This window comes from Carassius auratus, unplaced genomic scaffold, assembly GCF_003368295.1.
Source record: "Carassius auratus strain Wakin unplaced genomic scaffold, ASM336829v1 scaf_tig00011242, whole genome shotgun sequence".
Taxonomy (NCBI): domain Eukaryota; kingdom Metazoa; phylum Chordata; class Actinopteri; order Cypriniformes; family Cyprinidae; genus Carassius; species Carassius auratus.
The window spans coordinates 415,802-559,980 of record NW_020524184.1 but is presented as its reverse complement, the minus strand read 5'-3'; the positions used below and the strand labels follow the sequence as shown (position 1 = coordinate 559,980).

The window sequence follows — 144,179 nt, the reverse complement described above, 5'->3', positions numbered from 1 at the left end:
CAGAGGAACCAACTTCCGAGGTGGAGCTGCAGAGCTGCAAGCCAGTTTTGCTGCTTTAGAAGTTCCTCTTCAAGAACAGCTGGCCAGACAGCAAATCAAGTTCCGTTTCAACCCTCCTGGCTCTCCACACTTTGGGGGAACGTGGGAACGAGAGATCAAGTCGATTAAGTCAGCTCTCCAAGTCATCCTTCAGGACCACACCGTCGCTGAACCTGTGCTGCAAACTGTGCTGATTGAAGTGGAAGGAATACTCAATGCTAAACCGCTTGGGTACCTCTCCTCTGATGCTGCGGATCCGGATCCCGTCACACCAAATCTACTGTTGATGGGACGCCGCGATGCATCACTCCCACAAGCTGTCTATGCATCTAGTGACCTTCTCAGCAGAAGAAGATGGCGCCACAGCCAGATCCTGGCGGACCATTTCTGGTCCAACTTTATCCGTCGCCATCTCCCGGACCTACAGAAGCGGTCGAAGTGGCACAAGGACACTGACAATCTGGTTGCTGGCCAGGTGGTGATGGTGGTTGATTCGCAGCTACCCAGAGCTCAGTGGCCCATTGGGAGAGTGGTGAAGACCTGTTCCGGTTCGGATGGACGAGTCAGGGCAGCTGAAGTTAAGATCAAGGGACAGACCTACCTACGGCCAGTCGTGCGCCTTGTGCGGCTGTCAGCCTGGGAGGATGAAGATGACGCCAACTAAGTAGACTTTCTTTGGGATTCAAATTTATTGCTAAATTTGGGGGCGGCTATGTCGGAAAGTCTTTTATTTCCTGTCATTTTATTTTGAAACTATAATGATGTCATATCCTTTCCGAGCGCATCACATCCTCATTCCCGACTCCGCATTCTGTGGGATGGTGGCTCGCGTGTGCGTAACCTAATCGAAAGTAAGTTTCATCTTGCACTAAGATGCAAATATTGCCATCTGACTTGTTTAGATGTTGTATACTTTCACCTGTTTTCATGTTAAGTATATTATATGTATGGTTTGATACTTTCGTGTGTATTTCTTTAGTTAATGGGTATCACGTGAACATGTCATAAGCCTTGTTAGACTGGAGATTGTTTCCTTTACATTATCTCAGCCTTAAGCTGTATTCTCGAGTGCTATATTTCAGTTCTTATGCCCTGTAGTCCCACTGCTAAATCGTGTTTAGCCTCTGTGTCGCTGTCAGACGCACCTAGAGTGAAATTCAGCGCTCCCTGGCCATGCGCCCCTCAGGTGCTGAGCGCATGGGGTGCAGTTGCGCCCCCTTCCACTAGAGGGAAGCGAAGACCACCAAATCCATTTAGTATTCCTACGTTGCCTCATTAACCTTTCGTATGCCTTTATATTAGTTGTTTATGACTCTTTTCAGGTTATTTGACCAAATTATTATATTTCAGAATTCTGATTCCATGTTTATTATTGCATTGGATATTACTGTATACCTTTGTACATGTTTTTTATACTTTCGTACATTGTGATTATTATTTTATTCTTTGTTTCCTTTATAGACCACACACACAGACACCCATACATATACCTATTTGTACACCAATGATTGTACCCAAACTACAATATTAAAGTTTGCTGGAACAATTTCTCCGTGCCCTTCTCTCTGACCGGAGCCCTGTCAAAGGAAACTGCCAGACCAGTATTATCCCATTCAGAGTGTCCCACTCTATCACAACAACACTGGACTAATTAAGCTATTCTAAACTGTTTTATAGGATCCACATATTTTACATGTTAAACTAAAGCTACCTTTTTGAACAAGTAGCTTTCTAACAAAGTATGGATATATGATATTTTTAAATCAATATGCTCAAGATTAATTAGCCTTGACATAAGTAGATTTTGTTTATTCATCAATGCAAATTTACTGCAACTGCTGCTATGCAAATTGAATGGGATGTGGATAATAAACAAAAACGTATTATGAAATTATATTAGTTATATTAATTAATGAATTGTGTATTTTTTTTCTATGAATTATTAATGTTATTCTGCATTTATATAAATATGGCTATTATATATATATATTATATAAGGCTATTATAAATAAATAATATTATTATTATTTGTGAGTTGTACACTATTCATACATTGGATTATTTTATTTATTACAGTTTTTCTTTCACTTTTGTAAAGTGAAAAGTTAATACAAATTGTATTTGATTTTTTTTTATTTAGAGCAGTGCATAACTGCTATTAAAATATAATAGGGTATCACTGTTTATTACTGATTTTAAAGGTTACTGAACTCTTGAAATGATTTGGATATACAGTTCATACAACACAAGATTGGCCCCTCTGTATTAATCGTGGCCCCTCTTGTGCCCCCCAGTTGAAAAAATCCTAGAATCGCCCCTGTTGTAGGTAAGTATCCTCTTCATCGAGTGCTCTTTTTTTCTTATTTTATTTAGATGTTAATATCTCGTTACAGTTTTGCTAAGTGAACTCCATTGATTCAGTTCTATTATTCATTTAACAATTAAGTGGTCATCAAGTTTACCATCTCAGTCCTTTACTGTCACCAAAGGAATAGATCGGTATTGCAGTATAAACACATACAAGTGCAGCAGCAAACTTTTGCTGTATGATGAACTTTTTATATATTTTGTCTTTTTAATACCCTACTAATATACTATATGCATTAATATATGTAAACTAATGTGTTCTTGACAAGCATTGCTAAAATATTCTTTTGAATAATAATACTTTTGAGTCTTTAAAATGTAGCCTACATTTGATATAATAGGCTAACTAACATGAACTCAAAGCATGAAGTAATTTGCTATCTGCACTAGTATTTCTATATCTGCAATTGCTGAGCTTTGTTTTTGTAAATTAACTGGAAAGTTTCCTCTCCCAATCAGTTTCCTTTATGAACATTTTGATGAGTGTACTCATAAACATAGTTTTAAATGAGTTAGAAGAGTCCTAAATGACTGTGAAGAGTTGTGAGTAGAGATGCTCAAACATCACCTGAAAGTCGCTGCATGAAATAAATTATCCATCCGCCAACCCACACCTATTTTCCTCTGATTTTGATATCCGTCCCAAACCTGAGAGAGGCACTGTGTGGAGGACAGAAACCTCATCTGAGCCTTAAGGGGGTAACAGTAACAATAACATAAGAGGTGCTGCTAGATATAAAGCTCTAACAGGGCACATGTCCCTCATTGCTCATAGGCCTATCACTTTTCTTTCTTGCATGCAATAAGTTTACAACATTGAATTATACAAACTTGTGTAACCCACTGATTTAAATTAAATTTGTAGCCAAAATGTGTGAATTAAATAAATGAAAATTTTTTCTCTTGTGGCGACACAAGGACAAGACTCTTGTCGGCTGCTCTTTATAATAAGAGCTTTGCTGCCATCGGCTGGACACATATACAAATGTATTTGATATGAAGTTAAATTAATATCTTTGGTATTTACCCATACTCTGTCTTCCTGCTCCCTCAGGACCCTTAAAGCATGAATTAAAATAAATAAAACAACAACAATAAAATAAAAAAATAAACAAGTTGTATTTACATATCAATGTTCATTAAAACACTTTTAAGATAATGATGATGATAATAATAATAATAATAATAATAAATACTTAATACATATAAAAGTTGAATATGTATATATGTATGTATGTATGTATGTGTGTGTGTGTGTGTGTGTGTATATATATATATATATATATATATATATATATATATAACTAAATATGTTTTGCTTGTGCAGTAATCTCATAATTTATTCAACAGCTGAAAGTGTCTGATTATAGTGGAGATACTGAGATAAACTTAGTAGCATTGGGCTGGTCATGTGATCTCAACATGGCAGCCAGCACGCACATTTAGTGGGCCTTTCAAAGTAAATAAACTACATATGGTTCACACAATCAGCAAAGTCACATTTTTGATTGCACTTTGGAGATTATGTCGGTTACTGTAGCTGTCTCAGTTATATAATTTTTCTTTGTGGGTTGCAGCCGTGGCTGAAGTGTTACAAACATCACAGCGTAACAAAATATGTCAATCTTTAACAACATGTTGCAGTTGTGTGTTTTTGAGTTCTTACCTGGCCAGATATATCACATTAGCTCCATTATAAGCACTGCACTCATAAAAAATTTAAGTTTGCTTCCTGTCAAATATAGCAAATACTATTAATCTGTGCTTAATGTGTTGAACGAGGTGATGTTAGATAAAGACAGAGCATATTAGATATTATTAATAATTTACTATAATATATCTGTGTGATGGACATCATAAGAGACGTCCACACCTCTGCTCCGCCTCCTTTGTCTGCACTTCTCTCTCATTCTCCTTGTCTGATTTTTTGCCAAGGATCATGACAGGTATAGGGTCGCCTACGGCCTCTTGTATGCTCGTCAGCCAGGGGCGGACTGATCTGAAACTGTCCTCCATTGTGATGTCATAGATGACCACCACACCATCTGCCTTACAGAAAAACTGCTTGGTAATGCTGCGATACAGGTCACAGTGACATTGCTTTTTATTAATGCTGGATTTTTATCATCAGTGACAAGTGAGATTATGTTTTGATTACTCTAGACAACAAGCTTTTCAGAGATGCTTAAAAGGATAAGAGTACAGACTGTGGAACAAAAATAAAGAAATCAGACTCAAGCTAAATGTAAGCAATGGAAAGGGAGCTGCAGAGTACAGGAATGCAATAAGTTATATTATTGTTTGAGATTCAGCAGATCAACAGCCTTGAGCAAACCGTCAGTTTCTTAGTTGTAACACTGCCTTCTTTATAATGGGTGGGGATTATTAATGGATCAAACAATGAGGCTAAGTTTGATTCTTGCATGTTTTGCCCATTTGATTAAAACTGTCCTGATGCAGTTTGTTGAGGCTCCAGTTGATATTGATGTTGTCTTGATGAGAGAGAACCAGCTGAAATCTGAGGATCGTAGATGAATGGAAAGACAAGGCCACAGCCTGGCACAAACTTAGGGGTCCTTAGAAGACTTCTCAGCTTCCTTATCTTCTCAGTATCTAAAATAACTGGCCTGATCTGGTGATCGTGATCTTTATAGTGTGAGGAGATGAGGAATGGTACCTTTGGAGGAAAATTTTATGATCCTTTGTCTCTAGCATTGTATTTTGCATTTGAAACTGGATTGGGTGATCAAGAGAAGATTCTGATAATGTGACAGAGTTAGCCAAGTGTAATGTGAATTATCAAATAGGAAACCTAATTTGGAGCTCATAGATAAGCATGGCATTTGTGCGATCATGGTTAAGTTATAATTAAACATTCATTCAATTGTAAATATATAGGCAAGGATGCATGATTTCATATTTCTCAAGTGAATAGTAGATAGAAATATATGTTAATTCAGAGAAAGGTTTGTCTATGAATTTATGTGGTGGAAAGGTCCATTCTACAGGCCTGCGTCTGTCTTTCACAGGGTCTGTTTCATTGCACATAGCATCTTTCCACATACTTTTGAGCAATAAAACAGTCTGTGCAGGCTTCAAAATGCCCCAGTGTTTACAGACTGTATCATAATCTGGCAGGCTGGGACTGCTTCACATGTAACTACTTGGGAAGTCGTGGCCTAATGGTTAGAGAGTCGGACTGGCAGGAATTGTAGGTGGGGTGAGTGCATGTACAGTGCTCTCTCCACCCTCAATACCACGACTGAGGTGCCCTTGAGCAAGGCATTGAACCCCCAACTGCTCCCCGGGCACCGCAGCATAAATGGCTGCCCACTGCTCCGGGTGTGTGTTCACAGTGTGTGTGTGTTTTCACTGTTCTGTGTGTGGGCACTTCGGATGGGTTAAATGCAGAGCACATGTAACCCTGGGTTAATTTCTACATGATTATTTTTTATTATCATTTGCATTTTATTTATTTGTTTATTTTATGCAGAAATGCGCTGCTTGGTGATGAGAGTTTATTATTAAATCAAAGTGTACCTGTTCAGAAATGGTAATATCTGTAAGTTGTATTTGGTTTAAGGTTATTGGCTAAAAACAGCTTGATCCCGCCTCATATCAGTTATGGCAGCTGTGATTGGCCAGGGCTAGTGTGAGTGAGGAGGTGAAAAAAGAAGGAGAAAAAAAAACATGTTGTCGGCATGATAACAGAGCGCGCTGGTTTTATTTGTGTAAAAATATAGTCTTTACTGCATTATTTAAGTGTTAAGCTGAATAGTATTCTGTTGTGAAGTCAACACGATCACACAACAAAGTCAACACGACGATTCGGAAGAACTGTTAGTTTATTGCTTGATCGCTATCGCAGTAAATTGGACTATTTATGTTACTGGTGAGAAACTTTACTCAAGTTTAACGTTATCCCTTACATCGGTGTGTATGTGAGAGCATCAAAGGTGATCTAAGTGATTACTAAGAACTGTTAGTGCATCGATTGAGAGTGACGGAGCCACTGAGGAGGAATCCAGATAGCGCTCCTAATCGCCGAGTGGTTAGGAGTTCCTCTGGCGTCGCGGGAACATCACAGAGCTTCCTAAATGATGAGGGTTTCACGTGGATCGATCTGACGGGTGACGGGAATCGTTAACCCTTGCCATTTACATTCAGGTACCCTTTGTTTATTTTATTTGTGCTCTTATTGAGTGAAGCGGCCATTTTACGTTTCATTCGGCCTCAACGCACACAAGCAACGTTTCAGGCCTGCAACGGGGGGGTGTGTGTGTGTGTGTGTGGTGGGCCCACAATAAGTTGTTTATTTTGAATTAGTGGAGGATATAACGGTTTAATACTCTGTGATTCATTGGGTATATTAATCGAGTGTTGCAGTTTAAATACTTGACTGAAACTGAAGTTCATTTACATAATCTTACTTTATTTATGTACTGAGTTTACATAGCTATACCAGAATTACATTGGTGTGTTGATTTACATTTAGTGAAAACAAATTTGTACTTTGAGTATAATTTGAGTTAATTTAAAGGAGAATCATTAGCCTTATTTCTATGAAAGTTTAAAAGATTAACCCTTTGAGTGCCTATTGTTGTGCATAGAAGAGTAAATCAAACACTGCATTTGAAAATTCTAATTTATTCAGAAGTTGATTGAATTCATATTTAATTTGATTTGATTTTGTTAATTCTGTTTATTTTTCCCTTTTAAATAAATCCATTGTATATTTCAGTTATAATGTGGTCACTTTAATGGAGTAGATAGGTAACTGTGGTTGATTGATATTAGTTTGCAGAGATCTAAGTTGCACTTTACAAGAGGTGGTGTGGAACCAAGGGTCACAGATTGATTGTAATATCACGTCGAGAGGCAAATAAACGAATCTGGGTTCAAGCGTCCAGCATTCCGAAGGATAGATACATCTAGGACAGCAGGGGGCGCTACATAAAGTGGGGGCTCGTCCGGGATGATCCTTGTTCAGTATACTGCTTGAAAATCAGTAAAGTGCTAAGAGAGTATTATCTGCAGAAAAGTTTAGTTTATGTGGATCAGGCAATTATGGATGTTGATTACTCTGTCTTACAAGCTGAACTTGACAATTGGTGTCAGAAAGCAATAATTGATCAGAAACATGCTGTGCTACTGTTGGGAGTGCCTGCAGATGTGGAGGGGCCACTCATTGAGGAAACTATGCAAACAGTCAAAGCGTTAGGAAGAGTGAGAGTTAGGGATTGTAAAGAAGGGCTTACTCCAGGGTTTTTACTTGTGCAATGTGAGTGCAAAGAAGTGGTTGATCCTTCTCGCGTACCTGAAGAAGTGATACCTGAAAGGGGTGGGGCACCTTGGAAGATGATTGTAGCGAAAAGTGCTGAGGGCCCGCCTGCTGGGTTTGCTGAGAAATTATCAAAGCTGTTAACACAAGAAGGAAAGTCTTTCACTGATCTTCAAGCTATGTTTTCGACGCCCAGCTCTAATGCAGGTTCTCCAGAAGCAATAATCCGTGCAGTGGGTGAATTGCTCGAAAAAACCTCAAAACCTGTCAGTGATGGAGGTGCATACCGACGTTTGAGGATCTTTTCAGGTACTGTTCCTACTCCAACAGGGGAAGAGGCCTTGGAGAGTTGGATGGATCAAGCTAGAATGATGATCGTGGAGTGTGAATGCTCAGAGAAAGAGAAGCGCCGACGTATCATTGAGAGCTTGAAGGGTTCAGCCCTGGATGTTGTGAAGGCTATCAGATTTTCAAGCCCAGATGCAACTTCTCTTCAGTATCTCGAGGCTTTGGAGGGAGCTTTTGGAACTCCTGAATCAGGAGAAGATTTATATTTTGCTTTCAGATTACTGAGGCAGAATCCTGGTGAAGCTCTTTCTGATTTCTTGAAGAGAATAGAGAAATCCCTGACCAAAGTAGCACAAAAAGGTGGGTTACCCTGGAAGAATTTGGACCAAACAAGAGTTGAGCAGCTAATTCGGGGAGCTGTTGAATCTGACTTGTTGTTGCTTCAGCTGAGGTTGAGGGAGAGACGAGAAAAGCCACCTACCTTTCTAACTCTTCTGAATGAGATAAGGGAGGCTGAAGAAAGCGAAGCTGCCCGACATAGTCTGGGTTTCACTGTAAAGCCAGTTCCCCGGCCACGAGAGAGACAGAGTAGTTCAGCTGTAGTGAGAGAATTGAAAGCTGAGATTGAAGAGCTGCGGACAAGAGTGGCAGAAGGACCTTCTAAAGTAATTGTGCCAGAGGCGATGTTGGAGTCACAGCCCATACCAAGTAGGAGAGGAGGTGACACATCAGTGGATCCAGAAGTACACTCACTAAAGAAACAGGTGCAAAGACTAGAAGAGCGGTTAGCTTCACTGAGTGTTAGGCATTTGCCACAGACGACAATAGATCCACGATCACTGGAGCAAGCTGATACTTCTGTGAAACCTAGATTTGAAAGGGCTAAAGAAGATTACTTCTGTTACAAATGTGGGGAAGATGGCCACATTGCTCCGAAATGCAAAGCTCCTGAGAATTACTGTCTGGTGATACAGAAGCTTGTGCGATCATTACGGAAGGCTAGAAACGAAAGAACGGATCAGAGTAGTAGTAAACACACCAGTGATAAAGCCAGCTTTTCCCGCAAAAGCCAGACAGTTGTGGCTGAGAAAAGTAGTCTTCCTGTAGAGTTGGTGGGTCCAGCTCTGACGATTACTATGAAGATCAATGGTCAGCCCTGTGAAACCTTACTAGATAGTGGATCGCAGGTCACTATCATCTTTGAGCCATGGTACTCTGAAAACCTGTCATCAGTACCCATTCAGCCTCTATCTGGTTTGTCTATTTGGGGCCTTAGCACAGCTAGCTATCCCTACAAGGGATATGTCTTGGTGGATGTTTCTTTCCCTGCTTCTGTCATGGGCGTAGAAGAGACTGTTTCCATCCTGGCATTGGTTTGTCCAGAGCCTGAAGGGCCTAAACAAGTGCCTGTGATTATTGGGACAAATGCAAGTTTTTTCCAACGTTTGATTGGACTTGGCACAACTGGTCATGAGACAGAGGAGGCACACACATTAAGGATTCGGTTTCACAACTCAGAACTAGAATCACCTACAAGAATTGACATACCTGCTGGAGAAGTAAAGTGGGCAGGTCCAGGTGCTTGCGTCATACCATCAAAAGGAGAAATGTGTGCTGTTTGTGCAGTTGAATCACAAAAACCGCTGGAGAAGGAAATTTTTATGGTAGAAACCCCTTCAGATGATATACTGCCTGCAGGACTGTTCATTCTTCCAGTTGTACTGCCTTCTTCTGCTGTGGAAGAGAACAAATTCAAAGTGTTGATTAAGAACGAGACGTGCAAAGAGGTAACAATACCATCTGGAACAGTCTTAGCGCATGTGTATCCTACAGATACAGTGACTGTGGCATCAGTTACCCCGACAAAAGCCAAGACAATTGATCCAAAAGTGTTTGATTTTACCAAGTCCACCATTCCAAAAGAGTGGGAAGATCGATTTCGTCAGAAACTGTCTGAGAGGGGTAATGTCTTTTCTCAGGAGGAATGGGATGTGGGACTGGCAAAGGACGTTAAGCATTGCATCCGTCTGAGTGACACTAGGCCATTTAGAGAGAGATCTCGGCGAATTGCTCCAGCTGACATTGATGATGTCCGTCGACACCTAAAAGACCTGTTAGCTGCGGGGATTATCAAAGAATCCCGAAGTCCTTATGCTTCCCCAATTGTAATTGTCCGTAAAAAGAGTGGAGCAATACGCATGTGTATCGATTATCGGACTTTGAATAGCAGAACTCTTCCTGATCAGTACACGACCCCACGCATAGATGATGCATTGGACTGTCTTGCAGGAAGCAAGTGGTTTTCAGTCTTAGACCTGAGGAGCGGCTACTATCAAATAGCCATGGCTGACGAGGACAGGGAGAAGACTGCTTTTATATGTCCTTTAGGGTTCTATGAGTTTGAAAGGATGCCACAAGGAGTAAGTGGAGCGCCTGCAACATTCCAAAGACTCATGGAACGTGCAGTTGGGGACATGCATCTGCTAGAAGTGATAGTGTACCTTGATGATATTATTGTCTTTGGGTCCACTTTAGAAGAACACGAACAGAGGCTTTTGAAAGTCTTAGACCGTTTGGAGGAGTATGGTCTAAAAATCTCACTGGATAAGTGCCAGCTCTGTATGTCTCAGGTCAAATATGTGGGCCATATTGTCTCTGCTGATGGTGTTGCTCCTGACCCGGAGAAAATCGAAGCAGTCGCAAAGTGGAAGGTGCCCACAGATGTAAAAACCTTAAGGTCATTCCTAGGATTTTGTGGGTTTTACCGACGGTTTGTTAAAAACTACTCTGGGATTGTGCGACCCTTGACAGAACTCACCAAAGGGTATCCTCCAGCCAGAGGGGGTGGAAAGGTCACCACAGAGAGAAAGTACTTCAAAGAGTCAGAACCATTTGGTGAGCGGTGGGGCAAAGATTGCACTGAGGCCTTTAAAACCATTATCCACTGTCTTACCCATGCCCCTGTCTTGGCATTCGCTGACCCTTCCAAAACCTATGTCTTACATGTAGATGCAAGTGGGAATGGCCTAGGTGCAGTACTGAACCAAGAGTATCCGGAAGGACTTAGACCAGTTGCATACGCTAGTAGGAAACTGAGTACAACTGAGCAAAGGTATCCTACTCACCAACTGGAATTCTTGGCACTGAAGTGGGCCGTAGTAGATAAATTTCACGATTACCTTTATGGGGTAAAATTTGTAGTTAGAACTGACAATAATCCGCTCACTTATGTCCTGACTACAGCTAAGTTGAACGCCACAGGTCATCGCTGGCTAGCGGCATTGGCTACATACGATTTTAGCCTTCAATATAAGCCAGGACGTTATAACATCGATGCAGATACGTTGTCTCGCTATCCTTTGGAAGGTGGGTCACATGATGGTTGGACTGAAATATCCCAGTCAGGAGTAAAAGCAATCTGTCAGAAGGTGACAAGTGACAAAGATGAGGGATCTTTCTTCAGATTGGTAGATCAGTTGGGAGCCGAGTCAAGCATTGTTCCGCCTGTTTATGCATGTTTTACACAGCTGGAGCTGGGAACTCTGAAACAGTTGACACACGCTGACCTTGAGTTGGCTCAAGACAAAGATCCAGTCATTGGACCAGTAAAGATAGATGTGGAAGAAGGAAAGGTACTTACAACTGGTGCAAGTGCTAACCCACAGATGACTCTATTACGGAGACAAGGTCCTAAGCTGGTCATCCAGAATAAGCTGCTGTACAGAGTGTTCATCAGTCCCTGTGGGAAAGAGAAAAAACAGCTTGTTTTACCTGAACAGTTCCATAAACAAGTTATGCATTCGTTACATGATGATGCAGGACATCTGGGAATTGAGCGGACTACAGAGCTTCTGAAGGACAGATTCTACTGGCCACAAATGACTTCTGAAATCGAGAAGTATGTCAAAACATGTGGGAGATGCATAGCCAGAAAGACATTGCCTCAGAAACGCGCTCCTCTGAGTAACATCATTAGTGATGGGCCAATGGAACTTATATGTATTGATTTCCTGTCAATAGAGCCAGATTCCAAAGGTATTGCTAATGTCCTGGTCGTCACTGACCATTTTACACGCTATGCCCAGGCCTACCCAGCTAAGGACCAGAAAGCAGTGACAGTCGCAAAGATTCTCTGGGAGAAGTTCTTTATGTATTACGGACTTCCAGCCCGCATACATTCAGATCAAGGGAGAGATTTTGAGGGTCGGCTTATTAAAGAGCTTCTGGGAATGCTGGGGATCAAGAAATCAAGGACGACACCTTATCACCCTCAGGGAGATCCACAACCTGAACGATTTAATAGGACACTACTCTCCATGCTGGGAACTTTGAATGCTGCAGAAAAGCAAAAATGGAGCCAGCATATCAGCAAATTGGTACATGCATACAATTGTACTAAAAATGATGCTACAGGGTACTCACCTTACTTTCTTTTGTTTGGACGAGAAGCCCGCTTGCCAATTGATGTGTGCTTTGGTACTTCTTCAGAAGGAGGAGAAGGACAGACATATCAGAAGTATGTCGAAGAACTGAAGACAGATCTTCAGAAAGCCTACCAACTAGCTTCTGAAACTGCACTAAAGAATCATCAGAGAAACAAACGTCTCTATGATCAAAAAGTGAAATATCAAAGCATAAGGCCTGGAGACCGTGTGCTTATTCGGAATCTCAGTTTCACAGGAAAGCACAAATTGAAAGATAAGTGGAATTCTGCCCCGTACATTGTTGTTGAAAAGCTTGACAATTTGCCTGTATACAAACTCAAATCAGAGGAAGGAACTGGAGGAGTCAGGACAATGCATAGAGATCATCTCTTACCTATTGGAGAATCGGTGAGAATGCCCAAACCGGATAGGAGACAAGAAGTTCCTCAAAGGCCAGTCACTAGGTCTAGAGCTACAAAAGAGCACAAAGAAACATTGAGAGAGGAAAGGCTATTGGAAACTTCTGTAACTACTGATAATTCCTCAGGAAGTGAAGATGAAAACTATGGGTACTATTCTCCAGACCGGTCTAGACAATGGACCCGGTTAATTCCTGATCTCCAGCACAAGCTTGAAGTTAAAGAGGATGAAGTAACAGCCCACACAGACAGTGAATCTCAATGTTCTGGGGAGGAGGAAATGGTCGAGGACACCTGTGAAAACGAGGATTCCAGAGAAAATATGCATCCGCTTGTAGACTCAGTGGAGGAAGAATTTTCAGAAGAAGGAGTAAATAGCTCTGAAAATGCATCAGACTTGGGGGCCGAACCCATGGGGCATCGTCCTAAAAGGAAGCTGAAACCTGTGTCTAAGTTAAGCTACGATGAACTAGGCCAACCTAGTGAGAGACCCGTAACCGTTGTGCACAGAGGAATAGTTATTCATCTGACAGATTCCTCAAGGATTGAACTTTGCCCTTCAAAAAAGTATCAAACCCCATCTAAATGTGCCAGGAGTACTAGAATATGTGCTAGCTCTGAGAATAGACTTATTATTTATATTTAAGGTCTGTATACTCATGGGGACATGAGAATTTCAGAAGGAGGAGGATGTAACCCTGGGTTAATTTCTACATGATTATTTTTTATTATCATTTGCATTTTATTTATTTGTTTATTTTATGCAGAAATGCGCTGCTTGGTGATGAGAGTTTATTATTAAATCAAAGTGTACCTGTTCAGAAATGGTAATATCTGTAAGTTGTATTTGGTTTAAGGTTATTGGCTAAAAACAGCTTGATCCCGCCTCATATCAGTTATGGCAGCTGTGATTGGCCAGGGCTAGTGTGAGTGAGGAGGTGAAAAAAGAAGGAGAAAAAAAAACATGTTGTCGGCATGATAACAGAGCGCGCTGGTTTTATTTGTGTAAAAATATAGTCTTTACTGCATTATTTAAGTGTTAAGCTGAATAGTATTCTGTTGTGAAGTCAACACGATCACACAACAAAGTCAACACGACGATTCGGAAGAACTGTTAGTTTATTGCTTGATCGCTATCGCAGTAAATTGGACTATTTATGTTACTGGTGAGAAACTTTACTCAAGTTTAACGTTATCCCTTACATCGGTGTGTATGTGAGAGCATCAAAGGTGATCTAAGTGATTACTAAGAACTGTTAGTGCATCGATTGAGAGTGACGGAGCCACTGAGGAGGAATCCAGATAGCGCTCCTAATCGCCGAGTGGTTAGGAGTTCCTCTGGCGTCGCGGGAACATCACAGAGCTTCCTAAATGATGAGGGTTTCACGTGGATCGATCTGACGGGTGACGGGAATCGTTAACCCTTGCCATTTACATTCAGGTACCCTTTGTTTATTTTATTTGTGCTCTTATTGAGTGAAGCGGCCATTTTACGTTTCATTCGGCCTCAACGCACACAAGCAACGTTTCAGGCCTGCAACGGGGGGGTGTGTGTGTGTGTGTGTGTGGTGGGCCCACAATAAGTTGTTTATTTTGAATTAGTGGAGGATATAACGGTTTAATACTCTGTGATTCATTGGGTATATTAATCGAGTGTTGCAGTTTAAATACTTGACTGAAACTGAAGTTCATTTACATAATCTTACTTTATTTATGTACTGAGTTTACATAGCTATACCAGAATTACATTGGTGTGTTGATTTACATTTAGTGAAAACAAATTTGTACTTTGAGTATAATTTGAGTTAATTTAAAGGAGAATCATTAGCCTTATTTCTATGAAAGTTTAAAAGATTAACCCTTTGAGTGCCTATTGTTGTGCATAGAAGAGTAAATCAAACACTGCATTTGAAAATTCTAATTTATTCAGAAGTTGATTGAATTCATATTTAATTTGATTTGATTTTGTTAATTCTGTTTATTTTTCCCTTTTAAATAAATCCATTGTATATTTCAGTTATAATGTGGTCACTTTAATGGAGTAGATAGGTAACTGTGGTTGATTGATATTAGTTTGCAGAGATCTAAGTTGCACTTTACAAGAGGTGGTGTGGAACCAAGGGTCACAGATTGATTGTAATATCACGTCGAGAGGCAAATAAACGAATCTGGGTTCAAGCGTCCAGCATTCCGAAGGATAGATACATCTAGGACAGCAGGGGGCGCTACACACACATTCTGAGTATGGGTCACCATACTTGGCTGAATGTCACTTCACTTCACTTCAACTATGATTAAAAGTATACGTTCCTGCACAGGATCCACACCCGAGCTCAACATCTTGGTGACTCGCAAATGCCTGTGCTGGAGGGGCACAGCCTTTTACAACAACAGCAGCCTTGTGCATTGCTCATGCAGCATTCAGTGGCTGGATAGACACAGAGAATAACTGATGACCTGCCTGAATCTGCCTGGTGATCGGAGCAGTTCACCTGTCTCTTAAGTGTTTCTACACATCACAAGCATGTTCTCGTTTGCATGGACAACATGGCAGCTGTGGAGTGGTTGTCTTTCTTTAAGATTTCGGGCATCTGAACAGTAAAACTGTTTGTTTATAGACCTTTTTAAGGTATAATGCATATTTTAATATTTATGTATTTTAATTGATGTATGCAGTTAATTTCTTATTGTTTTTGTTGTAGATGATTTACCAGAAAACTGTGATGATGTTGTCATTGTATGACAGTCGTCCAGTGATAAACCAGGTGTGGGATTAATTTTTTTTTTTCCCCTTATTTTTCTTCACATTTTCATGCCATATAAAGTATGTAGTTCAGTGATGACCAAACCTGCTCCTGCGGGCCTGTGTCCAGCAGTGTTTAGCTCCATTTTGTCCCAAAACACCTATCTGGAAGTTTCTAACGCTGAAGACCTTGATCAAATGATTCAGGTGTGTTTGATTGTGGTTAGGACTGTGGCCCTCCAGGAGCAAGATTAAACACCCCTGATATAGTCTACTTTCTATAGCGACATGTTTGGTATGTTATTAACGCCTTTGTTTAGCCTTTATAATCACTTTACATTATAAATTTCTGTTATCATGAAATCTCATTTAAATTTACTGCTAATATTAATATTTATGTAATGCATTTTAATGAATGTATTGGTACATAAATTTGCGCGTATTCCAATAATAGACTATGATGATGTGGAGGAGGAACCAGGAAAACAAGAAGAAACTGAATAACTCAAACCACACACACTGCCTCAAATCCTCAAAGCTTTTCAGGTTTTAGTGGTCTTATAAGTTTCAGTTGTTTTGTTACACCAACAGTGTTTCGTTACTTTTTGTGTTGAAATATACAATTTAAATTTTTTTTTGACACTTCATAAAAAGTGAAGCCACAACTGCCATATTGCTTTGCTAGAATTCCCACATATTATATACTGAGTAATTAGGAAATCATATAAATTTAATTAGAAAATGTCACCTAACGAGTCAGCATTTTTATATCTAAAGTCTCACTGTACATTCTTACAATGCAAACATCTTAAACCTGTAAATGTTTGTATAATGTTGCGAATTTCCCCTGCTTATAAAAAAAGGGCATTACTACTTATGCTTATGTAGTTGTTGTAATATTGTTTTCATTATTACAGTAGGTTAACTGCTAATTTTTTAATAATGATTTTGTTAACAGTATGCATTTTGAAGCAGTTAATGATTTAAATGTTGGTTAATAATTACTTACACTAACACGTTAGTGGACTCGATGGAAACTGTAGCTCAGTCTTGAAGAATCTTACACAGATGTTGCTCAGTTAGAAAATACAATACATAAATTATAACCTATTCAGACAAATAAATAATTCAGACTTTAAAAACATGAAATTTTATTTTCAAGATGAGGAGAGCCTAATTTACCTATAAATATTTTGACTTAAAACACTATTTGTACTTGTACAGGAAAAGTGAAGTTGCTAAGTAGCAGTAGTTCCTCTGCTTAGTGGAGGTTCACTGTGACTGTGCTGTTCTGTTATTATATCATCTTTTTCTATAAAATATATTAGATTACAAACACAGAAACACAGGTTCAGCTGTGTTTGGTTAGGGTTGGAGTTGAACTCTACGGGACATCAGCACTCCAGGGTCGAGTGTCTATCCCTGCTAAAACTACAATAAACACAAGTACATTTTTAAAGAAACTCACTTTGACCATATTCATATTGTTAATTTAAAATAATTAAATGAATAAAAATAGAAAAATCACATACATTTTGATTAATTAAACCATTAATATTGCTCCGAAAGGACTGAGTAAAGGACAATCCCTAAACAAATGACTTCAAGTTTCTGTCAAATATTCACAAAAACAGCAGGATGTGTCAATGGTATTTTAACGTTTTTGTAAGCAATGCTTAATGGTTAAATCTGTGAATTATTTTGTAAGATATTTCTTTAACTTTATTCATTAGGAAAAAACTTTGAGGGAGTGACCACACATGTGGCCAATTAATATCAGTATGAATATTATTCTAATAGCAAATTGAAAAAGGAATAGATATAACAATGTCCAAAAATAGAATCTTGTTAATTACACTTTTGCAACAAATATAACCAACCATAGTGTATTCAGAGCTGAGGAACAAACTGAAATCACTGAGACAGTGAGCTATTATTGTTTCCAAAGAGATGGACTTAAAAAACTATATAAAGTTCATCCCTGAATACTATAAACTGGTAATCCAAAACAAAATCTGAGTGACTGAACAAATTGTTGTTATCAGATAACTGCTTCATATAAGGTGCTTTTCAATATTGATGCTTCCTCGTTTCCTCACTCCTGTTCTCTCGTGATCTCAAAACTGATCAAATAAATAAATGCATAAATCTACAAAGAAATATATAAAAAAATACTTAAGAAAAAAAATCTAGAGCAAAATTTAAAACAGCAAAATATTACATTTTCTATATTTCCTTGTATGAATAACTACATTTTCCACATTCTTTTTCATTTATTTATACATTAATTTCCACTTTATTTATGTACGTATTTATGTCAACATTTATACATTTTCATTTTTTTTATATTTTACATAAATAAATAAATGAATAATAAATAAATGTGGGGAAAATACAATTATACATTAATAAGGAAATATGTAGAATTTTTTCTGTCTTTCTTTTTCTTTGTATATATATATATTTTTTATTATTATTTTAAATTTAATTAAAAAAATGGCATTACATATAAGACAGGCTGCTTGTACAGTACTTTAATTAGTGAGAAGTTGACAGTGACAAGAATCTTGTCTGCGCCTCTTTACAATAAAAAACGTTTTGCTGCCATCTTCTGGAATAAATACTTCATTACAGCATTAAACGCACATGATTACTGCTTTTATTTTATTATTCTCAAAGTTATAGCCTACTGTGGTGTGTGTGTGTGTGTGTGGTGGGCCCACAATAAGTTGTTTATTTTGAATTAGTGGAGGATATAACGGTTTAATACTCTGTGATTCATTGGGTATATTAATCGAGTGTTGCAGTTTAAATACTTGACTGAAACTGAAGTTCATTTACATAATCTTACTTTATTTATGTACTGAGTTTACATAGCTATACCAGAATTACATTGGTGTGTTGATTTACATTTAGTGAAAACAAATTTGTACTTTGAGTATAATTTGAGTTAATTTAAAGGAGAATCATTAGCCTTATTTCTATGAAAGTTTAAAAGATTAACCCTTTGAGTGCCTATTGTTGTGCATAGAAGAGTAAATCAAACACTGCATTTGAAAATTCTAATTTATTCAGAAGTTGATTGAATTCATATTTAATTTGATTTGATTTTGTTAATTCTGTTTATTTTTCCCTTTTAAATAAATCCATTGTATATTTCAGTTATAATGTGGTCACTTTAATGGAGTAGATAGGTAACTGTGGTTGATTGATATTAGTTTGCAGAGATCTAAGTTGCACTTTACAAGAGGTGGTGTGGAACCAAGGGTCACAGATTGATTGTAATATCACGTCGAGAGGCAAATAAACGAATCTGGGTTCAAGCGTCCAGCATTCCGAAGGATAGATACATCTAGGACAGCAGGGGGCGCTACACACACATTCTGAGTATGGGTCACCATACTTGGCTGAATGTCACTTCACTTCACTTCAACTATGATTAAAAGTATACGTTCCTGCACAGGATCCACACCCGAGCTCAACATCTTGGTGACTCGCAAATGCCTGTGCTGGAGGGGCACAGCCTTTTACAACAACAGCAGCCTTGTGCATTGCTCATGCAGCATTCAGTGGCTGGATAGACACAGAGAATAACTGATGACCTGCCTGAATCTGCCTGGTGATCGGAGCAGTTCACCTGTCTCTTAAGTGTTTCTACACATCACAAGCATGTTCTCGTTTGCATGGACAACATGGCAGCTGTGGAGTGGTTGTCTTTCTTTAAGATTTCGGGCATCTGAACAGTAAAACTGTTTGTTTATAGACCTTTTTAAGGTATAATGCATATTTTAATATTTATGTATTTTAATTGATGTATGCAGTTAATTTCTTATTGTTTTTGTTGTAGATGATTTACCAGAAAACTGTGATGATGTTGTCATTGTATGACAGTCGTCCAGTGATAAACCAGGTGTGGGATTAATTTTTTTTTTTCCCCTTATTTTTCTTCACATTTTCATGCCATATAAAGTATGTAGTTCAGTGATGACCAAACCTGCTCCTGCGGGCCTGTGTCCAGCAGTGTTTAGCTCCATTTTGTCCCAAAACACCTATCTGGAAGTTTCTAACGCTGAAGACCTTGATCAAATGATTCAGGTGTGTTTGATTGTGGTTAGGACTGTGGCCCTCCAGGAGCAAGATTAAACACCCCTGATATAGTCTACTTTCTATAGCGACATGTTTGGTATGTTATTAACGCCTTTGTTTAGCCTTTATAATCACTTTACATTATAAATTTCTGTTATCGTGAAATCTCATTTAAATTTACTGCTAATATTAATATTTATGTAATGCATTTTAATGAATGTATTGGTACATAAATTTGCGCGTATTCCAATAATAGACTATGATGATGTGGAGGAGGAACCAGGAAAACAAGAAGAAACTGAATAACTCAAACCACACACACTGCCTCAAATCCTCAAAGCTTTTCAGGTTTTAGTGGTCTTATAAGTTTCAGTTGTTTTGTTACACCAACAGTGTTTCGTTACTTTTTGTGTTGAAATATACAATTTAAATTTTTTTTTGACACTTCATAAAAAGTGAAGCCACAACTGCCATATTGCTTTGCTAGAATTCCCACATATTATATACTGAGTAATTAGGAAATCATATAAATTTAATTAGAAAATGTCACCTAACGAGTCAGCATTTTTATATCTAAAGTCTCACTGTACATTCTTACAATGCAAACATCTTAAACCTGTAAATGTTTGTATAATGTTGCGAATTTCCCCTGCTTATAAAAAAAGGGCATTACTACTTATGCTTATGTAGTTGTTGTAATATTGTTTTCATTATTACAGTAGGTTAACTGCTAATTTTTTAATAATGATTTTGTTAACAGTATGCATTTTGAAGCAGTTAATGATTTAAATGTTGGTTAATAATTACTTACACTAACACGTTAGTGGACTCGATGGAAACTGTAGCTCAGTCTTGAAGAATCTTACACAGATGTTGCTCAGTTAGAAAATACAATACATAAATTATAACCTATTCAGACAAATAAATAATTCAGACTTTAAAAACATGAAATTTTATTTTCAAGATGAGGAGAGCCTAATTTACCTATAAATATTTTGACTTAAAACACTATTTGTACTTGTACAGGAAAAGTGAAGTTGCTAAGTAGCAGTAGTTCCTCTGCTTAGTGGAGGTTCACTGTGACTGTGCTGTTCTGTTATTATATCATCTTTTTCTATAAAATATATTAGATTACAAACACAGAAACACAGGTTCAGCTGTGTTTGGTTAGGGTTGGAGTTGAACTCTACGGGACATCAGCACTCCAGGGTCGAGTGTCTATCCCTGCTAAAACTACAATAAACACAAGTACATTTTTAAAGAAACTCACTTTGACCATATTCATATTGTTAATTTAAAATAATTAAATGAATAAAAATAGAAAAATCACATACATTTTGATTAATTAAACCATTAATATTGCTCCGAAAGGACTGAGTAAAGGACAATCCCTAAACAAATGACTTCAAGTTTCTGTCAAATATTCACAAAAACAGCAGGATGTGTCAATGGTATTTTAACGTTTTTGTAAGCAATGCTTAATGGTTAAATCTGTGAATTATTTTGTAAGATATTTCTTTAACTTTATTCATTAGGAAAAAACTTTGAGGGAGTGACCACACATGTGGCCAATTAATATCAGTATGAATATTATTCTAATAGCAAATTGAAAAAGGAATAGATATAACAATGTCCAAAAATAGAATCTTGTTAATTACACTTTTGCAACAAATATAACCAACCATAGTGTATTCAGAGCTGAGGAACAAACTGAAATCACTGAGACAGTGAGCTATTATTGTTTCCAAAGAGATGGACTTAAAAAACTATATAAAGTTCATCCCTGAATACTATAAACTGGTAATCCAAAACAAAATCTGAGTGACTGAACAAATTGTTGTTATCAGATAACTGCTTCATATAAGGTGCTTTTCAATATTGATGCTTCCTCGTTTCCTCACTCCTGTTCTCTCGTGATCTCAAAACTGATCAAATAAATAAATGCATAAATCTACAAAGAAATATATAAAAAAATACTTAAGAAAAAAAATCTAGAGCAAAATATTACATTTTCTATATTTCCTTGTATGAATAACTACATTTTCCACATTCTTTTTCATTTATTTATACATTAATTTCCACTTTATTTATGTACGTATTTATGTCAACATTTATACATTTTCATTTTTTTATATTTTACATAAATAAATAAATGAATAATAAATAAATGTGGGGAAAATACAATTATACATTAATAAGGAAATATGTAGAATTTTTTCTGTCTTTCTTTTTCTTTGTATATATATATATTTTTTATTATTATTTTAAATTTAATTAAAAAAATGGCATTACATATAAGACAGGCTGCTTGTACAGTACTTTAATTAGTGAGAAGTTGACAGTGACAAGAATCTTGTCTGCGCCTCTTTACAATAAAAAACGTTTTGCTGCCATCTTCTGGAATAAATACTTCATTACAGCATTAAACGCACATGATTACTGCTTTTATTTTATTATTCTCAAAGTTATAGCCTACTTAATGAAAGTAGATATTTCATTTATTTAAAACACCTCAGAATATCTTTAGCAAAATATAGTTTACACTATGGTGTAATCATATTTTATAATAAAAGAACAAAATTTGTAAAAACCACTTACAATAATATTACGCATTATTTATCCAGAAACTTTTAAAATTTTATTAAAAATTGTATGATTCAAATGGTACATTCATTAAAATTAGCCATTAAAAATTGGTTCTAGTAAGTTTGTGTAAGTGTTTGAAGTATTCAGACTTACAGAAGTCAGTCATCAGTGCTTGTGTCTGCTGTGTTCAGGTTCAGGTTTTGATGCTGTATATAAGCTGCAGTGTTTCTGTATCAATCTGCTTTAAGTTTAGTGTGACTTTATCTCCACACTGACTTCTGACTGACACGAGTCTGTCCTCAGTGAAGTGTCTCTTCACGCTGGAGGAGGAGTCCCGCTCATCAGCGCTCACACTTTATCGATATATATGGAGAAAATAAAAATGCAGCTTTCTGATTTGTCACTGATTGTGTTTGATGATTTCCTCTGTTGTGTCTAATAAGGTAACAGTGAGTGTCATTGGCAGCTGTGAGTCTCTCTCTCTCTTTAGGGGGCTGACAGGAGCCAGTTTCTTCAGTGTGTTTGAGGGAGCAGAGGAGAAACTTTGGTGCTGATTTAATTAGTTTTCTTGGGCAAACAAAGGGATGGAAAACTGTCTGACACTTATTTTATTGTCTTCACTGGTTACACTCATCACTGCTTGTAAGTACACTCACCGACAGATGAAATTAAAATTATATTTGTAAACATTCTGTATTGTATTGATTTACATGTGATTATGGAATTACATGTTATTGTTATAACTTCTATATGGTTAATATTTTATTGTTGTATGCTTATTTTATGATGTATCCCTCATGGACAGACAGTGTGAATGTGAGGCTGGTGAATGGTGACAGTCGCTGTGCTGGTCGAGTGGAGGTTCTTCATGATGGTCAGTGGGGAACAGTGTGTCATCTTTACTGGGATCTGACTGATGCTGCAGTGGTGTGTAGAGAGATGAGCTGTGGAGAGGCTTTACAAGCACCAAGATATTCTTACTTTGGACGAGGATCAGGAAAAATCTGGATGGATGAAGTGCAGTGTAATGGATCAGAGTCTACACTGAAGGATTGTAGATCAATTGAATGGGGTAAACATCGTAGCAACTGTAACGGTCATAAGTATGACGCTGGAGTCAGATGTTCAGGTAAGTGATTTCATGCAGCTCATTGTTTAATCACTTGTCAACCTTTCTTCTCTTAACACAACATATGCAATATACAATAATTTTATACAGTTTGTTTCTGAGCTAGTTGTAAACAATGAATTTAGGGTTAGGGTTAATTTTGAAGCTGTGAAGCTGAAATGACCCAGGTTTTTATTTACAATATTCAATCGAAGGATAGACTTAATCACTCACAGTTGTTGTTTGTTTGTAACATTCACAGTAAGACAGCTTCACTCACCATGACTCTAATTTAATTGGTTTTATGTATTATGCAAATATGTAGAAACCATAAACTATGGACGATTTACAAGACTTGCTGATGGACCTCACCTGTGCTCCGGGAGGTTAGAGGTGCTTTATGGGAACACATGGTACGCAGTGTGTGACGCTGCCTTTGACCAGAAGGATGCAGAGGTTGTGTGTAGAGAGCTGGACTGTGGGGCTCCTGTACAGGTGCTGGGAGCAGCTGCTTTTGACAAAAGAGACACTCAGATGTGGAAACAAGAGATTCAGTGCAGAGGAAATGAATCACTCATTCGATTGTGTCCAACTTCAAATGACACAGAGTGCTCTCAAGACAACAACGTGGGACTGATATGTTCTGGTAAAATGTCACTGTTTATCCTGTCAGTTAATAAATACAACATTTTAATTGCTAAACATTCTAAAATCCAATTGTTCAACATTTCTAATGAGCATGTTATGCATTATGAATGGTAATACAACAACAGCAATAAAAATAAAAAGTTAGTTCTGCACTCTAAACTATCCTGTTATGTCTTGTTTAAATATGTTTTAATTTCCTGCAGGTTACAATGATCTCAGACTGGTCAATGGTCCTGACATCTGTTCTGGTCGAGTCGAACGTCAGTACTCCAGTAAATGGGGCACAGTGTGTGATGCATGCTGGGATATGAGAGCTGCCAGTGTCCTCTGTAGACAGTTGAATTGTGGGATTGCTGTGTCTGTTGTGGGATCAGACTGGTTTGGAGAGGGAAGTGGTGAAATCTGGGCTGATATGTTTGACTGTGACGGGAATGAAACAAAACTCTCAGAATGTTCCATCTCTTCATGGAGTCGAGCTGAATGTTCTCATAGACGAGATGTTGGAGTCATCTGCTCTAGTGAGTCTATTAACTGTGAGATTTACTAATATTATGTTTCTGATCGACTTAACCTTATACAATATACAGTACTTGTTCCCTATACATGTGCTTTTTTAGACTTTAGATTAATGCTTGTGTGATTTAGGTTTTTAAATTAATTATGTAAAATGTAATAAATATATAAATCATATTTATTAAATAAATTATCCTCTGTAGTCTTTAACATTTGCAGTATTTTAGTGAAATGTCATATCTTTCACTCAGATTCCTCTCTGGCTCTTCATGATGGTCTGGTGCGGTTGTCTGGAGAGAGACAGTGTGAGGGGGAGGTGGAAGTTTTCATCCATCAGGTCTGGAGGAGAGTTCTGCTGGATTCCTGGAGTCTCTCTGAATCCTCTGTGGTCTGCAGACAGCTGGGCTGTGGCTCTGTGCTGAACTTCTCCGGCTCCTCTTCATCCAGTCCTGAACACAGTCATGAGTGTGTGACGGGCTTCCAGTGCTCTGGGAGTGAAGCTCATCTGGGGAACTGCAGATCTCCACAAACTCTCAACTGCAGCTCCACACAACAGCTGTCAATCACCTGCCTTGGTGAGAAGAACAACATCTGGGCAGATTCTTCAGTTGTTTGTGATCAATAATGTGTTTTTCTTTCTCTGAATATCAGGTCAGGGGTCCATCAGGCTGGTGGGTTCTGGGGGAGACTGTGCAGGGAGGCTGGAGGTTTTTCACAGCGGCTCATGGGGGACAGTGTGTGATGACTCCTGGGATATAAAAGATGCTCATGTGGTGTGCAGACAGCTGCAGTGTGGAGTGGCCCTCAGTAACCAGCAGGTACCAGCCTGGTTTGGTCCTGGTTCTGGACACATATGGCTGGATGAGGTGGAGTGTGAGGGGAATGAGACGTCCCTGTGGAGCTGCTCTTCTCCAGGCTGGGTAAAACATGACTGTCAACACAAGAAAGATGTAGGAGTCGTGTGCTCAGGTAAACAGTACACTAGAGGAAATGCTCTCCAGAAATGTTATTTTTCCCCCAACAAAAGGCTAATGCATGTTGCAAATGCTGATAACATACGGTGCCAGGGTTAAATGTCAGTAACAGTATTACGATAACTAAGAGGAATGTTCTCCGTTAATGTATTTTTAAGGCTAATGCATGTTGCAAATGCTGATAGCATATCATGTCATTAACATTAGGATACCATAATATTTTAGATGAATCAGCATAAATCAGCCTTTAATTAACCAGTTATTTTGGTTATTTATTTCAAAATAAGCACTACCTGAATTGCAGTTATTTTAATGCACATACCTTTCCATCTAGAGTTTAAAGAGATCAGGTTAACTGAGGGCTGTGAAGGGAATCTGGAGATTTTCTACAATGGATCCTGGGGTAATGTGTGTTACAACCAGATGGACAGAGACACAGCGAGTCTGATCTGTCAAGAGCTGAACTGTGGAAGATCTGGCAGTGAACCCAGTTATTCAGAGGGACTGAAGCCTCGTAACTGGCTTGATAATCTTAAATGTCGACGACATGACTCCACTTTATGGCAGTGTCCCTCTTCACCCTGGGGAAAGTATGACTGTGATAATGAAGTGGCCAAAATCACCTGCTCAAGTAAGATGATATTTAACTGCTTTAAGTTGGTTTGGAATTGTCATGTTTTGTTTGTTTAAATATGATTATTTTTTGTCTTTTAATTATTTTGTTCTATTTAGTGGTTTATTAAAATTTAACGTTTTAATCTCAGAGGATCAGATTCTTGAGTCACCTAAGAGTTTTCTGACATGTTCTACCTCACCATCTCCAAACAAGAGACAGTGTTCAAGTAAGTTTATTATAATTGTATTATTATTTTAACCACTTTTAACAACTTTGTTGTAAATGTTGTGCTGAAGCTGGTCAGTGCTGATGTGTGTTTTAGATCATGTTCCTCTCAGACTGAGTGGAGGAGACGGCCGGTGCTCTGGGAGGCTGGAGGTGTATCATAACGCTGTGTGGGGCTCAGTCTGTGATGATCAGTGGGACATCAGCGATGCTCAGGTGGTCTGCAGGCAGCTGGGTTGTGGAGCAGCACTGAGGGCTGATGGGAATTCAGTCTTTGGTGCTGGTGAAGGTGTTGTGTGGCTGAATAGAGTCGAGTGCAGAGGGAATGAGGTTCACCTGTGGGACTGTCCTCTCTCCCTGAAAAACCACACTGACTGCTTCCGCAAAGAGCGCGCTGGACTCACCTGTGCAGGTCACAACAAACACTGAGGAATAATGTTCAATTTTAGATAATTTTATGTATTCATAATTTGAATGTATTTGTGTCCGTTTTGCCAGATGTGTCAGTCTCCACTACTCCTGCCACAACATCATCAGTTTCTCCTTCAGTGCGCTCAACATCAGTCTCTCCTCCACAAACTCCTCCACCAGTGTCTCTCCCAGTGCTTGTGATTGTTCTGGGAGTTGTGCTCTTACTGCTCTTAGTGCCACTGCTTATACTGATTCAGCAGAACAGAGTGATGAGGAGAGGTAGGAGAGATCCAGAGACTGTCATATTGTGTCTTATTCAGTGTGTGATCAGTCATGTGTTGTGAACTGACAGCAGGTTTGTCTGTCTACACTCACAGCTCTCTCTAAGAGGAGACACAGGACGATGTCTGAGACCGTTTATGAGGAGATTCAGCACAGACACAATCACTTCACTCAGAGGGGTGAGACATGAGCCATCAATCTCATTTAATACCATTAATAAGAGTCTGTCAGACAGTAGATGTTCATCTATTATTAGTCCTGTTAAACCTCCTGCTTCAAACCACAGAATTCCTGACAGAAAACCACAGAGCTGCAGGTGCATGTTTATGTGTGTGTGTGCGTGTGTGTGTGTGTGTGTGAGATAGAAAGAGAGAGAGAGAGAGAGGGTGTGTGTATGTGTGAGTGTGTGTGCCAGTCAGCGTCTCTTCCTGTGTGTATTTTTAGAGGGTCATAAGCAGGGACTTATATGTTTGTACATGTACAGTAGATGCAGGTGTGTGTGTGTGTGTGTGTGTTTGTCTTTTCCTGTGTATATTTCTGGAAGGCAGTAAGAAATTGGTTCATATGTTTGCTAATAGGCCTAAACACAATGGGATTTATTTATTGAATGCTTTAAATAATAAATTAATTGTGTTAAGTAATAAAGCAATTTGTTGTGTTGTCACTAACACAGTGTTTTATAATCGAAAGGAAATGAGGATTCAGTCTGTTTGTAATGATGAACATGTTTCTGACTGTTCTGATCTCCATTAACAGGGAGTCTCATCTCTGAAGAACTGCATTCTGGGTATGAAGATGCTGATGAGCTTCTCTCAGGTTAGAGAGCTGAAGCACATAATCATTCCACATTCAAATCCTGCTGTTTACTTGTATATTAACAGTCTGCTCTCCTTTTTTCGCAAAAGAGTTTAATACTGCATATTATGATGATGTCACCGATGGTAGTGGCCTAAAAGGTCAGTGACCTTTTAAATTGATCACATGATTCATTATCAGATGACGTATAATACATTTTCAGTCATATGATCTGCTGTAACAGCATATTTTGTATCCAAACATATTGTGTGTTGATGCAGAAGAGATGATGAAGGAAATCACACCGGGATACTATGATGATGTCATCACTGACGGACTGAAACCAGATCGTGAGACAGGTGTCACTCCCTTATTCTACAGCAGCATATAATATACTTTTAAATCAAAATATTACAGTATATTTAAGATAGATATTTCAAATTTGTTTTGAATGTACTGAATGTGTGAATTTGTAGAAGACACACCTGAGAGCTATGATGATGTCATGACGAGCGAACACAACTCTGATATTAAAAAAGGTGTTTAACTTCATCAATTTTTTTTATTAATATCGCTACAATCAAGATCATTACAGATAATATTTTGAATTACTGCCTTAATTGTTTTTTGGATCACACTTAAATTGACTCATATTTGCATTTGTAGTGAACACACCAGAGAATTATGATGATGTCATCATTAATAGAACGAGCCCTCGAGGTTTAACAGGTGAGATGCACAGAAATACATTTTTTTAATCAGAAAACACACAGGAAACATGTAACAAGTATCAGGCCCTGTCCACAGGAACACAAGTATTTTCAAAACTGCAGCTGTTTTTGTGTGGTTTAGCTGCTTTTACACACACACACACACACACACACACGCAGTATCAGGTCAGTGAAAGTGGACCTTTTTAAAAACTCCTGTCAGGGTGAAGATTTTCAGAAACTCTGATTGCAGTGTTGTTGTGTAGTAACAGAAATTTTAGCTTGTGACTTATTGTCAGGGTTATATCGCCATCTGATGGTCTGGTAACTTTTTCTAATCTCTTGACAGCACTTCATTGAGTAATTTTGAAGTTTCATGTGGACAAGTTTTTTTTTTTTTTTTTTTTTTTACGGAGGAAAAATGTTTATATAAAAAAAATACCAGTGTATGTACAGACTAGGCCTCAGACATGTGTCCTGTGTAATAAAGTCACTCAAGGGAAAAAAATATCCTTCAGATGAGATGAAGTGATATATAAACTGATATGTATTAATGTATATCTTGATCAGAGAGAGTTCAGGAGGAGTATGATGATGTGATCAGTGAAGATGTGAGAAACCTGTTGGGTAAGTTATTATAACCCTTTTGTTCTCATTATATTAACATCTTTATTTTAATTGAGTTTATATTTTCCAGTTTAGACTTTTAAAATATTCATCCAGTAACAACAATTGACCAGATTTAATATTTAATAACAGATTATGATGATGTGGAGGAGGAATCAAACAAAGACGTGGGGCATTCGGCTCAGTGATCATCCACTGCCTCGGTTCAACAAATCTGAACAATGTTTGAGTGATAATGATATGTCAAAACTCAGGTTTTTACATATAAATATGCATATTGTTTGTCTGCTGGGCATTTTACTCTTACATGGATCATTTATCAGGCTGTATAAGTGTTGAGTTATGTGTAATTCAACAACCTGGAAGATGTTTAAAATACTGTACATACTGTACATCTACACTATAAGACATTTGAACCACTTTATAATAATTTTCACAACATATTATGACTTAATAATGCTTAATAATAAACAGAACATTAAAAAAAAGTTTTCTCCATCAATATAAAACAAGCACAGTTGACAATAGTATGACGTCACAGTAATTTCATCTACACAAATGCTGCAGTCATTCATGAAATATGATTATGTTCTGCTACTTTTGATTCTTTTAATATTTGTTTGGTCGGAGATTGTCCTTCCCTGCAGTACCGAGTCATAAAGCTGCACACAACATTACATCTTCTCACTGCTGACAGAGATAGTGTGGAGCTGCAGGTTCGTTTCGGTTGATTGTATGTATCCACTTCATCGAGCATGTTCTTATTTTATTTTGATGTTAATATCTCGTTACAGATTTGCTGAGTGAACTACATTGATTCAGTTCTATTATTCGTTTAACAATTCAGTAGTCCTCAAATTAACGGTCACCAAAGCAATAGATCGCTAATGCAGTATAAACACATACAAGTGCAGCTGCAAACTTTTGCTGTATGATAAACTGTTTATATATTTTATCTGTTTAAATGCCCTACTAATATACTACATGCATTCATATTTGTAAACTAATGTGTTCTTGGAAAGCATTGCTAAAATATACTTTTGAATCTTTAAAAATGATGTGTTTTGAGTCTGGATATGAATGTGGCTAAACTGTTGAGCACATCTGATCTCTTCTGGAGCCATAACTGCTAAAAGCAAACTCCCCTTGTTGTAAGTGAACCCTGTATTTCTAACTGACGTGTATAAACGTGATCTGTTTATATCTGATTCGGATCTAAGCTTATTGGTTAAGTCCGCCCCTGCTTTTTAGATTATAATTTAAAAAACGAATGAAAATATGAGAAATATCAGTTGCACTTTATTTTACAGTACGTGTACTAACATGTACTTATAGTGTACTTGCAGTGTATTTATCTAAGAAAGTTCTGGTAATACAAGGTAACTACATGGGGTAGAGTTAGGTTTAGGGGTAGGTTCAGGGTTAGTACCTAGTTATTACATAGTTATTGTAATTACTACAATAAGTACATAGTATGTACACGAGGAACAGGACTGTAAAATAAAGTGTTACCGAAATATCACTATTACTGCTACAGTGTAATTACTTCATTCTGAGTTTAAGAATATATTAAAGCTGCAGGAAAAAAGTCAAATGAATGTGCTGTGAAATAAGCTCTACATTTAATAAATTAGATTTGTAGCCAAAATGTGAAACTGTGAATAGATAAATGACCTTTTTTTCTGGAATAAAGTGAGAAGCTCCTTCATGTGGTGACACAAGGACAAGACTCTCGTCTGCTTTTCTTTATAATAAGAGCTTTGCTGCCATCTGCTGGACACATATACAAATGTATTCGATATGATGACAAATTAAAGGGTTAGTTCATCCAAAAATGAAAATTACCATAATTCTTCAAATAAAAACCGGTAGTCAAATAAACGCCGGGCCTCTTATAGTGGCCGTGGGCGTGGTCAACACGGACAAATAAAGGCCGGTCTTAAATAAAGGCTGTGGGGAAATTTGTGCAGCAGAGCCAGATAACGAACGTACATGCCCACCGCCGGAGTGTTTCTCGTTCTCGAGTCAAGAACCGGTTGCATCGGTTTTCGGATCACCAGTACACTGAACCGAGAACTGTTTCTGTCGGACGCGTCTGATTCGAGAACCGAGGAGCTGATGATACTGTGTATGTGTGAGTCAGTGTGAAGCAAACTGACACAGAGCGTCTGAACCGAACTGATTCTTTTGGTGATTGATGATGTAATAAAACATCATCAAAGTAGTCTGTGTGACATCAGAGCGTCAGTTAGAATTTGCTGAAGCCTCGAAAATACATGTTGGTCCAAAAAAAAAAAAAAAAAAAAAAGACTTTATTCAGCGCTGTCTTCTCTTCCGGGTCTGTTGTGAGAGAGTTCATGGTGCTGCATAATTTTTTCATTGTTCAAGTCGTTATTTTTTTTTGTTTTTGGACCAAAATTTATTTTCGATGTTTTTTTTTTTTACCTTTCTGGACATGGACAGTATACTGTACACACAGTTTCAATGGAAGGACTGAAAGCTCTCTGACTAAATCTAAAATATCTTAAACTGCGTTCTGAGGGTCTTACGGGTTAGGAGCGACATAAGGGTGAGTCATAAATTACATAATTTTCCTTTTTGGATGAAACAACCCTTTAATATCTTTAGCATTTACCCATACTCTGTCTTCCTGTTCCCTCAGGACACTTAAAGCATTAATTAAAATAAATAAAACAACAACAATAATATAAAAAATAATAAACAAGTTGTATTTACATATCAGTGTTCATTAAAATACTTATAAGATGATAATAATAATAATAATGATAAACTAAAATAAGTAATACATATTAAAGTTGCATATATATATATATATATATATATATATACAGTCTTGTTCAAAATAATAGCAGTACAATGTGACTAACCAGAATAATCAAGGTTTTTCGTATATTTTTTTATTGCTATGTGGCAAACAAGTTACCAGTAGGTTCAGTAGATTCTCAGAAAACAAATGAGACCCAGCATTCATGATATGCACGCTCTTAAGGCTGTGCAATTGGGCAATTAGTTGAATTAGTTGAAAGGGGTGTGTTCAAAAAAATAGCAGTGTGGCATTCAATCACTGAGGTCATCAATTTTGTGAAGAAACAGGTGTGAATCAGGTGGCCCCTATTTAAGGATGAAGCCAACACTTGTTGAACATGCATTTGAAAGCTGAGGAAAATGGGTCGTTCAAGACATTGTTCAGAAGAACAGTGTACTTTGATTAAAAAGTTGATTAGAGAGGGGAAAACCTATAAAGAGGTGCAAAAAATGATAGGCTGTTCAGCTAAAATGATCTCCAATGCCTTAAAATGGAGAGCAAAACCAGAGAGACGTGGAAGAAAACGGAAGACAACCATCAAAATGGATAGAAGAATAACCAGAATGGCAAAGGCTCAGCCAATGATCACCTCCAGGATGATCAAAGACAGTCTGGAGTTACCTGTAAGTACTGTGACAGTTAGAAGACGTCTGTGTGAAGCTAATCTATTTTCAAGAATCCCCCGCAAAGTCCCTCTGTTAAAAAAAAGGCATGTGCAGAAGAGGTTACAATTTGCCAAAGAACACATCAACTGGCCTAAAGAGAAATGGAGGAACATTTTGTGGACTGATGAGAGTAAAATTGTTCTTTTTGGGTCCAAGGGCCACAGGCAGTTTGTGAGACGACCCCCAAACTCTGAATTCAAGCCACAGTACACAGTGAAGACAGTGAAGCATGGAGGTGCAAGCATCATGATATGGGCATGTTTCTCCTACTATGGTGTTGGGCCTATTTATCGCATACCAGGGATCATGGATCAGTTTGCAGATGTTAAAATACTTGAAGAGGTCATGTTGCCCTATGCTGAAGAGGACATGCCCTTGAAATGGTTGTTTCAACAAGACAATGACCCAAAACACACTAGTAAATGGGCAAAGTCTTGGTTCCAAACCAACAAAATTAATGTTATGGAGTGGCCAGCCCAATCTCCAGACCTTAATCCAATTGAGAACTTGTGGGGTGATATCAAAAATGCTGTTTCTGAAGCAAAACCAAGAAATGTGAATGAATTGTGGAATGTTGTTAAAGAATCATGGAGTGGAATAACAGCTAAGACGTGCCACAAGTTGGTTGATTCCATGCCACACAGATGTCAAGCAGTTTTAAAAAACTGTGGTCATACAACTAAATATTAGTTTAGTGATTCACAGGATTGCTAAATCCCAGAAAAAAAAATGTTTGTACAAAATAGTTTTGAGTTTGTACAGTCAAAGGTAGACACTGCTATTTTTTTGAACACACCCCTTTCAACTAATTGCCCAATTGCACAGCCTTAAGAGCGTGCATATCATGAATGCTGGGTCTTGTTTGTTTTCTGACAATCTACTGAACCTACTGGTAACTTGTTTGCCACGTAGCAATAAAAAATATACTAAAAACCTTGATTATTCTGGTTAGTCACATTGTACTGCTATTATTTTGAACAAGACTGTGTATATATATATATATATATATATATATATATATATATATATATATATATATATACACACACACACACACACACACACACACACACACGCATTATATATATATATATGCGTGTGTGTGTGTATATATACATAAAACTAAATATGTTTTGCTTGTACAATACTCTCCCATAGCTATTTTATTCAACAGCTGAAAGTGTCTGATTATAGTGGAGATACTGAGATAAACTTAGTAGCATTGGGCTGGTCATGTGATCTCAACATTGCTGTCAGCAGGCACATTTAGTGGGCCTTTCAAACTAAATAAACTACATAAGGTTCACATAATCGGCAAAGTTGCAGCCGTGTCTGAGGTGTTACAAACATCACAATTTAACAAAATATATCAGTGTTTATCAACAAGTGGCATTCATGTGTTTTTGAGTTCTTACCTGGACAGATGTACCACATTAGCTCCATTATAAGCACTGCACTCGTAGAACATCAAGTTTGGTTCCTAACAAATACAGCAAATACTATTAATCAGTGCATACTGGGTTGAATAAGGTGATGTTGGATAAAAACAAAGCATGTAACAGCCCGGTTGAAGAATAAAGGATTTAACTCATTCACTGATGTTGTACGGTCTTTCCTTTTGTGTTTATTGTCCTTATAGACTTCACAACACCGTAAGAGCTAAAACAGATGAATAAACAATATTGGAAATTATGAGATCTTATACATAAAAATAGAACAAAACAATCAATCTTACAGCAATAAATTACGCAATTAACACTAACATTCATCCTAAACAACATAAAATTATGTCAACAGAGACACATGCAATATATGTGTGTTATGTTATATAAGAGCATAAATGAACTTAACTACCTTGTTCTCCTTTCCAACCAGGTGTCAAGCAACAAACTCAAAGCAAACAAAATACTGAAAATAAAACAACAATCTGATGCATAAATTCACTTAAAAGTGTCCTTAATTCCTAACGCCGTGTGCAGTCTCCGTCTTTGCGCGCTCTCTTTCTCCGTATTCCGCGCTCTCTGTGCATGAGCGGGCTCTGAGCACTTCCGTCAAGCCGCCTTTCAAAATAAAAGTCTCTATCGGTTAAATAACTTATTGAGTGTAAAATAACATTACAAAATATAACAAACAGTTGACTAATATTAAGAAAGGATATAATTAAATAATATAAGAATAATATATAAATCCTGGAAACTAATTAAATAACTGATGGTTATTTACACTCCCACCAATCATGTGTGACTATAAATTTTAAACTTTAGTCACAAATGATTTCTAAAGTAAAATACCAATGTTTAAGGCTAGATGTAAAGCAAACTGAAACTTGTTCTACTATAAACTGCTTAAATCAAAGGATATGTCAGGATGTTCAGTGTGCCTCCAGCAGCAGGACCAGCTTCTGCACTGGGCGTTCAACTAATGATGGTTTGTTCAGACGTTTACCATCCTTTCCCAGATTTCTGTCTCCAAAACGTATCTTTACTCTTTTCACCAAACCATCTTTGTCAACGACAGTCTCAATAACTTCTGCCAAGCGCCACTCATTCCTGGGCAGATCGTCTGCTTTCTCCAAGACTATATCTCCAGCTTGCATGTTCCTTCTTGGTGAAAGCCAGCATTGTCTTGTTGCAATGTTAGACACATACTCCTTGCGCCAACGTCCCCAAAACTGTTCCGCTAAGTATTGGACATGGCGCCATCTCTTACGACCATATAGGTCTTCTCTGACAAACTTCCCAGGGGGTGGTAAGGCTTGAGTAGTTTTCAGGGTGAGGAGGTGATTAGGGGTTAGAGGCTCAGGACTGCAGGGATCACTTAAGTTATCTACAGTGAGTGGACGGCTATTTACAATGGCCATGGCTTCATAGAAAAATGTTCGCAGAGAAGAATCATCTAACCTTCCAGATGACTGGGACAGAGTGGAACGAAGAACACTTCTCACAGTTCTAATCTGTCTCTCCCAAACTCCGCCAGTGTGACTCGCATGGGGTGCGTTAAAGACAAAGTCACACTGTTTTTCTGCTAAGAATGTTACCAGACGGTTGGTGTCAATCTCTTCCATGGCCTTGGTGAGCTCATTCTTGGCTCCAATGAAATTAGTGCCTTGGTCACACCTTATTTGATTTACTGCTCCTCTTATAGCGATGAAACAACGTAGACCATTGATAAAGGCGTCCGTGGACATGTCATCCAGCATCTCAATATGGATGGCTCTGCAACAGAAACAAGTAAAAAGAAGTCCATACCTCTTGTACGATTTACGGCCTTGTCTAGTGATGAACGGACCAAAAACATCCATTCCGCTGTATGTGAATGGAGGGGATGGATCTATGCGCTCTGAGGGCAGGTTAGCCATTTTTTGCTCTTCAGTGGGTCTGCGAAGCTTGCGACATCTCACACACTGTCGTATAAAGGATGCTACAGTCCTGTTTACTCCTGTTATCCAAAATCCTCTTGATCTGATCTCATTGATAGTCAAGCCCTTCCCTTGATGTGCCGTTTTTTCATGACAATCAGCGATCAGAAGTTTTGTAAGGTGATGTTCCTTTGGAATTAACACTGGATGTTTAACAGAGTTAGGGACAGAAGCATCACAAAGCCTTCCTCCCACCTTGAGCAATCCGTTGTGATCAACAAAGGCATTTAGATTGTATAGCCTGCTGCTGCGTGGGAGCTGTTTGCCCTTACGGAGTAAGGCTATTTCTTCTGCATATATCTGACTCTGTAAGTCCTTAATTATGATGCACTTAGCATCCTCACGTTCTGCCACTGTACTGTGGTCAGTGGACTTGTCCTTCCTGACACGACGAAGCAGGCGTGCAACTGCTTGGATGACTTTGGACCATGAAGACATATTTGTGAAACGGTTGGACAAGCAGGAATACTGTAATGTTTGTGTGTTAAGTGATTGAGCCTTTTTGACCTCTGGGTCACCGATTGGAAGTTGTGGGTTAACATCCACAGGGGAAGGTATTTGCTGTTCCCACAAAATGTCCGGTCCTCTGAACCAGCTGGAAGTGACCAGATCATTAACACTCAGACCTCGTGATGCATAATCGGCTGGATTTTCATCCGATGGAATGTATCGCCACTGCTGAGGAGTTGTGGTGCGATGAATTCTCTGAACACGATTCGCGACAAACGTGTGGAAGCGGCGAGCTTCATTGTTTATATAACCTAACACTACTTGAGAGTCAGTCCAGAAATATGCTTCTGCATCTCCAAGGTTCATTTCTTCCTTCAACATATCATTCACTGCAACTGACACAACTGCAGCAGTCAACTCTAATCGAGGGATTGTGGTGACCTTAAGCGGGGCTACTCTAGATTTAGCCATGAGCAAAGAACAATGGATGTCACCTTGCTCATTCTTGACCCTAAGGTATGAGCACTGGCCATATCCTCTCATGCTGGCATCTGAGAAGTGATGAATCTCTCTCATCATGATTGTCCCAAACGCAGCAGGCACAATACAACGAGGCACCTGAATCTTCTCCAAGTTAAGAAGATCGGTCTTCCAGTGCTCCCAACCCAACTGCAAATCATCAGGTAAGGGTTCGTCCCAGCCCATGCCATTTCGGCACATTTCTTGAAGAACAGCCTTTCCTTTGAGCAAGAATGGTGCGAGAAACCCTAAGGGGTCAAATAACGAGGCCACAGTAGACAGTATACCTCTACGGGTTGCTGGCTGGTCTTTAATAATGACACAAAATTTGAAATGATCATGTTCAAGATGCCAGTAAATGCCCAGGGCTCTTTCCAAGGACTGGTCAGTGAGGGAGAGATTGACAGATGTAACATCTACAGCACACTCAGAGGGCGGTATTGTCTCCAAAACTGCCTTGTCATTGGATGCAAATTTATGCAACCTTAAGCCTCCTAATGCACAAAGTTGGCGAGCTTCTTGAGCCAACTTTATGGCCTTCTCTGCACTTTCCACACTGGAGACTCCATCATCCATGTAGAAATCCTGCATAATAAATTGTGAACCTAGGGGATACAGATGTTCACCTTCTCTTGCAAGATGCTTTAGTCCATAATTAGCACATCCGGGGGACGATGAGGCACCAAACAGATGTACTCTCATGCGGAACGTTTGAGGCTGTGAGTTGAAATCTCCATTTCTCCACCATAGAAAACGCAAGTAATCACGATCAGCTTTGTCAACATGGAACTGGTGAAACATCCTCTCAATATCACACATCAGGGCTACAGGGTACTGTCTGAACCGCAAAAGAATGCCTGTCAGGCTGGTTATAAGGTCAGGGCCTACAAGAAGATGATCGTTTAAGCATGTTCCCTTGAATCTTGCGGAGCAGTCAAAAACCACGCGCAATTTCCCTGGCTTCTTCGAGTGATACACTCCGTGATGAGGTATGTACCATTTTTCTCCTTCCTTCCCTTCATCAATGACTCTTTCTGCATCACCATTCTCTATTACATCTTCCATGAACTTAACATAATGCTCTCTGTACTCCTGGTTCTTCATTAATCTCCGCTTTAGATGCTGAAGTCTCGTGACCGCAAGAGGCTCATTATTTGGAAGACAGGGTCTTCTCTTGAATGGAAGAGGCATTTCCAAGTGGCTGTCTTTGTTCATCCTGATACTTTCTCCAAGTTTGTTCAAGAACATAATGTCATCTTGGGACACTACTCTTGTCTTTTCTTCAGTATCTTTGAAATCTGACTCCAACACTTTAATCACGTCAGTTGGCGTTACAGCAGGAATCTCCTTGATAGATACTCTGTGACACATAGTAAGACTGCTTTGTGACTCATGATGTGTCAAGGAAGGGCCCACAATGCTCCATCCAAGATCCGTACGAACAGCATATGGCTCATTTTCTGCTCCAAGAATGACTTCTCTGGGGGCCAAAGCTCTGGAACAATTATATCCTATTAATAGACCAACCTCACAGTCTTGAAGTGGGGGAATTTTGTCTATCAGAGGAGCAAGATGTTTCCAACACCTGGCTGTCTCTCTGGTAGGGATGTGGGCACGATCCGCAGGAATACATTCTTTAGTATATGCAGCGGGAAGGTCTAGTACTAATGGTGAATTAAAGCCTCTAACTCTAAGACCAGAAACTCTTTCACTTAATATCAATGAATCCTTCCCAACCATAGTGGTGAGCTTAAGTGTCACTGGGCATGAGTCGACCTTTAGACTTTGACTTACTGCATATTCAATGAAGACAGTGTCACTTTGTGTGTCTAACAGAGCGTAGACAAGTTTCTCAGAGACTGGGTTGTTTTGTGAGGACAACCACACTGGCACAATCATTGAGGTGTTAGCAGATGTGCATCCAGATTCTACACTTAAAGACGTTGTGACTTTCTCGTGTGCATTCTCTGGGCCTTGAAGAGAGGAAGACTTTAACTTTCTAATGAAGCCGTCATCATGTAAGCAGGTTGGATGTCTTCTCTTACAGGTGTTACAGCTATGTCTGGAATGACAGTCTCTGGCATTGTGACCAAGTCTCAAACATCCATAGCACAGCTTTGTGTCCTTTATGAATTGTCTTCGCTCTTCAAGAGATCTTGCAGTAAATTTAGAGCAATCATGAATTTGATGTTCACTACCTTGACAGAACAAACATGGTTTAGTGATTTTACTAGTGAGCTTTGGATTCTCATGCTGCGTGACTAACTTCGTATGGAAGACACTGGCCTTGTTCTTACTAACCTTGAGATTATGTTTCTCCTTATTAGCTTCAGAAACATGAAGGGTATGAAAGGAAGTGACTGGGTTGCAGGCCACCTCAGCCTCAATGGACATGAAATGTGCAAAATCTTGGAAAGATGGGAAATCTTGTGTCTCACTCAGTGTTTGTGTGGCTTGGCGGTTCCAGCGGGCAGCCGCCCAATCAGGAATTTTGCTCACAAGTTTCCTATTCTCCTCACAGTCATTCAGTATTTCCAGTCCCTTCACATGAGGCATAGCGTCCTTACATGTGGTCAGGAAATCTGAGAAATTTCGGAGACCTTCAGAGTCCTTTGGCTGGATTCTGGGCCAGTTTGCGAGTTTCTCTCGAAATGCTCTTTGAATAGTGAATGGCTGTCCATATCGATCTTGAAGTCTTTTCCATGCATCCTTGTAAGCTTCCTCATCGTTTCTGTAAAAGATGCCTTCTAAGGTTTTCAGAGCAGACCCAGCAATATACTTCTTCAAATAGTATAACTTATCTGCTGAGGAAATATGTCTTTTGTCGATGAGTGATTGGAATGAAGCTTTCCACTCTATGAAGTGAATTGGGTCACCAGTAAAAACAGTGGGCTCTGGCATAGGAAGTCTGTTTAACGTTATACTGTCTTGGACAGCTTGTGCAAGGTAAGACACATCCACATTGGGTGTTGGCGATGAAACCCTTTCATTGAGTGTTGGCTTAACTGAGGATGAATACACATGTTTGTGTGTGTAAATGCTTACAGGCTGTAGCAGCTCGTCATTTTGGTTAGTAGAGTGAGTGGTTTCTTCCTTGTCATACACTTCTAGTCTTGCTTTAGCAGCTCTTACCTCTTTCACTGCTTGTAATCTTTCAAACTCACTCCTTTGAGCATCCAATTCTTTCCTTTGCTTCTCTTCTAGAAGTTGTATTTTTTCCCTTTGTTCCTTTTCCTCCATTATTGTTGCATATTCTGCTTCCTTTGCTGCAAGCTCTGCTGCTGCCTCTATTCGCTTAGCCATCAGGATGGAGTTCACTGAAGGTTGACTTATGGGCGTACTCGACTTTGAGCTGATATGTGAGACCGTAGAACCATAGATGGAGCGAGCATAATCTCGATCAAGCAGTTCACGAAGACGCCCCTTTACTTGCTCACTGTCAAAGTCTCCATCCACACCTGAGATCCTCTCATAAGCAATCTTTACAATATCCTTTGTCACGGCATCGCAAGCATCAATTCTTCTCCTTGTATCAGTGGGTGGCGTTGCATAACTTCGAACCTTTATGTACGCATTCATTACAGTTTCTCTTTCATTTTCCAATATGTCTATAATTGACGCTAATTGGCTTTCAGTGATGTCTGTTTTCAGCAGCCCTCTTGCCTTTCGAGCCTCATCCTTCCATTTTTCATATGCATGCATAAGCCTTTTTTCTGCCTTTTCTGACTCTTCTCTTTGATATGCAAGCATCTTTTCTGTTGAAACTCGTTCACGGACAGAGCGACGTACTTCATTTCTCTTTTCAACTTCAGATCGATCTTCTATCTCATCATCTGTTTCCTTGTTTTGTGCAGCCTTTAATACTTTAATTTCCTTCACAGGAGTGCACAAATTTGATCCCTCGTCTGTCATCATTTACATCAGCAAATGGAATCAGTAGGGCAAGCTCTTACTGTAACAGCCCGGTTGAAGAATAAAGGATTTAACTCATTCACTGATGTTGTACGGTCTTTCCTTTTGTGTTTATTGTCCTTATAGACTTCACAACACCGTAAGAGCTAAAAACAGATGAATAAACAATATTGGAAATTATGAGATCTTATACATAAAAATAGAACAAAACAATCAATCTTACAGCAATAAATTACGCAATTAACACTAACATTCATCCTAAACAACATAAAATTATGTCAACAGAGACACATGCAATATATGTGTGTTATGTTATATAAGAGCATAAATGAACTTAACTACCTTGTTCTCCTTTCCAACCAGGTGTCAAGCAACAAACTCAAAGCAAACAAAATACTGAAAATAAAACAACAATCTGATGCATAAATTCACTTAAAAGTGTCCTTAATTCCTAACGCCGTGTGCAGTCTCCGTCTTTGCGCGCTCTCTTTCTCCGTATTCCGCGCTCTCTGTGCATGAGCGGGCTCTGAGCACTTCCGTCAAGCCGCCTTTCAAAATAAAAGTCTCTATCGGTTAAATAACTTATTGAGTGTAAAATAACATTACAAAATATAACAAACAGTTGACTAATATTAAGAAAGGATATAATTAAATAATATAAGAATAATATATAAATCCTGGAAACTAATTAAATAACTGATGGTTATTTACAAAGCAATTTAGGTATTATTAATATTTTACTATGAGATACTGTGTGATTGACATCATAAGATACATCCACACCTCTGCTCAGCCTCCTTTGTCTGCACTTCTTCTTGTCTGCACACTATAGTCAATGCTTTCACAACACAACAAAACTGAAATGTAAAAAAAAAATAAAGGCATAAAATACTGTTGATAAAACGTTTCTTTATGAAATCAAAACAGGCAAAGAAAAAAATGCAGTAAGGTATAATGGCCACTAGGAGGTACCGTTGTGTAATATTTCTGTGTGGAACATACAAGTGAATTGATTAACAGTAACTAAATGGCTAAAAAGCTTCAGTTTTGTTTTTTGACGATGCCTTTTGGTTTGTTTGTACATACAATGAAATTCATACTTTTTAAGTGTCCAGATTATTTATGAAATTGTACAGTTCAGGGGTGAAACTATAAATTCTGCAGAAAGTGAATTGATGGTGTTTGACAATCTGCTGTACAGTAAGTGTTCCAGGGTTTAAATGCAGGCAGTGTGACTTCTCAAGCCCTTTCATGTGATGCCTCCTGCTTTAACAAATCCATCTGATATAGCATAGTGGGCTTTAACTAACACACAAACACACATTTAAACATGATTTACTTAAAAGCCTTTAAGAAGTAATAAACGCTATGCACAATAATGATGCACAAACTTTAGATTTCAAATGTTGCAAACTTTGGTGAATCAGTAGCCATATATATCATAACAGCAAAAGAGAGAGGAGTAATCCTTCCATCTGATTCAATATAGCGTAACGAGTATAGTGAATACAGTTTGAATGTAAGACATTGGGTTTTTTTTCCCACTAAAATTCACTAAAAAAATTTATTGTATTAGGGGTTTATTTGTTATTGTATTATTGATTTATTTCTATTTTCTTTGGGCAATATTTGTCGATGCTGTTGTTCACTGTTTAGAGGCTTAAATTTTTTTGAAAATTTCTGTCGGCGCTCTACTGACGCCATTTTCACGTGAGTGCACGCTTCTCTTCAGTTCGCATTGTATATGCTGGTGAGAAGTTTATCAGTGCTCTTCATTTTATTGCTTAATTTTGCAAAGTGTAAAAAATATTATATTATAAGTACTCCTGAGACTGTTTTATGCGCAAGTGGATTAAGAATATGAAGTTATGTCACGTGGGCCGTATGATATGGTGTTGGCATGGTTTTGAGTCATTAATTAGCTAACAAATATTATATCATACAGGAATGTCTTTGGAATGCCCATGAGAGAGAGAGAGAGAGAGAGAGAGAGATGTAAACTTGGTTCATGTGAATCCACAGGTACTTCACTCTTGCTGTTTGTTTTCTTCTATGTTCTTGTACATAGTTCTTGTACATTCTTCTATGTTAATACAATGTTTCAGTGTTAATGTTGTCTTTCTCAATTGTCATTGTATATGGTGTTGGGAGGAATGTCTTTTGAATGGAATCGAGAGAGAGACGTAAACTTTGTTCATGTTAATCCACAGACTTAATGCTGAGCGTGGATGTCAATAAATCTCCTTTGGTGAACAGAAGTGAAAGTGTCCTGAGCCTTCTTACACACAGCGCAGATGATGATAGCAGCGGTCAGCAAAGGACTGGTTACAAAAGCAAACCTAATAAAAGGGCAACAAACTTGAATTACCAAAACTCTATTTCCTGCAAATCCCTTATTGCAAAGTCAAGATTTAAATCCTGTCTATACACTAACCTGAACCATATTAAATTGTGAATTGCACATGGAGTAGGAGAGCAACTCACCCATTGAGTGGCAGCTGTGGCGTAATGGTTAGAGAGTTGAACTTGTAACCCGAAGGTCACTGGTTCGAGTCTTGGTGCTTTCCGGAGTTGTAGGTGGTGAGGGAGTGAATGAACAGCGCTCTCTTCCACCCTCAATACCCATGGCTGAAGTGCCCTTGAGCAAGGCACTGAACCCCCAGTTGCTCCCTGGGTGCTGGATCTATAGCTGCCCACTGCTCCTAGTGTGTGTTCACTTCTCACTGCTGTGTGTGTTCACTTCTCACTGCTGTGTGTGTGCACTTGGATGGGTTTAATGCTGAGCACCAATTCTGAGTACTTGGCAAATGTCACAAATTGAATGAAACTGTCCACCAGAGAAGCGTTGAAGCTGAGAGGTTTTGCCAACACTAGATTTTCCCACCAGAATGACCTCAAAGGTGCTGAGGAGATGCAGCAGATCCCTCTTCAGGGCCCTGCCCTTGGATGGGAACGGAGAGCTTGTCTCTAGATTGGTCCTCACCTTCTTCTTTGCCCCATACTACTTCTTCCTCACTTGAAGATGCAGAAGAAGGTGAGGGTCTCCTTGCAGCAGGTGAGGGAGGTGGTCCTCCTCGATGGATATGACTCTGCATAGAGGCTGTCCATCCAGTGGCACATCCACCACATCCACTGCAACATCTACACCTTCTGAGTCCCCAGCTATTTTTCAGAATGCCAATCCACCTCCGGCTTCCCATCATTCCCTGTGGTGAAGGGTGAACAGAGACCGTCTGGACTCTGGTAAGAGGAGGGTCTTTCTGTTAGAACACTGAGTCACTTCCTCTTTATCAACTTCTCTAAAATGAAAGAGAGAGAGGTGAGAGAATAAATGTTTAATTTTGTGTTTTTTGTTTTGTCATTTATATTTTCCAAAGTTAATGTCTCGCTCATCTCATAGATTTTTATTAATTTCTCTGAAAAATAACATTTGATTTAAGATTTTAGTTGTTTGTCTTTATCTACAGGATCTGTGAGCATGTAAGCTCACCTGACTGATCCAGCTGTTTCATCAAGCTTTCTGTACATCTCCCTGTGAGGGGGAAAAGTATTTGTGTTTATGAGAGTCTCAAAGACGCTGGTTGGATCTCTGTCTATGTGTAATAATTGTCTAGACTGACTGCTGTAGGTCTTGACTGCATGACTGCAGAAGAAAGCGTTTACATAAGATTAAGGCTGAACTAAAATTAACTTAGCAATGCACCATTATCTCCAAGCCGAGAACAAGGGATTACAAATGCACAAACTGAAACAGAAACTATAGTTTGAAACAAAGTAGACTAGGATATATATCAGCTGTATGAACTGCACATATACTAGTGGTCAAAAGTTTGGGGTTGGTTGGTGTTTTTTTAAATGTTTTTGAAAGACTCAATGTCTCTTATGCTCACTAATGCTGCACTATATGATAACAATATTATTTTTATTATTATTTTTCAGGAGTGTTCAATGTTAAAACGTACATTTATCTTAAAGCCATCAAAAGGCAAAGATTTTGCACAATCAAGCTTTCACATAAATTTACAACTCAATTTCGGTATTTACATAAGACTTGAACATAAATAGGTGATCCCCCCCAAAGTATGTAAAAACCTGGTAACTCTTAAGCTTATAGTCACTGGACTATATTCTACAGAGAATTGCATTAAGCCTCTAAACAGAGATTATTCACAAATAACATTGTGTCAATTAAGAATACAAAGTAGATCACTGCCTCTTAAACATGGGTGATGTTAGATGGTATACTGCTCTCAATTCATTCTCATTTCATGTTGCATAACATGTCATCTCCGGAGGATGCTCTCCATCTCCTTACTCTCTTGTCGTGCCTCTTTGATTTGATTCGTGACACGGGCCAGAAACTCTTCAAAGCTGGACAAGAGGTGAGGCTCATCTTTCCTGAGCTGAGCCCACAGGCTGTGAACCTCACTCGGGCTGAAATGAAGAGAAAACTGTTATTACTTGTAGCGATATAAAGTGTAAATGAACAGCATTTTTTACAAAGCAATGTTCAGAGCAAAGTGTAAAACATCAGTAAAGACTCTTCAAACACATCGCTAACACCCAAGCTCCCCATCAACATGCTGAAATGTCTCTCTTCATCATCCTCTTTCTCTGACAGCGGTTCATCTCCTGAACTCTGATCAAGAGCTTCTGGAGCTTTTGGAGAGGGTGCGGTCATTAGTTCCTCCGTCATGGAGATTCTCCATCTATGAAGAAAGTTACCTGCAAACTGGAGAAGAAAAACAATATCATTAGAAATGTATTTTATTAATAATAATAATATAAAAATGGCTTTACATGCAATTTAAATGTTTCTTTACAAATTACTGTAATATACTAATGTACAAATTGACAGTGTTTATTGTATAGTTACAACATTAGTTGAGCGAGCTTTGTAACTCAGCTTTAGCTTTATGTCTGAGTAAATCAATGACTAATGTTGTGTTTTTGGGATCTTGTTGTTCTGCATGTTTGAGAATGAAGTATATATATATATATATAAAAAAGAAAAACATAATTACATCCCGAGGAGCCCAAGTATCTCCCTCAATGAAGACATGGAGACATTCATTAAAGAATATGGTATGGAAAGTGTATGTCAACCTGCTGTTTTTACATTATAAATGTCTTATGGATATATTTACATTGATAGTTATGTTAATTCTCTTATTAGCATCACAGTCTCACTTTTCCTATGAATGTGTAGTATGCGGCAAATTAGCTCTTTTTTGATATGATAAAAAACACACTATCTCTTAGTATGAAAACTTGAGTATGGGTAACTGTTTTAAAAGTCAACTTAAAGATTTAAGAACATTGAATTAAAAACTATTTTCTTAACAAGCTTGTTCTCTACAGTTCATCTGAGAAATAATAGCACATTCACAGCTGTTACAAATGACAATAGAGAGTTTAAGTACAAATAATTACAAAGAAAGATTGATTCATAAATTTAAAAAAAAAAAAAGACATTTTGAAGTAAAATACTGAAATGGTGTTTTCTTGTAAGATGTACTCAGTGTTTAATGCCATTGTTTCTCTTCTTCTTTTAATGCAGTGCAAGTGATATCATGCCACTTGAAGCCACCGTCCTGGAACAACACGAGTGCTCATGTTTTTAAGACTGACTGTGTCCAGTTCTGTCACAATTCTCTTCTTCAGGTATTATAGTTCAGAATAACTGGCTATACATTTAATTCTTATTTTACACTGACAGGCCAAAACAGATCGCTATTACATGCTATTTAAGGACTGACGCATTACTTAAAGTGATTAATATGTTTCTGGCATGTTTTGTGTTTGACAACAGTTCTTTAAGCCCTAACTGATGCAGTGTGTAGCCTTGTATTTCAACAACCAAGTTGGAAGTCATATCAATGTCTATATTCCAGGATAACAATGTCAAGATTCATTAGGCTCGAACTGTGAAAGATTGTGCACCACAGAGTCCTGACCTAATCCCTATTGAAAGTCTTTACGATATGCTGGAGTCGACATTGTTTAAACAACATTATGCAACATCACAACATCTATTCCCATTAAGAGTTTCTTTTTTTTTCTTTGGCCTCTATCTTGTATTGACCATGAGAAAGTCCAGCAACTCAAGACATCCAGTAGAGTTAAGCTCAGGACTGGTGATCAATAGTCTCTATGCCCATCACAGTTCCGGGTTCGAGTGTACTAGGCTATCAACCTCCTGTTCAACTTCCTGTTTATACACAGACAGATATGGCTCTCTAAAATTTACGCTTACTTCAGCTTTGAGTGAGAAATGTAAAATTTGAACATTTAATGTTTAATTGAACACTTGAGTACTGCAAAGCAAGTACTTTTGAGTACTTGAGTACTGATTGAGTATTGACTGACAGTGTGCATCTACAAAGCCACAGTTGATAACATAAGTCAGCAGATGATGATTTAACATTTAGCCTGATTAATAAAACTAGTTATTGTAGTTATACAACAAACTTATTTAAAATACAACAAATTGAGGCAGATACAAGTGCAATCTGAAGATAATAAATAAATAAAGTAATTTGTAATAACATGGTGTAGCCACTGGAAGCCTCTTTGACCATTTATTTATATATCCCCTGTTTGCCGAGAACAGTGTTTTCAGATATATATATTTTTTTATTTTATATTTATATATTTAGTTGGATATACTGTGGCTGATTCGAAGATCTTGTATGCACTTTTGTTATTTTATTTTTATTTATTTATTTTTATCACAAATCTCTGGGTTCTTCCAGATGCCGGCTTTTACAAGTGAGTTCCTCCAGGAACCCCCAGAGTACTTTAAAGTCTTAGTGTAATGAAACTGGTGCTTCAAGGATCCCATGAGCTCCTGCACGAACTGCAAAAGCTATAATGGTTCCTCCAGGAAACCTATTATGAGAAAAATAGATTTGAGGCACTTAAAATAGATTTTTTTAAGTTCTTAGAGTACTCAAAAGGATATCTGAGGCACCTTCAGTTTTTACACTGCAGTGTATTCAGAGCTGGGGGAACAAACTGAAATCATTGAGCCAGTAAGCTATTATTGTTTCTAATGAGATGGACTTAAAAAATCTATATTAAATTAAATATATATATTCCAAAATATACCCCCCCCCCCCCCATTTATTTATACACTTATTTCCGTTTATTTCAACATTTATACATTTTCACATTTATTTAAATGTGACACAAATACATATAAAATAATAAATACATTAGGAAATAAATGTATAAATAAATAAATAAAAAATAAATAAATGAATGTGGAAAAGTACAGTTATGCATAAATAAGGAAATACTAGTTGAATTGTTTTTTTCTTTCTTTTTCTTTGTATACTTATTGATTTATAATTTTGGCAAATTTTGCATTCCATATAAGAGAGTCTGTCTTGTAATACAGTATTTGTATTGTATACACTCCTCATCTTTACAATAAAAAATGTTTTGCTGCCATCTTCTGGAAAAATGCATCATTACAATATTAACGCACATGATTATTGCTGTCATTTTCTTATTGTTATACTTAATTAAAGTAGATAATATTTAATGCATTAAAAGCACATCATAATATCTTTAGCAAAAATATAGTTTATACTATGGTGTAATCATATTTTTTTATTTCTTTGATTAGAATGAAATAACAAAATTAGTAAAATCCACTAACAGTAATATTATGCATAATTTATCCAGAAACAGTGAGATTAAAATGTTCTTTTCATTAAAATTATTCATGAGAAAGTGGTTCTAGTAAGTTTGTGTAAGTGTTCGAAGTGTTACAGAATTCAGTCATCAGTGCTTGTGTCTGCTGTGTTCAGGTTCAGGTTTTGATGCTGAATATAAGCTGCAGTGTTTCTGTATCAATCTGCTTTAAGTTTAGTGTGACTTTATCTCCACACTGACTTCTGACTGACACGAGTCTGTCCTCAGTGAAGTGTCTCTTCACGCTGGAGGAGGAGTCCCGCTCATCAGCGATCACACTTTATTGATATATATGGAGAAAATAAAAATGCAGCTTTCTGATTTGTCCCTGATTGTGTTTGATGATTTCCTCTGTTGTGTCTAATAAGGTAACAGTGAGTGTCATTGGCAGCTGTGAGTCTCTCTCTCTCTCTTTAGGGGGCTGACAGGAGCCAGTTTCTTCAGTGTGTTTGAGGGAGCACAGGAGAAACTTGTGCTGTGTTCTGAACTGTCTGAGAGTATAGTGAAATGGAGAGCTATCTGGCATATATTTTTGTATCTTCATTTGTGTCACTCATTACAGCCGGTAAGTATACACTCAGAATTAAGAGATAGCTAAAGGAAAAAAGAAAAGATAAGATACAACTTCTCTTTTCTATATTCTTTTAATTATTTTTTAAGCATATTTGTGGTCTGTGTGTGTGTGTGTGTGTGTGGTTACACTTATCACTGCTAGTAAATATACTCAGGGACAGATTAATTTCAATATATATTTTTAAACATTCTATATTGTATTGATTTACATGTGATTATGCAATTACATGTTATTCTTATAACTTCTATATGGTTAATATTTTGTTGTTGTATGCTTATTTTATGACGTATCCCTCATAGACAGTGTGAATGTGAGGCTGGTGAATGGTGACAGTCGCTGTGCTGGACGAGTGGAGGTTCTTCATGATGGTCAGTGGGGAACAGTGTGTCAGGTTTCCTGGGATCTGACTGATGCTGCAGTGGTGTGTAGAGAGATGAGCTGTGGAGAGGCTTCAGAAGCAACAGGATATTCTTCCTTTGGACGAGGATCAGGAAAAATCTGGATGGATGAAGTGCAGTGTGAAGGATCAGAGTCTACACTGAAGGACTGTGGATCAAAAGGATGGGGTAAACATAATGGCTGTGACAGTCATAATTATGATGCTGGAGTCAGATGCTCAGGTAAGTGATTTCATGCAGCTCATTGTTTAATCACTTATCAAACTTTCTTCTCTTAACACAACATATGCAATATATAATACTTTTATACAGTTTGTTTCTGAGCTAGTTATAAACAATGAATTTAGGGTTAGGGTTAATTGTGAAGCTGTGATGCTGAAATGACCCAGGCTTTTATTTACAATATTCAATCGAAGGATAGACTTAATCACTCACAGTTGTTGTTTGTTTGTAACATTCACTGTAAAACAGCTTCACTCACCATGACTCTAATTAAATTGGTTTTATGTATTATGCAAATATGTAGAAACCATAAACTATGGACGATTTACAAGACTTGCTGATGGACCTCACCTGTGCTCCGGGAGGTTAGAGGTGCTTTATGGGGACACATGGTACGCTGTGTGTGTCGCTGCCTTTGACCAGAACGATTCAGAGGTTGTGTGTAGAGAGCTGGACTGTGGGGCTCCTGTACAGGTGCTGGGAGCAGCTGCTTTTGGAAAAGGAGAAGCTCAGATGTGGACACAAGAGATTCAGTGCAGAGGAAATGAATCACACATTCGATTGTGTCCAACTTCAAATGACATAAAGTGCTCTCAAGACCACAACGTGGGACTGATATGTTCTGGTAAAATGTCACTGTTTATCCTGTCAGTTAATAAATCTAATACAACATTTTAATCACTAAACATACTAAAATCCAATTGTTCAACATTTCTAATGAGCATGTTATGCATTATGAATGGTAATACAACAACAGCAATAAAAAATACAGTTAGTTCTTCCCTCTAAACTATCCTGTTATGTCTTGTTTAAATATGTTTTAATTTCCTGCAGGTTACACTGATCTCAGACTGGTCAATGGTCCTGACATCTGTTCTGGTCGAGTTGAACGTCAGTTCCTCAGTAAATGGGGCACAGTGTGTGATGCATGCTGGGATATGAGAGCTGCCAGTGTCCTCTGTAGACAGCTGAATTGTGGGATTGCTGTGTCTGTTGTGGGATCAGACTGGTTTGGAGAGGGAAGTATTGAAATCTGGGCTGATGTGTTTGATTGTGACGGGAATGAAACAAAACTCTCAGAATGTTCCATCTCTTCATGGAGTCGAGCTGAATGTTCTCATAGACGAGATGTTGGAGTCATCTGCTCTAGTGAGTCCATATTACTGTAAGATTGACTGACATTATGCTACTGGAAGACTTAATCTTATACAAAATGCTGTATATATTCTCTATACATTTCAGATTGAAGATTAATGCTTGTGTCATTTAAGTTTTGAATTTACTTATATAAATGTAATACTGATATAAAACAAATTTATTATGTAAGTGTTCCTCTGTAGTCTTTAACACATTTGCAGTATTTTAGTGAAATGTCAGATCTTTCACTCAGATTCCTCTCTGGCTCTTCATGACGGTCTGGTGCGGTTGTCTGGAGAGAGACAGTGTGAGGGGGAGGTGGAAGTTTTCATCCATCAGGTCTGGAGGAGAGTTCTGCTGGACTCCTGGAGTCTCTCTGAATCCTCTGTGGTCTGCAGACAGCTGGGCTGTGGCTCTGTGCTGAACTTCTACAGCTCCTCTTCATCCAGTCCTGAACACAGTCATGAGTGTGTGACGGGCTTCCAGTGCTCTGGGAGTGAAGCTCATCTTTGGAACTGCAGATCTCCACGAACTCTCAACTGCAGCTCCACACAACAGCTGTCAATCACCTGCCTTGGTGAGAAGAACAACATCTGGACAGATTCTTCAGTTGTTCGTGATCAATAATGTGTTTTTCTGTCTCTGAATATCAGATCAGGGGTCCATCAGGCTGGTGGGTTCTGGGGGAGACTGTGCAGGGAGGCTGGAGGTTTTTCACAACGGCTCATGGGGGACAGTGTGTGATGACTCCTGGGATATTAAAGATGCTCATGTGGTGTGCAGACAGCTGCAGTGTGGAGTGGCCCTCAGTAATCAGCAGGTACCAGCCTGGTTTGGTCCTGGTTCTGGACACATATGGCTGGATGAGGTGGAGTGTGAGGGGAATGAGACGTCCCTGTGGAGCTGCTCTTCTTCAGGCTGGGGAAAACATGACTGCATACACAAGAAGGATGTAGGAGTCGTGTGCTCAGGTAAACTGTCAACACAAACTTCTTGTGTTTGTGGGGCAGCTGTGACCTAATGGTTAGAGAGCCGGACTAGTTACCAGAAGGTCACTGGTTTGAGTCCCGGTGCTGGCAGGAGTTGTAGGTGGGAGGGAGTGAATGAACAGCGCTCTCTACCCCCTTTAATACTCATGGCTGAAGTGCCCTTGAGCACGGCACTTTACCCCTAGTTGCTCCCCGGGCGCTGGATCTATAGCTGCCCACTGCTCCGAGTGTGTGTTCACAGTGTGTTCACTTCTCACTGCTGTGTGTGTGCACTTGGATGGGTTAAATGCAGAGTACCAATTCTGAGTATGGGTTACCATACTTGGTAAATGTCACAACTTTCACTTTAAACACACTGCTCTGTTTTTTTTTTCACTGCTGTCATATTTAAAATTAATATTAAGGTTTTAGGAAAAAAACTTTTATCGGGGAAGTCGTGGCCACAGACTGCAGAGGGTGGTGAAAACTGCTCAACGCATCACAGAGACATCACTTCCTGCTCTTGAGGACATCCAGAGGAAACACTGTTTACGTCGAGCTCACAGCATTCGCAAGGACTCCTCTCACCCTGACCACGGACTGTTTAACCTCCTGCCCTCCAGGAGGAGCTTCAGGAGCCTCTGGACAAGGACCAGCAGATTCGGAAACAGCTTTTTCGGTTACACTTTATTTTACAGTACGTGTATTAACATATACTTATAGTGCACTTACAGTGTATTTATCTAAGAAAGTTCTGGTAATACAAGGTAACTACATGGGGTAGGGTTAGGTTTAGGGGTAGGTTCAGGGTTAGTACCTAGTTATTACATAGTTATTGTAATTACTATAATAAGTACATAGTACGTACATGAGGAACAGGACTGTAAAATAAAGTGCTACCGCTTTTTCCCTACAGCTGTCTCCTTGCTGAACTCTGCCCTCTGAAACCCCTCAACACCCCCCCAAACCACACACAGACTCCTCACCCCTCCTCATCACTACATCTGAATGATTTACTTATGTATTTACAACAAGCAAAAACAGTAAACTTGTTATTAACTTGCACTACTGTCTGTTCATCCAGAAACACTGAGTAATGCATTTGCACACTGAAATATTTTCTATGCACTTTACTGTCCATTGCACTAGTGTAAATGATGTTCATATGTTCATAGTTTCTGCCTATAGTATACATAAAATTTTACATAATCCATCTGTATAGTATGTTAATAGTACACCTATCTGTATATCATGCTGATTGTAGACCTTGTATATTCTGAACTTACTGCTTATTGCACTTCTGGGTAGATGCTAACTGCATTTATTTGCCTTGTACCTTAACATGTGCAATGACAATAAAGTTGAATCTAATCTAAAAGTTAGAGAGTCAGACCCAAAGGTTGTGGGTTCGAGTCTCGTAATGACAGGGATTGTCGGTGGGTGGAGTGAATGTACAGCGCTCTCTCCCAACTTCAATGCCAGGACTAAGGTGTCCTTGAGCAATGCACAGAACCCCTAACTGCTGCAGCAAAAAAAAGGCTGCCCACTGCTCTGGGTGTGTGTTCACTGCTGTGTGTGACCTTTGGGTGGGATAAATGCAGAGCACTAATTCTGAGTATGTGTCACCGTACTTGGCCACGTGTTACTTCGCTTTCACATATCCGTAATGCCCAGGTTTTTCAATTTTGGAATTTTAAAATTATATTTTCTTTTAATTTTCATCTAGAGTTTAAAGAGATCAGGTTAACTGAGGGCTGTGAAGGGAATCTGGAGGTTTTCTACAATGGATCCTGGGGTAATGTGTGCTGGAACCAGATGGACAGAGAAACAGCGAGTCTGATCTGTCAAGAGCTGAACTGTGGAAGATCTGGTGTTTTGTCTGATTCTACAGCAAGAGTGAAATCAGCTCCTAACTGGCTGGATAAAGTTACATGTCGACCACATGATTCATATCTGTGGCAGTGTCCATCTTCACCCTGGGGACAGAATGACTGTGATAATGATGAAGTGGCCAAAATCACCTGCTCAAGTGAGATTAATATTTAATATTAATATTTAATGATGTAAGATATTTAAATGATGTAAATGGTCTCAGTAGTCATGTTTCTTTAAACACGATGTTTATATGTCTTGAGTAAACGGTTTAAGAAAAGTTAAACTTAGCTGATGAAAAGAGCATACATTAATTTGTGAAGCTTAAATTATGTTTTCACACTGATATGTTTCACTGAATTATGTTCTTTCCCTTGTGTGCTAATGTTCAGTTCTCTTCATGTTTTAAACTCAGAGGATAAGAATCAGGAGTCTCATCGTAGTCTTCTGACATGTTCAATCTCACCATCTCCTCACCAGAAACAGTGTTCAGGTCAGTTACATCATACATTTAAAGCCATCTTGGTTCAGTGTGTGTTTTGTTGTAAATGTTGTGCTGAAGCTGGTCTGTTCTGGTTGACGTGTGTGTTTTAGATCATGTTCCTCTCAGACTGAGTGGAGGGGACGGCCGGTGCTCTGGGAGGCTGGAGGTGTATCATAACGCTGTGTGGGAATCAGTCTGTGATGATCAGTGGGACATCAGCGATGCTCAGGTGGTCTGCAGGCAGCTGGGTTGTGGAGCAGCACTGAGGGCTGATGGGAATTTAACCTTTGGTGCTGGTGAAGGTGTTGTGTGGATGAACAAAGTTGAGTGCAGAGGGAATGAGATTCATCTGTGGGACTGTCCTCTCTCCCTGAATAACCACACTGACTGCTCACACAAGCTTGTAACACTCATCTGTGAAGGTCACAGCAAGATTGTTTGATATTTTTAGTGCTAATAATAGTTGAGTAATTAATCAGTCATTTGCATGAATATTATTATGTTTTGACAGACTTATCAGATGTGTCAGTATCCACTACTCCTGCCATAGCATCAGCTTCTCCTCCAGTTTCTCCTCCAGTGCGCTCAACATCAGTCTCTCCTCCACAAACTCCTCCACCAGTGTCTCTCCCAGTGCTTGTGATTGTTCTGGGAGTTGTGCTCTTACTGCTCTTAGTGCCACTGCTTATACTGATTCAGCAGAACAGAGTGATGAGGAGAGGTAGGAGAGATCCAGAGACTGTCATATTGTGTCTTATTCAGTGTGTGATCAGTCATGTGTTGTGAACTGATGCAGGTTTGTCTGTCTACACTCACAGCTCTCTCTAAGAGGAGACACAGGACGATGTCTGAGACCGTTTATGAGGAGATTCAACACAGACACAATCACTTCACTCAGAGGGGTGAGACATGAGCCATCAATCTCATTTAATATCATTAATAAGAGTCTGTCAGACAGTTTATGTTCATCTATTATTAGTCCTGTTAAACCTCCTGCTTCAAACCACAGAATTCCTGACAGAAAACCACAGAGCTGCAGGTGCATGTTTTTGTGTGTGTGTGTGTGTGTGTGTGTGTGTGTGAGAGAGAGAGAGAGAGAGAGAGAGAGAGACAGAGAGAGGGAGTGTGTATGTGTGTGTGTGTGCCAGTCAGCATCTCTTACTGTGTGTATTTTTAGAGGGTCATAAGCAGGGACTTATATGTTTGTACATGTACAGTAGATGCAGGTGTGTGTGTGTGTGTGTTTGTCTTTTCCTGTGTATATTTCTGGAAGGCAGTAAGAAATGGGTTTATATGTTTGCTAATAGGCCTAAACACCATGGGATTTATTTATTGAATGCTTTAAATAATAAAGTAATTGTGTTAAGTAATAAGTAATTTGTCATGTTGTCACTAACACAGTGTTTTATAATCGAAAGGAAATGAGGATTCAGTCTGTTTCTAATAATGAACATGTTTCTGACTGTTCTGCTCTTCTTTAACAGGGAGTCTCATCTCTGAAGAACTGCATTCTGGGTATGAAGATGCTGATGAGCTTCTCTCAGGTTAGAGAGCTGAAGCACATAATCATTCTGCATTAAAAAAAAAAACTTTTATAATGATTAACTGTAACAAGTAATTCTATATTATATTTGATAAAGGACTCAATACTAGGCCTATTCAAATACTGCTGTTTACTTGCATATTAACAGTCTGCTCTCCTTTTTTAGCAAAAGAGTTTAATACTGCATATTATGATGATGTCACCAATGACAGAGGCCTAAAAGGTCAGTGATCTTTTAAATTGATCACATGATTCATTACCAGATGACGTATAATACATTTTTAGTCTTATGATCTGCAGCAATAACATATTTTGGCTTTTATATCCAAACATATTGTGTGTTGATGCAGAAGAGATGGTGAAGGAAATCACACCGGGATACTATGATGATGTCATCACTGATGGACTGAAACCAGATCGTGAGACAGGTGTCACTCTCTTATTCTACAGCAGTATATAATATACTTTTAAATCAAAATATTACAGTATATTTAAGATTGATATTTCAAATTTGTTCTGAATATAATGAATGTGTTAATTTGTAGAAGACACACCTGAGAGCTATGATGATGTCATGACGAACGGACACAACTCTGATATCAAAAAAGGTGTTTTACATGATCAATTAAAAAACAAATATCACTCTTCAATCAAGATCATTACAGATAATATTTTAAATTACTTAATTTACATAACTACTTAATGGGTTTTGGGTTTACACTTAAATTGACTCATATTTGCATGTGTAGTGAACACCCCAGAGAATTATGATGATGTCATCATTAATAGACCGAACTCTCAAGGTTTAACAGGTGAGATGCACAGAACTACATTTTTAATCACCCTTCACATATTTACACGAGTATTGTGATGTGCTGGAGAAAGCTGGCTGAGATCAGATCTAACTGCAGGAGTTAAATAGAAGTAAAACACGGAAAAGAAACACAGGCAAATCAAGCAGCAATACATTCAACAGCTGACAAAACACAAGAGAAACACAAGGGCCATTTATCCATTTTTATCTTATATTTCAACACAGAAGCCATTTTCTGTGAATGTGAGACTTCTGGTTCATTAGCTGCTGTAGGGAAATAACGAGAAAAAATAACAATGTGCAGTAAACCGTAACATTTTATGCACTACAAATCAGTGTGTTAATAATTAAGATTATACATTCAAATAATAAGGTAAGACACATCAGTTTGCAATATCAAGCAGCAAAAAGAGCTGTTTTGTACAGCTAAAAATAGCTATAAGCAGATGAGATCGGAAGCCAGACACATAAAATTTACAAAAGAACACAGGAAAAATAAGGTGGATACACTGGAGTTGGTAGATGGGTGTGGTCAAATGAGTGGCTATGGCAACTAATGAGGTTAACAATAAAGACAAACAAGGCACACAACAGACAAGGACAGAAAACACACAGGAAACATGTAACAAGTTTCAGGCCCTGTCCACAGGAACATGGGTATTTTCAAAACTGCAGCTGTTTCTGTGTGGTTTGGCCATACACAAACACAGTATCAGGTCACTGAAAGTGAACCTTTTTAAAAACTCCTGTCAGAGTGAAGATTTCCAGAAACTCTGATTGCAGTGTTGTCGTGTAACAACTTTTAGCCTGTGATGTAGCTGTGCACACTTTTTTCAGGCTTCAGATTAGACAGCAAGGCTTTTTTATATCGCCACTTGATGGTTTGGCCACATGCTCTTGACAGCACTTCATTCATAGTGTGTATTTGCATTTTCATGTGGACAAGTTTTTTTGTTTTTTTTAAATAGAGGAAAACTCCTGTTTATAAAAATACCAGTGTATTGTGGACAAGGCCACAGATGTGAGTTCTGTGTAATAAAGTCACTCAAGGGAAAAATTATCCTTCAAATGAGATGACGTGTTTTATAAACTGATGTGACATGTTTTTCTGTCATTCTTGATCAGAGAGAGTTCAGGAGAAATATGATGATGTGATGAGTGTCAGTGAAGATGTGAGAAACCTGATGGGTAAGTTATTATAAAAGTTATTATAACCCTTTTGTTCTCATTATATTAACATCTTTATTTTAATTTAGTCAATGTTTTCATGTTAACACTTTTAAAATATTCATCCAATAACAACATTTGGCCTGATTTAATATTTTGTATTTAATAACAGATTATGATGTTCACGAGTTCACCCTTACATCTAATCTGAAGGCAAATAGTAGGCATATTTTGGCGTGCTGTCCTGGGGGAGGGGTCCGGGCCCGGAGCATAGCCCGAACCCAAATAACTCCCCCTATCCCAATTTGGGATAAATAGATTAGAAGTGAGGAGTTGGGGTGGAGGAGGGTTGCCGAAAAACTGTCGTGGGACAGGAGGTAGGAAGACTGGATATATATACGCGTGCGTGCTATAAGATGATTAGCTAAACGAGATGCACCTGTACCAAATTGGATGATCATCTGATCGTGCTTCTCCCGAACTTTGTTAATAAAACCACATATGTGGAGGAGGAGTCAAACAAAGACGGGGGCCATTCGGCTCAGTGATCATCCACTGCCTCGGTTCAACAAATCTGAACAAAGTCTGAGTGATATTGTTATTGATATGTTAAAACTCAGTTTTTTATACCCCCTCCCCACCACACACACACACACACTTTTGTATTAAAACTTTTTGGCCTTGATGATACCAATAAAAAGAAAACTTTTCAGATTTTTTTTGTGTATTTCAATAAGACATTACACAAACTATGAAATCAAACTTGAGACCTTACCTTATAAAGCACAACCACAGTGATAGTTGAAGACATCTTAAACATATGACCAAATGAGCGTGAGGGATTTAACAGTCTTCAGCATCGCTGCAGCAAGCACTAGAGATTTATAAGTGGATAAATGCTGAACAAAAAAAATAGTCTAACTTATAAAATAATTCTTAAATTAATAGTAATTATTTAAATTGTTATTATGTTATAAAGTGTGTTTTTAATCAGTAAATAAATATGCATATTGCTTGTCTGCTGGGCATTTTACTTTTATATGCATCATTTATCAGGCTGTATAAGTGTTGAGTTCTGTGTAGTTCAACAACCTGTAAGACGTTTAAAATAGGTTCACTATAATCCATATTAATCACTTTATAATAACATGTAAAACATATTATGACTTAATGCTTAAAGGTGCTGTAGGGAACTTTTGTAAAAAAATATTTTTTACATATTTATTAAACCTGTCATTATGTCCTGACAGTAGAATATGAGAGATAATCTGTGAAAAAATCAAGTTCCTCTGGCTCCTCCCAGTGGTCATATTGCCATTTGCAGAAACTCCATCGCTCCCGGTAAAAAAATAACCAATCAGAGCTGCGGTCCGTAACTTTGTTTGTGTTCAAAATTTAGAAAAATGTATATAATAAGCGAGTACACCATGAATCCATTTTCCAAACCGTGTTTTTTGGCTTGTCCTGATTCACTAGGGTGCACCTATAATAAGTGTTTATATTCGGACTATTTTAGATTGCTTAGGGGATACCGTGGCGGAGTAACCCAGTACCTTTGTGATTCTTCATAGACATAAACAGAGAGAAGTAGTTCCGGCTACGATGTTCTTCCGCAAGACGCAAGCAGTTCTGTTATTAACCGCTAGAGCTTCAAAAGTTCCCTACCGCAGCTTTAACAGAACATTAGAACCCAGTGTATCGCAAGCCGTTTTAGCATTTAAAACTTTTTTTTGACTATCCATAAATATAATTTCAGATAGGAGCAATTGTAATTCAAGATATTTATATTGCATTTATGACTCGTCGTAATTGGAATGAAGATATCTACAATGTGATTATGACTAGTCGTAATATGCATTGAAGATATCTACAATTTAATTTTGACTAGTCATAATACACATTCCAGATATCTACAATGCTATTACGACTAGTCATAATCTTCCATTGACTTCCATTGAAAAATATTTGCAGATATCTTCAAATGAGTTTTGACTAGTCGTAATTCCAATTCAAGATATCTTTAAATATGATTTGTCTAGTCAAAACTCTAATTAAAGATATCTCAAATTACAATTTGACTAGTGATAATTCAGTTAGAGATATCTTCAAATGAGTTTTGACTAGTCGTAATCCCAATTCAAGATATCTTTAAATATGATTTGCCTAGTCAAAATACTATTTAAGATATCTTTAATTATTATTTTTTAAAGATATCCACAATACATTTGTAGATATCTGCAATTCATTTATGATAGAATTCTGATGTTAGACCGTCTGTACCAGGGGACTTATTCGTTTTTAAAGATTTAATTGCTTCCTCGATTTCTTTTAAGTTAATGGGAGAATCACAAATGGTTTGATCAGTGTTACTTAATTGATTAATGGAAAATAATGACTCAAAAAAATCATGAGCATGTTGTTTGTTAAATTTAGAGGTGTACAAATCGTGATAGAATTTAGCACAAAAATTTGCAATAGCCTTTTGGTCTTCACAGAGAGATCCATTGATTAGTAGCTTTCCAATCAAATTTGTTTTCATTTGTTGTTTTTCTAGTCTAAAAAAATATGAAGAGTTTTGCTCACCTTCCTCGATCCATCTTTTTCGTGATCTTACAAATGCTCCCTGAGCCTTTTCTTTATAAAACTCATCTAGAACATTTTGATGCTGAACAAGCTCAACTTTTTCAGCATTAGACAGAACCGTTTTAGATAGAAGATTTGAGATTTTATATATTATAATGTTCTCTTCATTTTTTTTCTTTTTAGCCAATTTGCTACTAAAAGTACGCAAGTATTTACCAATTTCATGTTTCATCAATTCCCAATTACTACAAAAATTGTTTTCCTCATTAGCTTTTTCAAAATATTTAGTGATTATGAAATTAATTTTATCCTTTACTTCATTATACTTAAGCAATGAAATATTCAACTTCCAATATGAGGTGGTTCTATGTAAATTAGCAGAATTTGATAGAGGAATGCGTATAGAGATGCATTTGTGATCAGAAAGTGGTGATGGAATAATATCAGAAGATACATTGTTTAAATCTCTAGAGATAAGCCACATATCGATACGTGATTGGTTTGAGAAGGAATTATTGTTCCACGTAAATAGTTTTTGAGAAGGATGAGTTTCTCTCCAACTGTCAAGTAAAGAAAATCGCTGCATAAACCTCTTTAAGTACAAACTAGAATTATCAGGAGACTTTGGAGGCCATCTGTCTAAGACGTTATCCAAAGCTACATTAAAATCCCCTCCAAAAACTAAATAAGAATTTGGATATTTGGTTAGCAAATTTAACACATGTTCTTCCACTTGATCAATAAGTTTTTCATTATGTTTTTGTTGATTAAACCCATAAATATTAACAATAATAATGGTTACATTCGAAATTTCCAATACAAGACAAATATAATGTCCACCAGGATCACAATTAGAACATACAATCTTCCCATCAAAACGGTTTTTAAGAATACAGACACCAGCTGAGTTACTTGTTCCATGAGCCATCCATAAATCAGATCCCCACTGAGATCTCCAGAAATTACAATCCTCTTTGGTTGAGTGGCATTCTTGCAAAAAACAAAAGTCAGACTTAAATTGTTTAAGAAACAAAAAAATTGCTTTCCTTTTTGTAATGTTTCTTAACCCTCTAGTGTTGAAAGAAATTATAGATAGAGACATAAAGGAAAAAAGAAAGATCTACAATAGAAGTAGAGTATATTGGTCTCTGAAAATGTGTTAACACACGTAAAATGATGAGAACAGCAAACTCTATATTAATACAAATAAAGTAGTGCAATTCAGAATTTAGACATCAACATCTATAGAACTTGAGTAGTCTTTTGTCTTATAATTTCAGATTTCTTATTTATGTAGTGTAAATACAGCCAATATAATAATAAAACCATCAATGTTGTTGGCTTAGTTGTTTTTTTTTTTCTCCTCCACAAGGAGAAATACAAAAACATATTCCTGAGATTAGATTGCCTTCTAAGTTATAAAAGAAAAAAACACAAAAACAAAACAGATCTCCAGAGTATCTTTTTCTCAAAATTATATAAGTAATTATAACTTAGAATGGTAGTAATTATAATAAATACCTTCAAAATACCAACTAAAAATAAATATATATATTTGGACTTTGCCTTCTTTTAAGGGAAAAAATAAATTAAACCTAAGGGCAAAAATCTCTAAATTAAATCTCGCCTCTCGTTAACCCACGGTTTCGGCACAAAGTGAAACAAGTTTCATGTATATCAGGTCAGCTAAATGAAGTTTCAGGCTGGAGGGAATATTTCAATTCCTTCTACAAACGCCCTACCTCCAATAAAGTAAGCACGCTTATTATTTTGTCTTGCTTTTTCCACTGCCGGCCATAATTTGTTTCTCCTCTCTTTATCTGCAGGAGATAAGTCCTCAGATATTTTCAGGCCGTTTTCCCTGAGAAAAGTAGACTCCTTTGCTGCACGCCACACAGCGTCGCGATAAAATCGGGAGGCAAATTGAACAATAACTCCTCTAGTTTTGTTCGGCTGCTTGCGACCAAGTCGGTGTGCAATATCAATGGTGTTCGGAAGTTTGTCTCTGTCCTCTGGCAGGAGTCGCTGACACAACTGGATCACCTGTAGTCGAACATCTTCTCTCTCCTTCTCGGGGACTCCGTAAATTCTTAAATTCCAACGTCGCGAATAACTTTCCAGATGTGCTAGTCTTCTCTCCTGCTCAGAGGTAGTCTGCTCCATTTTGCCCATCTTGGACTCCACTGCACCGCACTTGGTTTTCAGACAGTTAACCTCTTCGCTCATAAATTCGATTGCTTCTTTGACACTTGTGATTTGCTTGGTGTTTTCATTTATTACCTCCTTCATGTTGGTAATCGCGCGTGTGTTTTCTCCTATGATTTTCTCCAGGGAATCAGATCGAGTGTTTATTAACTGAGAAAGTGCTCCAAGTTGAGAGAGCACGTCAGCAATCTCAGACTGATTAGTCTTCCGTTGTTTGGCGGCAGGAGATTTGCATGGCGTGTCTAAAAGTGAAGGAAATTCCTCCTCGCACAACATGAACTCGTCAGAAATTGCATCTACCTGTAAATCTGTCTTGACGTAATCATGCAGGTTTTCTGTCGCAAGATTATTAGAGGCTTGCAGCGCTTCATGATTAGTTTTGATTGCAGGACTAGTGGTAGCCTGTGAAGCGTTCTTTGTTTTCCTTTTTTCGGACTTGCCCATTGTGTCACTCTTTACTAGAAGAACATTTATTTATAAATTGCTATTTGAAGTTAAAAGAAAGTAATTTAGACTTATTCTGACAGCACTAAAAGTAAATTTCACCATTTGAGTTTACAGAGCACATCAACTCACATGTTTCTAGAGCGCCATCTTGAACCACCCCCCCCCCCCGGCTACTCTCGAATCGCTCTCGTGGTACTTTGACGGCACACGTCACAGTCACGTGGCGTCAGCGCTGTATCAAGTCGGACAAAATTTCTAACCGGCATGCACTCCTTCAAGTCAGCCGACGATCGGTTTGCGCAAAACTGCATGAAGTCGAACAAGCCTAATCTGTTGAGCAGTGTGTTCCAGGGTTTAAATGCAGGCAGCGTGACTTCTCAAGCCCTTTCATGTGATGCCTCCTGCTTTAACAAATCCATTTGATATAGCATAGTGGGCTTTAACTAACACACGAACACACATTTAAACACGATTAACTGAAAAGCCTTTAAGAAGTAAGAAACACTATGCACAATAATGATTCACAGACTTTAGATATCAAAGGTTTCAAACTTTTGTGAATCAGTGACCATATAAATCATAACAGTTAGCAAAAGAGAGAGGAGTAATCCTTATATCTGATACAATATAGTGTAACGAGATATAGTGAACACAGTTTGAATGTAACAATTTTTTTATTATTGATTTGTTTCCTTTGAGCAATATTTGTCGATGCTGCTGTTCACTGTTTAGAGACTTTTACTTTGAAAATGTATGTCGGCGCTCTACTGACGCCATTTTCACGTGAGTGCGCAATTCTCTTCAGACCGCTTCAGACACTGACTGACGGAGACGGAAGGGTAGACTGCTTCTTCTCCTTCTCAGCCTTCGATCTTTCACATAATACACACCATATAAAAAAAAAACGACGATCAGGTTCAAATAAACCGTATCATCAATTCGATGTCTCAGGTGCCAACCGCCAGTTAAAACTCTAAAAGAAGAAGACGTCTCAGGGTTTCGATACATTTCAAAGTGCGCGCACGCACAGTGAGTGACGTAGGTGCGTTAGTGCGGTGATTTCAAGCCTGTGTGATTTATAAAGTCTTTTTACATACGCAAATAAATGTTTTTGGCCAGCCATATTTCAAAATGTAGTTTTTTTTCTTGTCAGAGCAAAAGCACAATGGATACATTTGTGGGAGGAAACTCGTCGAGTGTAGTCTTATCGAGACGTTTAACGGTAAGTTCATATTCCTTTGTTTATTATACATTTTACAGATTTTACATAACTACATAATTGATTGTGATAATCAACTAACCCTCGCGTAACTTAAACGCACATATACTTTTGTTTCGTACTATAGTTAAAGCTGTATTTTGAAACTTTGTGTTCAGAATGTACAGAAACTATTGAGAGTGAGGAGTCACGTGCCGATTTGGGTTGATTTTGGAGGGGTCTGAGCAAGGGGCAAGGAACTCGACCGGAAGTTGAAGTCGGGTGGGGGCTGCCATCTTTTAGCAGAACTTCACTTGCGTTAGCATTCCCATTGACTCCCATTCATTTTGGCGTCACTTTGACAGCGAATAACTTTACATCTGAGGCGTTTAAAGACTCCGTTTGTCCATTATTTATTTCTAAAGAAACACGACAATGTATAAAGGGCTCCATTGCCTTCTATGTTACATTATGGCCCCGTATAAACAGTTTTTGTAAAAAATAGGCTAACGATTGCGTCATAACCACTCGGCTCTCTGTCGCATTACCGTACAGACAGGAGGAGAAGCTCGCAGGCAATTAACTTAATATGGCGTACTGGCGTTACATTTTAAAATACTATACAAAATAATTAATCAGAATACTTACTCCTGCTCACTCACGACAAAGAACTCCCCGCTCAAGCTCGCCGTCTCTGCAAGATTAACGATGGCAGTTTGCACGCACAGCTACTAGAAGATTTACATCTGTCAGACAGGTTGCTGACGTCGTCAAGCTTCGTTTGAGTCTGCGCGTCAGAAACGGAAGTGCTAAAAAACGCTAAAACTGGGCTTCATTTGTCTCAATTGAGTTCCAATGGGGTCGCTGTGTCCATTTCTTTTACTGTCTATGGGTCTGAGCCGATCGGCCATGATGGCAGGATACGCTAGCGGTTGCCAGGGGCAATGCCTTCAGAACTTTACAGAGGTGCGACTAAACATTTCAGAGCTTTTTAATTTTTGCGCATTTATTTTGTCGGCGGAACAGATCAAGAAGGATCTACGAATACGAGAAAGAAAAGGGAGAAAGTAAAGCAATGCAAAAACATAAGGCGAAAGAAAGGGGACTTTACAGGAACAAGCTCACACCAAGCGCAAAACAGTGGTGTTTGGTTAAGCTCTCAGGCAGCTCCCTGCAGCGGCACAGAGACCTGAACAATTTACCTCTGTGTACACATATGGATATTGGGGATTATTTTGTTTACGATGTATGTCACCTTGCATTCACGCTGTTAATGGCTTTAATCTAACCCGGACATTTACATCTCGCAAGCACACATTTAACTACCCTAGCTAACCCAGAACTGGTTTGTCCACTTTGCAGCCCCCAACACAAAAACCTGGTACAGTATGTGTCATTGGGTTAAAATCAAATCATAACTAAACATACACAGCTTTAGCCTACATCAAAACATGCTGGAAACGTTCGTATACATTGAACATCTCGTTACAATCTATTGTTTACGAAACAGTCGCAGTTAATTACTCATTTGTCAGTAATTACACAATTGTCATTTTGGTCAAGAAGAGCATTCTAAATGCAATGTAATTACAATACACTAAGACGCATGTGAATAAACTTACTTTGGCCAGTACAACGCTGTTTTCAACGCCTGTTCCTATGTTTTTCATGTGTATCGTGAGAGGTACTGGAGTAGTTTTTAACACAGCAGTAACTTCCAGGCATGGTAAAACAATGCAGAATTGCGAGAACCTCCTCTACTACTGAGTTAAAAACACATGTAAACAATCCTGTTTTCGCCTGTTTCGCCGCCGGTATCCTGCCAACATGGCGGAGACTGTGATATCGAGGGAGGGGCTTTGTGCTATGACGACAACTTCTCATTTTCAATAATGAGCCAATACATCAGTGTCCTTAATCACTTTGGTTCACCTGTAAGCGTTCATATATGGACTGTTTTAAAGCTGCAGAGTAGCCCAGTACCTGCGTGACATGTCATAGAAATGTCTGTGTGTGCATATGCAGTGTGATCTCCCACATATGTGCCAGTGACAGCAAACTGATTATACTGACTGGAACATCCCATTGATTTCTCAGTTTGAATGCACACCTTTCAGCCAATCACACTATATCATATTCTGCTTCAGTAGACCTAGTCATAAGTGAATTTAACTCATAATTATGATTAACTCAATTTCATGATGAACTTCACACAGTTATTTGAACTGAATCACTGTTATTAAAACAATCTGTATTTTGTTTACACCAATTGTTATTGCAATTTAAAAATACCAACAGATCTCTCAAACATTGATCATAATCAATGGACAGATAAGGATATTCTGGACAATTTTCAAAAGGAATTGCAAATTGTATATTTAATTGCATTTTTCCACATGTGGATGCATAAATTGTGACATAGTCCAAACACAATTGAAAAGCATTTGAATTTCAGATGCCTTACATCGAAACCTGTCAGTTCGTGTCGGGGTGGGACTATACTTTGGGGTGTATTTGTATTGGGAAATATTTTGTGATTTTTACCCCAAATCTCTCACTGTTTGCACAAAACAACATTGCAGTTTTACTCTTGCATCTTACCGTATATTTTATTCCTCAGGAGAAAAGCATTTGGTTAATGGTGAATATTGACCAATAGAACCATGTGGCTCCAACTGTTAGCAGGGGATAGTACCTGCATTTGGGGTAAAAATAACAGACTTATTTATTGTGTAAGGTGCCAAGAATATAGGGAGACCCAGGTTTCACTGTCAGTCCTTTAACACACATCTCTCGGAGTGGCAGCTGCCTTTAGTAATGCCTTTACCTCTATTGCTCAAAGCGTTTGGCACAATTGTCTTTGAGTGACGTCACCTCCCAATACAAACACGCCCCATAGTATGGTCCCACCCCTGACACGGATTGACAGGTTTCCATGTGAGACATTGGAAATTCAGATGCTAAAGTAATTGTGATTCCATTTGAATTCTGGCAGGTTACATGTGTGACACAGTGAAAAAATAGACATGGTAATTAATAACACCCCATGTACTTATTCTTATGATGCATCTATGCTAATATTCGTCTGTTTCTCTCTTATTCCCAGGTCACTGTAGCAGCCCTGATCCAGTCTGTGTCCAGATCAGAGGGTCACTGCAGTCACTCGGATCCAGTACGTATCCAGACCAGACGGTGGATCAGCACCTAGAAAGGACCTCTACAGCCCTGAGAGGCAGCGGAGACCAGGACAACTAGAGCCCCAGATACAGATCCCCTGTAAAGACCTCATCTCAGACGACCACAGGAAACAGATGATTTTTCTGCACAATCTGACTTTGCTGCAGTCTGGAATTGAACTGCTGGTTTCGTCTGGTCAGAGGAGAACTGGCCCCCCGAATGACACTGGTTTCTCACAAGGTTTTTTCTTCATTCTGTCACCGATGGAGTTTTGGTTCCTTGCCGCTGTCGCCTCTGACTTGCTTAGTTGGGGAACCCTTAATATCAAGCTATATCATCAACTTGATTGCACAGCTGGATGATACATCGCTGAATCAATGATGAATTGACTTTAACTGAAAGCTGAGCATTTACTGTTGTCCCTTTTCATTATTACATACTATTTTCCTATTTATTTAGCTGCTTTGATGCTGTATTTTTTAAACATGACAGGCTTATTACTCATAAAACAAGGAAAATACAGCTGCCAATGGAGTTAGATTTTCCATTTGAAATTTGGCAGTCACTGTGCATTTGTGAAAACGGAAACATAATGCAAGATTTGCAATTGTGTTTGGATTATGTAAATATAATTTGCAATTCCTTTTGAAAATTGTCCTTCCATGGGCAGGCTCTATATCAGACCACACTGCTCTCAGTTGTAGGTCTTTGCTTTAAAGCTTTCTAAGTGTTTGACAATAGTTCACCCAAAAATGAAAATTATTCACCCTGGTCTGAAAGCTCAAGGATTTCATCGAAAATATCTTAACTTGTGTTGCGAAGATGAACGAAGGTCTTACGTGTTTGTAACGACATAAGAGGGGAGTAATAAATGAAAGAATTTAAATTTTGGGGTGAACTACACCTTAACTACACTAAGCAGTGCACATCTACCTAGGAGTCTTTATATGCTTTATATACATTTTAGGACATCTTTAAATTATTTTACATTGTTTATGTATTTATTTTTTTAGTCAATGTCATTTCACTGTGTATTGAAATAGCTAAACATGTCAAAATGTAATAGTTAAACAGCTAGACACCAGTCATTCAGAACTAATTTTCTTATTTGATTTTTGCATTTGCTGGAAACTGCTGTTGAAAATGTTGTTTGTCATTGGTACAAATTTTGACACATTTGTGATGGCATTAATATATATATATATATATTTACAGACTAAATAACTTGTATTCTTCATTATTTATTAATCCATGATTGTCCTGTTGAGCATAGGCGAGATTATGAGAATAACCCAGCAAGAATAACCCAGAACCACAAAAATACAAATGCACAAATGGTAAAAATGACTTTATCTTGGGTTTTCACAACAGCCCAACCTGCTGGGATAAAATGTGTAAACCAGCATGCTGGGTTACTTTAACCCAGCACGTGTCTGTGCCAATATTTACCCAGCATGTGTTCTTGCCAATTGGTTTATTTTTAACCCAGCCGTGTACCTGAACAATAACACAAGTATTTTACTCTTCCAGGTGTATGCCTACAATAATGTTAGTATTGACTTGTTTTAAAAAAATCCAGTAATTAAGTGAAGTTTGAGGAGAGAGACTGTTACTCAGGTCTCAATGCTCAGATCTCTGTGCGCGCGAGAAGAGATAGAGAAACCTGTTCAGCTCGCGGTCAGAACAGTAGATACGTTTATAGAGTGACAAAGAAGCATGGGATAAAATTATTGTCAAATTTACTAAACAAATGCATGCACAATTATCCATGAACTTGTTAAATGTATCTTACTATCTACAACCAAATGTCTGTCAACTTGTGTCTGTGGAATGTGCAGCGGGTTGTACAAATAGAAACATGTTTGTGAATACAGTTTTTTTTTTTTTTTGCATTAGTGTAGCAGTGTAGCAAGGAAGATGTGCGTTTGTGGATCAAGTGGCACGCGTGCATTCGTTGGCGTCTTTTCTGAGTCAATCCTTTTTTATTCATTTGGATTTAGAGACTTTCTTTTTGCAGTTTTTAGCATTTCACATTTTGTAAAATCAGGATTACACTGGTTTCATTTAAAATTCAATGAGTATTATGACATAACGCTATATATCCAGGCAGCGCTGCACAGTTCCTGGTTCTGTTTTTATTATTCTCCTCAAACGAGAGATGACTGAGACGCTGCTACAGTAAATTAATTACGCTGCCTTCTGCAGTGAAAAACGTTTTTAATGTATGGAAATGTCACAGTTATTTAGACTCTTGCTTTAACAAAGACTACTCAACTAACTTGAACATTTGCAGTTACGAGTCCGACTAGCATGGAGTTAGCTAAATTCAGTGTTTGATTTAAAGCTTCATGGTGTGTATGACTGCAGTTGTAAGTTTTTGTAACGGAAATGAACCTGAAAATATAGAAATTAACATGAGAGTCCCCACCCGAATCAGTCAATGAAATAAAATAAAGTTAAAGAAATGAAAAATGTATAATAATAAAAATAAAAACTGTAATTCTAAACTGACATTAGATTAATGCATAGCATTATATATATATATATATATATATATATATATATATATATATATATGTTTATATATATATATATATATATATATATATATATATATATATATATATGTGTATATATATATATATATACGGGCTTTAATAGCTAGATAGTGAAACAAGACACGATTTTTAATAGTTTAAAATACTTTTTACTATAGATTTTATTATCTTTAATTTTTAAGTCATAGTAAAATTGTCATAGTTTAAGTCATAATAAAATTGCTTTTTTGATTTACATATCTTAAAGTAATCCAAAAGTAAGGGGTGTGTAGAACAGTTGAACATATATATATATATATATATATATATATATTTGTTATTTTCAATATTTTGCATTTTAAAATAAACTTCTAAGTGTCTGTTCAGTGGTCCCTATAACAGACAACACAACTGAATAATTGTGATGCTTCTTATTAAGCAATAAAAACAGTTGTAAATGATGTACATAATACACATACTCATCTTTGTTTCAATAAAATGTAAAAAACAAAAAAAACTTTTTTTGTTTTACTATAAGATTATATGCAATATCAAATTATTTTAACTTAGTCAAATGTTTTCCTCCATTTCACGATTTCGGAGCACAAGATCCTGAACATGATGCATGATGGGATACACTAAGCCTTGAATACTGCTTAGGAGCAGAATCGTGTTTAGGTTTAGTGTGCATCAAAGGAACTGAACTGATACATTTTTAGGGACGCTCGCAGCTCTTTCTGTTGGTCAAAATATTTACAAAGTTACATGACTGCTCTGATGACCAACAGCAGCGGTACACAAACCATGCCAGTATTTGGGGCCCCCTGTGGGACCCCCCCTTCCCTGAAATGGGATTTTATTTTGGCACATTATAAAAATCCTGTTGCCAATTCTCCTTAAGCTTGCATGTTATTTAGACATCAGACAAGAATTAACATCCAACAGTGTTCTCTGCCTAATATAATAAGTTCTTATATAACATCTGTTTTATAACAGTTATAATCTGTTTTTATATACAACAGTTCAATAAGAGCTTTATTACAACAAGATATTGTGCATTTGCCTCATTTTTATTAATATCGGAATAAACTAAAAAGACCATATTGTTTGGAAAAAGGTTTGTTTATACCTAATTAGTATTAAATTACAAACTAGGTTTAGGAAGTATCATTCGAAATTATACACAGGATTTACTCAGCCTAATATTATTTGGTAAAATTTAAATCTGATATTGATTTTAGTTGCTCCTTTTGTGTCAGTTGCCCTGAGACTGTAATACATTTGTTTTGGCATTGCCCTTTTGTAAAACTATTTTGGCAAAATGTATGTGATTTTATTGTGCAAAATATTGATAATCATTTTGTTTTGTTATGGAAATATGCATTATTGGTATACTGGAGAACAGCAAAAATAAACGTCATGTTAACTTGATAAATGTTTTTTTTTTTTTTTAAATGCACAATTCAGTATTCACAAATGTAAGTTCTCATGCAAAAAAAAAAAAAAAAAAACCTTTATTGATACTATATGATTTTCTGTTAAAAAAAGCTTGAAAGTTTGAAAACGCTTTAATATTTTTATATAAATTTACAGCCCCTCTAATGTGAAGAAGTTTATTTAATGTATAATGTTTGTATCATGTATACTGTTTGTCATAAACATGTAATTTAATCTTGTTAAAAAAAAAAATAAAAAAATAAGTCTGTCTGGAAAAAAGTGAGAAGCTCCCAAGGACAAGACTCTTATCTGCTGCACTTTACTATTAGAAGTGTTTTTCTGCCATCTGCTGGAAGAATTACACATTACAGGGATAAGCACTTAAAGGGATGGTTCACTTTGAAATTAAATTTTGATAAGTTTAAGCTTACCTCAAGGGCATCCAAGATGTAGGTTTCTTTGTTTCCGCAGTATTTCCCATTTTTATATTTTTATGTCAAACCGTTATTGTCTGTGACTCATATAATGCAGGTCTATGGTCACCACCTCAAAGAGCATGCACAGAGGAGTCCAAATTAAGCAATTCCCCATCGTAAGTACACATTGATAACCTAAGACACGAAACGAGCATTTTGTGTAAGAAAACAAACAGTATTTATATCATTTTTACCTCTTGTACACAACCACATCCAACTGATCTGAGTGCGAGAGTGCTTCCTGATGTGACGTTCGTGCGTGCTCTGGCTTAGTCTGTGCAAGCGCGGAAAGCCTCGGAATTGATCTCTCGCACCTGTACATCACTCTATACACTTACTGTCTATGGTTTACACAGAGATTTCGGAAGTGTTACCTTTCACTGTGAAGATCTAAACATATTTAGACGTACAGGAAATTGCAATGGAAGACGATTTCAATATATCCATAGACAACGTTTTGAACCAGAATACACAGATCAAGTACTCAGGAGCGATCCTGAATACAAGAGGTAAAAACGATATAAATACTGTTCGTTTTCTTACATAAACTGCTAGTTTCCTGTCTTAGGTCATCAATGTGTACTTATGAAGGGGAATTGTTTAATTTGGACTTCTCTGTGCATGCTCTTTGAGGTGACCTCCATTATATGAGTCATAGGCAAGAACGGTTTGGCCTAAAAATATCAAAATGGGAAATACTGCGGGAAGAAAGAAATCTACATCTTGGATGTCCTTGAGGAAAGCTAAAACATACCAAATTTTAATTTGAAAGTGAACTATCTCTTAAAAATGAATTGAGTTTAATATGATGCCAAACTAACATCTTTAGAAGAGAAAACAATGTTTATTTACAGATCTTGTCTAAATAGTCTTCTGCTGTTGAACACAATCAGTCCAGTTCATTTGATAATATATTAACATACTGTTTATTTTCTTCTTGATTAGAAAATCATAATGGTGAAGTAAAATATATTATGCACTTTTGTTTCTAAAAATAACTTTAAAATGTTAAGTTTATTCTAATTTATAAATTTATAGCAAAAATCATTTTAAAATAAAGTTTCAGTAAGTGAGCAGTCAGTCATCAGTGCTTATGTCTGCTGTGTTCAGGTTCAGGTTTTGATGCTGAATATAAGCTGCAGTGTTTCTGTATCAATCTGCTTTAAGTTTAGTGTGACTTTATCTCCACACTGACTTCTGACTGACACGAGTCTGTCCTCAGTGAAGTGTCTCTTCACGCTGGAGGAGGAGTCCCGCTCATCAGCGCTCACACTTTATTGATATATATGGAGAAAATAAAAATGCTGCTTTCTGATTTGTCACTGATTGTGTTTGATGATTTCCTCTGTTGTGTCTAATAAGGTAACAGTGAGTGTCATTGGCAGCAGTGAGTCTCTCTCTCTCTTTAGGGGGCTGACAGGAGCCAGTTTCTTCAGTGTGTTTGAGGGAGCAGAGGAGAAACTTGTGCTGACAGTCAAACAGACGTGTGACGAGCAGAAGATGATGGAGCGATGTCTGACACTCGTTTTACTCTTCACAATAATCACTCTAACCACATCTGGTAAGTACACAAATGGATAGTAAATAGTTTATTTTAAATGTGTTTAAATGAGCCGTTTATCTATGATGGACTCGAATCACTAGAAAGTGAATAAAGGCCTGTGTAATATCTAGAAAATAAGATCTAACACTACTGGTAATCATTAATTAAGAATTACGTTTAATGAATGATTTGAGCTTTTACATGGAGCCAATTTAAGGATAAGATTATTTGTATTTTTTCTTTTACGACATCAGTTTGTACAGTTTGAATTTACAAAAATTTTGTATCTTGATTTTTGTTGTATGCTGCTTATGATTCTGTTCTACTGCTACAGTGGTTAAATCTCTTTCTCTCTCTTTCATGTATAGATTTTGAGACTGTTAGGTTTGTTGGTGGTAACAGTCCCTGCAGTGGTCGAGTGGAGGTTCATCATAGTGGTCAGTGGGGAACAGTGTGTGGTGATTACTGGGATATGACTGATGCTGAAGTGGTGTGTAGAGAGCTGGGATGTGGAGAGGCTGTAGATGCTGTGGGTGCTGCTCATTTTGGACAAGGATCAGGACCAATCTGGATGGATGATGTTGGCTGTAGTGGATCAGAGTCTACACTGAAGGACTGTAGATCAAGAGGATGGGGTGATAGTAACTGTGAACATGGTGAAGATGCTGGAGTCAAATGTTTAGGTAAGCTACTCAGCCTGTTAATGCACCACTGATCAGACATTTGTCCATAAACATCTTACATGCAATTTACAATAATTTTAATATTTGTTTTTAGATTTTTTAAATAATGAACTGATAATAGCATATTTTATGGTCTAAACTACTCAATTTCATCCTTTTAAAAAATGAAAGAATTGCTTCTTGTTTTATGTACGTATCATAATCATAGTGACTGATGGACTTCTGTTGTGTAAATAAAATCAGAAGATTCAAGGCTTGTTGCTGGGTCTCATCTGTGCTCTGGGAGACTGGAGATGTATTTTGGAGGACGATGGGGTTCAGTGTGTGCTGCTGTCTTTGACCAGCAGGATGCAGAGGTTGTGTGTAGAGAGCTGGACTGTGGGGCTCCTGTACAGGTGCTGGGAGCAGCTGCTTTTGGCAAAGGAGACGCTCAGATGTGGACACAAGAGATTCAGTGCAGAGGAAATGAATCACAAATTCGACGCTGTCCATCATTACACTTAAATAATACAAACTGCACCCATGAAAATGATGTCGGACTGATATGTTCTGGTAAAATGTTTAATCTGTTTATTTAACAAATCCAACTGTTACATTTACTCAGATGTAATTGTTTGATCAGTACCATCATTATAAACTCAGAGTGACTGTATTAAACAGAATTAAGAACATGATAATTACTCAGATTATCTCTGTTCTCTTACTTAGAATCTCAGTAAACTCTGTGTTGTTTCTCCAGGTTACACTGATCTCAGACTGGTAAACGGTCCTGGCATCTGTTCTGGAAGAGTGGAGCTTCAGTTCCTCGGTAAATGGGGCACAGTGTGTGATGCATGCTGGGATATGAGAGCTGCCAGTGTCCTCTGTAGACAGCTGAATTGTGGGATTGCTGTGTCTGTTGTGGGATCAGACTGGTTTGGAGAAGGAAGTGGTGAAATCTGGGCTGATGTGTTTGATTGTGACGGGAATGAAACAAAACTCTCAGAATGTTCCATCTCTTCATGGAGTCGAGCTGAATGTTCTCATAGACGAGATGTTGGAGTCATCTGCTCTAGTGAGTCCATATCACTGTAACATTTACGTTACTGGAAGACTTCATCTTATACAAAATGCTGTATATATAAATTTCAGATTGAAGATTAATGCTTTTGTCATTTAAGTTTAGAATTTACTTATATAAATGAAATTTATACATTAATGTTCCCCTGGGGTCTTTAACACATTTACAGTATTTTAGTAAAATGTCAGATCTTTCACTCAGATTCCTCTCTGGCTCTTCATGACGGTCTGGTGCGGTTGTCTGGAGAGAGACAGTGTGAGGGGGAGGTGGAAGTTTTCATCCATCAGGTCTGGAGGAGAGTTCTGCTGGACTCCTGGAGTCTCTCTGAATCCTCTGTGGTCTGCAGACAGCTGGGCTGTGGCTCTGTGCTGAACTTCTACAGCTCCTCTTCATCCAGTCCTGAACACAGTCATGAGTGTGTGACGGGCTTCCAGTGCTCTGGGAGTGAAGCTCATCTGGGGAACTGCAGCTCTCCACAAACTCTCAACTGCAGCTCCACACAACAGCTGTCAATCACCTGCATCGGTGAGAAGAAAAACATCTGGACAGATTCTTCAGTTGTTTGTGATCAATAATGTGTTTTTCTTTCTCTGAATATCAGGTCGTGGGTCCATCAGGCTGGTGGGTTCTGGGGGAGACTGTGCAGGGAGGCTGGAGATTTTTCACAGCGGCTCATGGGGGACAGTGTGTGATGACTCCTGGGATATTAAAGATGCTCATGTGGTGTGCAGACAGCTGTAGTGTGCAGTGGCCCTCAGTAACCAGCCGGTACCAGCCTGGTTTGGTCCTGGTTCTGGACACATATGGCTGGATGAGGTGGAGTGTGAGGGGAATGAGACGTCCCTGTGGAGCTGCTCTTCTCCAGGCTGGGGAAAACATGACTGTCAACACAAGAAGGATGTAGGAGTCGTGTGCTCAGGTAAACACACTGCTGTGTTTTTTTAAATAATACTTTAAAATAATATAAAGGTTTTAGAAATAACATTTTACCAAATTCACATGTTCATAATGCCCAGGTTTTTCCAAATTTTATATTTTAAAATTATATTTTCTTTTAATTTCCATCTAGAGTTTAAAGAGATCAGGTTAACTGAGGGCTGTGAAGGGAATCTGGAGGTTTTCTACAATGGATCCTGGGGTAATGTGTGCTGGAACCAGATGGACAGAGACACAGTGAGTCTGATCTGTCAAGAGCTGAACTGTGGAAGATCTGGCAGTGAACCCAGTAATTCAGAGGGAATTAAATCTCATAATTGGCTTGATTTTTTTAAATGTCGACGACATGACTCCACTTTATGGCAGTGTCCATCTTCACCCTGGGACATAATGACTGTGATAATGAAGTGGCTAACATCACCTGCTCAGGTAAGATAATTTTATCTGAATAATTGGTTTAAAGTTGTCACATTTATTTCAATATTATTATTTTTTGTTATTTAATTCATATTTTTGTTGTGTTGTCACTAGCACAATTCTTTGTGATCCAAAGGAAATGAGGATTCAGTCTGTTTGTAATGATGAACATGTTTCTGACTGTCCTACTTTTTTTTTAACAGGGAGTCTCATCTCTGAAGAACTGCATTCTGGGAATGAAGGTGATCTATACATTTTCTGCCACATATCTTGAAAAATTTGATAATTCTAAGTTTCCAGTGAAAGAAAGCACTATAAATGCGTATTCAAACTAGTCTAAATGTAATGTATGCGCGCACTCTGTGTTTTGTTTGGACGGGGGGAGGGCAGCTACTCTGATGGAGTATCTACAATCTGCAGTCTTTTTTGGTGGCTGCACAGTGCTGCATTATTATTATTATTAATTTCTCTTCTTAATCTATTGTGAATTTACATTCTGCATTTAAATTCATAGTACCCACTGCAAATCACCCTAGGGGTGGCCAGAGTTTATAAAGTGATTGCGTGGCCACACCTGGCCACAGTTGTGATGTTGGTTATTGGTTTTATCAGCATATACCTGTTTTATCCAGCTTAAAACAGTCTGAACCATGGTTTGTGAATTAAATCATTTCTACTCCACATTCAAAATTAATAACAGTTGTAAGCTCCAGTTTTAGATCATGTCTTGTTGTTGTGCTGAACCTGGTCAGTGCTGATGTGTGTGTTTTAGATCATGTTCCTCTCAGACTGAGTGGAGGGGACGGCCGGTGCTCTGGGAGGCTGGAGGTGTATCATAACGCTGTGTGGGGCTCAGTCTGTGATGATCAGTGGGACATCAGCGATGCTCAGGTGGTCTGCAGGCAGCTGGGTTGTGGAGCAGCACTGAGGGCTGATGGGAATTCAACCTTTGGTGCTGGTGAAGGTGTTGTGTGGATGAACAAAGTCGAGTGTAGAGGGAATGAGATTCACCTGTGGGACTGTCCTCTCTCACTGAAAAAAAAACACTGACTGCTCGCGCAGGAAGCTTGTTACACTCAACTGTGAAAGTCACAGAAAGATTATTTGAAAATTTTAGTGCTAATAATAGTTGAGTGTTTAATCAGTCATTTGCATGAATATTATTATGTTTTGACAGACTTGTCAGTCTCCACTACTCCTGCCACAACATCGTCAGCTTCTCCTCCAGTTTCTCCTTCAGTGCGCTCCACATCAGTCTCTCCTCCACAAACTCCTCCACCAGTGTCTCTCCCAGTGCTTGTGATTGTTCTGGGAGTTGTGCTCTTACTGCTCTTAGTGCCACTGCTTATACTGATTCAGCAGAACAGAGTGATGAGGAGAGGTAGGAGAGATCCAGAGACTGTCATATTGTGTCTTATTCAGTGTGTGATCAGTCATGTGTTGTGAACTGATGCAGGTTTGTCTGTCTACACTCACAGCTCTCTCTAAGAGGAGACACAGGACGATGTCTGAGACCGTTTATGAGGAGATTCAGCACAGACACAATCACTTCACTCAGAGGGGTGAGACATGAGCCATCAATCTCATTTAATATCATTAATAAGAGTCTGTCAGACAGTTGATGTTCATCTATTATTAGTCCTGTTAAACCTTCTGCTTCAAACCACAGAATTCCTGACAGAAAGCCACAGAGCTGCAGGTGCATGTTCATGTGTGTGTGTGTGTGTGTGTGTGTGTGAGAGAGAGAGAGAGTGTGTGTGTGTGTGTGTGTGTGTGTGTGAGCGTGTTCTCTTGTTTTTGTGACATATCAGGACTCAACTCTGTATAATGTCATGGGTATGACACAGGTATTACAAGAGAGGGTGACTTATAAGGACATAACCCATGTCCCCATTTTTCAAAACACTTATAAATCATACTTTTTTTTTTTTTTTTTTTGAGGAAGTCAAAATGGACAAAGTTTCCTGTGAGGGTTAGGGTTAGGTGTAGGGACATAGACTATATATAGTTTGTACAGTATAAAAACCATTATGCTTATGGGATTCCCCACTTTTCACAAAAACAAACATGTGTGTGTGTAAGTGAGTGAGAGAGAGCGGAGTGGGAGTGTGTGTGTGTGCCACTCAGCATCTCTTCCTGTGTGTATTTTTAGAGGGTCACAAGCAGGGACTTATATGTTTGTACATGTACAGTAGATGCAGGTGTGTGTGTGTGTTTGTCTCTTCCTGTGTATATTTCTGGAAGGCAGTAAGAAATGGGTTCATATGTTTACTAATAGGCCTAAACACCATTGGATTTATTGCTTGAATGCTTAAAATAATAAAGTAATCGTGTTAAGTAATTTGTTGTGTTGTCAGTGAAACATTATTTTACAATATAAAAAGAAAATTATGGTTCAGTCTGTTTGTAATGATGAACATGTTTCTGACTGTTCTGCTCTTCTTTAACAGGGAGTCTCATCTCTGAAGAACTGCATTCTGGGTATGAAGATGCTGACGAGCTTCTCTCAGGTTAGAGAGCTGAAGAACATAATCATTCCACATTTTACAAAAAAAAAAGCTTTATAATGAATATTTGTAACTAGTTATTCCATATTATATTTTATTAATGACTCAATACTATTCAAATCCTGCTGTTTACTTGTATATTAACAGTCTGCTCTACTTTTTTTAGCAAAAGAGTTCAATACTGCATATTATGATGATGTCACCAATGGCAGTGGCCTAAAAGGTCAGTGACCTTTTAAATTGATCACATGATTCATTACCAGATGACGTATAATACATTTCCAATCTTATGATATGCAGAAACAACATATTTTGACTTTTGTATCCAAACATATTGTGTGTTGATGCAGAAGAGATGATGAAGGAAATCATACCGGGGTACTATGATGATGTCATCACTGATGGACTGAAACCAGATCGTGAGACAGGTGTCACTCTCTTATTCTACAACAGCAGATAATATACTTTTAAATCAAAATATTACAGTATATTTAAAATAGATATTTAAAATTAGTTTGAATGTAATGAATTTGTGAATTTGTAGAGGACACACCTGAGAGTTATGATGATGTCATGATGAACAGACACAACTCTGATATCAAAAAAGGTGTTTTACGCTATACATTTTTTAAAATTAATATCACTCTCCAATCAAGATCATTACAGATAATATTTAAAATTTCTGCCTTAATGAGTTTTTGGTTCACACTTAAATTGACTCATATTTGCATTTGTAGTGAACACACCAGAGAATTATGATGATGTCATCATCAATAGACTGAGCGCTCGAGGTTTAACAGGTGAGATGCACAGAACTACATTTTTTTAATCAGAAAACACACAGAAAAAATGTTACAATTATCAGGCCTTGTCCACAGAAACACAAGTATTTTCAAAACGGCAGTTGTTTCTGTGTGGTTTAGCTGTTCGTACACACACACACGCAGCATCAGGTCACTGAAAGTGGACCTTCTTAAAAACTCCAGTCAGGGTGAAGATTTTTAGAAACTCTGATTGCAGTGTTGTTGTGTAGTAACAGAGATTTTAGCTTGTGATGTCGCAGCGCACACTTTTCTCAGGCTTCTGATTGGCCAACAAGGCTTTATTGTCAGGGTTATATCGCCACCTGATGGTTTGGCAGCTTTTTCTAATCTCTTGACAGCACGTCATTGAGTAATTTTGCAATTTCATGTGGACAAGTATGAAGTGAAGTGATATATAAACGGATATGTATTGATGTATATCTTGATCAGAGAGAGTTCAGCAGGAGTATGATGATGTGATCAGTGAAGATGTGAGAAACCTGTTGGGTAAGTTATTATAACCCTTTTGTTCTCATTATATTAACATCTTTATTTTAATTTAGTTAATATTTTCCAGTTTAGACTTTTAAAATATTCATCCAGTAACAACAATTGACCAGATTTAATATTTAATAACAGATTATGATGATGTGGAGGAGGAGTCAAACAAAGACGTGGAGCATTCGGCTCAGTGATCATCCACTGCCTCGGTTCAACAAATCTGAACAAAGTTTGAGTGATATTCTTATTGATGTCAAAACTCAGGTTTTTAACCAGTAAATAAATATGCATATTGTTTGTCTGCTGTCTGTTGAGGCACTACTAGATATAAAGCTCTAATAGGGCACCTTTCCCCTATTGTTAATATTACTTTTCTTTCTTACGTGCAATAAGTTTACAACATTGAATTATACAAACTTGTGTAACCCACTGATTACACTGCAAGCACTAGGTAAAGTAAATGTATACTTTAACGCTTTATACTTCACATGAACATTCTCAACAACAATTACCAAACAGCAGCCAGTTACTGCCAGGTGTTTATGTTGTGTCAAAAAAGAGCTAGCAAATTAAGGATTAGGCTAGGATAAAGCACATTTAATAGGCTAAATAATGGCATTTGAACGTTTTATAAACCGGAAAAAAATTGAATCAAAATAATGACAATAAAAATTATTTAAAAATATTTTTTATTGATACTGTTTAGAATAAAAAAAGAGGATAGATGCAGTGGAATCAGTCGTATATAGCACTGCGCACATTCAGCAAATGCACACATGCACAGATGTGTTGTGAGTCTGGATTTGAATGTGTACTGTTGAACACATCTGATCTCTTCTGGAAGCTGGATCCAACTATGTGTGCCATAACTGCTAACAGCAAAATCCCCTTGTTTTGAGTTAACTCTTTATTTCTAAATGATGTGTTCCTAATGATCTGTTTATATCTGAATCGGGCCCTAAGCTTATTGGTTAAGTCCACCCCTGCTTTTTAGATTATAATTTAAAAAACAAATGAAAATATGAGAAATATCAATATTACTGCTACAGTGTTATTACTTCATTCTGAGTGTTAGAATATATTGCAGCAGCAGACAAAAAGTCAAATGAATGTGCTGTGAAATAAGCTCTACATTTAATAAATTAAATTTGTAGCCGAAATGTAACTGTGAAAAAATAAATTAGCTTTTTTTTTCTGGAATAAAGTGAGGAGCTCCTTCATGTGGCTACACAGGGACAAGACTCTCGTCTGCTTTTCTTTATAATAAGAGCTTTGCTGCCATCTGCTGGACACATATACAAATGTATTTGATATGATGACAAATTAGTGGGTTAGTTCATCCAAAAATGAAAATTACCATAATTCCTCAAATAAAAACCAGTAAACGCTGTGCCTCTTATAGTGGCCGGGTGCGTGGTCAACACGGACAAATAAAGGCCGGTCTTAAATAAAGAGCCAGATAATGAACGTACATGCCCACTGCCGGAGCGTTTCTCGTTCTCGAGTCAAGAACCTGTTGCATCGGGTTTCGGATCACCAGTACACTTAACGGAGAACTGTTTCTGTCTGACGGGTCCAATTCGAGAACCGAGGAGCCAGTGGCGTAGCCAGGGGAGGGGCCATGGGGGCACTGGTCCCACCTGAAAACTGATTGGCCCCCCAGTGTGCCCCCACCCTACTACTTGTCTGTCACTCACAAATTCAAATTATAATCTTTCAGTTTAGTAAATAACTCATGATTGCGTTGCGATGCTTCTCAACGAGGACCAGGAATAGCGAGCTGCTGTTTTCCAACGAAAAAAGCATCTATTTTAAATAGCTTATGTTTTTCGATTAGCGAGTTGTTGCAGTGCAAGAAGTGTTTGGTACTAACGTTAACGTCTTTCGGTGTTAGACAGACCAGGTTCGATGACCATGTTATCTATAGAGCAGACCAAGATGCTAATCATTATATTTACTATGCTCCTCTGATGCTGAATGTAAAAGGGGTTTACTGCGTTACGATTTACTTTTTTTTTCGGCCGAACGCGCCGATATAGGCAACAACGCAATTAAAAGCAATGGTTTTAAAAAAAACTATAATAGCAATTCTAATAAAGTCATTATTGAATCATGCAGTCGATTAGCGACTTTTTCACTCAAGTGAGGTGACGAAACAAATCGTGTAATGTTTATCTAACGCTCCACACTTGAGACTTTTTTTTTAAATGTCTATGGGTGAGACACATGCAAAAACATCGTTTTTTTTTTAAAAGTGAAAAGTGAAGTGACATTCAGCCAAGTATGGTGACCCATACTCAGAATTTGTGCTCTGCATTTAACCCATCCGAAATGCACACACACAGAGCAGTGAACACACACACACACTGTGAGCACACACCCGGAGCAGTGGGCAGACATTTATGCTGCAGCGCCCAGGGAGCAGTTGGGGGTTCGATGGCTTGCTCAAGGGCATCTAAGTCGTGGTATTGAAGGTGGAGAGAAAACTGTACATGCACTCCCCCCACCCACAATTCCGTCCGAACAACCCTTCGATTGGGAGTTCAACCCTCTAACCATTAGGCCACGACTTCCCCTTAATTACTGGTCAATTTTGAGATTTTGGGCTGTTTGTCTTCAGTAACATGTCTTCTTTCAGACTTGTGGTGAAAAAAAAGTCCAAAATACACATATAGGTCTTTATTTTTCTACACCTTTAGTCTATTTTCGTCTGTAGATTCCTAATAAATTCAGTTGGCGTTCTAAATCACCATGGTGCTCCGCGATTGCTGTCTGCACCCTGGAAAGCTCTCTCTCTAGCTCTCTCTCCCTCCCTTCACAGAAGTTATTGACAAAACGTCATTTGATGATACCCAGAAACATTCTCAAAAAAATCATACATAATTCTTTAATGCATGATTAAATAGCAAAATAAGTAACTAATACTAAAATAACACTGGACTAATTAAGCTATTATAAACTGTTTCATAGGATCCACATATTTTACATGTTAAATTAAAGCTACCTTTTTGAACAAGTAGCTTTCTAACAAAGTATGGATATATGATATTTTTAAATCAATATGCTCAAGATTAATTAGCCTTGACATAAGTAGATTTTGTTTATTCATCAATGAAAATTTACTGCAACTGCTGCTATGCAAATTGAATTGGATGTGGATAATAAACAAAAACATATTATGAAATTATATTAAATTTATATTAGTTATATTAATTAATTGTGTATTTATTTCTATGAATTATTAATGTTATTCTGCATTTATATAAATAAGGCTATTATATATATTATATAAGGCTATTATAAATAAATTATATTATTATTATTTGTGAGTTGTACACTATTCATATATTGAATTATTTTATTTATTACAGTTTTTCTTTCACTTTTGTAAAGTGAAAAGTTAATACAAATTGTATTTGATTTTTTTTTATTTAGAGCAGTGAATAACTGCTATTAAAATATAATAGGGTATCACTGTTTATTACTGATTTTAAAGGTTACTGAACTCTTTAAATGATTTGGATATACAGTTCAAACAACACAAGATTGGCTCCTCTGTATTAATCGTGGCCCCTCTTGTGCCCCCCAGAAATTAGGTTATGTCATTAATGACTCACCCTCATGTCGTTTCAAACTCGTAAGACCTTCATTCATCTTCGGAACACAGTTTAAGATTGAAAGTGTGTGTACGGTATACTGTCCATGTCCAGAAAGGTAATAAAACATCATCAAAGTAGTCCATGTGACACCAGAGCGTCAGTTAGAGGAGGGTCTTTCTGTTAGAATGCTGAGTCACTTCCTCTTTATCAACTTCTCTAAAATGACAGAGAGAGAGGTGAGAGAATAAATGTTTAATTTTGTGTTTTTTGCTTTGTCATTTATATTTTCCAAAGTTAATGTCTCGCTCATCTCGTAGATTTTTATTCATTTCTCTGAAAAATAACATTTGATTTAAGATTTTAGTTGTTTGTCTTTATATACAGCATCTGTGAGCATGTACCAAGCTCACCCGACTGGATCCAGCTGTTTCATCAAGCCTTCTGTGATTCTATACATCTCCCTGCGAGGGGGAAAAGTATTTGTGTTTATGAGAGGCTCAAAGACGCTGGTTGGATCTCTGTCTATGTGTAATAATTGTCTAGTCTGACTGATGTAGGTCTTGACTACGTGACTGCAGAAGAAAGCATTTACATAAGATTAAGGCTGAACTAAAATTAACTTAACAATGCACCATTATCTCAAAGCCGAGAACAAGTGATTACAAATCCACAAACTGAAACAGAAACTATAGTTTGAAACGAAGTAGACTAGGATATATATCAGCTGTATGAACTGCACATATACTAGTGGTCAAAAGTTTGGGGTTCGTTGGTGGTTTTTTTTTAATGTTTTTGAAAGACTCAATGTCTCTTATGCTCACTAATGCTGCACTATATGATAAAAATATTATTTTTATTATTATTTTTCAGGAGTGTTCAATGTTAAAACGTACATTTATCTTAAAGCCATCAAAAGGCAAAGATATGGCACAATCAAGCTTAATCCACATAAAGCCACATAATATTACACCTCAATTTCGGTATTTACATAAGACTTGAACATAAATAGGTGATCCCCCCCAAAGTATGTAAAAACCTGGTAACTCTTAAGCTTATAGCCACTGGACTATATTCTACAGAGAATTACATTAAGCCTCTAAACATAGATTATTCACAAATATCATTGTGTAAATTAAGAATACAAAGTAGATCACTGCCTCTTAAACATGGGTGATGTTAGATGGTATACTGCTCTCAATTCATTCTCATTTCATGTTGCATAACATGTCATCTCCGTAGGACGCTCTCCATCTCCTTACTCTCTTGTCGTGCCTCTTTGATTTGATTCATGACAAGAGGTGAGGCTCATCTTTCCTGAGCTGAGCCCACAGGCTGCAAGCCTCACTCGGGCTGAAATGAAGAGAAAACTGTTAGTACTTGTAGCGATATAAAGTGTAAATGTACAGCATTTTTTACAAAGCAATGTTCAGAGCAAAGTGTAAAACATCAGTAAAGACTCTTTAAAGACATCGCTAACACCCAAGCTCCCCATCAACATGCTGAAATGTCTCTCTTCGTCATCCTCTTTCTCTGACAGCGGTTCATCTCCTGAACTCTGATCAGGAGCTTCTGGAGCTTTTGGAGAGGGTGCGGTCATTAGTTCCTCCATCATGGGGATTCTCCATCTATGAAGAAAGTTACCTGCAAACTGGAGAAGAAAAATAATATAATTAGAAATGTATTTTAAAAATAATAATAATATAAAAATGGCTTTACATGCAATTTAAATGTTTCTTTACAAATTACTGTAATATACTAATGTACAAATTGACAGTGTTTATTGTATAGTTACAGCATTAGCTGAGCGAGCTTTGTAACTCAGCTTTATAATAATAATAATTATAATAATTCCTTACATTTATATAGCGCTTTTCTAGACACTCAAAGCGCTTACATAGTCAGCTTTAGCTTTATGTCTGAGTAAATCAATGACTAATGTTGTGTTTTTGGGATCTTGTTGTTCTGCATGTTTGAGAATGAAGTATATATATATATATAAAAAAGAAAAACATAATTACATCCCGAGGAGCCCAAGTATCTCCCTCAATGAAGACATGGATACATTCATTAAAGAATATGGTATGGAAAGTGTATGTCAACCTGCTGTTTTTACATTATAAATGTCTTATGGATATATTTACATTGATAGTTATGTTAGTTCATGCTCACTTTGCCCATGAATGTGTAGTATGCGGCAAATTAGCTCATTTTTTATCTGATAAAACACACTATCTCTTAGTAAACGTAAGTTAGTATAAAAACTTGAGTATTGGTTACTGTTTTAAAAGTTCAGTCAGCTTAAAGATTTAAGAACATTGAATTCAAAACAATTTTCTTAACAAGCTTGTTCTCTACAGTTCATCTGAGAAATAATAGCATATTCACAGCTGTTACAAATGACAATACAGAGTTTAAGTACAAATAATTACAAAGTAAAAAAAAAAATATGACATTTTGAATTAGAATACTGAAATGGTGTTTTCTTGTGAGATGTACTCAGTGTTTAATGCCCTTTTTCCTCTTCTTTTTTTAATGCAGTGCAAGTGATATCATGCCACTTGAAGCCACCGTCCTGGAACAACACGAGTGCTCATGTTTTTAAGACTGGCTGTGTCCAGTTCTGTCACAACTCTCTTCTTCAGGTATTATAGTTCAGAATAACTGGCTAAACATTTAATTCTTATTTTACACTGACAGGCCAAAAAAGATCGCTATTACATGCTGGATTGACTCATTACTTAAAGTTATTAATATGTTTCTGGCATGTTTTGTGTCTGACGACAGTTATTTAAGCCCTAACTGATGCAGTGTGTAGCCTTGTATTTCAACAACCAAGTCGGAGGTCATATCAATGTCTATATTCCAGGATAACAATGTCAAGATTCATTAGGGTCGAACTGTGGAAGATTGTGCACCACAGAGTCCTGACCTAATCCCTATTGAAAGTCTTTACGATATGCTGGAGTCGACATTGTTTAAACAACATTATGCAACATCACAACATTTATTCCCATTAAGAGTTTCTTTTTTTTCTTTGGCCTGGATCTTGTATTGACCATGAGAAAGTCCAGCAACTCTGTAAAATCGACTCCAGCACATCCTCAAGACATCCAGTAGAGTTAAGCTCAGGACTGGTGATCAATAGGCTCTATGCCCATCACAGTTCCGGGTTCGAGTGTACTAGGCTATCAACCTCCTGTTCAACTTCCTGTTTATACACAGACAGATATGGCTCTCTAAAATTCACGCTTACTTCAGCTTTGAGTGAGAAATGTAAAATTTGAACATTTAATGTTCACTTGAACACTTGAGTACTTCAAAGCAAGTACTTTTGAGTACTGATTGAGTATTGACTGACAGTGTGCATCTACAAAGCCACAGTTGATAACATAAGTCAGCAGATGATGATTTAACATTTAGCCTGTTTAATAAAACTAGTTATTGTAGTTATACAACAAACGTATTTAAAATCCAACAAATTGAGGCAGATAAAAGTGCAATCTGAAGATAATAAATAAATTAAATAATTTGTAATAACATGGTGTAGCCACTGGATGCCTCTATGACCATTTATTTATATATCCCCTCTTTGCCAAGAACAGTGTTTTCAGATATATATTTTTTATATATTTTATATTTATATATTTATTTGGATATACTGTGGCTGATTCACAGATCTTGTATGTCTTTTTGTTATTTTATTTGTATTTATTTATTTTTATCACAAATCTCTGGGTTCTTCCAGATGCCGGCTTTTACAAGTGAGTTCCTCCAGGAACCCCCAGAGAACTTTAAAGTCTTAGTGTAATGAAACTGGTGCATCAAGGATCCCATGAGCTCCAGCAGGAACTGCAAAAACTATAATGGTTCCTCCAGGAAACCTATTATGAGAAAAATAGATTTGAGGCACTTAAAATAGATTTTTTAAGTTCTTAGAGTACTCAAAAGGATATCTGAGGCACCTTTGGATTTTACACTGCAGTGTATTCAGAGCTGGGGGAACAAACTGAAATCATTGAAACAGTAAGCTATTATTGTTTCTAAAGAGATGGACATAAAAAAAACTATATTAAATTAAATATACATATTCCAAAATATATACCCTCCCCCCCATTTATTTATACACTTATTTCCGTTTATTTCAACATTTATACATTTTCACATTTATTTAAATGTGACATAAATACATATAAAATAATACATTCATTAGGAAATAAATGTATAAATAAATAAATAAAAAATAAATAAATGAATGTGAAAAAGTACAGTTATGCATAAATAAGGAAATACTAGTTGAATTGTTTTTTTCTTTCTTTTTCTTTGTATACTTATTGATTTATTATTTTGGCAAATTTGGCATTCCATATAAGAGAGTCTGTCTTGTAATACAGTATTTGTATTGTATACACTCCTCGTCTTTACAATAAAAAATGTTTTGCTGCCATCTTCTGGAAAAATGCATCATTACAATATTAACGCACATGATTATTGCTGTCATTTTCTTATTGTTATACTTAATGAAAGTAGATAATATGTAATGTATTAAAATCGTATCATAATATCTTTAGCAAAAATATAGTTTATACTATGGTGTAATCATATTTTTTTATTTCTTTGATTAGAATGAAATAACAAAATTAGTCAAATCCACTAACAGAAATATTATGCATAATTTATCCAGAAACAGTGAGATTAAAATGTTATTTTCATTAAAATTATTAATGAGAAAGTGGTTCTAGTAAGTTAGTGTAAGTGTTTGAAGTGTTACAAAATTCAGTCAGCAGTGCTTGTGTCTGCTGTGTTCAGGTTCAGGTTTTGATGCTGAATATAAGCTGCAGTGTTTCTGTATCAATCTGCTTTAAGTTTAGTGTGACTTTATCTCCACACTGACTTCTGACTGACACGAGTCTGTCCTCAGTGAAGTGTCTCTTCACGCTGGAGGAGGAGTCCCGCTCATCAGCGCTCACACTTTATTGATATATATGGAGAAAACAAAAATGCTGCTTTCTGATTTGTCACTGATTGTGTTTGATGATTTCCTCTGTGGTGTCTAATAAGGTAACAGTGAGTGTCATTGGCAGCTGTTTCACTATTCAACACACAAATTAGATATGGTTTCATTCATTCATTTATTCATTTTTATATTTTTATTAAAGCAAAATCTGCAGAAGGGCTCACATCTAAATACCATAATGTTTCCATCACTATGGAGAAAATTAAAACATTTACAGGTCAAAAATAAAAATGACAGGTCAATGACTTTAACTGATGCGTTTCCTTTCTTTAAGATTTCGGGCATCTGAACCGTAAACCTGTTTGTTTATAGACCTTTTTAAGGTAGAATGCATGTCTTAATATTTATGTATTTTAATTGATGGTTTCAGTTAATTTCAAACTTCGTTACATTTTGTGTTGAAATGAAGCCTACAATTGAAATTTTTGACAGAATTTTGTTTTGACACTTCATAAAAAGTGAAGCCACAACTGCCACATTGCTTTGCTAGAATTCCCACATATTATATACTGAGTAATTAGGAAATCATATAAATTTAATTTGAAAATGTCACCTAACGAGTCAGCATTTTTATATTTGAAGTCTCACTGTACATTCTTACAATGCAAACATCTTAAGCCTGTAAATGTTTGTATAATGTTGCAAATTTCCCCTGCTTATAAAAAATGGCATTACTACTTATGCTTATGTAGTTGTTGTAATATTGTTTTCATTATTACAGTAGGTTAACTGCAAATTTTTCAATAATGATTTTGTTTAACAGTATGCATTTTGAAGCAGTTAATGATTTAAATGTTGGTTAATAATTACTTACACTAACACGTTAGTGGACTCGATGGAAACTGTAGCTCAGTCTTGAAGAATCTTACACAGATGTTGCTCAGTTAGAAAATACAATACACACATTATAACCTATTCAGACATGTAACAGTGACTGTGTTCAGACTTTAAAAATGTGAAATATTATTTTCAAGAGGAGGAGAGCGTAATTTACCTATAAATATTTTGACTTAAAACACTATTTGTTCTTGTACAGGAAAAGTGAAGTTGCTAAGTAGCAGTAGTTTCTCTGTTTAGTGGAGGTTCATTGTGATGCTCACAGTGTGAGATGATGACTGTGCTGTTCTGTTATTATATCATCTTTTTCTATAAAATATATTAGATTAGAAACACAGAAACAGGTTCAGCTGTGTTTGATTAGGGTTGGAGTTGAACTCTACGGGACCTCAGCACTCCAGGGTCGAGTGTCTATCCCTGCTAAAACTACAATAAACACAAGTACATTTTTAAAGAAACTCACTTTGACCATATTCATATTGTTAATTACAAAAATAATTAAATGAATAAAAATAGAAAAATCACATACATTTTGATTAATTAAACCATTAATATTGCTCCGAAAGGACTGAGTAAAGGACAATCCCTAAACAAATGACTTCAAGTTTCTGTCAAATATTCACAAAAACAGCATGATGTGTCAATGGTATTTTAACATTTTTGTAAGTAATGCTTAACGGTTAAATCTGTGAATTATTTTGTAAGATATTTCTTTAACTTTATTCATTAGGAAAAAAATTTGAGGGAGCGACCACACATGTGGCCAATTAATATCAGCATGAATATTATTCTAATAGCAAATAGAAAAAGGAATAGATATAACAATGTCCAAAAACAGAATCTTGTTAATTACACTTTTGCAACAAATATAACCAACCATAGTGTATTCAGAGCTGAGGAACAAACTGAAATCACTGAGACAGTGAGCTATTATTGTTTCCAAAGAGATGGACTTAAAAAACTATATAAAGTTCATCCCTGAATACTATAAACTGGTATTCCAAAACAAAATCTGAGTGACCGAACAAATTGTTGTTATCAGATAACTGCTTCATATAAGGTGCTTTTCAATATTGATGCTTCCTCGTTTCATCACTCCTGTTCTCTCGTGATCTGAAAACTGATCAAATGCAAAAATCTACAAAGAAATACATTAAAAAAATACTTAAGAAAAAAAAATCTACAGCAAAATATAAAATGTACTATATTTCCTTGTATGAATAATTCAATGTTTACATTTTTTTTCATTTATTTATACATTAATTTCCACTTTTATTTATATATGTATTTATGTCAACATTTATACATTTTCACATTGTTTTAAAATTTTACATAAATACATATACGAATAATTTATAAATCCGGAAATAAATAAATGAAAAATAAATAAATGTGGGGAAAATACAATTTTACATAAAGAAATATGTTGAATTCTTTCTTTCTTTCTTTTTCTTTGTGTATATATTTATTTTATATTTTTATATGTTTAATTGAATTATAAAATGGCATTACATATAAGACAGGCTGCTTGTACAGTACTTTAACTAGTGAGAAGTTGAGAGTGACAAGAATCTTGTCTGCGCCTCTTTACAATAAAAAACGTTTTGCTGCCATCTTCTGGAATAAATACTTCATTACAGCGTTAAACGCACATGATTACTGCTTTTATTTTATTATTCTCACAGTTATAGCCTACTTAATGAAAGTAAATATTTCATTTATTAAAAACACCTCAGAATATCTTTAGCAAAATATAGTTTACACTATGGTGTAATCATATTTTATAATAAAAGAAAAAAAATTGTAAAAACCACTTACAATAATATTACGCATTATTTATCCAGAAACTTTTAAAATGATATTAAAATGGTATGATTAAAATGGTACATTCATTAAAATTAGCCATTAGAAATTGGTTCTAGTAAGTTTGTGTAAGTGTTTGAAGTATTCAGACTTACAGAAGTCAGTCATCAGTGCTTGTGTGTGTGCTGTGTTCAGGTTCAGGTTTTGATGCTGAATATAAGCTGCAGTGTTTCTGTATCAATCTGCTTTAAGTTTAGTGTGACTTTATCTCCACACTGACTTCTGACTGACACGAGTCTGTCCTCAGTGAAGTGTCTCTCACGCTGGAGGAGGAGTCCCGCTCATCAGCGCTCACACTTTATTGATATATATGGAGAAAATAAAAATGCAGCTTTCTGATTTGTCCCTGATTGTGTTTGATGATTTCCTCTGTTGTGTCTAATAAGGTAACAGTGAGTGTCATTGGCAGCTGTGAGTCTCTCTCTCTCTTTAGGGGGCTGACAGGAGCCAGTTTCTTCAGTGTGTTTGAGGGAGCAGAGGAGAAACTTGTGCTGTGTTCTGAACTGTCTGAGAGTATAGTGAAATGGAGAGCTATCTGGCATATATTTTTGTATCTTCATTTGTGTCACTCATTACAGCCGGTAAGTATACACTCAGAATTAAGAGATAGCTAAAGGAAAAAAAGAAAAGATAAGAAATAACATCTCTATTCCATATTCTTTTAATAATTTTTTAAGCATATTTGTGGTCTTTGTGTGTGTGTGTGTGTGTGGTTACACTTATCACTGCTAGTAAATATACTCAGGGACAAATTAATTTCAATATATATTTTTAAACATTCTATATTGTATTGATTTACATGCAATTATGCAATTACATGTTATTCTTATAACTTCTATATGGTTAATATTTTATTGTTGTATGCTAATTTTATGATGTATTCCTAATGGACAGACAGTGTGAATGTGAGGCTGGTGAATGGTGACAGTCGCTGTGCTGGACGAGTGGAGGTTCTTCATGATGGTCAGTGGGGAACAGTGTGTCAGAGTAACTGGGATCTGACTGATGCTGCAGTGGTGTGTAGAGAGATGAGCTGTGGAGAGGCTTTAGAAGCAACAGGATATTCTTCCTTTGGACGAGGATCAGGAAAAATCTGGATGGATGTAGTGCAGTGTGAAGGATCAGAGTCTACACTGAAGGACTGTGAATCAAGTGGATGGGGTGAACATTATAGCTACTGTGCCGATCATGAGTATGATGCTGGAGTCAGATGCTCAGGTAAGTGATTTCATGCAGCTCATTGTTTAATCACTTATCAACCTTTCTTCTCTTAACACAACATATGCAATATACAATAATGTTATACAGTTTGTTTCTGAGCTAGTTATAAACAATGCATTTAGGGTTAGGGTTAATTGTGAAGCTGTGATGCTGAAATGACCCAAGTTTTTGTTTACAATATTCAGTCGAAGGATTTAATCACTCACAGTTGTTGTTTGTTTGTAACATTCACAGTAAGACAGCTTCACTCACCATGACTCTAATTTAATTGGTTTTATGTATTATGCAAATATGTAGAAACCATAAACTATGGACGATTTACAAGACTTGCTGATGGACCTCACCTGTGCTCCGGGAGGTTAGAGGTGCTTTATGGGGACACATGGTACGCAGTGTGTGACGCTGCCTTTGACCAGAAGGATGCAGAGGTTGTGTGTAGAGAGCTGGACTGTGGGGCTCCTGTACAGGTGCTGGGAGCAGCTGCTTTTGGCAAAGGAGACGCTCAGATGTGGACACAAGAGATTCAGTGCAGAGGAAATGAATCAACCATTCGATTGTGTCCAACTTCAAATGACATAAAGTGCTCTCAAGACAACAACGTGGGACTGATATGTTCTGGTAAAATGTCACCGTTTATCCTGTCAGTTAATAAATCTAATACAACATTTTAATCGCTAAACATACTAAAATCCAATTGTTCAACTTTTCTATTGAGCATGTTATGCATTATGAATGGTAATACAACAACAGCAATAAAAATAAACAGTTAGTTCTTCCCTCTAAACTATCCTGTTATGTCTTGTTTAAATATGTTTTAATTTCCTGTAGGTCACACTGATCTCAGACTGGTCAATGGTCCTGACATCTGTTCTGGTCGAGTTGAACGTCAGTTCCTCAATGAATGGGGCACAGTGTGTGATGCTGGGATATGAGAGCTGCCAGTGTCCTCTGTAGACAGCTGAATTGTGGGATTGCTGTGTCTGTTGTGGGATCAGACTGGTTTGGAAAGGGAAATGATGAAATCTGGGCTGATGTGTTTGATTGTTACGGGAATGAAACAAAACTCTCAGAATGTTCCATCTCTTCATGGAGTCGAGCTGAATGTTCTCACAGACGAGATGTTGGAGTCATCTGCTCTAGTGAGTCCATATTACTGTAGCATTTACTGACATTATGATATTGGAAGACTTAATCTTATTCAAAATACAATATTTATTTCCTATACATTTCCTACTGAAGATTAATGATTGTGTTATTTAAATTTTGAATTTACTTATATAAATGTTATATTGATATAAAGCATTTGCAGTATTTTAGTAAAATGTCAGATCTTTCACTCAGATTCCTCTCTAACTCTTCATGATGGTCTGGTGCGGTTGTCTGGAGAGAGACAGTGTGAGGGGGAGGTGGAAGTTTTCATCCATCAGGTCTGGAGGAGAGTTCTGCTGGACTCCTGGAGTCTCTCTGAATCCTCTGTGGTCTGCAGACAGCTGGGCTGTGGTTCTGTGCTGAACTTCTCCAGCTCCTCTTCATCCAGTCCTGAACACAGTCATGAGTGTGTGACGGGCTTCCAGTGCTCTGGGAGTGAAGCTCATCTGGGGAACTGCAGCTCTCCACAAACTCTCAACTGCAGCTCCACACATCAGCTGTCAATCACCTGCATCGGTGAGAAGAACAACATCTGGACAGATTCTTCAGTTGTTCGTGACCAATAATGTGTTTTTCTTTCTCTGAATATCAGGTCGGGGATCCATCAGGCTGGTGGGTTCTGGGGGAGACTGTGCAGGGAGGCTGGAGGTTTTTCACAACGGCTCATGGGGGACAGTGTGTGATGACTCCTGGGATATTAAAGATGCTCATGTGGTGTGCAGACAGCTGCAGTGTGGAGTGGCCCTCAGTAACCAGCAGGTACCAGCCTGGTTTGGTCCTGGTTCTGGACACATATGGCTGGATGAGGTGGAGTGTGAGGGGAATGAGACGTCCCTGTGGAGCTGCTCTTCTCCAGGCTGGGTAAAACATGACTGTCAACACAAGAAGGATGTAGGAGTCGTGTGCTCAGGTAAACAGTATACTAGAGGAAATGCTCTCCAGAAATGTAATTTTTCCCTCAACAAAAGGCTAATGCATGTTGCAAATGCTGATAACATATGTTGCCAGGTTAAATGTCAGTAACAGTATTACGATAACTAAGAGGAAATGTTCTCCATTAATGTATTTTTTGTTTTTCCCACCAAAAAGGCTAATGCATGTTGCAATTGCTGATAGCATACCATGTCATTAACATTAGGATACCATAGTATTTTAGATGCTGCCAGTGCAGGCAGCATGAATAAACCTTGAATTAACCAGTTTTTTTAGTTATTTATTTCAAAATAAGCACTACCTGAATTGCATTTATTTTAATGCACATCCCTTTCCATCTAGAGTTTAAAGAGATCAGGTTAACTGAGGGCTGTGAAGGGAATGTGGAGGTTTTCTACAATGGATCCTGGGGTAATGTGTGCTGGAACCAGATGGACAGAGACACAGTGAGTCTGATCTGTCAAGAGCTGAACTGTGGAAGATCTGGTGTTTTGTCTGAATCTGCAGCAAGAGTGAAGTCAGCTCCTAACTGGCTGGATAAAGTGAAGTGTCGACCACATGATTCATATCTGTGGCAGTGTCCATCTTCACCCTGGGGACAGAATGACTGTAATAGTAAGGATGAAGTGGCCAACATTACCTGCTCAAGTGAGATGATATTTAACTGCTTTAAGTTGGTTTTAAATTGTCATGTTTTGTTTTTTTAAATATGATTATTTTTGTCTTTTTTAATTATTTTGTTCTATTTATTGGTTTATTAAAATTTAATGTTTTAATCTTAGAGGATCAGATTAGTGAGTCACCTCAAAGTTTTCTGACATGTTCTACCTTACCATCTCCATACAAGAGACAGTGTTCAAGTAAGTTTATTATAAGTGAATTATTATTTTAACCACTTTAAACTTTGTTGTAAATGTTGTGCTGAAGCTGGTCAGTGCTGATGTGTGTGTTTTAGATCATGTTCCTCTCAGACTGAGTGGAGGGGACGGCCAGTGCTCTGGGAGGCTGGAGGTGTATCATAACGCTGTGTGGGGCTCAGTCTGTGATGATCAGTGGGACATCAGCGATGCTCAGGTGGTCTGCAGGCAGCTGGGTTGTGGAGCAGCACTGAGGGCTGATAGGTATTCAGTCTTTGGTGCTGTTGAAGGCGTTGTGTGGCTGAATAGAGTCGAGTGCAGAGGGAATGAGATTCACCTGTGGGACTGTCCTCTCTCCCTGAAAAACAACACTGACTGCTTCCGCAAAGAGCACGCTGGACTCACTTGTGCAGGTCACAACAAACACTGAAGAATAATGTTCAAATATAGATAATTTTATGTATTCATAATTTGAATGTATTTGTGTCTGTTTTGCCAGATGTGTCAGTGTCCACTTCTCCTGCCACAACATCATCATCTTCTCCTTCAGTGCGCTCCACATCAGTCTCTCCTCCACAAACTCCTCCACCAGTGTCTCTCCCAGTGCTTGTGATTGTTCTGGGAGTTGTGCTCTTACTGCTTTTAGTGCCACTGCTTATACTGATTCAGCAGAACAGAGTGATGAGGAGAGGTAGGAGAGATCCAGAGACTGTCATATTGTGTCTTATTCAGTGTGTGATCAGTCATGTGTTGTGAACTGATGCAGGTTTGTCTGTCTACACTCACAGCTCTCTCTAAGAGGAGACACAGGACGATGTCTGAGGCAGTTTATGAGGAGATTCAGCACAGACACAATCACTTCACTCAGAGGGGTGAGACATGAGCCATCAATCTCATTTAATATCATTAATAAGAGTCTGTCAGACAGTTGATGTTCATCTATTATTAGTCCTGTTAAACCTCCTGCTTCAAACCACAGAATTCCTGACAGAAAACCACAGAGCTGCAGGTGCATGTTTGTGTGTGTGTGTGATAGACAGAGAGAGAGAGAGAGAGAGAGAGAGAGAGAGAGAGGGAGTGTGTGTGTGTGTCAGTCAGTGTCTCTTCCTGTGTGTATTTTTAGAGGGTCATAAGCAGGGACTTATATGTTTGTACATGTACAGTAGATGCAGGTGTGTGTGTGTGTGTGTTTGTCTCTTCCTGTGTATATTTCTGGAAGGCAGTAAGAAATGGGGTCATGTTTTTGCTAATAGGCCTAAACACCATGGTATTTATTTCTTGAATACTTTAAATAATGAAGTAATTGTGTTAAATAATAAAGTAATTTGTTGTGTTGTCACTAACACAATGTTTTAGAATCGAAAGGAAATGAGGATTCAGTCTGTTTGTAATGATGAACATGTTTCTGACTGTTCTGCTCTTCTTTAACAGGGAGTCTCATCTCTGAAGAACTGCATTCTGGGTATGAAGATGCTGATGAGCTTCTCTCAGGTTAGAGAGCTGAAGCACATAATCATTCCACATTTTACAAAAAAAATAAAAAATAATAATAATAATTTCATAATGAACAACTGTAACTAGTAATTCCATATTATATTTGATAATTGACTCAATACTATTCAAATGCTGCTGTTTACTTGTATATTAACAGACTACTCTCCTTTTATAGCAAAAGAGTTCAATACTGCATATTATGATGATGTCATCAATGGCAGTGGCCTAAAAGGTCAGTGACCTTTTAAATTGATCACATGATTCATTATCAGATGACATATAATACATTTTCAGGCTTATGATATGCAGCAACGACATATTTTGCCTTTTATATCCAAACATATTGTGTGTTGATGCAGAAGAGATGATGAAGGAAATCACACCAGGATACTATGATGATGTCATCACTGATGGACTGAAACCAGATCGTGAGACAGGTGTCACTCTCTTATTCTACAATAGTACATAATATATTTTTAAATCAAAATATTATAATAAATGTAAGATAGATATTTCAAATGTGTTCTGAATGTAATAAATGTGTGAATTTGTAGAAGACACACCTGAGAGTTATGATGATGTCATGACGAGCGAACACAACTCTGATATCAAAAAAGGTGTTTTACTCTATACATTTTTTTAAATTAATATCACTCTACAATCAAGATCATTACAGATAATATTTAAAATTCCTGCCTTAATGGGTTTTTGGTTTACACTTTAAATTGACTCATATTTTCATGTGTAGTGAACGCACCAGAGAATTATGATGATGTCATCATTAAAAGACCAAGCTCTCAAGGTTTAACAGGTGAGATGCACAGAACTACATTTTTAATCACCCTTCACATATTTACATGAGTATTGTGATGTGCTGGAGAAAGCTGGCTGAGATCAGATCTAACTGCAGTTTAATAGAAGTAAACGAGAGAAAAAAAATGGAAAACCGGGAAACAAAAAACACACAGATGCTAAACACAGGCAAAACAAGCACCAAGGGAAACACAAGGGACATTTATCCACCTTATTGTTCAACACAGAAGTAAGTCGTTTTCTGTGAATGTGAGACTTCTGGTTCATTAGCTGTTTTAGGGAAATAATGAGAAAAATAACATTGTGCAGTAAACAGTAACATTTTATGCACTACAAACCAGTGTGTTAATAATTAAGATTACACATTAAATACATTAATGATAAGGTAAGACACTCCAGTTTGTAATATCAAGCAGCAAAAAGAGCTGTTTTGTACAGCTAAAAATAGCTGGAAGCAGATGAGACCGGAAGCCAGACACATAAAATTTACAAAAGAACACAGAAAAAATAAGGAGGATACACTGGAGAGCAAGAGACTAATGAGTTACTATAGCAACAAGCAGATGGGTGTGGTCAAATGAGTGGCTATGGCAACTAATGAGGTTAACAATAAAGACAAACAAGGCACACAACAGACAAGGACAGAAAACATGTAACAAGTATTAGACCCTGTCCACAGGAACATGGGTATTTTCAAAACTGTAGCTGTTTCTGTGTGGTTTGGTCGTTCGTAAACACACAGAGTTTCAGGTCACTGAACATGAACCTTTTTAAAAACTCCTTCCAGAGTGAATATTTCCAGAAACTCTGATTGCAGTGTTGCTGTGTAGCAACTTTTAGCCTGTGATGTAGCTGTGCACACTTTTTTCAGGCTTTGGATTAGACAGCAAGGCTTTATTGTCTTTTATATCGGCACTTGATGGTTTGGCAACTTCCACATGCTCTTGACAGCACTTCATTCATAGTGTGTATTTGCATTTTCAAAAGTTTTTCTTTTTTTAATGGAGGAAAACTGTTTATAAAAATACCAGTGTATTGTAGACTAGGCCTCAGATGTGTGCTCTGTGTCATAAAGTCACTGAAGGGAAAAATGATCCTTCAAACCAGATGAAGTGTTTTATAAACTGATATGACATGTTTTTCTGTCATTCTTGATCAGAGAGAGTTCAGGAGGAGTATGATGATGTGATGAGTGTCAGTGAAGATGTGAGAAACCTGTTGGGTAAGTTATTATAACCCAATGTTTTCATGTTAAGACTTTTAAATATTCATCCAATAACAACATTTGACCTGATTTAATATTTTGTATTTAATAACAGATTATGATGATGTGGAGGAGGAGTCAAACAAAGACGTGGGGCATTCGGCTCAGTGATCATCCACTGCCTCGGTTCAACAAATCTGAACAAAGTTTGAGTGATATTGATATGTATATGTTAAAACTCTGCTTTTTATAACCCCCCCCCCCCCTTAAGCCTTTGAGAGTTTTGTATTTTTTTGGCCTTGTTGATATCAATAAAAATAAACGTTTTCAGACTTTTTTTGTGTATTTCAATGAGACATTACAAAAATCCCTGGAATCAAACTTAAGATTTTACGTTAAAGCACAACCACAGTGATAGTTGAAGACATCTTAAACATATGACCAAATGACCGTGAGTGATTTAACAGTCTTCAGCATCGCTGCAGTAAGCACTAGAGATTTGTAAGTGGATAAATGCTGAACAAAAAAATTGTCTTAACTAATAAAATAATTATTAAATTAATAGTTATTGTTATTTACATTGTTAATATGTTATAAAGTGTGTTTTTAACCAGTAAATAAATATGCATGCTTGTCTGCTGGGCATTTTACTTTTATATGCATCATTTATCATCAGGCTGTAAAAGTGTTGAGTTCTGTGTAGTTCAACAACCTGTAAGACGTTTAAAATACATCTTCACTATAATCCATATCATATGAATCACTTTTTAAAATTTGTACAACATATTATGACTTAATGCTTAACAGAACATTAGAACCCAGTGCAGCTCATGTTTTCTCTATTAATATAAAACAAGTACAGTTGACTGTTGTGTGACGTCACAGCAATTTCATCTACACAAATGCTTCAGTCATTCATGAAAAAATGGTTATGTCCTGCTAATTTATGATTCTTTTAATATTCGTTTGGTCGGAGATTGTTCTTCCCTGCAGTACCGAGTCATACAAAGCTGCACACAACATTACATCTTCTCACTGCTGACAGAGATAGTGTGGAGCTGCAGGTTCGTTTCGGGTGATTGTAGGTAAGTATCCTCTTCATCGAGCGCTCTTTTTTTCTTATTTTATTTTGATGTTAATATCCCGTTACAGTTTTGCTAAGTGAACTCCATTGATTCAGTTCTATTATTCACTTAACAATTCTGTATAGTCAAGTTTTCAATCTCAGTCCTTTACTGTCACCAAAGGAATAGATCGGTATTGAAGTATAAACACATAAAAGTGCAGCTGCAAACTTTTGCTGTGTGGTAAACTGTTTATATGTTTTGTATGTTTTAATGCCCTACTAATATACTATATTAATATATGTAAACTAATGTGTTCTTTACAAGCATTTCAGAATTATACAAACTTGTGTAACCCACTGATTCAAATGAGATTTGTAGCCAAAATGTAGCTGTGAATTAAATAAATAAACATTTTTTGTCTGGAAAATAAAAATGAGAACATTTCTCTTGTGGCGACTCAAGGACAAGACTCTGTATAATAAGAGCTTTGCTGCCATCTGCTGGACACATATACAAATGTATTTGATATGACAGCAAATTAATATCTTTAGTATTTACCCATACTCTGTCTTCCTGCTCCCTCAGGACCCTTAAAGCATGAATTAAAATAAATAAAACAACAACAATAAAATAACAAAATAAACAAGTTGTACACATATCAGTGTTCATTAAAACACTTTTAAGATAATAATAATAATAATAATAAATACATATTAAAGTTGAATATATATATATATATATATATATATATATATATATATATATGTTTTACTTGTACAATAATCTCATATCCAATTTATTCAACAGCTGAAAGTGTCTGATTATAGTGGAGATATGAGATAAACTTAGTAGCATTGGGCTGATCATGTGATCTCAACTTGGCTGCCAGCAGGCACATTTACTGGGCATTTCAAAGTAAATAAACTACATAAGATCCACACAATCAGCAAAGTCACATTTTTGATTGCACTTTGAAGATTATGTCGGTTACTGTAGCTGTCTCAGTTATATAATTTTTTTGTGGGTTGCAGCCCTGGCTGAAGTGTTACAAACATCACAGCTTAACAAAATATGTCAATCTTTAACAACATGTTGCAGTTGTGTGTTTTTGAGCTCTTACCTGGCCAGATGTATCACATTAGCTCCAGTATAAGCACTGCACTCATAGAAAATTCAAGTCTGCTTCCTATCAAATATAGCAAATACTATTAATCGGTGCTTACTGTGTTGAACAAGGGGATGTTAGATAAAGACAGAGCATGTTAGGTATTATTAATAATTTACTATGATATACTGTGTGATTGACATCATAAGAGATGTCCACACCTCTGCTATCATATCAGCCTCCTTTGTCTGCACTTCTCTCTCTTTCTCCTTGTCCAATTTGTTGCCAAGAATCATGACAGGTGTAGGGTCACCTACGGCCTCCTGTATGCTGGTCAGCCAGGGTTGGACTGATCTGAAACTGTCCTCCATTGTGATGTCATAGATGACCACCACACCATCTGACTTACAGAAAAACTGTTTGGTAATGCTGCACTACCTTGCTTAAAAGGATAAGAGTACAGACTGTGGAACAAAAATAAAGAAATCAGACTCAAGCTAAATGTAAATGTCCTAAACAAGACGATAATAATTGTATTAATGCTAAACTCAATCCTGTTTGTACTATGTAAGTATCAGGGCCTCACCTTTCTTGGCCTGTAGTGTCCTATAAATGAAGAGACACATGACTGTCTCCCAAATTCAGTCCGCACTACAGTCAATGCCTGTGTTTGTCAATGCCACAGTCAAAGCACAATTAAAAAAAAAAAATTGTGTCTTTTTTTTGAATGGTTGAATGTATACAAAATTATATATATATATATATATATATATATATATATATATATATATATATATATATTGTTAAAATGTGTTCTTTATCAAATCAAAACGGGCAAAGAAATAATGCAGTAAGGTATAATGGCCACTAGGAGGAACTGTTGTGTAATATTTCTCTGTGGAACATACAAGTGAATTGATTAAAAGTAAGTAAATGGCTAAAAAGCTTCAGTTTTGTTTTTTGAAGATGCCTTTTGGTTTGTTTGTACCTAATACAGTGAAATTCATACTTTTTAAGTGTCAAGATTATTTATGAAATTGTACAGTTCAGGGGTGAAAGGCTATAAACTCTGCAGAAAGTGAATTGATGGTGTTTGATAATCTGCTGTGCAGTCAGTGTGTGCCAGGGTTTAAATGCAGGCAGTGTGACTTCTCAAGCCCTTTCATGTGATGCCTCCTGCTTTAACAAATCCATCTGATATAGCATAGTGGGCTTTAACTAACACAAGAACACACATTTAAACATGATTAACTGAAAAGCCTTTAAGAAGTATGAAACACTATGCACAATAATGATGCACAGACTTTAGATATGAAAGGTTTCAAACTTTTGTGAATCAGTAGCCATTTAAATCATAACAGTTAGCAAAAGAGAGAGGAGTAATCCTTCCATCTGTAATTGGCAGCACACCTGAAATACCACCACCCACCTTGAAAAACACTGATTTACAGGATCTATGAGCATGTACCAAGCTCATCTGAGTAGATCCAGCTGTTTCATCATCTTTCCTGAGCTGAGCCCACAGGCTGCAAGCCTCACTCGGGCTGAAATGAAGAGAAAACTGTTAGTACTTGCTGCAATATAAAGTGTAAATGTAAAGCATTTTTTGCAAAGCAATGTACAGTGCAAAGTGTAAAACATCAGTAAAGACTCCTCAAACACATCGCTAGCACCCAAGCTCTCCATCAACATGCTGAAATTTTCAGAGGGTGCAGTAATTAGTTCCTCCGTCATGGAGATTCTCCGTCTATGAAGAAAGTTACCTGGGTACAATAAACACAGAAAAGATTCATTTGCTGTGCTAAAAATATTGTATCAAATAACAAATCATTTTTGAAGAGCTCCCCTTTCTGGAAAGAGATGATAAACATACTAAATCCAAAGGAAAACTCTCCCAAAGATGCTCTCCAGTTCCTCAGTGGTAACAAGTGACAATTCTTTGTGTAGCTTTTAAGGAGAAATAGATGGAAAACATACATCAACACAATTTTCTGGTATCTAGATATTCTACTAGCCTATTATGATCATTGTATCAAAAAACAAAAAACAAAATTTGAAAGACTAAAAAATGAACCAAAAACAAAAATAGAATGGTTAAACACAAAAACAGCATTTGCTGTTTCATTATATAAAGCAATGAATGATGTGAAGTGAATACATTAAAATAAGTGGTGAAAAATGTCTCCTTTAAGGACCCCTGCTTTACCCTCATATCCGTGTGTGTGATGAAGCCCTTTCCTTCACTGTCACAGATCTGGAAAAAGTCCTTTATTTTGTCCAACACAGCAGTGTGTCCCCACCTCCTGATTCACACTTTTCCTTGGCTGCGGCTGCTTCTCATCCTGGTCTGAGCTTCTGTTGATGACATGTGTTGATCTAACATGTTCACACTCTTCATGATTCTAGTACAGCTTACTTTGACGCTTACTCAGGTCGGGAAGAAATGCAAGAGAGAGACATGACAGCACAAACGAGATGGACTGTAAAGCTAGATGCATTGTTGTCTTGTACTGAATCTCTGCTGTGAGTCCCAGAATCTTTGTTGTGAGTCCCAGCTGGAAGTGCAAGAAAAAGCACATGCGTCTTTAGGAATGTTAATACTTTGAGAAGTGAAATGCAGATTACTGTGTGTGTGTGTGCCTTGAGCTTAAACTTCACGATTACTTCATTTTTGATTGAACCTCAGGCTCACTTCAGCTTTAAGTGAGAACTGTAAAGCTAATAATTGAATGTTTAATTGAACACTTGAGTAACTTTAACTCTAAGTAATAAAATTATAAACGTTGCTAAATACAAATGAGTAAAATTATGTAGTATGGGAACAAAAAAACAACAACAACAACAAAGAAGATGTGCATTTGTTGGCGTCTTTTCTGAGTCAATCCTATTTGATTCATTTAGATTTAAAAACTTACTTTTCGCAGTTTTTAGCATTTCACAAACCCACACACAAACAACTACTAGAAATTAATTAGACCCAGCGCTATTTATGGGCGTCGTTACCTACCTTAAAATGATGTGTCAACGTTTTGATTGACAACTTCATCTGCAAGAGTAAATGTAAAGGGTTAAAAGGGGTGTTCAAAGTTAGGCATAAGAGATAAAAAAAAAAAAATAAAGGTAATTGAGTTAGTACATTTTGTTGTACAGCCATTTGTCGAAGAGGTGAACAATCTGGGAAAAGTAGACACCCATATATATATATATATATATATATATTTTTTTTTTTTTGTGATAATGTTTACTAAATAGGTATGAAGAGGCCAATTTCATTGTATTGTACTTGTTACTATGGTGGGTTGATACTTATAGAGGTCACTAGATGGCGCTGAGCAAAACTTAAAACCATTATGAGACAAATGCTGCAGAATAAATACTGCAGTTGAGCTGAACAGAAGCTAAAGTTTTTGTCTCATTGTTTCTATATACAGGATTTAAAATCACAATCATCCCCCCTGACACTCACCAGGCCAGGGGGGCAACAATTTTGGGGGCTCGTCCGGGATTAGCGCCTTGTCCTGATGGCAGCTAATCACCAATAAATGAACCTGACATCAAGTTCCTGGACCAACGTGCTACACCAGCGATTCCTGAGGGGAAGAGATGTCTGCGCTACAAGAACTGCGTAGGGGAATCCAGAGGCAGCTTCATCAGCTGATCAGCTCCGCCAAGACAGATGTACTCTACAAGCTGGCAGCCTCAATCAAGGATGAGGTGGGGGAAGATCTACCAGGGGATGATGCAACGGAGGTGGAACTCTATGACTTCATCGTGGACTTTTTAAAAGGTAACGAGTTGGCAAGTCAAGAGGACCAAGGCATGACCCGCCTGCTAGTCTTCAACGATCTCATCACTGAACTGCAACAACCTCCAGCGGCTGCAGAAGAGCAACGTGAGTTACTGGCAGAGACTGAATCATTAGTGGCACCTTCAGTTGTGAATGTTAAGGCAGACAAATTATCAGTTGTAGCCAGCCAGGTAACTGATGTGATAAAGCTGACAGATGTTGCTGCTTTACTGCCTCGAAGAGAATTCAAGATATACAGTGGCCAGATTTCTGACTCAGATTCTGATGTTAGCTATAGCTCACTGTGTAGGCAGATTGATGAAGGGATATCTGAGAATTTCTCTGAGGCAGAAGTAATTCGTACTGTTCTAAAGATAATTAAGCCTGGTACTTTCAAAGACATGCTGACGACCAAAGTTGGGTTAACTGTAGCTGAGCTTAAACGTTTCCTCAGAGCACACTTACGAGACAAGAGTAGTGCAGAGCTATTTCAGGAGCTTAGCAATACCAAACAACAGGACAGCGAAAGCCCACAACATTTCATGTACCGGTTAATGGGGCTTAAACAGAGAATATTGTTTGCTTCTCAGCAAGGTAGCTCAGAGTTTCAATATGACGACAAACTTGTCCATGGGGTATTTCTTCACTCGCTGTATCAGGGGATAAGTGAGAAATATGCACATGTAAGGCGAGACCTTAAACCCCTCCTTACCAATACAAGTATAACTGATGATTTCATCTTAGAGATAATGACAAAGTCAGTTAGTGAAGAGGTTGAGAGACAGGCATGCCTAGGTCAGACACACAAAACCAAAACAGTCACAGTAAATGCCACACAACAACGGGAGAGACAACACGCAGTCCAGCCTCCAGCTGAAGTTCAAGCCAGCGTTCTTCAAACGCAAGCCGAAGTCCAGGCTAACCGCACAGCTATACACGAACTGACAGCACATGTCTCTGCCTTAGCAAAAACTATAGAGAAGGCTCTCACCCCTACAGCCAGTACTCCAGTGCCGTCACAGGCCCATCCGTTAAGTACCGTGCAACCACCCAAGTCTGTCACAAGGGGAAAATGCAAGTCATGTTTAGCTCAAGGGACTGCAAACTGCAACCACTGTTTCAGGTGTGGCCAGGAAGGGCACAGAGCTGTGGGCTGCCTGTCAAAACATAAGCCAGCGGGAAATGTGATGGGGTCACTGGGGAGGGACCACCAGTGACCAAACAAGAGCCAGAGTCCCCTGCTTCTGTAACCAGCCATGACTTCATAACTCCCACTCATTGTCCATCACTATCGAAGCACAGAGTAAGAAAAGGAAACCATTTAGCAAAACTGATAGGCAGAAAGTGCTTGCTAAACTGTACTCTCAATGGTGTGCAGATTGATGCACTACTAGATAGTGGAGCTCAGGTTACGATACTGGAAAAGTCTTGGCTAAAGGAACATTTACCTGACATTAAAATCCAGCCACTCACAGACCTACTACCAGATAATACACTCAGAATCACAGCTGCTAATGGAACAGATGTACCTTTTGAAGGGTGGGCTGAAATATTGGTGGAAATCAAAAGTGTAAAACATGGTCAGGTAGCCATTAATGTACCCATGCTAGTGAGTCAGAGCTGTGTTAGTGGCCTGTTGCTAGGGTTCAATGTGATAGAGGAAATTATTTTAGAGAGTCGGGAAGAGCCAGAAAGTGTCAGTCTTAGTGATTTGCTAGCAGAGGCATTAAAGCTCCATCGAGATACAGCTGAAACTATTGTGTCCGTAATTAGTGATACTCCAGCCAAAACAAAGCCGGCAAATGACACCATCAGAGTGGGGAAGAAAGGTCTTACAGTTCCAAGTAGCCAAATATGTGAACTGAAGTGTCGTGTCAGATCATGGCCACAGGGAGGAACAATGCTTTTTAAACCCAACTTAGAAAGTGTCTTACCGGAGGGATTACAACTATTTCCTGCATTAGTTGATGTGCCCGGTGGTGCCTCCAAAGCGGTGAAAATCTCCATCTGCAACTCCACCAAGCATGACATTTTTCTGCCACCAAGGACAGTCTTAGGCTGTATAGAAGAAATGGTTGACAGCAAACCAGTCAATCTTTGTTCCCCGGCTAAGCAACAAGCAAAGTCGAAAAGTGATACTTACACATGTGTCGCACAGGTTAGCCCAAGCAGCGGTGCCAGCAGCAGAACGAACAGCTCAGTAGAGTCTCACACACAAGAAAAGTGGCACCCCCCGGTCAAATTAGAACATCTTGATCAGCAGCAGCAGGAGATGGTGCGCCAGATGCTTTTCGAGGAGTCTGATGTGTTTGTAAAAGAAGAAGGAGGCATCGGTTGTATACCTGACTTACAGCTGAAAATTAATGTGGTAGACAACAACCCAGTTCAAATATGCTATAACTCCATACCTAAACCCCTATATAAGGAGGTGAAAGAGTATGTGCAGAATCTCCTAGACAGAGGTTGGATCCGCAAATCTGTGTCTTCATATTCGTCTCCGGTTGTTTGTGTGCGGAAAAAGGACCAGAGTCTGCGGCTGTGTGTAGACTTCAGAGGCCTGAACCAGAAGACCATTCCAGATCGTCATCCGTTGCCCCGAATCCAAGACCTTCTTGACAGTTTGGGGGGCAACACATGGTTCTCCATCCTGGATCAAGGCAGCGCGTACCACCAAGGATTTGTGAGCGAGGAATCCAGACACCTTACAGCCTTCAGTACACCCTGGGGGTTGTATGAATGGATACGGATACCATTTGGCTTGACGAACGCACCTGCAGCTTTCCAGAGGTGTATTGAGGGTGTGTTGGAAGGTATTCGAGATGAATGCTGTGCTCCATACCTAGACGATGTGCTGTGTTACTCAACGTCTTTTGAGGATCACATACATCACCTCAGACAAGTTCTCAGTCGCATGAGAGAACACGGCATCAAACTTAGATCAACCAAGTGTGAGTTGTTTAAAAGAGAGGTTCGTTACCTCGGCCGACTGGTGTCTGGGGAAGGAGTCAAGATTGATCCACAGGATTTGGCAGCAGTGATGGCACTCAAAGAAAAAGAGCCTCGCACAGTTGGAGATGTCAAGTCCCTGCTGGGGTTTCTGGGGTACTACCGCTCCTTTATCCAAGACTTCTCTTGACTTGCTAAGCCACTTGCTAAGCCACTGAACTATTACAGAAACCCACGGAAACAGACGGAAGTCACTCCAAAAATCAGATAAACAAAAGTAAAGTTGGAGCTCAGAAAGTAGATAAAGGACAACTCCCATCCAGAACCCTGATCACATGGAGAGCACAGCACAGGGATGTAGTAGCCAAGCTAGTTGACATGTTGACGAATCCACCCATCTTAGCTTATCCAAACTTTAACCTTCCATTCATACTGCACACCGATGCGTCCAACGAAGGATTAGGAGCAGTGCTATATCAGCGGCAGGACAACAAGTTGCGGGTCATTGGATATGGTTCCAGAACTCTTACACCTGCCGAGAGAAATTACCACCTCCACTCCGGAAATCTTGAGTTCTTGGCTCTCAAGTGGGCCATTTGTGACAAGTTTCGTGATTACTTGTATTATGCTCCAACATTCACAGTTTTCACGGATAATAACCCTTTGACATATGTCCTTAGCACTGCCAGACTAAATGCCGTTGGACACCGATGGGTTGGTGAACTGGCCGACTTTCACTTCGATATTAAGTACAGGCCAGGGAAGATCAACACTGACGCAGATACACTGTCAAGGTATCCTGTGAAACTTCAGGATGGCATGAAAGACCACACGGAGACCATGTCACCTGAGATTGTGTCTGCGGTATGGCAAGGCAGCAAAGCCCTTCAAGAAGGTGACGTACCTTGGGTTGCAGCTTTGCAGCTGGAAGGTGGAAGTGCAGAGGTTGTGCCATCTGCGAGTATTTCCAGTGTTCCATCAGAAGACATCCAGGCAGCACAGCAAGAGGAATCTGCTATCTCAGAAGTTATTTCCCTAAAACTTCAAAACTGGATTCCCAACAAAAGGGACAAAAGAAACATGAGGAAAGAGACAAGGAGACTGCTGTATGAATGGAATAAGTTAGAAGTGGATGACGGGATTCTCTATAGGTGGACTGAACAACACAGGCAGCTTGTCCTCCCTGAGAAGTGGAAACCTCTGGTGCTTAAGACCCTCCACAATGACATGGGCCATGTTGGTGCAGAGAAAGTATCTCATCTCGCCCGCGAGAGGTTTTATTGGCCAAATATGCAGCAGGAAATAGAGGACTATGTAAACAAAAGATGCAGCTGCATTAAACAGAAACGACCAAATCTTCCACAGAGAGCGCCAATGGAACACATATCCACAAGCAGTCCATTTGAGTTAGTGAGCATTGACTATCTCCACCTGGAGCAAAGCCAAGGCTATGAATACATCCTGGTCCTCGTTGACCACTTCACGCGCTTTGCTCAAGCATATCCATCAAGGAACAAATCGGGAAAAACAGCAGCCGATAAGATATTTCAAGACTTCATCCCTCGCTATGGTTATCCGGAGAAGCTCCACCATGATCAGGGCAAGGAGTTTGAGAACAGTTTGTTCAACAGGTTACAGCAGCTGGCTGGTATTGGTCATTCAAGAACCACACCGTACCACCCACAAGGTAATCCTGTGGAGAGACTGAACCGCACACTTCTGCAGATGATGCGTACCCTGGAAGAGGAAAAAAAGAGTCAGTGGAAAGATCACCTGCCCCATGTCGTGCACGCCTACAACTGCACAAGGCATGAGGCCACCGGCTTTTCCCCATTCTTCCTCTTATTTGGTCGACCTCCACGCTTACCTGTTGACTTACTGTTCCCACCAAAGACAGAGTCTGAGTCATCTAATCGACAGACATATGCACAGAAGTGGGCAAAGAGGATGCGTTCCGCATATGAAATTGCTGCAAACAACAGTGAAAAATCGTCAGCCAAAGGAAAGAGTCAGTATGACAGAGCAGTCAGGGGTGTTGTTCTTCAGCCAGGCGACCGAGTGCTGGTAAAAAACCTGTCAGAGAGAGGGGGGCCTGGGAAGTTGCGCGCTTACTGGGAGCAGACAGTACACCGTGTTGTGGAGAGAGTTGATAATGGACCAGTTTATAAGGTGCAACCTGAGAAAGGACCCAAAACCCTCCGTGTGTTACACAGGAACTTACTTTTGCCAGTGAACGAACTGCCACTAGAGGAAACACTTCCTGCACCATGTTCAAAAGGAAAAACAAAGTTAAAAAAACAGAAACAAACCATTGCAGATACTCATGAAGAAAACACAGACAGCTCTGATGAGGAATACACTTACCAGAAGATTCCATGCTACAGGTTGGTGAGATCCCAACAGGCAGAGCATTATCAAGCAGTGCATCACCCTCAGACTGATCAGAGGCTAAGGACTGAAGCTCCTGAGTTTCACTCTTCTGTCAGAGAAGGCATAGACACCCAGGAGCATGTTTAGAACACATCACACACACAGGACAGAGGTCTTGAGGACTTCAGAGTGGAGGATGAACATCAAGTGGAGGAAGAGCAACATGACAGGATGCAAGTGGGGGAGGATGAACACCAATTGGAGGTGGAGGTAGTCAGAAGATCCCAAAGGACAGCCAAGCCAAAGAAACTGTTCACCTATGGTACACTGGGACAGCCATCTTATCAGCAGCAGAATGCAGGGATAAACTCATTACTGCCAAACTACCCTCCCCAAAGTAATCTCAATACTGTCCCTCTTCCGTACTTCACATATCTACACCCTTACTATTACAACTGCTTCACCCATGCATACTGACATATCACAGACTCACGTACATCTTAAGACATACAGTCAAATGTCAGGAGACATTAAAAGACAGGGGAGAGTGTAAAGGCTTAAAAGGGGTGTTCAAAGTTAGGCATAAGAGATAAAAAAAATAAAAAAAATAAAGGTAATTGAGTTAGTACATTTTGTTGTACAGCCATTTGTCGAAGAGGTGAACAATCTGGGAAAAGTAGACACCCATATATATATATATTTTTTGTGATAATGTTTACTAAATAGGTATGAAGAGGCCAATTTCATTGTATTGTACTTGTTACTATGGTGGGTTGATACTTATAGAGGTCACTAGATGGCGCTGAGCACCGGGAGGAACTTAAAACCATTATGAGACAAATGCTGCAGAATAAATACTGCAGTTGAGCTGAACAGAAGCTAAAGTTTTCGTCTCATTGTTTCTATATACAGGATTTAAAATCACAATCATCCCCCCTGACACTCACCAGGCCAGGGGGGCAACATAAACAACAGATCTTTTACTGTACCATCCTCACCCATACTCATGATACAAAAATATGATGCGACTTAATTACAAGGACCAAAGAAATCGAGTTTGAAAGGTGACAACGCCCACTGAGTGACGTGCCCACAGCCGTTTACCCATAAATGAAATGTGGAGGAGGGAGGGGAGGCCAAGATGGCAGCCGGTGCGGTCGAAGTTTTATGCAGCTGATTCAATTTTACTTTCCATCCCCTACATTTGAATGCTATTTAAACCCGGACGCATCAAAACGTTCGATTATACAATAGGGCACTTTTCTGTTTTGTTTAACATAAGTAACTTGTTAAGTTGAAGTCGGGTGGGGGCTGCCATCTTTTAGCAGAACTTCACTTGCGTTAGCATTCCCATTGACTCCCATTCATTTTGGTGTCACTTTGACAGCGAATAACTTTACATCTGAGGCGTTTAAAGACTCTGTTTGTCCATTATTTATATCTAAAGATACACGACAATGTATAAAGGGCTCCATTACCTTCTATGTTACATTATAGCCCCGTATAAACAGTTTTTGTAAAAATAGGCTAACGATTGCGTCATAACCACTCGGCTCTCTGTCGCATTACTGTACAGACAGGAGGAGAAGCTCGCAGGCAATTAACTTAATATGGCGTACTGGCGTTACATGTTAAAATACTATACAAAATAATTAATCAGAATACTTACTCCTGCTCACTCACGACAAAGAACTCCCCGCTCAAGCTCGCCGTCTCTGCAAGATTAACGATGGCAGTTTGCACGCACAGCCACTTAGAAGATTTACATCTGGCAGACAGGTTGCTGACGTCGTCAAGCTTCGTTTGAGTCTGCGCGTCAGAAACGGAAGTGCTAAAAAACGCTAAAACTGGGCTTCATTTGTCTCAATTGAGTTCCAATGGGGTCGCTGTGTCCATTTCTTTTACTGTCTATGGCCCCACCCCCCCACACAGACGCTCTGGTTGGTGTGATAGCATCATGTTGAGGAGACAGTGTGTTTTTAATTGTAAAGGCAAGTTTGTTTTATTTTCTACGGAGCCCCTCTGGTCACAAAAAAAATAAAAATATAACTAACTCGTGGCCTCAAGATAAGCTAACTCGTGGCCTCAAGATAAGCTAACTCTTGGCCTCAAGATAAGCTAAGTCGTGGCCTCAAGATATTGAAGTGTCTGACACATGGACCCTTTGTTATTGAAGGGGGGGTGAAATGCTCGTTTTCACTCAATATCCTGTTAATCTTGAGTACCTATAGAGTAGTACTGCATCCTTCATAACTCCAAAAAGTCATTAGTTTTATTATATTCATAAGAGAAAGATAGTCTGTACCGATTTTTCCCGGAAAAACACGACCGGCTGGAGGCGTGACATTACCGTGAGGAAAAAAACATCATCCAAAACAAACCATGGCTAACAGTCAGATTCAGCCGTTTATTTATGAATCAAAATCAGATCCCGAGGCTGAAACTGAACGAGAGCAGCAGCAGCAAAGACTCACTCCAAGCGGGGCTTGAACCCGGGTCTCCGGCATGGGAAGCGGACGCACCCGCGCCGCGGCCTTGAATTGTTTAGCTAAACGGCCCTAAACCGTTTCCCATTCATTCTCAATGGTAGTGCTAAACCACTACGGATGTAATATACTTTCGGCCGCTAGCGCTCTCGTGGCGCTCTTCCGGTTTTCGGCACCGCGGGAAGTTTGAATTCGCAGAAGAAGGAGAAGAAGAAAACACACAACAGCGATCGGCTCCGTTGTTAAATTCAACGCATTCTCAAGCGTCTATCAAAGGTAAGATACTTTACGTGATATCAGCTGACGTTTCGTTACCGTTAATGATGAAATCACGTTGATAAACTTTGCTCGTTTCTAAACGGTTTACTATAGTTCAGCCTTGATAGATTTGTTTGCAAATTATGAATGAACATAGCCATGATTTAAGTTTCTGTCTATTGTTTGTCATCATTAACATGTCATCTGTTGATTACAAGTTGAATTATGAATGAAGTAAACATTATTCTCACTTTTGTGATGAGATTACATGTATTCCACAGTTCAAAAATGTTTTCTGACTATGGTTTTACTATATTAACCATAATTTAGCCATGTTATTTTAGTAGAATCACAACAATAAATGTGCTATTGTTGTTATTGCATTGGCATTATATTTACAGGACAGTCATGAGACTTTAAATGAATATCAGTCTGCCAAGAACAGCAAGATTACTATAGTTTTACAATTAAACTGCATACAGTCTTACAGGATTTAAAAACTTTTATTTGTGAATATCATACAGTCCCAATGCTTACACACATACAGAGACACACACGTATATATATATATATATATATATATATATATATATATATATATATATATATATATATATATATATAATATTATGTGTATCAATTTAAGTATTATTTATGTGTGTGAGTGTGTTTGTTTGTGTCTGTAATATAGTTATAATTATTCCTTTTTTTAATATTGCTATATTGTTGTTGTTCTTTCAGAGAGCACTGCTTCTTCACTGATTGTGTCTTTGCTGTCATCTTTTCCTGGGACCCGAGCAGATCTTCAGTCAGAGACAGGTGAATATTTAACACATTAACTACAAACACACAAGAGTTCCTGCAGGTTTTAAAGTCTTAAAATGTCTTAATTTACCCTTACACAAATTAATGCCTTAAGAAAGTTTGAAAGGAATGAATCACTTCCTCTGAGTTTTGTCTTGTTTTCCAGTGCAGATATCTTTCAATCAATATGTAATTTATGATGCAAATGTAAAATGAAGTCTTGAAAAATGTAACACTAATTAAATGAGTTTACTAAGGAGCCTCGCACATGACATGCAGGAAAAAATATAAGGCTAAAACGTGTGTATGATTTACTAATTCATTCCCTCGATGTACTAAAACGTGCACACGATTACTATAGCGTTCCCTCGATTTACTATTGCCAGCAAATTAGTAAAGCATGCACACAATTTATTTATTTTTTTTGTAATTTTGTATCTCCAGTAAATGTATCTTTATTTAATAATACTTATGCATGTTTACTGGAAAACAAGGCAAAAACACTGAGGAAGAACAGCCTGTTTTGCAGCATGATCTGAACATACAGTAACATATGAAATGTTGTAGTGTCTGGCAGCAGAGGCTTTCAGTGTGTTTCTGTCAAATTAAATTATGAATATCTGTTGGAAGTTGTGTTTTCAAACTCTAAAGTTAATACTACTATCCAGACATTTCCATTTACAGAACATATTTGTGTTTTTCCTCATTTGTTCCTCAAATTTGATTTGCTTGGTTTTAAAAAGGTCTTAACTTCACCTTCATAAACCTGAAGAAACTCTGTTTCCTTACACATTAAACTCAATATTCAGCTTGTTGTAGACCCCACTGGTTCTCTGTCTGTGTCCTCGCTGTCCTCATCTCATGGGTCTCATGTGGAGCCTCACTCTGAATGTTCATGATGCAGGAATTGATCACATGTTTCCCCTCTGTATAGGAGCTACATGTATGTCACATCTGCCTGTGCTGGCCGTACCCGACCTGTGAAGACTGCTGACAGGGTGTTTGTACTGGACAACGAACGCTGAGCCTATCGACAACTTGCTTAATAAACACCACAGGAAGACATCCTAACAGCACGCTCCATCTGACCACAAAACTACACCTCACAGTATGTCAAGCAACTGACCACACTGCTGAACACCAGTTCTTCATTAAACACGACTGCAGAGAAGTAAACACCAGGATGTCATTCCAAGACTTTATGGAAATGGAGCACTTTAGACTGAACTGAAGGACACAAAGAAACGGGACTGCAAAAACACGAAAGGCCTGGAGATGAACACGTTGTTCACTTGTGCAGATTTTGTGAAATGGAACTTAGCCAGGATCCAAACAGTCCTCACACACACACACACACACACACACACACACACACACACACACACACACACACACACACACACACACACAGGCTATCCTGAAATAAGTTCAAAAAAGTTTTTGAAAAAAAGTAAAGCTAAAGTCTTCTTTATTTACCAACATCAGGGCATTGAGAAAGAGGTGACCTGGAAAGAGTCTAAAGAAAAATACGAGATATTAATTTGCAGCTTATTTAGCAATATTTAACTCATGTATATACTGTATATTTTAATTTTTCAGTGTGAGATTGTAATATCTATTTATATTGTCAGAATTCTTTTTTCTATTTAATTATTTTGGCTTGATCTTAAAAGGTGCTAAAAGCATTTAATAAACACAACTGAAAAATACAAATTGCTTCACGAGTGCTGTTTCCACTTCATATGACTAATATTTTACAGTGTCTATGGTTTTGAAAACTCTTACTTGATCAGTTATCTTAAGTGTGACTTACATTATTCCATCAATCAATTTTCACTCAGTACTTGAATATTACTCAGTTAAATTAAATTTTCTTCAATTTACATTTGAAAAGTAATTTAATATAACCATTTGTGTTTTTATATAATCATGTAATGTATACTAGCATTATTTTACTGTGTTTATTTTATATAATCCTTTGCTTTGTAATCCAAAAAGGAAAGACATAAATTTCAAAAACTTTGTAGCTGTAAGGTGTTGTTAAATGTTAGATTTTTTTTATTTATTAAAAAGCATAAAGCTGAGTTTAATAATAGTTTAGACCTGCGTGAGTGGGATTCGAACCCCGGTCCAAATGAATGCATGAAAAAATCTGATTGGCTGTGATGTAATTTCCGCTCTTTGGCCAGCTGCTGCAGTCTGATTGGCTGTCAGCGCATGACAACTATTCGCGGCTGGCCCCCGCGAAGAAGGCAGGGATATTTTAAGCAATTTTACTCACCGCCTGCGGTTCCAACACACGATCGTGACCCTTTTTCGTTGGGATTGCATCATCCTTAAGAAATAAACGATACGCAAATCCGTCGTCAAACTGGGCCTTGTTTGTTAAACAAGCATCTTCGAAATGCAGGGAACAAACAAAAACACTTGCACAACTCCGTTGATGCTCTGTAAAAATAAACTCCATCCACTGGTCCCTTAATGCTGTTTTTTTTTTTTTTTTGGTAATCTGTGCAGGGGTGTCTTGCCCTGGCAACCAAAAACACACTTCTTTTGTGACTTTTCGCAACGCTCTCGCTCTGATCAGTGAATGAATGTCTGTGCTCAGCCTCTCAGTGCTCTGCTATACAGGAGCACGCGCTCTTCCGGCAGACGTGCCCTCAGGACCCATTTAATGAAATTCTGCTCCATCTAACGTCACACAGAGCCATACTCGAAAAAAACTTTCCGAAACTTGTGACAAACCGGAAGGAGCATTTTGGGAACAAAAATACTCCTTCAAATGTACAACTTAATTTTTGAAACTTTGTCCATGTTTACCATGGGAATCCAACTCTTTAACAGTGTAAAAAACTCAGTATGCATGAAATAGCATTTCACCCCCCCCTTTAAACTGGACCCTGTACTGTAGTGCAATGTAATACTTCACATTCTGTTTTAATATTCAGTGTAATAGAAATTGCTGCAGTTCTGTTTCTATTTATTTACTAGTACTGTTCATCACAATCAATTCAATTCTGTTATTACAGTAATATAAATCTTGTAGGCTGCATTTCCATCCTTTATAATTCTTCTTCATATTTTATAGCATATTTTTATACTTTTTACATGTATATAGGCTACTAGTTTATTTACCAACTTCTATTATTATTAATATTCTTTTAAATGTCTTGATGTGCACATCAACTGTGACACAAGAATTGTCCCCCGGGTTATCAATATCAATAAAGATCAAAGTATTTCTGATTCTCATTTTAAGATATAGCCTATAGTAGTTGTGCAGACTGGTTCATTAATTATTGAAGTGTTTCACATTTTGGAAAAGCATGTCTGTGTAGCCTACGATAAAACGTCAGCAGAGGGCGTTCTAGGCTTAGGTCACGGTACCTCCATCTGGCTGTATGTATTTATGTGTATTTCCCATAGACAGTAAAAGAAATGGACAGAGCGACCCCATTGGAACTCAATTGAGACGAATGAAGCCCAGTTTTAGCGTTTTTTAGCACTTCCGTTTCTGACGCGCAGACTCAAACGAAGCTTGACGACGTCAGCAACCTGTCTGGCAGATGTAAATCTTCTAGTAGCTGTGCGTGCAAACTGCCATCGTTAATCTTGCAGAGACGGCGAGCTTGAGCGGGGAGTTCTTTGTCGTGAGTGAGCAGGAGTAAGTAATCTGATTAATTATTTTGTATAGTATTTTAAAATGTAACGCCCGTACGGCATATTAAGTTAATTGCCTGCGAGCTTCTCCTCCTGTCTGTACGGTAATGCGACAGAGAGCCGAGTGGTTATGACGCAATCGTTAGCCTATTTTTTACAAAAACTGTTTATACGGGGCCATAATGTAACATAGAAGGTAATGGAGCCCTTTATACATTGTCGTGTATCTTTCGAAATAAATAATGGACAAACAGAGTCTTTAAACGCCTCAGATGTAAAGTTATTCGCTGTCAAAGTGACGCCAAAATGAATGGGAGTCAATGGGAATGCTAACGCAAGTGAAGTTCTGCTAAAAGATGGCAGCCCCCACCCGACTTCAACTTCCGGGCGAGTTCCTTGCCCCTTGGTATTTCCCGGTATTTCCCAGTTGATGGCAAGGCGTTGCGGGATGAGAATGCGTTAGATGATCATATAATTAATTGTGACGGCTTTACAGAAGTAAGAGTGTTTTAATTAGAATGGTTAACATTTAGTTAGATGGCAAATTACTGAGTTAAGATAACCATAGACATCACATAATATATCATATATACACCTATATATGTCTATTTTCAAAACCGCTATTGAGTAGTTTATGGGTGACGTCACGGACACTACGTCCATATTTTTTTACAGTCTATGGTGCATACACATAAATGTAGATGTAATGCGTACCATTAGAGACCGAGGAGAATTTTTTTTTTTTTTTTTTTTACCACTACCTACTTAAGTGTTTGTGTGTTTAAGAAATTTCAGATTTCGGTAGCACTTTATTTTACAGTCCTGTTCCTCATGTATATACTATGTACTTATTATAGTAATTACAATAACTATGTAATAACTAGGTACTAACCCTGAACCTACCCCTAAACCTAACCCTACCCCCTGTAGTTACCTTGTATTACCAGAACTTTCTTAGATAAATACACTGTAAGTACACGATAAGTACATGTTAGTACACGTACTGTAAAATAAAGTGCAACCCAGATTTCAGATGTTGCTTCATTTAATGGCTGTGTTAAGTGTGACCACATACCACTGGTCCATTCAATTACACTGAAATTATTATACAGTATTATATTTAAGGTGTTCAATATTTATTGTATTATGCTTATTTAAACGATATTTACATATATAATCACTCATGTACATATATACACACACATACACTATATTTATACAAGATATACAATATAATACATATACCTATCTCTATCTATTATATTGCCATACACATGTATATACATATATTTAAATAGCATTATATTTATTGTATTATTCATAGTTACTTACAGTAAACAATATTTACATACACTATATTTCTACAATATATACACATGTATATAATATATATATACCTATCTATTACATTACAGTACTTATACATTATCTTTATACTTCATTATATACACACACACACGCGCTATATTTATACAATATATACCTATCTATTATATTACATTACACATTTATATACATATATATATATATATATATATATATATATATATATATATATATATATATATATATATAATACATATTTATATACATATTTATATACATATATCTTTAGATTCTTATTGTTTTTTGTGTTATTATGAAATTATAATAAAATATGTATAAGGAAACACTGCTTTAGTTTTGTATGTTGATCAGAGATACAGAACAGAGTGTGAAATCCATAGTATTTACAAAAGTATATGTACAATATTTACAAGTGAATTTGGGATTTTCAAATATAATCATCAAAATTAAAAGAAATAAACATATGAAAATCTGTGTGTAATGAACAAATATAATATACACGTTTCACTTTTTGAATGGAATTAGTGAAATCAACTTTTTGATGATAATCAAATTATATGACCAGCACCTGTATACAAACATTAACACATCATCAAAGATGAGAGTTTTTGGACTCAATGGCTCCATGCCTTGACAAGTGGTCCACATTGGTAGTTCACAAGCAAACATGCCACTGTGAACAGTTGGTTTATGCTACCAGAAATGGACAAGGGGATGACTGTGTCAAACAACTCATGCTCTTTAACGTGACGGAGAAGACGTTCAACATTTACCCTGAGACTAACCACAGACTGAGTGTGTCACTTCATCAGCTGACATTTGTTTTCCATTGGTCAGGAAAACAGGCCGGTGGATTTTACATGGCACTTGGCTATCAATTAAGAAGTCCTTATCCATCATGATGGCCAAGTCAGGTGTAAGAAGGTTAATGATCCCTGACTGTTTGAACACCTCCTGGTCACTAAGAGACCCTGCATACAGTGCCATGAGGTGCCATTCCTACTTAAGCTTTGAAAGTGCAGTGAGACTTGTTATTTGAAAAGACCTCACTTTGTAGAAGCAAAGAGGAAGTTGTTTGGCAGCGGATCTCTGTACAATACAGGATAACCTGTGTGTCTCGAAATTGATGGCATTCTTCTGGCAGATGGGCTCGTACTGTCTCTTTTGGCATCCAAATGCACTCTGACCCCAGGACAAAGTACAGGAAGTTGGCCCAGGTTGTTATGATGCGGGTTACAGTGGTCTTAAGTACTTGAAACCGATGACCAAGGTCCTTTTGCTTGAGGCCCAAAGCAAAATGCATCAAGAACAGGAAGAACTTGTCTATTGCAGGAAGTGCCTGAGTGTTTCCAGGATCCTTGAAGACTTTAGAGTTGGTGACACTAATTATCCTGTGAGTGGCCGGTTCAATCAGTTCCAAGAAGGCCATCAGGTGGTTGGTTCATTGGTTCTCACATGGCATAAAATAATTATACATAGCTTTGTAGTAAGTTTAAAGTTTAGGAAATAGGAACGCTGAACTACAAGTAACTGATACAACAATCTTGCAATATTGAGTCATGACAATTATGGAATTTGGTATGTAGGATTAAACTAACTCTGGTTGCTGTTGAAGACAAAAGCTGGTGTTCATACTTATAATTAATGTTAGTCAACGTTGTTATTATTTTGGTCAGTGTTATTTATCAGTGTGACTTTTAGGCTGCCTAGGCTACGTGTAGCTAGCGTGTACAACTCCAATCAAATTTATCAGAAACATGGACTAGTGTTTTCAGGACATTGGCAACGCTATTACAAATGCTTACCACAGGCAATTTAATCTTACCTTGTATAAAAGCATGTCCTTTCTAGCATATTTCCCAGCTAATCTCTTGAGACCAAAGTGGTGTATGATCTTTGTTTGCTCCAACTGCTTCCGTACATCTTCTATCTCCCTTTTTAACTCCTCGTTTTCATGTAGAACCATGTAGTTTTGATTCATGGCCGCTGTCGCCTCTGGCTTGCTTGGTTTGGGTTAGGATAAAATATATGAAATACTTTGTTTTTTTTAATAAAATATTATGTAAAAGTTATGCATTTTAAATACATAAGGTTCATTACCTAATAATAAATATACATGTTTTTTATGCATTTAAAACATATTGGATTTATTGGTATTATTACATAAATCTTATGACTGACCTGTTTCATTTACATAAGGTTGGTAAATTTGCATCACATAAAGTTTTTCTCATTTGTTTAGTTTAAAAATATGTAATCAAAATGGATGGAAATTTTATATGCAAAACATAAATTAAGAATTAGGGCATAAATATTTTTTTGAGCGTGGCTAAACAACACAAAAACATTTGAACTTTTCAACATTTGAATAGACAGAGCTGTTTGGTTATATAAAGCAATGACAGATGTGAAGTGAATAAAATTAAAATAAACTCTAAATAAAATAAATTAAGTGGTAAATACTGTCCCCTTTAAGGGCCCTTGCTTTATCCTCATATCCTTGCATGTGATGAAGCCCTTTACTTCGCTGTCACAGATCTGGAAAAAGTCCTCTATTTTGTCAAACACAGCAATGTGTCCCCATCCTGCCTCTTGATTCACACTTTTCCTTGGCTGCGGCTGTTTCTCATCCTGGTCTGAGCTTCTGTTGATGACACGTGTTGATCTAACATGTTCAGTTTCTGACATGATTCCTGTACAGCCTACTATGACTGTCTTCAAACAGGTCAGGATGAAATGAGAGAGAGAGAGAGAGAGAGAGAGAGAGAGAGAGAGAGACATGACGGCACAAACGGGATGGACTTTAAAAATAGATCCAGTAAAACGAGATATCCAGAATGATTCAGACATAATGCATTGATGTCTTGTACTGAATCTCAGCTTAAGTCTCAGCTGGAAGTGCAAGAAAAAGCACAATACATCAACAATCCTTAGGTCTTAAAGAATGTTAAGACTAAGTGAAATGCAGATTACTTGTGTGTGTGTGTGTGTGTGTGTGTGTGTGTGTGTGTTGCTTTGCCTTGATCTTAAACTTCACGCTTACTTCAGCTTTGAGTGAGGAATGTAAAATTTTAACATTTAATGTTTAATTGAACACCTGAGTACTTTAAAGTACTTTAAAGCAAGTACTTTTGAGTACTTGAGTACTGATTGAGTATTGATTGACAGTGTGCATCTACAAAGCCATAGTTGATAACATCAGTCAGCAGATGATGATTTAACATCTAACCTATTTAATAAAACTAGTTATTGCACTAAGTTATACAACAACTTATTTAAAATCCAATCAAAATGCAATCTGAAGATAAATAAATAAAATAATTTGTAATAACATGGTGTAGTTTTTTTTCCTCTCTCCTCCGTTCTTGGTTGTGGGGGTGTTAGCGTAGTGGATAAGAAACATGCCTTTGGTGTGAGAGACCTGGGTTCGAATCCACTGTGAGACACCAATGTGTCCCTGAGCAAGACACTTAACCCCTAGTTACTCCAGAGACGTGCGACCTCTGGCATATATAGCAATTGTAAGTCGCTTTGGATAAAAGCATCAGCTAAGTGAATAAATGTAAATGTAATGTTCTTCAGTCTGTGTCCTGGTCTGGAAACTGATCAAATAAATAAATTCATAATTCTACAAAGATATATAAAAAATGAAGAAATGTGAAACCACAAAAAATAAGTATTTCTATATTTCCTTATATATATATATATAGGAATAACATATAAATAATTACATTTTTCCACCCCCCCCCCCCATTTATTTATACACTTATACATAAATAAATATATATAAAAATAATAAATACATTAGGAAATAAATTCATAATTCTACAAAGATATATAAAAAATGAAGAAATGTAAATGTGAAACCACAAAAAATAAGTATTTCTATATTTCCTTCTTTTTCTTTGTATACTTATTCATTAATTATTTTGGCAAATTTTGCAATCCATATAAGAGAGGCTGTCTTGTAATACAGTATTATACACTCCTCATCTTCAAAATGGGTTGCTGCCATCTTCTGGAAAATGCTGTTAATGGAGATGATGATTTTGCAATTGTACTGTCTTGATTAATGCTTAATTTGCTATAAACAGATGTACTGTAACCTAAGTAGTAATAATGCTTTTGCTTAAGTACAAAGATGTAACCCTGTGATTAATGCTATATGGAAAATGTATTGTGTAACTTCACTAACATTAAGAAAACTGCTTACTTGCATGAAATGTATGTAGTGACTGATTTAGAGTAGAAATACTTATGTATTAGAAATAGTTTTTATGATAAATGGACAATATAGTATTTAAGGTGTATTTCACCGACGGTTAAGAGGAAAAAGAAGAGGAAAAGGGCTAAAGCAATGCGACGTAAACAACTGAAAGCCTCGGCAGAGGAGTTGGCACCACTCCAGGTGATGACATCAGAAGAACCAGCGTTCGACGTCTGGGTATAAAGACTGAGAGAGAGACTCGACCGACGGATACTGAACAAGCACAGTATCCCTCGACGCCTGATACCAGCTGATTATACCTTGATTTTGTAACTTTACTATTGTACTTTGATATAACTTTTGTTAATTTTAATAAAACTTGTAATTTATTATTGACAAGTTATGGTCTGCAAGAGTAGTAATTTAAGAGCCGTAAGCAAGAACTGACCACAGGGAAGTCTACTGAGCAAGTTGTAAGTATTTTTGAAATGCTTATAGTTTTGTCCAGGGTCGACTTTCCTTACCTACCTGAGAATAATAAAGAAACAGGTAAAAGGTGTATAAATAAAGGAGACACCATAAAACAATGCATCATTACAATATTAAACGCAGATGATTATTGCTGTCATTTTCTTATTCTCTAAGTTATCCTTAATGAAAGCAGATGATATTTAATGTATTAAAAGTACATCATAATATCTTCAGCAAAAATATAGTTTATACTATGGTGTAATCATATTTTTTTTATTTCCTTGATTAGAATGAAATAAGAAAATTAGTAAAATCCACTAACAGTAATAATATGCATAATTTATCTAGAAACAGTGAGATTAAAATGCTCTTTTCATTAAAATTATTCATGAGAAAGTGGTTCTAGTAAGTTTGTGTAAGTGTTTGAAGTGTTACAGAATTCAGTCATCAGTGCTTGTGTCTGCTGTGTTCAGGTTCAGGTTTTGATGCTGAATATAAGCTGCAGTGTTTCTGTATCAATCTACTTTAAGTTTAGTGTGACTTTATCTCCACACTGACTTCTGACTGACACGAGTCTGTCCTCAGTGAAGTGTCTCTCACGCTGGAGGAGGAGTCCCGCTCATCAGCGCTCACACTTTATTGATATATATGGAGAAAATAAAAATGCTGCTTTCTGATTTGTCCCTGATTGTGTTTGATGATTTCCTCTGTTGTGTCTAATAAGGTAACAGTGAGTGTCATTGGCAGCTGTGAGTCTCTCTCTCTCTTTAGGGGGCTGACAGGAGCCAGTTTCTTCAGTGTGTTTGAGGGAGCACAGGAGAAACTTGTGCTGTGTTCTGAACTGTCTGAGAGTATAGTGAAATGGAGAGCTATCTGACATATATTTTTGTATCGTCTTTTGTGTCACTCATTACAGCCGGTAAGTATACACTCAGAATTAATATAAATCTAAAAAAAGAAAAGACAAAAAAAGTCTCTGTTCTGTATTTTTATTAATTAATTTAATTTATTTAGCATATTTGTGGTCTCTCCTGAACTGACAGACAGTGTGAATGTGAGGTTGGTGAATGGTAATAGTATCTGTGATGGTCGAGTGGAGGTTCTTCATGATGGACAGTGGGGAACAGTGTGTGATGATGCCTGGGATATTGCTGATGCTGAAGTGGTCTGTAGAGAGCTGGACTGTGGGAGGGCTGTTAAAGCAACATATGAAGCTCAATTTGGAGAAGGATCAGGTGAAATCTTGATGGATGAAGTGGCCTGTAGTGGATCAGAGTCAACACTGAAGAACTGTACATTCAATGGATGGGGTGATAGTGACTGTGGTCATAATGAAGATGCTGGAGTCATCTGCTCAGGTAAGCTGTTTCATATTCACACTGCATAAAAAAAAAATAAAAAAAAAAATAAGTAAGACTTTTTTACAAGTACACTATTTTAGTATGTACTGTACAAATTCAGAAACCTCTGAGAGTGTGTGGGCTGAAACAATTAATTATGGTATCAAATAAAAATAATGAACAAATAATATATATATGTTTTTTTTTTTTTCAATGTAAAGTTGTCACTCCTTAAATCTTTTCCTAAACATTTTGTCGCCATTTGCATTATCTTAAATAGTTGTTAATCCTAAATATTATTTTGTTGCTGTCCTTATAATTCGAAGACTCAGAGCAAAGACTTCGACTTTTGGATGGGTTTCACCTGTGTTCTGGAAGAGTGGAGATGCTCCGTTCTGAAGGATGGGGTTCAGTGTGTGACGCTGCCTTTGACCAGAAGGATGCAGAGGTTGTGTGTAGAGAGATGAAATGTGGGGCTCCTGTACAGGTGGTGAGAGCAGCTGCTTTTGGTAAAGGGAAAGACCGTGTTTGGTCAGAGGAGATTCAGTGCAAAGGAAGTGAATCTCAAATACAAATCTGTCAGCGATCGACTTACCAGATGCAGAGCTGTTCCCATGAAAATGATGTGGGAGTGATCTGTTCTGGTTGAGTATAAACATTTGGTCAATCTCTTTAGATGAATTACGTACATACAATTACATACTGCTCTTGTATTCCTCAGTTATCTTAACTATAGTTTTACACTGTTGTCACTTGTTTGTCCAGGTTACACTGATCTCAGGCTGGTAAACGGTTCAGACTCTTGTTCTGGAAGAGTGGAGCTTCTGTTTCTCAATGATTCGGGCACAGTGTGTGATGCATGCTGGGATATGAGAGCTGCCAGTGTCCTCTGTAGACAGCTGAATTGTGGGATTGCTGTGTCTGTTGTGGGATCAGACTGGTTTGGAGAGGGAAGTGATGAAATCTGGGCTGATGTGTTTGATTGTGACGGGAATGAAACAAAACTCTCAGAATGTTCCATCTCTTCATGGAGTCGAGCTGAATGTTCTCATAGACGAGATGTTGGAGTCATCTGCTCTAGTGAGCAAATTCACACCACACTGAAGTCATGGGTTTTCATACACGTTTTGACAAATATAGTATATTTTAGATAAATATTGAATTACAAATAAATACTCTCTCCAGACAGTGAAGCTCATCTGGGAAACTGCAGCTCTCCACAAACTCTCAACTGCAGCTCCACACAACAGCTGTCAGTCACAAAATTTGGTGAGAAGAACAACATCTGGGCAGATTCTTCAGTTGTTTGTGATCAATAATGTGTTTTTCTTTCTCTGAATATCAGGTCGTGGGTCCATCAGGCTGGTGGGTTCTGGGGGAGACTGTGCAGGGAGGCTGGAGGTTTTTCACAGCGGCTCATGGGGGACAGTGTGTGATGACTCCTGGGATATTAAAGATGCTCATGTGGTGTGCAGACAGCTGCAGTGTGGAGTGGCCCTCAGTAACCAGCAGGTACCAGCCTGGTTTGGTCCTGGTTCTGGACACATATGGCTGGATGAGGTGGAGTGTGAGGGGAATGAGACGTCCCTGTGGAGCTGCTCTTCTCCAGGCTGGGGAAAACATGACTGTCAACACAAGGAGGATGTAGGAGTCGTGTGCTCAGGTAAACAATCATGTTAATAATGTTTTTTTTTTTTTTACTTTTGAAGTTTTCTAAAGTACTCACATGTCCACAATGCAATATGACACTACTGAATCAGCACAAAACACACAGCATGTCCAGCTCGATTCTCAAACTAATCTCTAATCAGTCTGTTATTTTTAGTGAATCAAACATACAGTTTACAATTAACTTTGAGACTGAAATCAATTTAATTTAGTACAGACTGCATGTTCATATGACAATGTGTAGCTAAAGATTTAGATTGTGTATTTAGTCAATATTAGTATTTTATTTATATTAAGAAATTAAGTAGTTTATGTGTTTTTTATACATAAAATAATCATTAATGGAACAATAAGTAAACCTTATTGTTAGGTGGAATCAGAATAAGAAACATTATATTCTGTATGATTCCCATCCCTAATTAAAACATAGTCATTCCATGAGGGTCGAGGTTGATTCTCATTCTTTTCCATCTAGAGTTTAAAGAGATCAGGTTAACTGAGGGCTGTGAAGGGAATGTAGAGGTTTTCTACAATGGATCCTGGGGTAATGTGTGTTACAACCAGATGAACAGAGACACAGCGAGTCTGATCTGTCAAGAGCTGAACTGTGGAAGATCTGGCAGTGAACCTGGTAATTCAGAGGGACTGAAGTCACACAACTGGCTTGATAATCTTAAGTGTCGTCTACATGATTCATATCTGTGGCAGTGTCCATCTTCACTTTGGGGACAGAATGACTGTGATAATGATGAAGTGGCCAAAATCACCTGCTCAGGTAAGATAATATTTAACTGGATATCTTATTTGTCTTTTCATTATTTTATTCTATTCAATAGTAAATTACATTTTAAAATTATAATCTCAGAGGATCAGATTCTTGAGTCACCTCAGAGTTTTCTGACATGTTCTACCTCACCATCTCCATACAAGAGACAGTGTTCAAGTAAGTTTATTATGATTTTATTGTTATTATCACTTTTTTGTAAATGTTGTGCTGAAGCTGGTCGGTGCTGATGTGTGTGTTTTAGATCATGTTCCTCTCAGACTGAGTGGAGGGGACGGCCGGTGCTCTGGGAGGCTGGAGGTGTATCATAACGCTGTGTGGGGCTCAGTCTGTGATGATCAGTGGGACATCAGCGATGCTCAGGTGGTCTGCAGGCAGCTGGGTTGTGGACCAGCACTGAGGGCTGATGGGAATTCAACCTTTGGTGCTGGTAAAGGTGTTGTGTGGATGAACAAAGTTGAGTGCAGAGGGAATGAGATTCACCTGTGGGACTGTTCTCTTTCTCTGAATAACCACACTGACTGCTCACGCAAGAAGCTTGTTACACTCACCTGTGCAGGTCACAGCAATTAAAAAAAATAAATAATTTTAGTCCTAATAAAAGTAATAGTAATACAAGTTTTTATTCAGTCATTTGCATGATTATTATTTGCGTGTTTGTTTTGACAGACTTGTCAGATTTGTCAGTGTCCACTACTCCTGGCACAACATCATCAGCTTCTCCTCCAGTTTCTCCTTCAGTGCGCTCCACATCAGTCGCTCCTTCACAAACTCCTCCACCAGTGTCTCTCCCAGTGCTTGTGATTGTTCTGGGAGTTGTGCTCTTACTGCTCTTAGTGCCACTGCTTATACTGATTCAGCAGAACAGAGTGATGAGGAGAGGTAGGAGAGATCCAGAGACTGTCATATTGTGTCTTATTCAGTGTGTGATCAGTCATGTGTTGTGAACTGACAGCAGGATTGTCTGTCTACACTCACAGCTCTCTCTAAGAGGAGACACAGGACGATGTCTGAGACCGTTTATGAGGAGATTCAGCACAGACACAATCACTTCACTCAGAGGGGTGAGACATGAGCCATCAATCTCATTTAATATCATTAATAAGAGTCTGTCAGACAGTTGATGTTCATCTATTATTAGTCCTGTTAAACCTCCTGCTTCAAACCACAGAATTCCTGACAGAAAACCACAGAGCTGCAGGTGCATGTTTGTGTGTGTGTGTGTGTGTGTGTGTGATAGACAGAGAGAGAGAGAGCGAGAGAGAGAGTGTGTGTGTGTGTCTGTGCCAGTCAGCATCTCTTCCTGTGTGTATTTTTAGAGGGTCATAAGCAGGGACTTATATGTTTGTACATGTACAGTAGATGCAGGTGTGTGTGTGTGTTTGTTTTTTCCTGTGTATATTTCTGGAAGGCAGTAAGAAATGGGTTCTTATGTTTGCTAATAGGCCTAAACACCATGGGATTTATTTATTGAATGCTTTAAATAATAAATTAATTGTGTTAAGTAATAAAGCAGTTTGTTGTGTTGTCACTAACACAGTGTTTATAATCCAAACGAAATGATGATTCAGTCTGTTTGTAATGATGAACATGTTTCTGTTCTGCTCTTCTTTAACAGGGAGTCTCATCTCTGAAGAACTGCATTCTGGGTATGAAGATGCTGATGAGCTTCTCTCAGGTTAGAGAGCTGAAGCGCATAATCATTCCACATTTAAAACAAAAAACAAACAAAAAAACTTTCATAATGAACAACTGTAACTAGTAATTCCATATTATATTTGATAAATGACTCAATACTATTCAAATCCTGCTGTTTACTTGTATATTAACAGTCTCCTCTCCTTTTTTAGCAAAAGAGTTCAATACTGCATATTATGATGATGTCACCAATGGCAGTGGCCTAAAAGGTCAGTGACCTTTTAAATTGATCACATGATTCATTATCAGATGACATATAATACATTTTCAGTCTTATGATCAGCAGCAACAACATATTTTGGATTTTGTATCCAAACATATTGTGTGTTGATGCAGAAGAGATGATGAAGGAAATCACACCGGGATACTATGATGATGTCATCACTGACGGACTGAAACCAGATCGTGAGACAGGTGTCACTCTCTTATTCTACAGCAGCATATAATATACTTTTAAATAAAAATATTACAGTATATTTAAGATAGATATTTCAAATTTGTTTTGAATGTAATGAATTTGTGAATATGTAGAAGACACACCTGAGAGCTATGATGATGTCATGACGAGCGAACACAACTCTGATATCAAAAAAGGTGTTTAACTTTATCAATTTTTTTAAATTAATATCACTACAATCAAGATCATTACAGATTATATTTTTAATTACTGCCTTAATTGGTTTTTGGTTTACACTTAAATTGACTCATATTTGCATGTGTAGTGAACACCGCAGAGAATTATGATGATGTCATCATTAATAGACCGAGCCCTCGAGGTTTAACAGGTGAGATGCACAGAACTAATTTTTTTTTATCAGAAAACACACAGGAAACATGTAACAAGTATCAGGCCCTGTCCACAGGAACACAAGTATTTTCAAAACTTCAGCTGTTTCTGTGTGGTTTAGCTGTTCGTAAACACACAGACGCAGTATCAGGTCAGTGAAAGTTAAACTTTTTAAAAACTCCTGTCAGGGTGAAGATTTTCAGAAACTCTGATTGCAGTGTTGTTGTGTAGTAACAGAGAGTTTAGCTTGTGACTTATTGTCAGGGTTATATCGCCATCTGATGGTCTGGCAACTTTTTCTAATCTCTTGACAGCACTTCATTGAGTAATTTTGCAGTTTCATGTGGACAAGTATTTTTTTATTTTTTTATTTTTTTATGGAGGAAAAATTCCTGTTTATAAAAAAAAAAAATACCAGTGTATGTACGGACTAGGCCTCAGACATGTGTCCTGTGTAATAAAGTCACTCAAGGGAAAAATTATCCTTCAGATGAGATGAAGTGATATATTAACTGATATGTATTTATGTAATTCTTGATCAGAGAGAGTTCAGGAGGAGTATGATGATGTGATGAGTGTCAGTGAAGACGTGAGAAACCTGTTGGGTAAGTTATTATAACCCTTTTGTTCTCATTATATTAACATAATTATTTTAATTTGGTTAATATTTTCCAGTTTAAACTTTTAAAATACTCATCCAATAACAGCAATTGACCAGATTTAATATTTAATAACAGATTATGATGATGTGGAGGAGGAGTCAAACAAAGACGTGGGGCATTCGGCTCAGTGATCATCCACTGCCTCGGTTCAACAAATCTGAACAAAGTTTGATTGATATTTTTATTGATATGTTAAAACTCAGGTTTTTATCCCCCCCACCCACCCATCCCTTTTTGTATTCAAACTTTTAATCCTTTGAGAGTTTTGTATTTTTTTGGCCTTGTTGATATCAATAAAAAGAAAACTTTTTAAGACTTTTAATGAGTATTATAATAAGACATTACACAAACCCTGAAATCAAATTTGAGATCTTACCTTATAAAGCACAACAACCACAGTGATAGTTGAAGACATCTTAAACCCAGTGGGCACCTTGATGTCAATTTGACGTCAAATATTAGACAAGATTTGATCAAGATGCTGCAAAACATAATTTCAAAGTCAGATTATACATCAAGTCCTTCCAGTGGTTAATTGGTGAAAATTTTCGGTTCATCACATACTGAAATTGATTATGTAAGTATATGGGCCAACATGTTTGACATTGAGTTGACATCAAATCAACATCGTGTTATAGGCGTTCAGTTGATGTCATATTGACATCACATTGATATCAACCCAGTGGGCAATTGATATCAAATAGACATCAAATTGACATCAAACATAGTCATCAAATAATTTTTTTGTTTCTTCAAAATGCATCCATTCGGCATGTCATATGTTGTTTGATTTTTGCATGACTTGTAACTTCTGGGACTTCTGTGGTTAAAAATATATAAACAACAACAAAAAAAAACTATTTATAAAATGTAGGCATAAATTACTGACAATGAAAGAGGTGAATATATTATATTTTGCCAAAAATATACTGATTTGCTTAATTACAAATAAAAAAAAATTATGCAGCATTTTTGCTGTAACCCCACATTCAGTAAGTGTTGGTGCAGTGGATAAGACACATGCCTTTGGTGTGAGAGACCTGGGTTCGAATCCACTGTGACACACCAATGTGTCCCTGAGCAAGACACTTAACCCCTAGATGCTCCAGAGGCGTGTGACCTCTGACATATATATAGTAATTGTAAGTTGCTTTGGATAAAAGTGTCAGCTAAATTAAATTGTAATACCAAGTGTATACGGTATTACAACTACATGTTCATTTAAGAAAAATGTACAAAATTCTGATATAAACCAGTGGATTTAATAAAACACGTCTTGCATTTAATACTGTTTTGTCATTATTCTTGTGGTCTAGAATAGGACATCAATGTGTTAAAAATGTTTTTAAAAAATGCAAATCAAATGAATGTCAAAACTTGACGGCAATTTAATGTCAAGTTTTGACATCGATTTGATTTGCATTTTTAAACAGTTCTTTGATGACTATGTTTGACGTCAATTTGATGTCTATTTGATATCAATTGCCCACTGGGAACATTTGACCAAATGACCGTGATTTAACAGTCTTCAGCATCGCTGCAGCAAGCACCTAGAGATTTGAAAGTAAATGCCGAATAAATAAATAGTATTATGAAATAATAATTTAAAAAAAAGTTATTATAATTATTATTAACATTATTAATATGTGCTAAAGTGTGTTTTTAACCAGTAAATAAATATGCATATTGCTTGTCTGCTGGGCATTTTATTCTTACAAGCATCATTGATCAGGCTGTACAAGTGTTGAGTTATGTGTAATTCAGAAACTTGTAATATGTTTAAAATAACTCTTCACTATAATCCATATGAATCGCTTTACAATAACTTTCACAACATATTATGACTTAATAATGCTTAATAATAAACAGAATATTAAACTCAGTGCAGATCATGTTTTCTCCATCAATATAAAACAAGCACAGTTGCCTTTTGTGTGACGTCAAAGCAATTTCATCTACTCAAATGGTTTAGTCATACATGAAAACATGGTTATGTCCTGCTACTTTTGATTCTTTTAATATTCGTTTGGTCGGAGATTGTTCTTCCCTGCAGTACCGAGTCATACAAAGCAGCACACAACATTACATCTTCTCACTGCTGACAGAGATAGTGTGGAGCTGCAGGTTCGTTTCGGTTGATTGTCGGTCAGTATCCTCTTCATCGAGAGCTCTTTTTTTCTTCTTTTATTTTGATGTTAATATCTCGTTACTGTTTTGGTGAGTGCACTCCATTGATTCAGTTCTATCATTCGTTTAACAACGAATATAGTCATCAAGTTTACAATCTCTGTCCTTTACTGCCACCCAAAGGAATAGTTTGGTATTGCAGTATAAACACATATAAGTGCAGCTGCAAGCTTTTGCTGTATGATGAACTGTTTATATATTTTGTCTTTTTTAATACCCTACTAATATACTATATGCATTAATATATGTAAACTAATGTGTTCTTGGAAAGCATTGCTAAAATATACTTTTCAATAATAATATTTTTGAATCTTTAAGATTAAGCCTGAACTAAAATTAACTTAACAATGCACTATTATCTCCAAGCCGAGAACAAGTTATTACAAATGCACAAACTGAAACAGAAACTATAGTTTGAAACGAAGTAGACTAGGATATATATCAGCTGTATGAACTGCACACATACACTAGTGGTCAAAAGTTTGGGGTTGGTTGGTGTTTTCTTTTCATGTTTTTGAAAGACTCAATGTCTCTTATGCTCACTAATGCTGCACTATATGATAAAAATATTATTTTTCAGGATTCTTTGACAAACAGGAAGTTAAAAAGTTGGTTGCTTTCCTGTGCAATGAGACAGTGGTGTTCAATGTTAAAATTACATTTATCTTAAAGCCATCAAAAGGCAAAGATATGGCACAATCAAGCTTTCACATAATATTACACCTCAATTTCGGTATTTATATAAGACTTGAACATAAATAGGTGACCCCCCCCCCCCCAAAGTATGTAAAAACCTGGTAACTCTTAAGCTTATAGTCACTGGACTATATAGAGAATTACATTAAGCCTCTAAACAGAGATTATTCACAAATAACATTGTGTAAATTAAGAATACAAAGTAGATTACTGCCTCTTAAACATGGGTGATGTTAGATGGTATACTGCTCTCAATTCATTCTCATTTCATGTTGCATAACATGTCATCTCCGGAGGACGCTCTCCATCTCCTTACTCTCTTGTCGTGCCTCTTTGATTTGATTCATGACAAGAGGTGAGGCTCATCTTTCCTGAGCTGAGCCCACAGGCTGTGAACCTCACTCGGGCTGAAATGAAGAGAGAACTGTTAGTACTTGTAGCGATATAAAGTGTAAATGTACAGCATTTTTTACAAAGCAATGTTCAGAGCAAAGTGTAAAACATCAGTAAAGACTCTTCAAACACATCGCTAACACCCAAGCTCCCCATCAACATGCTGAAATGTCTCTCTTCATCATCCTCTTTCTCTGACAGCGGTTCATCTCCTGAACTCTGATCAGGAGCTTCTGGAGCTTTTGGAGAGGGTGCGGTCATTAGTTCCTCCATCATGGGGATTCTCCATCTATGAAGAAAGTTACCTGCAAACTGGAGAAGAAAAATAATATAATAAGAAATGTATTTTAAAAATAATAATAATACAAAAATGGCTTTACATGCAATTTAAATGTTTCTTTACAAATTACTGACAGTGTTTATTGTATAGTTACAGCATTAGTTGAGCGAGCTTTGTAACTCAGCTTTAGCTTTATGTCTGAGTAAATCAATGACTAATGTTGTGTTTTTGGGATCTTGTTGTTCTGCATGTTTGAGAATGAAGTATTAAAAAAAACGTAATTACATTAAGGAGCCCAAGTATCTCCCTCAATAAAGACTTGGAGACATTCATTAAAGAAATTGGTATGGTAAGTGAATGTCAACCTGCTGTTTTTACATTATAAATGTCTTATGGATATATTTACATTGATAGTTATGTTAATTCTCTTATTAGCATCACAGCCTCACTTTGCTCATGAATGTGTAGTATGCAGCAAATTAGCTCATTTTTGATCTGATAAAACACACTATCTCTTAGTAAACATAAGTTAGTATGAAAACTTGAGTATGGGTAACTGTTTTAAAAGTTCAGTCAACTTAAAGATTTAAGAACATTGAATTCAAAACAATTTTCTTAACAAGCTTCTTCTCTACAGTTCATCTGAGAAATAAAAGGACATTCACAGCTACAAATGACAATACAGAGTTTAAGTACAAATAATTACAAAGAAATATTGATTAATAAATTTACAAATAAAAAGACATTTTGAAGTAAAATACTGAAATGGTGTTTTCTTGTGAGATGTACTCAGTTTTTAATGCCCTTTTCTCTCTTCTTTTTTTTTAATGCAGTGCAAGTGATATCATGCCACTTGAAGCCACCGTCCTGGAACAACACGAGTGCTCAAGTTTTTAAGACTGGCTGTGTCCAGTTCTGTCACAATTCTCTTCTTCAGGTATTATAGTTCAGAATAACTGGCTATACATTTAATTCTTATTTTACACTGACAGGCCAAAACAGATTGCTATTACATGCTATTTAAGGACTGACTCATTAATTAAAGTGATTAATATGTTTCTGGCATGTTTTGTGTCTGACGACAGTTATTTAAGCCTTAACTGATGCAGTGTGTAGCCTTGTATTTCAACAATCAAGTTGGAGGTCATATCAATGTCTATATTCCAGGATAACAATGTCAAGATTCATTAGGGTCGAACTTTGAAAGATTGTGCACCACAGAGTCCTGACCTAATCCCTATTGAAAGTCTTTACGATATGCTGGACTCGACATTGTTTAAACAACATTATGTAACAACACAACATCTATTCCCATTAAGAGTTTCTTTTTTTTTCTTTGGCCTCGATCTTGTATTGACCATGAGAAAGTCCAGCAACTCTGTAAAGTCGACTCCAGCACATCCTCAAGACATTCAGTAGAGTTAAGCTCAGGACTGGTGATCAATAAGCTCTATGCCCATCACAGTTCCGGGTTTGAGTGTACTAGGCTATCAACCTCCTGTTCAACTTCCTGTTTATACACAGACAGATATGGCTCTCTAAAATTCACGCTTACTTCAGCTTTGAGTGAGAAATGTAAAATTTGAACATTTAATGTTTAATTGAACACTTGAGTGCTTCAAAGCAAGTACTTTTGAGTACTTGAGTACTGATTGAGTATTGATGGACAGTGTGCATCTTCAAAGCCACAGTTGATAATATAAATCAGCAGATGATGATTTAACATTTAGCCTGTTTAATAAAACTAGTTATTGTAGTTATACAACAAACTTATTTAAAATCCAACAAATTGAGGCGGATAAAAGTGCAATCTGAAGATAATAAATAAATAAAATAATTTGTAATAACATGGTGTAGCTGGATGCCTCTATGACCATTTATTTATGTATCCCCTGTTTGCCAAGAACAGTGTTTTCAGATATGTATTTTTTTATATTTTATATTTATATATTTATTTGGATATACTGTGGCTGATTCATAGATCTTGTATGTCTTTTTGTTATTTTATTTGTATTTATTTATTTTTATCACCTGTAGTTTTGGTTGATTGTAATCCATTACATACATTTCTATCAAAGTTCTGACATTATCAAGACAAATTTGTTCTGACACAGTTTAACTCTAAGTTCTTGTCATATTTTAGAACCATTTTACAAGCGATAGCAAATAAACTGTAATAATGTGAGAAATGTTGAAGGTTTCTGAATAAATTTGGGTTTGATTGTATATTTCATTTTTACTTTGAAGACTTTCCAGTGCTATTTTTTATATTTAATTATTCAGTTTCTGTACCTTGACACCAACAAACTTAAAACTTAAAGCACAAATAAATAAAAACGAATGAACATACAAATTAAAAATTTCAAACAGGGCCCATTGGTACAACCTTCACCGGGTCCCTGCTGACCCCAGCTACGGCCCTGCAGGAGGACATGCTTGTTGAGTGCATACACAAAAATGTAGATGTAATGCATAACATTAGAGACAGAGGATATATATATATATATATATATATCCTCTGTCTCTAATGTCACACACATACACTATATGTATAATGTCACACACATACACTATATTTATACAAGATATACAATATAATACATATACCTATCTATATCTATTATATTTCCATACACATGTATATATACATATATTTAAATAGCATTATATTTATTGTATTATTCATAGTTACTTACAGTAAACAATATTTACATACTCATACACTATATTTCTACAATATATACACAATATAATATATATACCTATCTATTACATTGCAGTACGTATACATTATCTTTATACTGCATTATACACACACACACACACACACACACATATATTTATACAATATATACCTATCTATTATATTACATTACACATTTATATACATATATCTTTAGATTCTTACTGTTTTTTGTGTTATTATTAAATTATAATAAAATATGTATAAGGAAACATTGCCTTAGTTTTGTCTGTTGATCAGAGATACAGAACAGAGTGTGAAATCCATAGTATTTACAAAACTGGTCCACATTGGTAGTTCACAAGCAATCATGCCACTGTGAACAGTTGGTTTATGCTACCAGAAATGGACAAGGGGATGACTGTGTCAAACAACTCATGCTCTTTAACATGACAGATAAAGACGTTAAACATGTACCCTGAGCCTAGCCACAGACTGAGTGTGTGTCACTTCATCAGCTGACATTTGTTTACCATTGGTCAGGAAAACAGGCCGGTGGATTTTACATGGCACTTGGCTATCAATTAAGAAGTCCTTATCCATCATAATGGCCAAGTCAGGTGTAAGAAGGTTAATGATCCCTGACTGTTTGAACACCTCCTGGTCACTAATAGACCCTGCATACAGTGCCATGAGGTGCCATTCCTACTTAAGCTTTGAAAGTGCAGTGAGACTTGTAATTTGAAAAGACCTCACTTTGTAGAAGCAAAGAGGAAGTTGTTTGGCAGCGGATCTCTGTACAATACAGGATAACCTGTGTGTCTCGAAATTGATGGCATTCTTCTGGCAGATGGGCTCGTACTGTCTCTTTTGGCATCCAAATGCACTCTGACCCCAGGACAAAGTACAGGAAGTTGGCCCAGGTTGTTACGATGTTACAGTGGTCTTAAGTACTTGAAACCGATGACCAAGGTCCTTTTGCTTGAGGCCCAAAGCAAAATGCATCAAGAACAGGAAGAACTTGTCTATTGCAGGAAGTGCCTGAGTGTTTCCAGGATCCTTGAAGACTTTAGAGTTGGTGACACTAATTATCCTGTGAGTGGCCGGTTCAGTCAGTTCCAAGAAGGCCATCAGGTGGTTGTATGTTGCAAATCTATCAAGAAAGAAACATGCATTGGTTCTCACATGGCATAAAATACTTATACATAGCTTTGTAGTAATTTTAAAGTTTAGGAAATAGGAATGCTGAACTACAAATAACTGATACAACAATAATGCAGTTTTGAGTCATGACAATTATGGAATTTGGTATGTTTGACTAAACTAACTCTGGTTGCTGTTGAAGACAGCTGGTGTTCATACTTATAATTATGTTGGTCTACGTTGTTATTATTTTGGTCAGTGTTATTTGGGTCACTTTAAGGCTGCCTATAGGCTACGTGTAGCTAGCGTGTACAACTCCAATCAAATTTATCAGAAACGTGGACTAGTGTTTTCAGGACATTGGCAACGCTATTACAAATGCTTACCACAGGCAATTTAATCTTACCTTGTATAAAAGCATGTCCTTTCTAGCATATTTCCCAGCTAATCTCTTGAGACCAAAGTGGTGTATGATCTTTATTTGCTCCAACTGCTTCCGTACATCTTCTATCTCCCTTTTTAACTCCTCGTTTTCATGTAGAACCATGTAGTTTTGATTCATGGCCGCTGTCGCCTCTGGCTTGCTTGGTTTGGGTTAGGATAACATATATGAAATACTTTGTTTTTTTTTATAAAAAATTATGTAAAAGTTATGCCTTTTAAATACATAAGGTTTATTACCTAATAATAAATATACATGTTTTTTAGGCATTTAAAACATATTGGATTTATTGGTATTATTACATAAATCTTATGACTGACCTGTTTCATTTACATAAGGTTGGTAAATGTGCATCACATAAAGTTTTTCTCATTTGTTTAGTTTAAAAATATGTAATCAAAATGGATGGAAATTTTATATGCAAAACATAAATTAAGAATTAGGGCATAAATATTTTTTTGAGCGTGGCTAAACAACACAAAAACATTTGAACTTTTCAACATTTGAATAGACAGAGCTGTTTGGTTATATAAAGCAATGACAGATGTGAAGTGAATAAAATAAAAATAAACTCTAATAAAATAAATTAAGTGGTAAAAACTGTCCCCTTTAAGGGCCCTTGCTTTATCCTCATATCCTTGCATGTGATGAAGCCCTTTACTTCGCTGTCACAGATCTGGAAAAAGTCCTCTATTTTGTCAAACACAGCAATGTGTCCCCATCCTGCCTCTTGATTCGCACTTTTCCTTGGCTGCGGCTGTTTCTCATCCTGGTCTGAGCTTCTGTTGATGACACGTGTTGATCTAACATGTTCAGTTTCTGACATGATTCCTGTACAGCCTACTTTGACTGTCTTCAAACAGGTCAGGATGAAATGAGAGAGAGAGAGAGAGAGAGAGAGAGACATGACGGCACAAATGGGATGGACTTTAAAAATAGATCCAGTAAAACGAGATATCCAGAATGATTCAGACATAATGCATTGATGTCTTGTACTGAATCTCAGCTTAAGTCTCAGCTGGAAGTGCAAGAAAAAGCACAATACATCAACAATCCTTAGGTCTTAAAGAATGTTAAGACTAAGTGAAATGCAGATTACTTGTGTGTGTGTGTGTGTGTGTGTGTTGCTTTGCCTTGATCTTAAACTTCACGCTTACTTCAGCTTTGAGTGAGGAATGTAAAATTTTTCCATTTAATGTTTAATTGAACACCTGAGTACTTTAAAGTACTTTAAAGCAAGTACTTCTGAGTACTTGAGTACTGATTGAGTATTGATTGACAGTGTGCATCTACAAAGCCATAGTTGATAACATCAGTCAGCAGATGATGATTTAACATCTAACCTATTTAATAAAACTAGTTATTGCACTAAGTTATACAACAACTTATTTAAAATCCAATCACCACTCCAGAGGCGTGCGACCTCTGGCATATATAGCAATTGTAAGTCGCTTTGGATAAAAGCATCAGCTAAGTGAATAAATGTAAATGTAATGTTCTTCAGTCTGTGTCCTGGTCTGGAAACTGATCAAATAAATAAATTCATAATTCTACAAAGATATATAAAAAATGAAGAAATGTAAATGTGAAACCACAAAAAATAAGTATTTCTATATTTCCATATATATATATAGGAATAACATATAAATAATTACATTTTTCCAAACCCCCCCCCCCCCATTTATTTATACAATTATACATAAAAAATATATATATAAAAATAATAAATACATTAGGAAATAAATTCATAATTCTACAAAGATATATAAAAAATGAAGAAATGTAAATGTGAAACCACAAAAAATAAGTATTTCTATATTTCCTTCTTTTTCTTTGTATACTTATTCATTAATTATTTTGGCAAATTTTGCAATCCATATAAGAGAGGCTGTCTTGTAATACAGTATTATACACTCCTCATCTTCAAAATGGGTTGCTGCCATCTTCTGGAAAATGCTGTTAATGGAGATGATGATTTTGCAATTGTACTGTCTTGATTAATGCTTAATTTGCTATAAGCAGATGTACTGTAACCTAAGTAGTAATAATGCTTTTGCTTAAGTACAAAGATGTAATCCTGTGATTAATGCTATATGGAAAATGTATTGTGTAACTTCACTAACATTAAGAAAACTGCTTACTTGCATGAAATGTATGTAGTGACTGATTTAGAGTAGAAATACTTATGTATTAGAAATAGTTTTTATGATAAATGGACAATATAGTATTTAAGGTGTATTTCACCGACGGTTAAGAGGAAAAAGAATAGGAAAAGGGCTAAAGCAATGCGACGTAAACAACTGAAAGCCTCGGCAGAGGAGTTGGCACCACTCCAGGTGATGACATCAGAAGAACCAGCGTTCGACGTCTGGGTATAAAAGACTGAGAGAGAGACTCGACCGACGGATACTGAACAAGCAGAGTATCCCTCGACGCCTGATACCAGCTGATTATACCTTGATTTTGTAACTTTACTATTGTACTTTGATATAACTTTTGTTAATTTTAATAAAACTTGTAATTTATTATTGACAAGTTATGGTCTGCAAGAGTAGTAATTTAAGAGCCGTAAGCAAGAACTGACCACAGGGAAGTCTACTGAGCAAGTTGTAAGTATTTTTGAAATGCTTATAGTTTTGTCCAGGGTCGACTTTCCTTACCTACCTGAGAATAATAAAGAAACAGGTAAAAGGTGTATAAATAAAGGAGACACCATAAAACAATGCATCATTACAATATTAAACGCACATGATTATTGCTGTCATTTTCTTATTGTCTAAGTTATCCTTAATGAAAGCAGATTATATTTAATGTATTAAAAGTACATCATAATATCTTTAGCAAAAATATAGTTTATACTATGGTGTAATCATATTTTTTTTATTTCCTTGATTAGAATGAAATAAGAAAATTAGTAAAATCCACTAACAGTAATAATATGCATAATTTATCTAGAAACAGTGAGATTAAAATGCTCTTTTCATTAAAATTATTCATGAGAAAGTGGTTCTAGTAAGTTTGTGTAAGTGTTCGAAGTGTTACAGAATTCAGTCATCAGTGCTTGTGTCTGCTGTGTTCAGGTTCAGGTTTGATGCTGAATATAAGCTGCAGTGTTTCTGTATCAATCTGCTTTAAGTTTAGTGTGACTTTATCTCCACACTGACTTCTGACTGACACGAGTCTGTCCTCAGTGAAGTGTCTCTCACGCTGGAGGAGGAGTCCCGCTCATCAGCGCTCACACTTTATTGATATATATGGAGAAAATAAAAATGCTGCTTTCTGATTTGTCCCTGATTGTGTTTGATGATTTCCTCTGTTGTGTCTAATAAGGTAACAGTGAGTGTCATTGGCAGCTGTGAGTCTCTCTCTCTCTTTAGGGGGCTGACAGGAGCCAGTTTCTTCAGTGTGTTTGAGGGAGCACAGGAGAAACTTGTGCTGTGTTCTGAACTGTCTGAGAGTATAGTGAAATGGAGAGCTATCTGGCATATATTTTTGTATCGTCTTTTGTGTCACTCATTACAGCCGGTAAGTATACACTCAGAATTAATATAAATCTAAAAAAAGAAAAGACAAAAAAAGTCTCTGTTCTGTATTCAGAATTTTTATTAATTAATTTAATTTATTTAGCATATTTGTGGTCTCTCCTGAACTGACAGACAGTGTGAATGTGAGGTTGGTGAATGGCAATAGTTTCTGTGATGGTCGAGTGGAGGTTCTTCACAGAGGTCAGTGGGGAACAGTGTGTGGTGATTACTGGGATATTGCTGATGCTGAAGTGGTGTGTAGAGAGCTGGACTGTGGGAGGGCTGTTAAAGCAACATATGAAGCTCAATTCGGACAAGGATCAGGTCAAATCTGGATGGATGATGTGGCCTGTAGTGGATCAGAGTCAACACTGAAGAACTGTACATCAAGAGGATGGGGTGTTCATAACTGTGGTCATGGTGAAGATGCTGGAGTCATCTGCTCAGGTAAGCTGTTTCATATTCACACTGCATAAAAAAAAAAAAAAAAATATGTAAGACTTTTTTACAAGTACACTATTTTAGTATGTACTGTACAAATTCAGAAACCTCTGAGAGTGTGTGGGCTGAAACAATTAATTATGGTATCAAATAAAAATAATGAACAAATAATATATATATATGTATTTTATTTTTCAATGTAAAGTTGTCACTCCTTAAATCTTTTCCTAAACATTTTGTCGCCATTTACATTATCTTAAATAGTTGTTAATCCTAAATATAATTTTGTTGCGGTCCTTTTAATTCGAAGACTCAGAGCAAAGACTTCGACTTTTGGATGGGTTTCACCTGTGTTCTGGAAGAGTGGAGATGCTCCGTTCTGAAGGATGGGGTTCAGTGTGTGACGCTGCCTTTGACCAGAAGGATGCAGAGGTTGTGTGTAGAGAGATGAAATGTGGGGCTCCTGCACAGGTGGTGAGAGCAGCTGCTTTTGGTAAAGGGAAAGACCGTGTTTGGTCAGAGGAGATTCAGTGCAGAGGAAGTGAATCTCAAATACAAATCTGTCAGCGATCGACTTACCAGATGCAGAGCTGTTCCCATGACAATGATGTGGGAGTGATCTGTTCTGGTTGAGTATAAACATTTGGTCAAACTCTTTAGATGAATTACATACATACAATTACATACTGCTCTTGTATTCCTCAGTAATCTTAACTATAGTTTTACACTGTTGTCACTTGTTTGTCCAGGTTACACTGATCTCAGGCTGGTAAACGGTTCAGACTCTTGTTCTGGAAGAGTAGAGCTTCAGTTCCTCAATGAATGGGGCACAGTGTGTGATGCATGCTGGGATATGAGAGCTGCCAGTGTCCTCTGTAGACAGCTGAATTGTGGGATTGCTGTGTCTGTTGTGGGATCAGACTGGTTTGGAGAGGGAAGTGATGAAATCTGGGCTGATGTGTTTGATTGTGACGGGAATGAAACAAAACTCTCAGAATGTTCCATCTCTTCATGGAGTCGAGCTGAATGTTCTCATAGACGAGATGTTGGAGTCATCTGCTCTAGTGAGCAAATTCACACCACACTGGAGTCATGGGTTTTCATACACATTTTGACAAATATAGTATATTTTAGATAAATATTGAATTACAAATAAATACTCTCTCCAGACAGTGAAGCTCATCTGGGAAACTGCAGCTCTCCACAAACTCTCAACTGCAGCTCCACACAACAGCTGTCGGTCACAACATTTGGTGAGAAGAACAACATCTGGACAGATTCTTCAGTTGTTTGTGATCAATAATGTGTTTTTCTTTCTCTGAATATCAGGTCGGGGGTCCATCAGGCTGGTGGGTTCTGGGGGAGACTGTGCAGGGAGGCTGGAGGTTTTTCACAATGGCTCATGGGGGACAGTGTGTGATGACTCCTGGGATATTAAAGATGCTCATGTGGTGTGCAGACAGCTGCAGTGTGGAGTGGCCCTCAGTAACCAGCAGGTACCAGCCTGGTTTGGTCCTGGTTCTGGACACATATGGCTGGATGAGGTGGAGTGTGAGGGGAATGAGACGTCCCTGTGGAGCTGCTCTTCTCCAGGCTGGGTAAAACATGACTGTCAACACAAGAGAGATGTAGGAGT

The 144,179-nt window shown here is 37.5% G+C and overlaps 8 protein-coding genes, 2 long non-coding RNA genes and 1 pseudogene across 12 annotated transcripts in view; 9 read left to right on the top strand and 2 right to left on the bottom strand.

Annotated features, from left to right (window-relative positions):
- LOC113073009 (uncharacterized) overlaps positions 1-1,677 on the top strand; it is a 1,879-nt gene extending 202 nt beyond the window's left edge. Inside the window, exons 1-2 of the mRNA XM_026245890.1 lie at positions 1-890; positions 1,501-1,677. The exon at positions 1-890 is cut by the window's left edge and continues 202 nt beyond it. Coding sequence (XP_026101675.1) covers positions 1-703 — 703 coding nt within the window. The 3' untranslated portion in view covers positions 704-890; positions 1,501-1,677. The remainder of the gene's footprint in view (positions 891-1,500) is intronic.
- A 21,661-nt stretch (positions 1,678-23,338) lies between these two features.
- LOC113073035 (scavenger receptor cysteine-rich type 1 protein M130-like) lies at positions 23,339-26,746 on the top strand. The gene is made up of 6 exons (XM_026245907.1): positions 23,339-23,362; positions 25,198-25,471; positions 25,811-26,107; positions 26,241-26,318; positions 26,415-26,453; positions 26,607-26,746. Exons 1-6 carry the CDS (start codon positions 23,339-23,341, stop codon positions 26,744-26,746), a joined length of 852 nt encoding a protein of 283 aa, XP_026101692.1.
- A 7,417-nt stretch (positions 26,747-34,163) lies between these two features.
- Positions 34,164-41,621, bottom strand: LOC113072998 (uncharacterized). 3 transcript variants are annotated; one of them, XR_003280425.1, is made up of 3 exons: positions 41,276-41,621; positions 34,489-41,079; positions 34,164-34,293 (listed from the first exon to the last, which is right to left on the bottom strand). XR_003280425.1 is itself a non-coding variant. In XM_026245877.1 (3 exons), exons 2-3 carry the CDS (start codon positions 40,934-40,936, stop codon positions 35,773-35,775), a joined length of 5,091 nt encoding a protein of 1,696 aa, XP_026101662.1. In that variant the 5' UTR covers positions 40,937-41,079; positions 41,276-41,621; the 3' UTR covers positions 35,627-35,772. The 3 variants fall into 3 exon arrangements, 2 of the variants coding, with proteins under 2 accessions (XP_026101661.1, XP_026101662.1); XM_026245877.1 differs by lacking the exon at positions 34,164-34,293 and having other exon boundaries at positions 35,627-35,849; positions 35,923-41,079; XM_026245876.1 differs by lacking the exon at positions 34,164-34,293 and having other exon boundaries at positions 34,303-41,079.
- Positions 41,622-51,821: 10,200 nt separating this feature from the next.
- Positions 51,822-54,428, top strand: LOC113073013 (antigen WC1.1-like; the record flags this gene model as incomplete). Its single annotated transcript, XM_026245896.1, has 4 exons — positions 51,822-51,936; positions 53,660-53,962; positions 54,221-54,298; positions 54,400-54,428. Coding segments are annotated over exons 2-4 (321 nt in total), but the record flags the coding sequence as incomplete, so codon positions are not given.
- A 5,868-nt stretch (positions 54,429-60,296) lies between these two features.
- LOC113073003 (uncharacterized) lies at positions 60,297-63,199 on the bottom strand. The gene is made up of 2 exons (XM_026245884.1): positions 63,178-63,199; positions 60,297-63,059 (listed from the first exon to the last, which is right to left on the bottom strand). The coding sequence occupies exon 2, from the start codon at positions 63,043-63,045 to the stop codon at positions 62,095-62,097; it is 951 nt and encodes a 316-aa protein (XP_026101669.1). The 5' UTR covers positions 63,046-63,059; positions 63,178-63,199; the 3' UTR covers positions 60,297-62,094.
- Positions 63,200-73,270: 10,071 nt separating this feature from the next.
- Positions 73,271-75,258, top strand: LOC113073034 (soluble scavenger receptor cysteine-rich domain-containing protein SSC5D-like). Its single transcript, XM_026245906.1, has 5 exons — positions 73,271-73,434; positions 73,785-74,099; positions 74,343-74,651; positions 74,839-74,959; positions 75,231-75,258. The coding sequence occupies exons 1-5, from the start codon at positions 73,374-73,376 to the stop codon at positions 75,256-75,258; spliced, it is 834 nt and encodes a 277-aa protein (XP_026101691.1). The 5' UTR covers positions 73,271-73,373.
- Positions 75,259-75,777: 519 nt separating this feature from the next.
- On the top strand, positions 75,778-76,413 carry LOC113073033 (scavenger receptor cysteine-rich type 1 protein M130-like; annotated as a pseudogene).
- Positions 76,414-92,034: 15,621 nt separating this feature from the next.
- Positions 92,035-93,812, top strand: LOC113073010 (scavenger receptor cysteine-rich type 1 protein M130-like). The gene is made up of 4 exons (XM_026245891.1): positions 92,035-92,217; positions 92,531-92,854; positions 93,155-93,475; positions 93,686-93,812. Exons 1-4 carry the CDS (start codon positions 92,160-92,162, stop codon positions 93,787-93,789), a joined length of 807 nt encoding a protein of 268 aa, XP_026101676.1. The 5' UTR covers positions 92,035-92,159; the 3' UTR covers positions 93,790-93,812.
- Positions 93,813-94,615: 803 nt separating this feature from the next.
- On the top strand, positions 94,616-129,522 carry LOC113073032 (scavenger receptor cysteine-rich type 1 protein M130-like; the record flags this gene model as incomplete). Its single annotated transcript, XM_026245905.1, has 12 exons — positions 94,616-94,916; positions 95,282-95,587; positions 124,859-125,173; positions 125,482-125,799; positions 125,921-126,057; positions 126,215-126,239; positions 126,341-126,424; positions 126,501-126,818; positions 127,299-127,598; positions 127,689-127,766; positions 127,852-127,899; positions 129,458-129,522. Coding segments are annotated over 12 exons (2,295 nt in total), but the record flags the coding sequence as incomplete, so codon positions are not given.
- LOC113073022 (uncharacterized) lies at positions 98,771-99,446 on the top strand. Its single transcript, XR_003280437.1, has 3 exons — positions 98,771-98,790; positions 99,263-99,325; positions 99,423-99,446. It is a non-coding gene; the product is annotated as an uncharacterized LOC113073022 (long non-coding RNA).
- Positions 113,111-115,839, top strand: LOC113073016 (uncharacterized). Its single transcript, XR_003280430.1, has 3 exons — positions 113,111-113,344; positions 114,068-114,145; positions 115,065-115,839. It is a non-coding gene; the product is annotated as an uncharacterized LOC113073016 (long non-coding RNA).
- Positions 129,523-144,179: the final 14,657 nt, after the last annotated feature.

Excerpts from the sequence above, each read along its gene's own strand:
- LOC113073035 (XM_026245907.1), top strand. The coding sequence starts at position 23,339 with ATGACGCTGGAGTCAGATGTTCAG. Across the intron at positions 23,363-25,197 it reads CGCTGGAGTCAGATGTTCAG|GGGAGGCTGGAGGTTTTTCA; the intron begins GTAAGTGATTTC and ends GGAGACTGTGCA. Across the intron at positions 26,454-26,606 it reads GAGTGGAGGAGACGGCCGGT|GTGTTGTGTGGCTGAATAGA; the intron begins GCTCTGGGAGGC and ends GTGCTGGTGAAG.
- LOC113072998 (XM_026245876.1), bottom strand. The coding sequence starts at position 40,936 with ATGATGACAGACGAGGGATCAAATTTGTGCACTCCTGTGAAGGAAATT.
- LOC113073003 (XM_026245884.1), bottom strand. The coding sequence starts at position 63,045 with ATGGGCAAGTCCGAAAAAAGGAAAACAAAGAACGCTTCACAGGCTACC.
- LOC113073034 (XM_026245906.1), top strand. The coding sequence starts at position 73,374 with ATGATGGAGCGATGTCTGACACTCGTTTTACTCTTCACAATAATCACT. Across the intron at positions 74,652-74,838 it reads TGTCGGACTGATATGTTCTG|GTTACACTGATCTCAGACTG; the intron begins GTAAAATGTTTA and ends TTGTTTCTCCAG. Across the intron at positions 74,960-75,230 it reads GATATGAGAGCTGCCAGTGT|ATTGAAGATTAATGCTTTTG; the intron begins CCTCTGTAGACA and ends TATAAATTTCAG.
- LOC113073010 (XM_026245891.1), top strand. The coding sequence starts at position 92,160 with ATGGAGAGCTATCTGGCATATATTTTTGTATCTTCATTTGTGTCACTC. Across the intron at positions 92,855-93,154 it reads TGCTGGAGTCAGATGCTCAG|AAACCATAAACTATGGACGA; the intron begins GTAAGTGATTTC and ends GCAAATATGTAG. Across the intron at positions 93,476-93,685 it reads CGTGGGACTGATATGTTCTG|GTCACACTGATCTCAGACTG; the intron begins GTAAAATGTCAC and ends AATTTCCTGTAG.